A 144179-nucleotide genomic window follows, 5' to 3' on the forward strand; every position below is an offset into this window, starting at 1 on the left:
TTCACATGGAAATTTTTGGTCCTCCAAATTCGTGTTAGTGTATAAGTCGACTTACCTTTTCTTTTTGGCAGTAAATTATAGTCCGAAAAATTCGACTTATATCCTGGAAAATACGCTATCCGATTTATGCGTTTTTTCTTTTTCATTGTTTTATTACTGTGTTGTGGCGCTACTATTTTTGTGTCCTATACTTATCTGCTTATTTTTGTTGACACCATTGTAAGGACGTGAATGTGCGCACGTGCGAACGTTTTGTTAATGTGTATTTGTGGTTGAGTTTGTGGGTGCTGTTTGCAGTGACGGTGGTGATAGCTAGTTTTTGTAAGTCCGTTCTTGCTCCAACCATTCTTTCTACTGATCGCGTGTGAGGATCAGTATATGTTTCCAGCACGTACGCCATCATTGCAACTTGCTGTTGTATAGACTTATGTGTGTGTATAGGCTTATGTGTGTGTGTGTGTATATATATATATATATATATATATATATTCTTTTGTTTCAGTCATTTGACTGTGGCCATGCTGGAGCACCGCCTTAACGGGTTTTTTAGTCGAAGAAATCGATCCCAGGACTTATTCTTTGTAAGCCTAGTACTTATACAATTGGTTTCTTTTTCCAAACCACTAAGTTATGGGGACATTAACGCACCAGCATCGGTTGCCAAGCGATGACCAGGATATAAACACACACATACATATCATATAAATATTTATATATATATATATGTATATATGACGGGCTTCTTTGAGTTTCCATCTATCAAATCCACTCACAAGACTTTGGTTAGCATGAGGTTATAGTAGAAGGCACTTGCCTAAGGTACCACGCAGTAGGACTGAACCCAGAACCATATGGTTGGGAAGTAAGCTTCTTACCCCACAGCCACATTGCATCTATATATATATATATATATATATATACACACACGCACACACAAATAGTTACAAGACCAACAACCTCCTCTAAATACTGAGCTGGGATGCACACCACTACCAATAATAAATACAGAAGAACAGCCACTTTCGTCCTCTAAGTCCACCTAATACATATTTACTACGGCAATCACCAGAATCTTCAGGGCATTGTGTACTTGAAGTGTAATGCCACCCAGGGCGGCCCTTCAATCTGCCGCCCCACCTGGGCTCCTGAACATATATAGCAGACCCAGAATTACCGCCTCCATAAAAGCGTTTCTGGGAGAGGACCAATCCCTCGTTCCCCACATGTAACAAGCATATACAAGAATAGACTGTATATACAATCCGTCATTGCTTCTTAGTGTGGACCAGGTAAAGGCATGCAGCCAATTAATAATATATAAGATTGCTCGATTAGAGCTGACCAAGGAGCAAACAGCAATCCAATTTCTTAGTCAATTTTTAATTAATTGCGCATTATCTTGTAGCTTCAAGATTTCAAAGGTGTTTTTGTATATTCTTAGAATGACATGATAGGGTAGGTGTGAAAGGTTGGATCTGGTTGGTTTTAAGATAAAACAGGTAGCATATTTAGGCCGGATTAAGTGCTCAACTAATATTAGTTTGCAGTTCCATGTCATACACTGAAGCTAAAGTTAACCAAGGGACACAACTCCACTGTAATCTCTTACGGGTAATGATCATACATAAATTAAATGTTAAAAAAATAACCTTTTTTCTTTAAATTTACTTTTTTGTTTAATACAAGTCAAAAAGTGTTGCAAATTCTGTATTTCTCATGTCAACACCTTACCTGCTAATTTATGCAGGAACTATTTTTCTATATTGTAATTAGATAATTGGGCTCTAGAATAATGAAATCCTAAGTCCCATAATAATTGGTGTTCATCTTCACTGAGTCATTGTAATTGTATATCTTTTTACATAGATAACCTCACTCTTCACTGTCAGACAAGCAAAAGTGAAAAGCCATTTGTAAAAGCACAATCTTCATAATTTTTTTTTTTTTTTTTTTCAACATCAAAATTTGTGAACAATAATTGGTTAAAGTTTCCAGCCTGCCAATCACTGATTCTCTGCATTTCACAGTAGGTGTATTTGTAATATGACACAGAGCAATTATCTCAAGGGACTTCGGTAAAACTAGTTTATTCAGCTTTCATCACCAATGAATGTCTTTGACTAATGCATATAACCTTTGTTGGTATATATACATATATTGCCCAAATGGTCAATGCCAGTGCTGCCTGACTGGCTCCTGTCCTGATGGCACGTAAAACGCACCCACAACACTCTTGGGGTGGTTGACATTAGGAAGGGCATCCAGCTGTAGAAACCTTGCCAAGTCAGACTGGAGCCTGGTGCAGCCTACTGGCTTGCCAGTCCCCAATCAAACCGTCCAACCCATGCCAGCATGGAAAACAGACATTAAACGATGATGATGATATGGTGGTTTTCAATACAGGTTTTATTTACAAATTCTATTTACAAGTTATTGGTGAATTCAAACTATGGTAGAAGACCCAAAGGTGTTGTACAATAAGATCAATAGGGATACTGAAGCAAACTTTTTTATACCCACATCCTGCACCATTTTATTTTATAATTTCTTTTAATCATAAAAAATTTAATCTTGCTGTCTAGTGAATCATAAAACCACTAACAAATATTCCATATTTCTCCACAGCAGGAGAAAGGCCTGAAATTTGGAACAAGAGGGGTTAGTCAATAAAATATACCCCGCATTACTTAACTGCTATTTTATTTAATGACCCCAAAAGGATGAAAAGCACAGATGAACTTTGATGGTTTTGAACTCAGAATGTAAAAATCTGAAACAAAATACTGCAAGGCATTTTGTCCAAAGCTCTAATGATTCTACTTATTGCCTTAATGGCCTCAAATTTTGGTGCAAGGCCAGCAATTTTGAAGGGAGGGAGGCCAGCAACTTACATTGAACCCAGTACTTCATTGGTACTTATTTTACTAATAAAAAGCAAAGTTGACCTCAGCAGGATCTGGATTTAGAACATGAAGAACTGGAAGAAATACCACTAAGTAATTTGTAAGATGCCACCCAGTCCCGTCTGTAAAGTGGTTGATGTTAGGAGCAGTATCCAGTTGTATAACCCATGCCAAAACAGACCTCACTAGTGCTGGTGTCACATGCAAAGCACCTAGTCCAATTTGTAAAGTGGTTGGTATTATGAAGGGCATCCAGTTGTAAAAACCATGCCAAAAACAGTGAAGCCTAGTGCAGTCCTCTGGCTTGCTAGCTCCTGTCAAACTATCCAACCCATGCCAGCAGGGAAAATGGATGTTAAATGATGATCATGGTGATGATGATTCATGATTCTGCTAGGTTGCCACCTTAATATTCATCATCGTTTAACGTCCGTTTTCCATGCGGGCATGGGTTTGACAGTTTGACTGGGGTCTAGAGAGCCAGCGGCTGCACAGGCTCCAATCTGATCTGGCAATGTTTCTACAGGTTGATGCCCTAACACCAACCACTCCCAGAGCGTAGTGAATGCTTTTTACGTGCCACCAGCACAGGAGCCAGTCAGGCGGGCCTGGCATCGATCATGTTCAGATAGTATTTTTTACATGCCACCAGCATGGGAGCCAGTCAGAGTGCACTGGCATCGGCCACAATTGAGTAAAACTCCTGAAGGAAGTGCCCAACCATAACCAAAATTAAAACAACTGAAACTAATAAAAGAATACAAAAGAAAAAAAAAGTACAAAGCCAGTAATTTTGAAAGCAATTACATCAACTCCAGTATTACAATGATATTTATTATGTTAAAGGCAGCAAGCTGGCAGAAACAGCACACTGGGTGAAATGCTTAGCGGTATTTTGTTTGTCTTTATATTCTGTGTCCAAATTCCACCGAGGTCGACTTTGCCTTTCATCCTTTCAGAGTCAATAACTTAAGTACCAGTTGCATACAGGGTGTGATCTAATCGACTGGACTCCTACACAAAAATTTCGGGCCTTGTGCCTAGAGTAGGAAAGATATTTATTATGTTGAGCATAGCAGATTTTTAACTCAGAACATAAAGAGTTGGAAGAGTTGTCACTATGCATTTTGGCCAGCATGCTAACATTTCTGCCACCTCACCAGCTTTACAAAGTATACCAATAATAAGATTACATTAAGAACAGAATACTGATTGATGAAATATGATTTATTAAAATTTTTATTTAAATAAACTAGATTCCATGTACAAAGATCTGGGGGGTTTTTGTGTGTGTATGTGTGTAACATGTAATCATTTAATTTATATATTTTGAAATTTTGAAAAGTTTCTTACAAACTTTTCACTCAACTAATTAAACAAAGATGCATATGAAAAATCCCGAAGTTTAAAATCATCATTTTAATATACATATATATACCGAACCCACTCACAAGTAGATATACAGGTACACAGCTATTGTTGTTTCATATTAATGCAATAATGTGTAAATATGTGAAACACTCAGCAATTACCAGCTGATACTAATACACAGAAACAATTGTAGTGATTTGGATTAAAGCCTGTTTGTTTCCATCTTGTATTATAATTGTTTCTGTATGAATTTTACGGATATTAACGGATTTCCACATGTGTGTTCAGTACAAGAATTCCTGCTCTATATGATAGCCAATACCTATAGAAGAGCTTTGTAAAGCACACTATAAGGTTATTACCCAAATGGTATTTTATATATACACACGTTCCCCTGAAGAACTGCCAGGGATCTGTATCCAAATGCATAGTGAAACCCACTACAGAAGATGCAAATAGTCACAATGGTGAAACATGCTATGGGAACAAAAAGGGTGTGTGTGTATTTTACAATCATAATGAGATTCAGAAACACAGTCAATTTTTAGCTTTTGTATATTTTTGTTATCACTTACAAAAGGAAGGGATAGTTCTCAAAACCCTTTTCTAGGGCCCCTCAGATTGGTTAGTAACTTATCCTTAGACTGGGCCTAAATGCTTGCAACAGAGTAAACTCTGCCAAAGTCAGTCAAGGACCAAGCAGTGATGTTAAACTGGGTGAGGGACTGAGTCTACCCCTAGAAACAGGACTGGACCTTCTGATGGGATTCTACATTTCCTGTCTACCAAACTGCACTCACAAAACTCTGGTTGACCAGAAGATATTACAGTAGAAGACACTTGCCTCAAGTGATGTGCAGTGAGATGGAACCTTACATAAGCATAGTTGCAATGTGAGGACCAAAATCACAGTAATGTCTGCACTTGTTTACACTGTTTTAATTGGTTCATTTCATAATCTGCCTCAAGGTGCTGAAATCACAATCATATTTTAATTTAATATCACACACACAACTTAAACGTTCACTGTTTTTTGTGTATAAAGTAATAAAAACCTAAATAGAAGTATGGATGGTACTGAAAATCTAACAGGAAAGCAGAACAGGGACCTCAGCCAAATAAAAGCATATTAAAAGTCTTTTATTGGGTTCTGCCACTGGACCATAGTGATGTTGGGGCAATGTCTGCAAGGACCTTATGTTGTACCAACCTTAGTACTTATATCTAGTATTTATTTTATTGATCTTTACAGGTACAGAAAACAAGTTGGGGATTACCATAGAGGTATAAGCAGGTCAGTATGGAAACAAATACAAGATGTATTGTTTGTCCCACCAATTTCTGTCACCCTGCTGATATGTGTGTGTGTAAATATACATAAGTATGTATGTATCATCATCGTTTAACGTCCGTTTTTGATGCTGGCATGGGTTGGACGGTTTAACTGGAGGACTGGCAAGCCAGTAGGCTGCGTCAGGCTCCAATCTGATCTGGCAATGTTTCTACAACTGGATGGCCTTCCTAACACCAACCATTCTGAGAGTGTAGTGGGTGCTTTTTATGTGCCACCAGCACAGGAGCCAGTCAGTGGGGAGTGGCATAGACCACATTCAGGTGGGTTTTTTATGTGACACCGGCATGGGGAGCCAGTCAGGAGGCATTGGCAACAAGCCATGCTTGAATGATGCTCATTACGGACCACCGGCATGGGTGCCAGCCATGCAGCACTGGCATTGGCCACAACTACAATTTCCGTCTTGATTTGCTTTTATATATATATATATATATATATATCGTTATCATTTAATGTCTGTTGTCCATGATGGCATGGGTTGGACTGTTTCACTGGGCTGGCACGTTGGAAGGCTGCACCAGACTCCAGGGTAAAAATATGATAAACATAGTTCACCATTGTGGCAATTTGCATCTTCTGTATATTCCAAGTGTGATTGAATTCTGAACTACAACAGCAGAATGGTGCATATATGTGCACACACACATGTGTATGTGTGTGCGCACACATTGATAGGTTTCCCTAGTTTCTGCCTGCCAAATTTCACTTTCAAGGCTTGGAGCAATGAAACAATCAATATATTTCTTCCACTATATGAAGAGAGTTGTAAAACTTTAAGGATTAAGGTAGTGATATGGATGCTCAACACTAACGTGTGTGCATGCAAATGTTAAACTACAGCACTTGAAGATAATCGGAGAAGATACTGATTAAAAGTGTATGGTCATGAAATTAATGCATAATATTCTAGTAATAATTCCTCTAAGAAATATAGATATGTAAACAGATTTTATATGTTGTCAACTATTTTTAGGAAGGCTCGATAGCCTTAGCTGCCATTGTGAAAAAAAGCATTTAAAAAAATTGACAACACGTAAATCACAATAAATAGTAAGGCAAGGAAAATCAGGACTTTATATAGTTTGAAGGTATAACATATAAGGCAAAGTATATATATATATTGAATTATGAAGCTGAGAGCTTTTGAAAAGCTGAAAAGAGTTATCATCAATTATCACTTGTCACTGGATGTTGGTCAGTTTTATACAAGAGGGTAATGATATTGACTCTATAAAGAAAATCATAACCTAATGAATTGCAAACAACCCAATTCAAAGTGACTCTATATATAGAGAATTACATTCATCAAACAAATCATGCACTGACAATTGTTACAAGAGGCAGTGCTGAGCTATCAAAGCCATCAGACACTGACTAATTGCACCACGTCCAGCACAGCCTTGGGTCATATACAAATAAACCAGGTAGAATTATAATAATCAGTCACACAAACACCCAAAGCTGCTTGGACATTAGCAACAGAAACAACACAAGTTAATGCCAGATTACAGAGTTGAAGCTGGTACAGCTTGGGTTAAGATTTAGATAATGAATGAAAGACTCAACCACAGATCAAGGTGCATTTTGATTCTCACAATAAGTCTTGTTTTGGTTGTCCATTCTATGTAGCTTTTTCACAATATACATTGCTTCAACTCAGACTGAGATTGATAAACTCAGTAGACCTAATGAGATTACTAGTTGAGTTCTGTCAATGTTTACACAACATTAGAGAAGCAAATAAAGCAAATATGATAAACACCTCATCTTGTATATGAAGGCAAAATCAGTGTTGAAATCAGTAAATATTTAACTGTAGAGAAATAGTGATTGCCCTCACACTGTATCAACTATCGTCTATATTTAAAAAGATGAATTGGTCATCTTAGCTTTATCTTCATGCCACAATCATTTATACAATGATTATGATAGATAATCTGATATTCTTAAGAACAAATCCTACATACTAATGAATAAAGTTACAGAATTAAAGATATCCAAATTATTTCTGAAGTAAGCTACAGTAAAATATTTTAATGTTTCAAGCTAAGAAAAGCTTTCCTAAGAAAGTAAACTGCAAAATGAAATATATATTTATTTATAAAAAGAGAAAATAGATATTTTATGTAATACAACTAGAAATGATTTCAGTTGGTTGGTTAATTCACAAAAAAAGGAAAAAGAAAATTTCTAAGATATCTGTTGTTGGATATGAAATTTTTGAAAATAATTTGTTTTATTCTATTAATCTTGTTAAAAGTGGTACATTTTTGTTGAAGACTACAAACAACTGTTGCTTCTTGTATCAGTAACTGGGGTGGTTTTTAAGAAATTTTTTTTAAGTTGATTTCATATATTTCAGTTGGGAAATGAATATAAAAATTAGGTCTTTTTGTAACAGTGATGTCATTAGATAGCAATATTCTCCTAATAAAAATTAAATTATTTACAACTAAACCAGTTACATATTCAAAACCCCTACTAGATAATACAGAGCTACAAAATTAAAATACCATACAAACATAAAATTTTATTTTTTACTTCAGTTCTATAGTACCAAGTCAAGAACTTAGAGGTTATGTTTACCAAAAATGGAATCAGTCTTGAGTATATGACAAACAGAACTCTAGATATGAAAAAATTAATTTAGAGATAAATATCTTTGGAATAAGAATCTATACAAATATGTTGTGTAATATTGTATAAACAGAAACAATTATAATATAAAAAAAACAATATTATATAAATAGATAATAAAAATGTAATATTTTTTGTAGAAAGTCATTGTCAAATGGTAAGATGAAATAAGATAACAACTAAAGTTTTGGTTCTTGTTACTTACAAATGCAGCACCATGTTAAACAATGTGCAAGGAGTAATTTACTATTGTTTAATGAAGAAGAAGGAAAAAACTTATTACATGTGATCTCAATTTCTTGAATTACCTTAATAGAATTTCAAGTCAAATGATTCAAGATTAGTTGAAACAAACATTTGTATAAAAATATTTTTGTTACATCTAAGCCTTTTTTCTCTAACTGATTTTTTTTCATCTAATATTATCAAAACAAGTCATTAAAAAGAAAAACAAAAAAAACTAAAATATCCAACTCAAATATATCCACAAAAAGTAGTATAAAAAATAAAATATAAAATTTATAATAACTGCACACCAGTTATATCAGGTAGTAACCTACCCACTTGTGCAGTAATTATTAACAAAAATAAAGAAAAAGCCATAGCTGTCAAAGCAAACAGATACATTAAACATGAAATAATAATAATAATAATAATAATAATAATAATAATAATAATAATAATAAACTAAAACAATTCCTGAAAACAGTAATGTTTCAGTATACCTGCAATATCACTTGTCAACATTAAAACTAATATGAGGTAGAAAGCAAACCTTAAGAAAGCCATTTTCTATCTCTCTTTTTCTTTGAGAAGAGATTATATATAAGAGGGTGGTGGAGAAGGTAATGAAATAAAATACTTAGAACAGGGAAGTGAGTCAAATTAACTGAAATATTCAAAAACCTAATTTTTCTTCTGCAATATACAAATTACATACAAAATCTGTACACATATACACTATTTATGGGTGTTCTCACAAGTAAGGCAGCATTCCACATTAATTAGTGGTTTAAAATGCTGCTTTACTAATGGGACATGTGTGTTATAATGTTAATTAAATTTGACTTCTTTCCAATTGCTTTAAGTTTCTTGCTCAAATGGTTAGTGAAAGCAAAATACTCAACAAATGTAAGATATATCAGAAGCTCTCAAGATACATTTGGATATGGTTTCTTGTGACATCAAATCTTTAACTGGCAGAGTATAGAGTATAAAAATTAAAGGGTCCAAAAAAAAAAAAATTTTTTTCTTCTGCAAAAACAGAAAGAAAAAACATTAAATTAAGAAACTGAGAAAAGTAGATGTCTAGTTACCGATCCACAACCATAGAGAAATATGCCAGAGTATCACAACTATATAAATACAAGTTGAAGGGTGTTTTGAGACAGGTATTTGTTGTGAGAGCTTATTGTGTAACTTAAGTGAATGTTGTAAATATTAGTACGGAAATAATGGTTTTCAGAATTGGGTGTTCATCTTTTAGACAAGAACCCAAATATGAAATGAGACTTCCAACATACAGGCAGAAAAGAAATAAAAGAAAAACAAAACATATTTGTAAGTTTGGTCAATAATAAATTGAGGATTATTCACAAGTAGACATACAGGTATAATATACATTCTTGCTAAATGAACACATTTCTACACAAGAGTATAAAAACAGTACACATAAATGAATGTTTTATATAGTTTCAAATTTTAACAAACTTGGTATAAAAAACAAATATGAAAATTAATTTATTTTGGAAGTATATAATCAGGACATTTGGGTGGATGTAATTGTGTCAAGTAATAAATAGAAGTATCTTAATATGAAAATCAAAACGTGTGTGTGTGCAGAGTTCTCCAAATGAATGTATACACACTTCAGCAAAGGAAAAACATCTGTATGAATATTCAACTTCTATAAGTACCTTTATAAATATAGATCCCTCTTTCAATGTTTTATCAAATTGTGATAACACTGAATAAATTGCAATAACACTGGATTCGAATATTTGTACAGATTTTTCCTTTCCTGAAAGTGTGCATATGTTGTTTTTTTTTTTGTTTTTGGCAGACTCCGTATATAAATATATATGTATGTGTGTGTGCATGTATACATACACACATAAACATACAATGCAGGTGCTTCCAATAACAACAACGACATCATTACAATATTGTTGTTCTCACTAAACCTCCAGTAAAATCAGTGCAATACTGTCAGGTTCAAAATTCCATGGTATTGTAAAGTTTCATGGCAACAACTTCAGCAGATGACAGACAGTTAAGAATACGAACTATACTCAATGACACCTAATCATTGAAATCAGTAAGTTTAAAAAAAAAAAAAAAACCCTGAACAACAATTTAGCACATTAAAACTCTGAAGTTCCTTATATAACAAGTAAAGGCTGAAATAGCAAACTTTTAAGAATAAGGCATTTTAGCATACACATACATATATATATATATATTTATACAGAACTTACAGTTATACCATCCTGTTACTCACTGTATATTTTGATGAGTAGTCACAGTAACAGATTTCCAGGTTCTGAATAAATTCTTTCTACAATAGGCACAACTGATACTTATTTCATCAACCCAAAAAGGATGAAAAGCAAAGTCGACCTCAGCGGAATCTGAACTCAGAACAAAGAACACTTTGTCCAGTGCAGTAACAATCCTGCCTGCTCGCTGCCTTCAAGTTCTGAATGAATAGCAACAAGCTCTACTACTTGCAACAACAACAAAAAAGTAACAATATATATTATGCTCCTGATATGACCACCCCACACTGAATCCTGAATAAGAAAATGTATGTAGTGTATATATATGTAGTATATAAATTATATGAAGTGATGTATGAAGGTAAGCAAATGAAAAGATAATATATGAGCAGCTGATTAGTGAAAGAGTCTCCTTTATTAGATCTTTAATAGACAAGATATTCTTTCAAAGCTTATATGTAAATAAATACCGGGTGTATCTGATTAAGCTGTTTATTTTCTCAATTAAATTCAACTACATCTGCCTAATGCCAGCTGCACATAGTGATATATGTTATACAGAGTTACCAAGTATATACAAACATACATGTAAAATGCATCAAAATGGATAAATAATATTCTTGTTTCTATTTGGTTTTAAGTTTGGCAAAAGTTGGTTGTAACAATGTATGGATAAGTATAACTTATACACTCAAAATGAGATTCTAGTTTCAATGGAGAGAAAAAAACAACAAAAAACAAAAACTACAGTAACATCAATGCTTGTCATAATTTGCTTTCAAAGGATCTTCATGAACTGGCAAATCACAGTAATAGAAACATTTTAGGCTTGCTTTTATATATATATATATATATATATTTGTATATGTTACACGTGCAGGATACACAGGCCATTCCAGAAGTTTTTAGACTTTTTTCAGGAGATACAGTTATAACTGTCATAAATTACTGTAATTACTATACATCTAATAAGCTGACCTGCCAAATTTTTTTTTATTTAAGGTTTATGGAGACAGTTGCAACATCACTTTGATCACACCCTACTAAACATTGCTTGTCACAACTCCATCCTGGTAATCAACTAATTGACAAAGATGGGCATCAAAACTGCCCCTCAGCCTCCCTACAGTCCAAACCTTGTTCCCTGTAACTTTTGGTTGTTCCCCAAGCAGAAAGAGAACCTCAGGGATAGTCATGTTGAAGACACTGAGAAGATGGATTCTGTGACATGGGTCCTAGACACCTTCACTTTCAGGACTTCTATGGGACCTTTAACAAAGTAGCTGGAGCGCTACAACATGTGCATTAAAATTACAGGATCCTACTTTGAAGGAGATGAGAGTTTTGTATTTCTTTGAAATTAATGTCTTTCCTGAAAAAGTCTCAAAGCTTCTGGAATGCACCTCATATATACAAACAGCAGAGCAGAAAACATTTCCCTTTGGTTCTCTACTTTTAAGAAACTAAAATATATGTTAGAGAATGAAAAGCATGGCTTAATTAGTTAGGTACAAAATGTACAGAAATCCCATCTCTCTGTGAAGGAACGCTATCTTAGCTTATATAAAAAGGAGTAATGCTTTACCAAAAAGATACTGGTTTCTCTTGAATTTTAATGCACGAGGATGGGAATGATGTAAATTAGAATATATGACAAGAAAGGAAGATATTTTGGAGAGACAGATTTGTCAGTCTTCAGGTTCTTTTAACAAAAGCAGTAGTATTAAACACAAGACAAAAAAATACATAAATTAGTTACATGGTACACTAAGCATGGAAACTGCTAATAGAAAATCTTGGTCAAAGCCTTGAGCAAATTTCCTTTGTGTATTCTGAACATTTAGAATTTCCTCCAAGATCTTTGGTGAGATACTGCAACAAATAAAATGTTTAAATAAATAAAATGCTTTTAATATAAATTTAAATTAAATTCAAAGTTACTGATAGTATTGATGAAAGCTAATGCATATAAATACTCTAATTATTGATAATAATTTTAAACAAAGAGAGACACATGTGGTTTATAAAGAATTAGAGGTTTAGATTAAAAAATTGTTGTTTTACTGTAGAAATAATGTTGGCTCCTACAAACTGCTATGAACTTTTACGAGTAGCTTATATTGATAGGAAGCCTGTTAAATTTGCATGGTTAATTAGGAACTTCAAAAATGAACAGACTAATAGTCTTCCTCAAACTTATGACTCTTCCCAACTCATATAGACTCATAGGGCTGGTTCCCTCGTTTCTGAGGTGTACATCTCCACTCCACTGGACAGGACATTGGTCCATCACAGGATTACTCATTATCGCCAGCTAAGTGGACTGGAGCAGCAGGAAATGAAGTGTTTTGCTCAAGAAAAACAACATATCACCCAGAACAGGAATTGAAACCACAACCTTATGATCATGTGTACAACACCCTAACCACTAAGCCACATGCCTATATTGCTGACATATTCCATGTTTTCTAACACTATTTCTATGTCTACAATTTGTTTAATACAGTGTGTTACTCCTCTTAGAACTAAAATGTCATGAATTTGATTATCTAAAACTCTGGAACTTCTATCCAACTTGTGTTGATCAAATATATACCCATTTTTTACCAGCCATATCATAATCAACATTGAATGTCCGTTTTCCATGCTGGCATGGGTTGGGTGGCTTGCCAGGGGCCACACCAAGTTCTCTAGTTTCTCTTGGCCTGGTTTCTATGGCTGGATGCCCTTCCTAACACTAACCACTTTATAGAGTGTACACAGGACCAGTTATTGCAAAAGAGGAGAAATATTTAATCGCATCAGAGAAATGAACAACACAGGCAACTTTGATAAAATTAGAGCTCAGAGCGTACAGAGAAGGACCTAAATATTATAAGCCATTCAATCAGCCAAACCTTTTCATAAAGCTTTTCCATACAACTCCAGATTTTGGTTTTATTGAAAGAAACATTAAGACAACAAAATTCAAACAGAATCAGTTGATGTCTGTTTAAGCAATTCTGGAGTGAAATGATAATGAACACCACAAAATTAGATACACATAGAACATTAGTAAACCTAGGTTGTTCTTGCTTAGCTCCAGGTCTGACTGGTTAAGAGAAACTACAATTGACCATGTTCCAGCTATGACTACCCAATTTTTTTTTGAGACATAACATATCTAGGATTGCAATGTCAAATGTGTTCTCTCTTTTTTTAAGACAACAGAAAGATTTGGTTGTAATTCTTAGCAAGTCAAGCATCTATACAGAGCTCTTTCACTGACTCAGGATGGAAAATAAGATGCAATATTTTAGAGACTAAAGGTGAAAGCATGCAATATCTGACTAAATCACTGGAGTGGTGGGTAGAGAATAAAAAAGTAAAATTATATCTCCAAAAGTGAATTTTTTTTTTTACCAAGATTTCTTAATTTAATACAAAAATTCTCTAGTTACCACTTTTGGGCAATATAAAAGTTAAAAGATATGCTATATATTCTGGTATATGTGTTGAAATGTTTAGGCCAAAATTTACAGCCAATAATGGTTATATTGATTAATATACCAAGATGACTTTGGAGGGCCAAAAATTCCAGTGAAATGCAGTACAACTTGGAAACATTGTGATGATGTTAGAATGTTTACACTATATACTACATTGGGTGGTATGCCAGAAAATACAGTATGCAACTGTCAACAAATTATCTAAGTACTTACTTTGCCTTCCTTTATTACAGATAATACACTATTTTCTATGTTGGCAGCAAAATCCATGAGACCCATGTGACGTAGCATCATAACAGCACTAAGCAAGAGTGCAGTTGGATTAGCCATATCTAAACCTGCAATATCGGGAGCTGTGCCATGTACCTGAAAAAATATCAAGTTTATTACATTAAAGGCAATAATTAAACTCTATACACTTGTAAAAAACAATTCAGGAAAAAAAAAACTGCATTCATTGAATCTAATGAATCAATGATGTTACAGGCAATAAAAATGATAAAATAATTCTTTTATTTGTTTCAGTCATTTGACTGCAGCCATGCTGGAGCACTGCCTTTAGTCAAACAAATCAACCCCAGGACTTATTCTTTGTAAGCCTAGTACTTGTTCTATCGGTCTCTTTTGCCAAACCGCTAAGTTACGGGGACGTAAACACACCAGCATCGGTTGTCAAGCGATGGTGGGGGAAAAACACAGACACACAAACATGTATGTATGTATGTATGTATATATATATATATATATATATGACGGGCTTATTTCAGTTTCCGTCCACCAAATCCACTCACAAGGCTTTGGTTGGCCCAAGGCTATAGTGAAAGACACCTGCCCAAACTGCCACACAGTGGGACTGAACCTGGAACCATGTGGTTGGTAAGTTCATTTTTTTAACAAAAATCCATGATGATCAACCCAGTAATTACACATTTTCAGTTACCTTAATTATGTTCAATTCTGAAAATGACTTATCTATTATTTCAAAACAAAGAAAAAAAGTAAATAAATAAAATCAAACATTGTGTGGTAAGAAGCTTGCTTCCCAACCACATGGTTCTGAGTTCAGTCCCACTGCATTGCACCTTGGGCAAGTGTCTTCTACTATAGCCCCAGGCTGACCAAAGCCTTGTGAGTGGATCTGGTAGATAGAAACTGAAAGAAGCCATTGTATATATATGTGTGTGTGTGTTTGTCCTTCACCACCGCTTGACAACCAGTGTTGGTGTGTTTACATCCCTGTAACTTAGCAATCCAGCAAAAGACTGATAGAATAAGTACCAGGCTTTAAAAAATAAGTCCTGGGGTCAATTTGTTTGACTAAAACCTTTCAAGGTAGTGCCCTAGCATGGCTACAGTCAAATGACTGAAACAAGTAAAAGATAAAAGATATTTAAAATAACTTATTTTGAAAGAAGAATAGAGAGAAAATACATTTAAAGAACTTACCGATTCAAATATGGCTCCCTCTTCTCCTATATTTCCACTTGGAGTAACTCCCAAACCACCAATGAGGCCAGCACACAAATCACTACAATTAATAATATTCAGTAAATCAAGGAATGAATGTTTACATATTAAAGACTATATAAATATAGTTGCTTTCTTTCTATTTCCTACTGCTAACCATTTCATGCTTTGCTAGTATTAGTATGGGTTAGACAGATCTGCAAATTCATATATATCCAGAAACATTTTAAGAAAATATTATATGGCAGCACCTTTTACACTTCTGGTTGTTGACATAACACTGATATTCTGTGTAAATCACTTAGTACTTGCTTCTTTCGAATAGATGTAAGACCATGATGGATTATATTTAACACTCTTTAGATATATAACAATAATTACATCCAACTTCTTTCAGATATAATAAATAGCTATGATAGTTCTTTAAATTGTTCCACTGTTTTACATCAAGTGGAAGATTTTTTCAAGTAAAGCCAATATCGTAGCTGTGGCTATTGCTCCTTGACTGGCTCCCATGCCAGTGGCACATAAAAAGCACCATCCGAACATGGTAGATGCCAAGTCCACCTGATGGGCTCCAGTGCCAGTAGCATGTAAAAAGCACCATCTGAATGTGATCAATGCCAGACCCACCAGACTGGCTCCTGTGCCAGTGGCATGTAAAAACACCCACTACACTCTTGGAGTGGTTGGTGTCAGGAAGGGCATCCAGCTGTAGAAACATTGCCGGATCAGATTGGAGCCTGGTGCAGCCGCTGGCTCTCCAGACCTCAGTCAAACCGTCCAACCCATGCCAGCATGAAAAACAGATGTTAAAAGATGATGATGAAGATGATTATTGATCATTTCACAATTGTTGGTTCATTTGTGAGACATGACAGCAAAGAAGAGTACACATTTACTTTCTGAGCACAATTAGACTTAGAAAGTTTGTGAGGAACCCATTGACCCAATTTGCTGACTTTTCTGATGGCATGCAGGTAGGCATCAATGAATGATTGAATGACCAAATCCAAGCTTTTCAGATATGATAGGATTCTGTTCCACCAGGGTTTTCAAGGCATCCTCATCAAGATCTACAGATCTTCCAGAACTAGGGTGTAGTTTCTAGCTCAAAATTTCTGGAACTACCATTGACAATGGCTTATGCTTATTGTCTGATCGTCGTATACTGCATTGGTATTCCTCGTACTTTCCTTTGCATTGTTGCCTTTATTGAACTCATAAAACAAAATGTGCCGAATATGCTCCTTTGTCACTTCCATTATGGCTTTGGAAAAATAGCGGTTAAAATTGAATTGCACTCTTCAAAACTTGCACTAAGAATAAGTTTTAATTACTACCTGCTTTTATAGTAAGTTGATGCAGGTAGTTTATCCCACTCCCACTCTGACTTCTAGTTCATGCAATTGAAAAAAAAACCACATTATGGGATGATCCAATACAACCATATACATTTTTCCATACCTTAGGTTTGGAAACAAAATATATATAACAAGAGAAGTGAGAACTCATTAGAAATATTTTTAATAAAATCCAAGTTTTTATAAACAATAAGAAAGTCTTAAAATTTGAAACTTACCTTAAGATGTCACCATAAAGGTTTGGCATGACCAAGACATCAAATTGAGAAGGATCTTGTACCATCTGAAAGAGAAAAATATCAATGTGGTTTCTACACTTAAAAATGAATTAAATATATTTAAGAAAAGAAGAGTTTACAGTTAATAAAAGGAACAAAAAGACCATTTCTATCAATTATTGGTTTCATATTGAGACAAAAGACCTGAAATTTTATAAGTGAAAGGAGTGGGAATTTATGCTGTTCATGTTTTTCTGATAAACTCTAGTAGCAAAAATGAATTATAAAATTAAAACATGGCAACAGTTTAGAATAACAATGAAGTCAATAGGAACAATTCCATTATGTTTGCAACACTCCAGAAAAGTTATGTAACTTACATTAAGACAAACAGTATCTAAATATGACTCTTTAAATTTGATGTCTCTGTTTCGTTCGGCAACTTCTCGACAACATCTGAGAAACAAACCATCAGACATCTTCCTGCAAATAAAAACATTTCAAAATTATCAGAGAGAAAAACATTTTAACAGGAATTTCTTCGTCTGTAATTAAATGTGAATACAACTGAGCAAGCTAATTTTAAGCAAGCATTTAATGGCAGCTTAATGTACATAAGCTTGGATAATAAAATGAGACTGAACGAATTCTATATGAAGACTAAATCTATCAAAATGTTAGTGTTTAATACAAAATGTGTTTAGCTTACATGATATTAGCCTTGTGAACTGCAGTAACAGTAGCTCTGCTGTTTTTGCGAGCATACTCAAAGGCATACTCTGCGACACGAAGGGATGCTGCTTCTGTGATGAGTTTAATACTTTGGACAACTCCATCCACAATCTAAATAACAAAAATATGGCTGACGTATATAAGAAAGTAAAAACATTTACAAATGTATTATTATTAATGGTGAAGTGGAAGAACAAGAAGTTCCAGACTAAATATCCCAAGTGTTTTATTTCATTCTTCTAAGAATTCTGCCAGGTCCATCTTCACATTTTGTCCTCCAAAAAGGTGATAAATAAGACCTGTTAATGTAGTCGAATTAACTCAGCGTGGCCGTTGCCAGTACCACCAGACTGGCCCTCATGCCAGTGGCACATAAAAGCACCCACTACACTCTCGGAGTGGTTGGCATTAGGAAGGGCATCCAGCTGTAGAAACTCTGCCAGATCAGATTGGAGCCTGGTGCAGCCATCTGGTTCGCCAGTCCTCAGTCAAATCGTCCAACCCATACTAGCATGGAAAGCAGACATTAAATGATGATGATGAAATAATGATATTATATCCTCTTCTCTACAGAAGTTGGTCAAAAGAAATGATTAACATATCTTTTGACTAAACACAACAAAGGTTTACAGTAGACAGTGTTTAGTTGAACAAATTCACACTATTATTTGTTTACAAAACACTTGGCAGATGAAACTGAAAACTGGATATGATGCATACAGAGGATGACAGACGGGCACAAAAAGTGTCCAAGCAATTCAAATGGAAGGGACCTGCAAAAGACATAGGAAGACGTAGTGGAAGCTAACCATATCAGGATGACGCAGGACTAAAACAAATGTCAAGAGGATATATTGCAGAAATCTAACCAACCCGTGTAAGCATTGTCTACTACTTTATTTTTTCTATAAATTCTTTATTATTTCTATAAATTCTTTATTATTTCTATAAATTCTTTATTATTATTGATGTTTGTAAGCCATTTAAGAACACACAAAAACCGTTAGTTTCACTTTAACATTTAAATTTAATTTCTGACAAAATATTTTCGTCGCTTTGAAACCATGAACTGTTCACTGACAAAACTTCTTGCTGCATCTTTGTTTTGTCAGTGAGCAGGTCGCAGTTTCAAAGTGACGAAAATATTTTGACACAAATTAAATTTAAATGTTGAAGTGAAACTAACGGTTTTTGTGTGTTTTTGAATGGCTTACAAACATCTTCCACGCTTGTTTCAGCACACAATCTCAGATCAAGTCACTTGCTATGCAAGTACATCTCCATAATTTATTATTATTATTGTTGTTCATCATTATCGTTTAACATCCGTTGTTATTTATAATAATATCAATCAACCCAAAGTTGTGACTGTCATTAAGCGTTATTAAGTTCAACTTAAAGTGTCAAAGACTTACAATGGGTAGAAATATACTGGTAGGGAAGAATCTCCTGAGATACATTTTTAAGCAAAATGGAATGTATATAAATGTATATACTTATAATTAGTTTCCTAATCCTGATATATATATTATTTATTTAATATGTATTCTTGTTAAGAAATATTTCAACAAAAGAGCAAAAAAACTAGAAAAATAAAACAAACAAACAAGAGAACTTACAATATGTTCAATTCCACTGTATTCTCCTTCAGTGTTCTCCCGAATTGTGACCAAGTTAACATCTTCATAGGGTGTTTCATAACCAACTATAGATTTACATGGGCGAACATTAGCATACAAACTGAAAGCTCTACAAAACAAATGTTGAGAATGGTAAAAATTAAAATTTAAAAAAACACCAGCATGGCCAGTCAAAATGACTGAAACAAGTAAAATAATAAAAGAATATATTTAATCAACTCTATTTTTTTACTTCAAAACTGGAGAGGTCCAAGACATTTTTAGTTTTAATCTATTTTCAGACATGGCTGTGGTTAAGAAGCTTGCTTCCCGGCCATGTTGTCTTGGGCAAGTGTCTTCTTCTTCTACAGTCCTAGGGTCACCAAGACTTGTGAATGGACTGCTAGACAGAAGCTGAAGGAAACCCATGGCATATATATATATATATATATATATATATCAGGTCATTAAGAATGAAATGTTCGATTTTCTTATGCACCAAGTTTGACAGTCGTTGACTCTAATGTTTTACCCTGACAATTATTTGTTTTACAACATTGAAGAGTTACATCATCACTTTCCGAAATACAATTCGTGGTGTCTGATTATATTGTGAGTTTTCTCTTGTAAATCAATTTTTGTGAACTCATGGATAGATAAAATATTTGTGTTGTTTATGAATATGTGTGCCATTGTGGAACCAATTCATCCCAGACAGCTCGAAACGTCAATGAGGTGTCTGGTGAAGATGTAGCGAATGAGTGCACTGTACATCGATGGTTTGAGAAGTTCCGGGCTGGTGATTTTACTCTTAAACTATGCGTGAGTTAGCAGTAAGGTTTAATGTTTCAATTCCAACTGTACTGGACTATCTGAAACAAATTGGAAAGATAAAGAAGCTGGACAAGTCGGTACCACACGAACTGAACAGGAATCAAATGACATGTCATCTTGAAACTTGCTGTTCTTTGCTGTCACAGCATAAAAGTGAACCATTTTTGCATCATATTTTTATGTATGATGAAAAATGGATTCCTTTCAACAATAACAAGTATTCTGCATGGTGGTTGGATTGAGACAAAAGTGCCAAAACACAATGCAAAATAGAATATTCCCCCCAAAAAAGCTAATGGTGTCTGTTTGGTGGTCCAGTGCTGATGTCATCCACTACAACTTCATGAGACCTGGTAAGTCAATTACAGCAGATGTATACATCAACTAACTGAATGAAATGATGAGTTAATTGATTCAAACAGTTCCTTTTGGAAGCCCTTACCTCAAATTTTTATCACTTTGTCAGTACCTGAACCCAACATACATGATGCATAGTTTTCACATGACTTTTACATGTAATTTTGTTCACCGATTTATAAATTTATATGTATATTTATTTCCTTGTGTGCTTTAAATTATGCTTTGGAATTTGTATTGATTACCTGGATGTGTTCCTCCTATAATTTCCCTTATATATATATATATATATATATATATAAGGTGGCACGTTAAAAGCACCAACCGATCGTGGCCGATGCCAGACCCCCCTGGCACCTGTGCAGGTGGCACGTAAAAAGCACCCACTACACTCGCGGAGTGGTTGGCGTTAGGAAGGGCATCCAGCTGTAGAAACACTGCTAGATCAGACTGGAGCCTGGTGCAGCCCCTGGCTTCCCAGACCCCGGTCAAACCGTCCAACCCGTGCTAGCGCGGAAAACGGACATTAAACGATGATGATGATATATATATATATATGCATATATGTGTGTGTGTATTTGTGCACCCTTGTCTTGATGTCACATGAAGGTTGTAAATGAGTTTCACCATCTTACAAGAAAGGTTGTTCATTTCCAGTCTTCTGTGAAAAATGTCATACCATGGGGAAATATTACTTCATTTGTAAACAAGTGAAGGTTGGTAACAGGAGGAGCGTCTGGCTATAGAAAATCTGCCTCAAGAAATTCTATCAGACCAAAGCAAGTATGGAAAAATGAATGTCAAATAATGATAACAATGACAATAGAAATGCTATCAGTAAAACATTAGCTCCTACAATTTAGGAAAATACAGGAAATTTATAAACTTGTGTGAACTAGGTCGGGTGTGAAAATATAAAAAAACAAAACAATGGGACGGAAAGATGACTGAAAAATTACCACTGGTATTTGATAAAAAGAACTTCAAAAGAAAATGCCTCTAAGAAGTTAATGAGAAATTGAAACAGAAAAGGAAATTTTTAGAATGCTTCTTTAGAAGAAAAATCTCATCAGATATGTACTAGAATTATAGGAACAATCAGGCTGTTCACCTAATTCTTTTATGTTGCTATCAATACAATTTTTTATAAGGTATTTTTCTAGGAAAAAGAAAGTGTATAGGAATGATAACTGTTTTCAATCCAGATTGATTGAAACAAAATAGTTTAGAAATAACACAGAAGTACAACTGCACAGGTTACTGTCCATGACATTTGAACCAATAGCTTTACTAATTGCAAACTTAGCCATTACATACTCAAGTATTGTATAATTTCTTGTAAGAAGCATTGTAACAATGAGATACAAAGATAGCTAATTAATAAGAAAAAAGATATGTGGTGAGTGTTAAATGGGCAGAGATCATTGCAATAGCATCCTATGATTGAGTGATTGATCAACCAAGCAACAGATAGACAGACAGATAGACAGGCAGGCAGATAAAGACAAGTAGCTAGATAGACAGACAGACAGATAGATAGCAAAATAGGCAGACAGATTGTTAGATAGATAGAAAGACAGATATATAAATAGCTAGACAAACAGATGGATAGATAGGCAGATATATATACAGCTGTGTGGTTAAGAAGTTTGCTTCTAAATCATGTGATTTTAGGTTCAGTCCCAATGCACAGCAGCTTCAGCAAGTGTCTTCAACTAGAGCCTCAAGCCAATCAAAGCCTTGTGATTTGAATTGGTAGACAGGAACTGAAAGAAGCTCCTCATATGTGTGTGTGTGCATGTGTATATCCGTCTGTGTGCACTTATCTACATTGGTGGTTCTTTAAAAAATCACTGAGCTACAAGCTGTGATGATGTCATTTCCCTTCAACAAATTGTTTGCTGACTTTGTGCCTTCAAAGACATGCAGAATAAGAGATCCCTTACTTGAAAAACAGGTGAGAAATAGCCACAAGAAGGGCATCTGGCTGTAAAACAATGCCTCAATAATATATTTATCTAATCCATTGCCAGCATAGAAAAAAACAGATGTAAATCAAATATATATCTATATATGTGTGTGTGCACATGTGATATATCTTCTAATGTTTAATGAAATTATTCATTTTCTTTTAATAAATTACTAACATGTGGTCATAAATGAGTACAAATAATTTTATGATTATCAATAAACTAAAAGGCAGTAAAAGATAGAATCAGTAGAGCATCCAACAAAATGCCTTGTAAGTATTAAAGATTTGATTCTTTACATTCTGAATCCAAATCCTACCAGGGTTCACTTTGCCTTCATCCTTCAGTCAAGTTCTCAAGTTAATTTAATTAACTGCACCCTCTCCTACAAAATGTGTGCCCAACCCCTTACCTATGTTAGAAATCCTCATTATTAATAACCTAACAAGTTAATCAGTATAAAATAAGGTTATCAATTTTAGATAAATTACACAACAATTAATTAAATAAACCTACTTTCTCAATGCTAAGTTGAGGGATTGATGTCCTTTACCGACTGGGGTAGCAAGAGGTCCCTTCAGGCCACATTTAGTTTCAGCCATTGATTCAAATACTTTCTGTGGAAGACGGAATTTTCCATCTGGACCCTTCACTGGGGTAACATCAACAGTATCCCATTCTACGGGCACCTGCAAGAATAAAGGATTACCAATTATTTTAGAGAAAGCGAAATTTAAATGATTAAAATTATAAAAAAATTAACTAACTTTTCTACAACACTTTATATGTGATTTGGATAACAATTTCCATTAAAATATTTAATTAATTGGCCTAAAGTAACATCAGGATTATCAGGAATTTCAAACATAATCAATACATTGTTCAGTTTGCTTTATTTATTTTTTCTTTTCAATATGATCAGTATCAATACTTTATGTGGGTTGTATTAACAATGAAGAACTTATAATACCTTAGCAGCAGCAAATATCTCTTGGACAGCTGCAGAGATTTCTGGACCAATACCATCTCCAGGAATTAAAGTAACTTTTCTTACCTAAAAGTAAACACATTGTATATAGACATATGTAAACACTAAGAACAAGACTGATACATATATTTTGATATAACAACATGAAAATAATAACATTTTCGATAAATATGTATTTGAAATGATATTTTGAACTAAAAGTAGTCAAAAATAAAGAAAATAAGCTTAGTCTGAAGGATGCTTTGAAAGTATGATAATCAACTTTTCGAAAATAATTAGAAAGGATCTGAATCAAATGAAGAGACTGGACAGTCAGGGTTAATTCATAAGTTGCTTCATTTAACATCACCACCCAACCCTTGTGTATATTTAGCAGAGATCAATCTATTGCATGCATTAAGGCTAGGTCTGCAATCCTGCAATTTGAGTAAGAAGGGCAGTACCCACACCCTTGAAACGGATCATGAGGACTGTCACAGAGCCAATAATAATAATAATCCTTTCTACTATAGGCACAAGGAGGGAGCTAGTCAATTACATTGACCCTAGTATTTCATTGGTACTTAATTTATCAATCCCCAAAAGGATGAAAGGCAAAGTTGACCCCAGTAGAATTTGAACTCAGAACAAAAGGACAGACGAAATACCGCTAAGCATTTTGACCAGCATGCTAATAATTCTGCCAGCTTGCCACCTTAATAATAGATGCACTCCCAGACAGTGGCTCTCATGGCTTCTGATTTTAACTGATTGGAAGTGTTATCATGTACATTGTTTTGTCTTGGTATCAAAGATGGGCTACAGCAAATATTTTGCTCAATACCTCAGATTTGCTTGTCAATTGTTTGACCGTAACCAGCTGAGCATGTCCCTCGGTAGCTGATGATATGTGCATCTCTGATCATGAGCAGAAGTAGTGGGGGAACATTAAAGCCATGTGTTGAGAGGAATTCTTTGGGGTTTGGATAATTCACCTCTAGAAACACAGGTGTTTCATTCAATATTCTTAAACAACCTTTATTCAGGGACCTTTTTTTGTGCACATGTTGTGATGCATGTGTCTGGTGTACCCTTATCAGACGGGTAGTCATGATGCATATACAAGGCTTCGTATATTTTACCCCAGTGTCACTTTGATGGCATGCACTGCTCTCTCACTCAATGATAATAATAATAAATAAATTAGAAATTAGGTAATAGCTTTTCATCAACACCACCACCATCATTTTATTTACATTCTCCATGGGTTGAATAAGTTGACACAAAGTCAGTTCTTATTTGAGATCACTGCATGCTTTGACAGGTCAAAGTGGATCAGATCTTGCTTGTGTGTTCCACGTTAGCAAGGTGTCTTTGGCTGGATGCCCATCCTGTCACCAACCAACCACTTAACAGAAGGTGTGGCACAAGCAATATGGCAAATTTTATGAAAAGTGAAAAATGGGAATCATTAGTCTAGATTAAAATCCTAGACTAATGATTAATCAACAAGAGATTTGAGTATTTAAGTACTTCCAATTGATTGGTAATAAATTAGCAATTATTGAAAACTATACTGGAACAGGCTCATGAGAAGAACAACTAAATGGTAATGAATGGGGAAAATATTACTTTAACAGATAACAAGAGCATGTGAAAGTTCTTTGTAATACTATAATCCAGCATTTTATGATACAGTCTCAGCCATAAACATCCCCTATTCTGTTATTTTCTTCAAAATCCTTTGATTAATTTCTAGGAAATCTTTGTTTATTCTCTTTTGTTATGTTTTCTGTTCTAGTTTGCTTTCTCATTCTGGCTTGTGCAAAATATTCTTGCCTATCATCATCATTTATATTTTAACTTCTTTCTTAATTAACAATCCTCATTTTTTCTCTTATCTACTTCAATTTTGTTGTGTGTCATACAACACCTCACACAGCTGTCATCTGTATATGTATGGGTGCCAAAACAAAAATTAGTATGTTTGTACGTGTATGTGTGCATGAGCTGATAGTGTTCATTTTAATCTCTGTCCATCTGTCTGTCTCTTTCTCTTTATTGCATACACTCTTTTATTATCCCCTTTCTGCTGCATGACAGGGCTTTTACACCACAGAAATTTATCATTAACCCTTTAATATAATAGATTTTTTTTATTATAATCAGTCAGCTTTGGGGGACCTCCAAATCTGACAAGATTAACATCACTAATGTTTTACTTAACCAACTTACGAAATTGTTAGTTCCCTGCACGTGAAAGACATATGCAAAGAGGAAAAACAGTGGTTAGCCTTGCTCTAAAGCAAAGAGAAAACGTGGATTTAGCAAGCAAAAGAGTTAACATTTTAACAGTGCAATTACAACCATGTATGCTCTCTCTCTTTCTCATGGTCAGGTGATTATATATCATTCACTATCTACAATAAGTTATATAGGGGCATAAATTTGGGGTAATTAGATTACAAGGGAAGAGTAGAAACATAGTCTTATACAAAGCCCATGTGGGAAGAGTTGTATTAATTTTCACTGATTTACAAATTTCGCTGCTGATGATGCAAGAAAAATGTTTCGGGATGCTTATACATATCCTAATGCTGCATGCAATTAAAACCATCATCATTGATATAATGTCCATTTTTGATGCTTGTATGGGTTAGATGAAATTCACTGAGGCAGATTTTCTACAATCTGATGTCCTTCCTGTTGCTAACCCACACCTGTTTCCAAGCAAGCTAGTATTTCCCCTAATCCTCCCAACATGAATAGCACAAATGGCTAGACATGTTTTCATGGAAGATTGCAAACTTGATACTGCTTGTCACGGTCAGCCTGCAATGTATATATAAATGTATGCCTGAATGTGTGTGCATCTGTGTTTACTTGTCTTGACATTGCATGCTAATTGTAAGCCAACATCACTGATATACAAGTAATGTCATTCATTTATAATCTTCCATATAAAAATTTTTGGATATTTGTGCTGTTGATGTTGGAAGGACAAAGGAAAATATTACCTTGCTTGAAAACAGACAAAGGCTGGCAGCTTGAAGAGCATCCAGCTGTAGAAAATCTGCCTCAGTGACTTCTGTCCAACCATGCAACCACAGAAACAAATTGGACATTAAAACAACAATTATCATTATTATTAGTTTTAATTGCATGCATCATCAAAATGCATACAAACATTTGACTCACATTCATCATAGAAAATATATAATCCAGTGAGAATTAATAGACTTTATGCTATATAAATTCTGTATAAGACTTTCTACTCTTTCTCTCCCTGTAATTCGTCAAATTTATGCCATTATACGATTTATTGTAGATAGCAAATAATATATAAAATCTATTTATATAAGCAACAAACTTCTTTCAGTTTCTGCCTACCAAATCCTCACAAGGCTTTGAGGCTGTAGTAGAAGGCACTTTGCTTGAGGTGCAATATAGCATTAACTCAAAACCATGTAATTACACAGCAAACTTCATAACCACACAACCATGCCTTAAAAATGACTAAAGACAGAAAAGAATCAGATAAGATTGAGAAAAATCCACCCAAATGTGTAATATCAGATTAGAAAAACAATAGTGAGAACAAATGATAAAATAGTAACAATGATTCCGAAAAACGATCACAATAAATAACATGAGAAGGGACTTGTGAAAATCAAGTTAAGTTGAATTAGAGAAGAAATTTCAGGTGTGACCAGGTCCGTAGTGGAGATGGATGCTCTAAGAGCTTCTGCCTTTGTTAGTAACAAAGGGCCTCTCCCTCAGAGTGAAAGACAGACTGTATGATGCCTGTGTGTGAACAGCCATGCTACATAGCAGTGAAACATAGGCTGTGATGCAGTGGAAATGCGAAGGCTTCAGAGAAACGAAGCTAGAATGTTTCACTGGATGTGCAATGTCAGCATGCATGTATAACAGAGTGAAAGCATCTTGAGAGAAAAATTAGGCATAAGAGAGAAGACTGTGCTGGTATGGTTATGTGGTGCGAATGTACGAGGACAGCCGCATAAAGAAGTGTATGATCTTTGGATGTTGGGTCTCAAAGAGGCGATAACAAATGATCAAGACCTTTGGCAATTTGCTGTGCTTAAGAAGACACATAAAAGGCACCTGTACCAGTGACACATAAAAGGCACCCGTGCCAGTGACATGTAAAAGAACTCATACCAGTGACACATAAAAGGCATCCACTACACTCTTGGAGTGGTTGGCATTAGTAAGGGCATCCAACCATAGAAACCAGGTCCAAAACAGACTGGAGCCTGGTACAGCTCTCCAGCTTACCAGTTCCAGGCAAACCGTTTAACTCATGCCAGAATTGAAAACAGACATAAGTGATGATGATGATGGTGATGACATATTTTATATATACTACCTCACTGAGAACAAAACGATCTACTATGAAAATACAGTAAGAATAATTCTTCAAAAAAGCCAATTTATTAACTGGTCAAAAACTGATTTTAAGAACAAGATTAAAATTTTAATGTTGTTGTTATACCTGTTAACCCTCAAATGTCAGTCTGTGACACTAAAAATAAAATGTCAAAGAACAAATGAACAATAATATAACGAGTTTATTCAATTAATATTACAAATTAAACTGAGCATTTGTTAAAAATTAATTCAATGTTTGTAATAAATTAATTAAATTATTTGCAAGATATCAATTAAGTATATGTAACAAATAAAATAAATGGTAATAAATTGAGTAAACATATGCATCAAATTAATTAAGTATATGTAGCAAATTATGTGAAGGCATGCGACCTAGAGGTTAGGGTGTTGCATTCAGGATTGCTAGATTATAGGTTCAATTTCCATACTGGGCAGTGCACTGTGTTCTTGAGCAAAACACTTCATTTCACATTGCTCCAGTCTACTCAGCTGTAAATGGGTAACCCTGTGATGAAATAGTCTTCTGATCGGGGGGTGGGGTGAAGTGGGGAGATGTTCATCTGCTGGCCTAGCTAGTAGGGTAGCATTATCCAAAGGCTAAAATAATGCAAAGCACATTGTGATCAGCGATGTATAACAACATCAAAAAGTCTGATCAAATATACCTAGGATAAAAGGTGCTCAGTCACAACTAACCTGATTTTTTTTCTTTAATGTATATCCAGGACTAGATATAGTGTATATCCAATGTATACACCCTCATTAGCTCAAATTTGCATGAATTGTTTTAGTAGGTAGACCCTTTTCTAATATATGAGTGACAGCGCCATCTTCCAATTCAGCAGACTGAGAAAAGTATTGTATCTTTCTTAAGGATACAATCTCAGTAGAAGACTTAGAACACATAACAATGGGCTGCAATTCTTTAAAGATAATGCCTCAAATCCCTTCATTTCAAAATGATATAAATACTTAATAAAATTATACGAACCTCACTGGACAGGTGCTGAACTGGAGTCTTGAAAATATTCTAGAAAGGGAAAATGAAAAGCACTTAAATTAGAAAAAGAACAGATGTGATACGTTACGTTACTAGAAATGCAACACAATAATAGAAGATCATTTTTATATCATGTCAGCAAGAACTACATTAAAATTGATTTCAGGATTTATCATTGTCAACATTTTACAAGATTTTTTCTATACTTGCATGGGTTGGATGTGTCTCAACTAGCACATCTCAACATTTGTGATCCTTAGTCATTTTCTTTCTGAGGATCAGCTTTCACCACATTTCCCTGTTTTCCTTTTCTACAGGCTCATTTTACTTGGATTTCTTAGCACTTATTTATCCAACTGTCATCTTCCATATGCATCACACATCCATATCAGCATAGTCTTCCCCCTTGCACACTACATTTCATCCCCCTTAAACCCAATTTTTCTCTCAGCTTATTTAAACTCCACTGTTCACACACACAAACATTAAACAACCAGTATAATAGGCTCATCTCATTTCTTACTAACTTTTTCGAGGCTCTATTCAAAGCCCATGTCTGGTTGCCATGCAATATTATACTTTGTACACAAAAATACAGTCTGCCATTCACTTGGAAAGACAACCCCTTTGTTATCAGATGTAGTAATAGATCCTTGACCTTTTTCAAGTTACTATATTTCCAGAACATCTACCTGCACTGTTAATTAGGTCACCGAAGTAACAGAAGCTATCAATTACATTTTGAGAGCCTTTTGAGCATTTGAAAGAATTTAATGGATGCTCCCACTGTTAAGAACTCTCGTGCTAATTGTGAAGTCCCTGTTGTCAGTCAGCCCTTCTGTGATCCCATAGTGCACATTGGACACACATTACTGATAACCTAAAGTATCAATACAATTCTTGTACTCTATTTCTGACAAGTAATGACAGCACACACTAAACTGCCTCGATATGTTTGCAAAAGATTTGAACTAACAACTGATGTTGTAACAAACTTCTACTTCTAAATGTAAACAATACTGACAGATCTTTTAGATCTTTCCTGTAACTGGACCTGGACACAATGCAGCAATGGATTATGGACTGGCAACTCAAGCTGGCTGTGGACAAGTGTACCACCATGCATTTTAGGAAGAAAAACCCAGCATCCACATACTCCCTCCACAACACTAATATCAAGAAATCTTCTTGTGAAAGTGACCTGGGCATTACTATCAGCAGTGATTTGTACTGGACAAAGTACATCTCTAAAATTATCAAGCAGGTCAAAGGTGTCTTGGCATCACTCTGCAAGACCTTTGTCAGCTGCTCTCCAGCTTTCTATTTAAGGCTTATATGGCTATGGTGCAGCTACACTTGGAATTGGCATTACCAGCCTGGAACACCTATCTTACTCAGAACATTGACCTCCTGGAAACTATTCAAAGATGTGCAACCAAACAAATACCCTCCATCAGGCATCTACCATACTCTGAATGTCTTGCTTCCCTGGGAATGGATACATTGAAGCTCCGATGTATGACAACTGACTTAGTAAACACCCACAAGATTATTAACCATCATGCCAACAACCACCATGAGCACCTTTCTGAGCTCCGTGTGTCTAACACACGTTGACATGTCTACAAAGTCAGAAAACAGCACAGCTCCCATGACTTTCAGAAACATTTTTTCACACTTAGAGTTGCTGACGTATGGAACAAACTACCTGCATGCATCACTTGCTAGTTGCAGAGACATTGCATCCTTTAAAACTCCATGCTTCCTGAAATTCGCCAATGCTACACCTGATATCCCACCCCACTCCATATATTACAACTCTTTCCTTCTTTTGTACATAATTCTATGTACTGTACATGAACCTTTGATAAGTTGTAGTGCACCTGAGCACTATACACAATAATTTCATTATTATTATTATGTCTTATCTCTTAAACATTACCTAATCTACTGCTTTACAGAATTACAGAACAGGGAAGATACATATCACTTAACACAAATATAACATGTCATCTATTACAAATATATAAAACCTATCAAAAGTTGCCATATAAAATGTGCACAAGGCTGAAGGAAAATACTTAGAGGAACATTCATCATCATCGTTATCATTTAATGTCCCCTTTTCTATACTGACATGAGTAGGACAGTTTGAGAGAGGAACCAATGAGCCAGAGGGCTGCACCAAGTTCCAATGTCTTCTTTGGCATGGTTTGTAGTAAATACAACATGAATGTGTCTCACACATGTAATGCAGTGAGTTGAAAACTTTGACTAACTGAAGTAATCGGTCATTTGTAGAGAGAAATAGAACTGTGCTGGAGTAAACAATACAAATTGTATTAGGTGTGAATAAGAGACTAACTTTACTGAAACTAGATTTCAACTTTTGACTGTTTGACTTTCACACACACAAATATAACATTATAATTAAATAATAGACAAATATGTTTTCAGCTCATACTATGACATTTCTATTGTATCAACTTTTCATTATGCTAAAAGCAGTTGGGAATTTAGGGTATGTGTGTCAGACGTGCTGATATATTATACTGATAACCAGCCCATAACATCTTTTTTAAAAACTTACCTAGACTGTCAAGTAGGTACGACTGGGTAATGCTAAAATGATTAAATGTTTAGTCCGAATTATTTGCACACTAGCTGTTTGAAAAGGTTTTAAATAATGTTGTTATCAAAAAAAAAAAATAATTATAATAATATACATTTTTTAAAAATTAGTTTATAAGGAAATTTGAACTTATCGCTGTTGTACAACAATAAACTAGTCTTCTTAATCACTTACAACTGCTTTTTGAAATGAGATGGACAATTTATTTCTAGTTTTATATCAGCAGCAAGTCCTCTCAACTTATTAGAGAAAACAACATTGCCAATTTTTCAATGTTTGATCATACGCCTGCTCACTTAAGTTACAGTAAGAGATAAAAACATCATTTTTACATTTGTTTGTCCATGATGGTATGGGTTGGACAAGACTTATTGATATAGTATTCTGCAGCCAGATGTCTTCCTGTCACTAACCCTTGCCTGTTTTGAAAGCAAAGTAGTTTTATTCCAATGATCTTCATACATTGAAACTGCCAGGCTATAGGACATATTGTTTAACCCTTTCGGTACTGTATTTATTTTGAGATGCTCGGTGTTTCTTTCAATTAATTTTAAATATAACAAAAAACTTAGTAAAATAACTTAGTCATCATTAAGCTAGTGTTAGCAACAGAAATTGTGATTAAGGTTTCGTGGAAGATTTTAATTCAAAACTTATGCAAACAAGAGGCAGTTTCAGCTGGGTTGGTATCAAAAGGGTTAAAGATGATGTAAACCTATTACCACTGAAATAAACATTCATGCACACCCACACAGTTTCCTTCTACTAATTTCACTCACAAAGCATGAGACCAATGCTCTAGAAGACACTTGCTAGAAAGTACTGACAGCACAGTAGGATAGAACCTGAAACCACATCGTTACAAAGTGAACTTTGTTACCACAAAACCATGTCTGTTTCTATTAATTCATACACCTATACCAAAACTGACTTCTTTCTTGTATGCCATTGCCACCAGTTCTATAATTATTTCAACCATTTTCACATAGGCTTGCTTTCTCACATATAAGTAAGCATGTTTATGTTCATTATTTTAGGGTAGCATGTATCATAAACATTGAGAAACCACTTAGACTGTTAATTATAGGATGATGTTAGGCATCAAAACCGTGTGCTAAACATTTTATGTCTTCATACTCAAGATGATGTAACTGTGAGCTGCTTCTGTTTCTTCTATTAGCTTGATAGCATAAGTGTGTTAAGGTAAGCTAACTAGGACAACTTAATAACATGTTAAACTGATAATAAAAATGTCTAATGTTAAGATAAAATATATTTTTCAACTATTAATCTTAATCTTTAAACTGTAAATTTATAATATTTACATTTACACTACTTTTCAATTAGTTAAATCACTATTCATCATCAAGTACTCTTAAATATATACATTGAACAGATAGGGATATGAATTTGGAATCTTTATTTCTAAAACAAGGATAGTAACATCTTTATTTGCAAACTACATGCACCAGTATAAGTTACAGACATGTACTGTACAGATAAGGTTAATAGTTTAAAATAAAATTATCTTGATAACAATTATGAGTGCCAAGTCTTATATGTATGACTTAAAAACAAAAGCCATATGAAAAATTATACAAAATAATACTAAGTCATCTGTAAGATGTTTGACATTGATACAAATAATAAATGCAATGTTCAGAGGATATTTCTGTTATACTATTTTACTATTAAAAAAAAAATTATACTGCATTTAAAATAAAAGATAAATTTGTCCATGAAATAGTAAAGTGAAGCAGTAAATATATGAATTCATCATGATCATTTAATGTATTCCATGCTTGCATGAGTCATATGGAATTCATTGAGGTGATTTTCTATAGCTTGATGCCCATCATGTTGCCAACCTTCACCTGTTTCCAAGCAAAGTAATATTTCCCCATGGCTAGACATGTTTTTCACAGAAGACTGAAAACAAAACCACATTGTTCATTTACAACCATCACGTGATAGCAAAACAAAGGTACACACACACACATGTATGTAGCAGGCTTCTTCCAGTTTCTATCTCCCAAATCCACTCACAAGGTTTTAGTCAGTCCAATACTAAAATAGAAGAAACTTTGTCCGAGGTACCACACAGTGGAACTGAACCAAAAACCAGATGACTGGCAAGTAAGCTTCTCAACCACACATTATTTACTTTGAAGCAAATTTCACACTGCGGCATCTATTGACACTGAGAGAAACAAAGAAGTTGTTTCACACAAAGTGTGTTGATATAAATAAAACAGGAATGTGAATTTATGAGAACAGAGATGTATTATAATCACTAAATATCATCAATGTCATTGCTTTCATTACCACCACTGCTACTATTGCCACCTCCAGCATAATCATCATTAACATTTACTATATGTACATATCTTTCTTACATGCAGGTATTAGAATAATCTCTGATATTTCTCCAGTCAGAATTAGATTTCAGAGATATATTCTAACTGTTTCCCATCAAGATGTTGTTGCCCTGATTACCACCAACAATAGCAGATGGTATTCAATGCACACAGCAAAGAAACCATATGGTACTTCATCTACTCCAGTCATGAACAGCACACAAAACCATCAAAGTTACTATAAATGTTAGTCCTAACAATCTGATGATCAAACTACAAATATATCTTGTCCTGGTGGTGGTGGGCGGTCATTACACCAATAATTACACACACATTGGTTCAATATCGCTTCTTTACTGTTAGTTAATTGGTTAGATGTGGAGGTGTAATGGCCCAGTGGTTAGGGCAGCGGACTCGCAGTTGTAGAATCACGGTTTCAATTCCCAGACCGGGAGTTGTGAGTGTTTATTGAGCGAAAACACCTAAAGCTCCACGAGGCTCCAGCAGGGGGGGGGGGGCGATCCCTGCTGTACTCTTTCGCCAAAACTTTCTCTCACTCTTTCTTCCGTTGGCCTGCTCACTTAGCCAGTGAGGTGGCATCATTTGAAGGCTAAAACAATGCGAAGCGCATTGTGACCAGCGATGTGTAATAACATCTGATAGCCCGGTTGATCACATGATCACGTGATATATATATATATATATATATATATATATATAATATATATATATATATACACACATATATATATATGTCATTTTGCATCCACTTTTCAAACTGACTTGGAATGAATCCCTATCGTCAGTGTCAACACATTCAAAGGAACTGCTTACATAGATGGTTTGGAGGACATCTTGCCTTTTTGGAATGATTTCTATGACTGAATGTCCTTCCTGACATCAATCAATTAGTGTAAGGAATAGTGTTTTTTTTTTTAATGGTACCAACATTTGAGTGGTAGCCATGTCCTTGACGAGACTTGATGTGCCCTTGACAAGAGGTCAATACTCACTCTCCTATATAGAGTGAAAATGATGAATGATGACAGTATGAACAATACGTGATGAGAAGAGTGGTGATAGATGGGTGAGTGATAGGGGTACTCTGTATTCCAAGACATACATACATTGTATGTAGTGTGACTCAGAGAATAGAGCAATGACAGGGGAAGAGCCAAGATACCTGCATGAGCAAGAGGAAGATGGCAATTAAATGAGTGGGGTGATGACAGGCGGTGAGGAGGGTGAAGAAAGAGTGTATTCAGCACAATATGTCTAATGTGGTCTCTTATACTAGAAGGAAAGGAAAGGTTGAGTGACGGTAGGGAAATAGAAAGTAAAAGGACCCATACCAACAGATAGCATGACTGAGGGTTAAGATATATATAATATAGAGAAAGTCATTGATTGCATTCACTTGTTTTTATGTCCATTTTTCTATATTAGCATGGGTTAGATGAATGTACTATCAAAGTACTGCTTTACAGCACACACCCCTCCTGATGCTAATCTTTTGTTTTGCACTTGTTTCAGTCATTAGACTTTGGCCATGCTGGGGCAGCACCTTGAATTTTAGTCAAACAAATCAACCCCAGTACTTACTCCCTTTTTGTTTATTTTTAAGCCTGGTACTTATTCCATCAGTCTCTTTTGCTGAACTACTAAGTTATGGGTATGTAAACACACCCACATCAGTTATCCAGCAGTAGCAGGGGACAAACACAGATGCAAATACACACACACATATATATATATATGATAGGTTTCTTTCAGTTTCTGTTTAGCAAATCCATTCACAAAGTTTTGGTCAGCTCGAGGTTATAATACAAAACACTTGCCCAAAGTACCACACAGTGGATTGAACCTGAAACTACATATTTAAAAAGCCCTGAAAGTGTTCCTTACAGCTAAAAAAAAAAAACAAAAAAAAAAACCCCCAGCCAATTCAATATTTATTGTTCAGAATAATGTAGAGGAGTAACAGAAACAACTGAAAATTAGACACTTAGCATTTAGTTCAATTCCTCTAACCTTCTGTCTTCCAATCTTCCTTATATTCTTGCAGAATGGATAAAATATTCTTTGACATATATAAACAGACATAAGTGTGGTAATGGGTGCAGGTTTGACTTTGTGGTTAAGAAGCTTACTTCCCAGCCATGTGGTCTTGAGTTTAGTTCCTCTATAGCCTTGTACTGACTACAACCTTGTGAGCAGATTTAGTGACTGGATGTTGAAGAAGACCTATTATGTACATATGTGTGTTTTTGTGTAGCTTTTGTCTTCACATCATGTGATGTTGCTCATCGCCTGTCTTCCAGGGTGAAATATTACAAGCAATAAAATGATGATGAGAGTTGGTAATGAATTTTGTTTGATGAATCATCATCATCATCATTTGATGTCTGTTTTCCTGGGGAGCTGCACCAGGTTTCAATCTGATTTGGTATCCAGTAGTAGAAACCATACCAAATCAAATTGAAACATGATGCAGCTCCCCAGCTTACCAGTTTTCAGTCAAACCATCTAACCCATGGAAAACGGATGTTAAATGATGATGATGATGATGATGAATTTCAAAAACATGGAAAAGTGGATGTTAAATGATGACAATATCATATAATACTGGGACCAATTTTGACTGATAGATCTAATATGCAACCTAGTTTAACACAACCACATAGTCCTTGAGTGCCTTTAGTTTTCTTGTGAGTCTTCAGGGCTAAATCTTGGATGATCAGTAAAGAACATAGGCACTCCCTACCTCCACTATTTATCATCATTATCATTTAACATCCTGGCATGGACTGTATTGTGCCCTACAAACTATTTTGACAGGGTTTCTACAGCTGGATTACTTTCCTAATATCAACCACTTTACAACATGTATTGAGTACTTTAATCATGCTACCAGTAGTAGTGAGATCACCATGCAGCTTGCAAAATTACAAACACCAAGAGAGACAGCTTTATGCAAGTATATGAAGGATTAAAGTATGAGAAGGGGCCAGAATAGAACAGCTCTTGTAGAAGGGCCACATGACTACTCACATTTTGGAAGAGGTGTGAAGGTGATCAGGATGGAGTGGGGAAAAGATAAAAAATAATAGTGGTGAGGCATCACCCTCAAGATAGGAGATGGGTAAAAGCAAAAAGTGACAAAGAATCAGGATTATTGGTAGGTGGAGGTTGCAGGGGTGTACAGGAAAGTGAAATGGGGAATGAGTGAGCATAATGAATGAGGAACAGGTATTTAGTGGATGGTAAGTAGGACAGGTAGGGAAGAGTTGGAGTAGGTAACAACTGTAAAGATTGGGTGGGGTTGAGGAGTGGATATAATCAATGGTGAATGAAGGATGGGGTTGAGGTGACCAATAATGATGGAGTGGGAGGTCATCATTTTAGAAATATACAAAATTTTTTTTAGAAATCAACAAAACTACTTCACCAAATCTGTGGTCATATGTCAATGTAGAAAATGAAGTTATAAATTAAAATACATATAAATCAATGGTGAAACTAACACCAATCATGAAAACTTTTAAACAAAGCAACCAGTCTTGCTCTGTTTTTAGATCAGTTTTTTTTTTCTTTTGAAAAGTGGGGAATGAAAATTGAATTAAATCACAAAAAGAGATCTATACAATTTATTTATATACAAATTCTATCATGTTGTTAGCCTACATCAAATAGCAACTAACGCCATTGTGCTTAAGGACATTGTCAGAATATAAATGACCTTGCATGTTCTAAAAGCAACAATCTTCCATGAAATTTCAGATAGCTTATTTGTGAAATCAGTTAAGTTAGACTGAGAAAGAATGAAGAACAGGAAAAAGCAGATGATTGCTGTTACTGTTCCATGAGTGAGTTGTATGAGTAAGGGGTGCAAATAGTCAGTCAGTCAGTTCAAACAGTACAGAGATTGTTGTTACATCAGCAAAAGAAACTAAGGATGCAGCTCGGCAGTGTGCCAATAATTTCTGAATGTTGATATCTGAAGTTTGTTGTTGCTGTTGCTTAGCTCCAGGTCAGCTGTGTGTGAGCAAATGCACATGATAAAAGGCAAACTATCCAGGAACATCAGGTTTTAATTTTTCAAGCACCTTGAAGAGTTTAGTTGAACAAATTTGAACTTATTTTCAAGTCTAGTACTTGTTCAGTTGGTCTCTTCAACCAAACCACAAAATTACAAGGGTTTAAACAAACCATACCAGTTGTTAAGTGGAGGCAGTGGACAAACACACATATATGACAGGCATCTTTCACTTCCTATGTAGCAAATTCACTCACAAGGCTTTGGTCAGCCTGTAGCTATAGTAGAAAACACTTGTCCAACATGGTACACAGTGGGACTGAACCTGGAACTATGTGGTTGGGAAGCAAGCTTCTTACCACACTGTCACGTAAATTAATTTATATTCATTTAAAATTCAATGCTTCTTAGGATGAGAGAAAGAAGAGAAGGAGAAAGAGAAAATGTGTTTTGTATGCTGATGTCTGAAGGTGAGAAGAGCAAAAAGTATTATATCAAATGTTAGAAAATTATATTTTTACTTAGTTAAATTGAAATATATACATCCACCCCCACCTCACCCCAACATATATATGGCATACCTACACAAGTGTGACCCCCCACTGACTTTCAGAAAAATGGATATTTTTTCATCAAATTTTCTTCAAATACACTTCAGATGGTGTAGATTCTGTAAATGGTGGAATTCATTGTGAAAAAAGTTTTTAAGAGTGGAGAAAGAAGTTTCGGATAATTCATACGGGTCGGTTTTGTTTTCTCATAACTTTCTGAAAAATGAATATATTTTTATATAAAAATTTTCTACAAGTAACTGTCAGATGGAATGGATTACGATTACATCGGAATTTAATATGGTAAAAAAATAAAATAGAAATGGTGGCCGCGCGCATACATACATACCAATATACATCACAAGTTTTTCGAAATTTCAGGTTTCATTTTGTAGGTGTATGTGGTGTGGTGTCACTATCTACGTATGTGCGCCCACCAATTTTGTTTTGTTTTTTCCATATTAAATTCCGATATAATTATAATCAACGGTTAAATGTAAACATTAACCTAACCTACATATTCTGAAAAGTATGTGTACAAAATTTCATTAGAAAATGCCCAATTTTAAAAGTTATGAGGAAACAAAGCCGACTCCTGTGCATTTTCCGAAACTCCTCTCCTCATCCTCGGAAAAACTTTTTTACAGCAAATTCCGATATAATCGATATCTTCCTAATCTGAAGTGTAGTTGTAGAAAATTTCGTCAAAAAAATATCATATTTCTGAAAGTTATGAGGCTACACAGTCGGGTGGGTGCACACTTGTGTAGGTATGCCACATCTACCACGCTATCTAAATATATTCACTCTTGGCCCCTTTGCTGGGGGTATATTTATGTTAGGTTATCATTGAGTGGACGACCTTCAAAGCATGACATAAGGTGACTATAGATTGGCGTCTGTCAAAACATTTCGGATAAACACCCGCTTTTTGTTGTGGTTTAGCTCCAGGTTAATCAAAGGCATTCCAGTCGTGACCATTCTATATTTTTCCCCAGGAGTAGAATCCCAGGACCAAATAATCTAACATCTTTTTTTCTTTTTTGTTCTCCAAGAAGTGTTTAGAGACCGGGTAGGAGATTTTTTTTTTAATTTACAGCGGCTAAGAAGTAAATAAATATCAAAAAATATATATTAAATTTGTAATTTTATGTCTACATAAATAAAAGGAAATATGAAATCCCAATTCTCTCTCTCTCTCTGTATATATAATTGTTTACATCGTGAAGATGCGGGTTCGTATCCTGCGAGTAGCCTTCGATCTTTTATCTGTTGAAGTGATGTTTTTTTAATCCAGTATATAAGTATATTACACGCAATTATTTATAGATAATACCCACTTCTCACTTGGAGATTCACCCTTCAAAAATATTTCATGTAGTTTCTTTTCCTTCACCACATGGAACATTTTTTTTTTTAAATTTCCGAAAGATAGTAAAAGGAAGCTAATTTATTTGAATAAATTATATGTGTGTGTGTGTGTGTTTGTATGTATTCAATGTTGTTTTATTACTTGGTGTATCTCATCGTTTAATAAAGTTTGGGAAGTCGCTGTTTTAATTAAAATAAAAACAAACTACAATTTACGAAAGTGACTGAACGGAGCGAAAATTCAAAAGGGAAAAAAAGAATCTGAAGAGATCAGTTCCTATCAACACTTTCACTAACGATAGTAATAGATTTCTCACATAGCATTTGTAATACAAATCAAATTAATTAATAGATACGCTCGAGATATCTTAGGTAAAGAGAATGTATTGAGAGTGACTTGAAGCAGAAAAAACATTTAAACTATTCCGGCCGCTTCACCACCATCAACAGCAACTGACCGGAATGAAAGAGATATCACACGCACCTGATATATTCCAGTAAAAAAAAAGTTGGTTTTCATCAAAATATACATTATATTTATCTAAAATTTTCAATTCACATACTAGGTTATACTTTCTTCTCTATTTTCCCTTGATTTTTTTTATAAGACTTTAAACAGAATCACGATTAGGAGCGGCGTTGTGAAATAACAAGATATGATACATGCATAAGGTCAGAAGCTGTTGCAAGATACGAATGGAACAGGAGAATTATTTTCAATGACAAAGCTGAATGTTGATCTTAGATTAATTTACGACTATTCTAAATGCAATCATCTGGCTAATCGAAACAGAAAATGTGAACTTATTACCTGCGATAAAGCAAAAGCGAGTCGGTTGACTTTGAGAAACAGGCGAGAAGCCATCTTTCTAGTATAATGACCTTGCACTGAAGTCAACGAGATTGATTCAACGCTGCGCATGCGCTTAAGTCTTTTCTCATTTCCCCGCAAACCCGGCTCTGTTTAACCACAGGTGTCATGACAGAAGCCTCTAGGTGGTCGCTTGATCTGTTAGAAATAGCAGTGAAATCTTCCACTTTTCAAACTATTATCTTTCATGATAATAATAAAAAACCAGAATGGACGCATGGCTAATATGGTTCTAGGTTTCCTACGTCCTTGCACACAGAAAAAAGATGGTCACGGCTGGAATGCCTTTGATCATACGTTTGCTTGATTAGGACTAACCTGGAGTTAAAGGATTAAACAACACCTGAATAGTCACAGTCAACGAGGATGCGTCTGCCTCTATGTGGTCACTCAATTTGCAAAAAATAGCAGCCAAATTTTCCACAAATCACAATTATTGTCTTAAAAGAGATATCCTGGATAATGTAGTCATTGGTTTATCGCGCATAAGAAAAATTGGGGATGATCACGGTTGGGGTGTCTTTGATGATGAAGTTGATCAACGAGGGCTCATCTGCAGTTAAACAGCAGCATCAACACAACAATCAATATGCTTTTATGTGGCCAATCTATCTGCTAGAAATAGCAACGAAATCTCCCATACATTGCAATCTATTGTATTGAAAATAGTGGTGTGGATAACATGATTTGGGGTTCCCTGCATACAGACAGAAAAAATGGGATGGCTACGGTTGGAATACCCTTGATTATAAGTTTGCTGATCTCGAGATAAAAACAATAACAATAACTGTTCAATGGTCATAGAAATAATAATGGCCTTATTACATAGTGTGCCCAAGTCATCATCATCATCGTTTAACGTCCGCTTTCCATGCTAGCATGGGTTGGACGGTTCAACTGGGGTCTGGGAAGCCAGAAGGCTGCACCAGGCCCAGTCTGATCTGGCAGTGTTTCTACAGCTGGATGCCCTTCCTAACGCCAACCATTCCGTGAGTGTAGTGGGAGCTTTTTACATGCCACCGGCACAGGTGCCAGATGAGGCTGGCAATGGCCACGAAAGGATGGTGCGTTTTACGTGCCACCGGCACAGAAGTGTACAACAATTATCATTTCTCCTATATACTCAAGAGTTGTAGTGCTCAGGTGCACTACAGCTCATTAGAAAAGTATAAAAGAGGGCACAGAACTCAGCAACAACTCAAGTAAAGAAAGTCAGCAATGATAACTGAAAGATCTGGTCACTATAAGTATCAAAGAAACACACCTACACCGATACAGAATATAGCTAAAAGTCTTCACAAACCTAATAAATGCCAAGCCTCAGTCTCCGATCACCTTTCCAAGAGAACACGACAATCAACAATAGTCACAACTGCATCTCATTAACTAGACTTCCTATTCAAAGCTAGAAATACTTCAACCACAAGCAGTTGCTCACTTTGCAATGTACAAATATGATCCTTACTAGAGTACTGCTCGCATCTAAGATGGAGTAGCTACAATGCACTCTAGTATTCTAGATCAAACTCTAAACTGTCATAAAAGTCCTTAAACTCATTAATATATTACAGCCTCTAACACATAGTGTTTTAGCATGGATACCACCAAAACATGAGGTAAACACTGCATTTCCTGGAAAAATTCAAAGGCAGAAAATTCTTCAGACAAAGCAGAAAGCTCTTGAGATGGGATCACCAATAAACTCAGTGTTTATGGAACAAGAGGGGTGCAAAATTTAAGAAGCAACTTGTTGGAATATACATGTCTGTGAGGAGACATAAACAAGAATAACAAAAATCTACTATACCAAAAGAACTGGTAAGGCATACATTACAAGTGTTCTATGAAGAGAACATAAGATTGCTGCATAATTCAACATGAATGTGAAACAACATTAAACATCGCATAAGGTAAATGAAGGTTTCTCGAGGAATGCTAAGTCATATTCACTTAGTGAGTTTACATATGTGAGGGTGAATTATGATGTTGTTGTCAGCATTAGATGCAGTAAGAGCTAGTTGCAGCAATATTGGCAGTGATGAATTTCATTGTGTCATAACATGGAGAAGGCAAGCAATAACTTCCTGGTAGCAAGCTAAGCGGAGATAAACTGACCTATTTAAGGAAATTGCTAGGCTCCACAAAGATATGGAAGGTTTTTCCGCCAAGAGAACATGTGATCCATTTGAACACACCAGGTAGTTTGGCATAATTATTTAAGGGACAAATTGTGCCTAAAAACTAACCAATCAGAGCAAATGGTTAAAAAAATGATCTTCATAGCTAAGTGTTCTCTGCTATGTCCAAACAACAACTATAAATAAAAGGGAGAGAGAATAGTTTGTCATTTATGCTTTTGTCAATCCATTCTGCTACAGTGTCTTTCAATCTCTTCTACTGCTACAACAAAAACTCCATCTCCTTTAAACAACAAACTGTGTATCACTTCTGCACCCAGTTTCCTCTCATCCATTAACCCTATAGCATTTAAACCAGCCATATCCAGCCAAAATATTCTACTTGTTTTATATTCAGGCCAGCTAGATCTGGCTTCTCATACCTTACCTTACCATGTCATTCTAAAAATACTCTATTACATCATCAAAATCTCAAAGCTATGAGATAATGAATGATAAGTTTAAAACAGTATGAATAAGCGTTACATTTACTGAATAATCTGAGTGCTAAAAGGTTAAAGCCTGTAGTGATGCTACTGTGTAAGGTTCAGCGCGCATGCGCAGAATGGGACTACTTCCGGGTGGCCACCGGAAGTCTTCCCCATGCGCATGTGCGGGAAACTGACCCCTAAGGCCCAGTCAACTCGATCACTCTCTCTGGCCATTTCAGCCCTCGTGAACAGACGTGCATTTGGTAGTCTCTGATAACTACGCCGACTTAGCTGCGGACGACATCGAATCACTTCAACCAACCAACAAGAAGCTGTACAACAGATTCGGCTGTCGTTTTCCCTTCAGAAATACGTACACCATCACGAATAATAAACGACACTGCTGTCTTTCCCAGATAACCTGACTTCGTCTGTTATATTTAACTAAATTGAATGTGACGGGATCGGATCGACACCCCTTCAGTGATACCGATTCCAGATCCTGTTACAATTGGTGACCCCAAGTAAAAAAAAAAAAAAAGAACAGAAGACGCAGCGAACAGGTTTTGCCAGTTAGAGCACTGAACACTCAGTTTTCACTTTCATTTTTCTTTTCCTTTCAGGACGGCGAAGGTGCGTACAAACAAAAGTTTTATTCATCGAACTCAGTACACTGAAAAAAAAAAAAGAAACAAGCACACATTATTTTTTTTTCTTTTCTGTACCTTTTGTTTTTCCTTTGTGCACACACACACTTATTCTTTACTACCCACGAGGTTCACACACACACACACACCAGTACACAAAACACGATTTTTGATTTGCTTTGTTAGTTCCACGTGTTCTCCACTTCTCGTTCATACCTTCTGCCCCTTTCTGACAAACATGGCTGCATCAGGTTTGCCTTCATTCACAGGGGATGCGGGTCTGTGGCTTGCCCAGGTGGAGTCGCATTTTGCCGCACATGCCGTTCCTCCACAGCAGCAGTTGCATCTGCTATATTCGAGTTTGCCTTCCCGACTCGCCACATCGGTCAGGGATCTCATAATGAGTCCCCACCCTGACGCCACATATGCGTCAGTAAAGGCCGAAATCCTCCGCCACAACATGCGGTCGGAGGAGAGTCAATTCAATGAGCTGATGGCCGACGAACAGTTGGGGGACAGGACTCCATCCCAGTTCCTGCGCACCTAAAGGAGCTAAGCGGCAACACAGCAGACGCGCCACTCTTACGGAAGATATTCTTCTCCAGGCTGCCTGCCCACGTGCAGACAATGTTGGCCACGGCACTGGAGTCTGTGTCAGTAGACCAGATTTCCACGATGGCCGACAAAATATTAGAATTTTCGGGACCATCTCCATCGCGGGGCCTGTACGCATGTACAGAGCCCCCTCGGACACCTTCTCCGACGAAAAATTCATTAGCCGAGAAGATCGATGCGCTTACGCAGCGAATCGATGATCTGTGCCGTGCGATCGGGCGCCAACCTCGCAGTCGTAGTTGCAGTGGCTCTGTTTCCCGTAGTCGGAGTGACTCTATTTCTTGTTCCAGCTGGTGCTGGTACCATTCAAAGTATGCCGAAAAGGCAGAACGGTGTACCCAGCCGTGCACTTTCCAGCCCTCGGGAAACTAAATCCGGAGGAGGTGAGCACGTCACCTTCTTCCTTCTCATTTCCCAAAAATCGTACGTTCATTGTAAAAGATCTGGTGTCGAAGAAATTCTTCATGGTGGACACCGGCTCTTGTTGCAGCATCTGGCCCCTTCGTCTGACTGCAGACAAGCCCAAGCGCTCTTCAATTGTCTTGCATGCCATTGACTCGTCTCCCATAACCACCTTCGGTCAGATTTCGCTGCGCCTCAACCTTCATCGAGATTTTCAATGGGTTTTCGTCATCGCTGACATCCCGCATCCTATTCTCGGCGCTGATTTCTTGGATAGGTTTAATCTATTGGTGGATGTCAGGCGTCGGAGGCTTGATAGCACGACGTCGCTCTCTACGCCGACTGAGAGTTCCACCAATGCGGTCCTTAGCCCGACATTCTTTGTTGCCACCTATGGAGACGCTTTTCACTCTCTTTTGGCTTCATTTCCGGAGCTAGTGGACATTGCCTTTCAACCGGAAAAGCCTACCCACTCGACACTCCATTTTATCACCACCACTGGGCCGCCTGTATTTTCGCGCCCACGGCGCCTTGCGCCTGACCGACTGAAAATGGCTAGGGCCAAGTTTGAGCACATGCTTCAACTTGGCCTTATACGCCCCTCCACCAGCCCATGGGCGTCTCCCCTTCATTTGGCGCAAAAGGGTGAGTCTGATTTTCGCCCGGTAGGAGACTATCGACGCCTCAATGCCGTAACACTAGCCGAAAGATATCCAATCAGAAATCTACAGGACTTTACGGCAAATCTCCATGGTTGTACCATTTTTTCGAAGGTCGACCTTATACGCGCGTACCATCAAATACCGGTCAACCCAGCCGACGTTCCGAAAACTGCAATCACTACCCCTTTTGGGTGTTTTGAGTTTTTGTATATGAGTTTCGGTTTGCGGAATGCTACTAGCACTTTCCAGCGTTTCATTGATGAGGTTGTCTGCGGTCTTGATTTTGTGTTTGCCTATGTCGATGATATACTCATTGCGAGCGACACACGTGAAAATCATCTCCAGCACCTTTCTCAGCTTTTTCAGCGTCTTCGCGCTTATAGTATACGTATAAATCCCGATAAGTGTGTTTTCGGACGCTCTTCTCTAGATTTTCTAGGCCATCATATTGATTCGAGTGGAATCAGCCCCCTGTCGTCAAAGGTCGATGCCATTCAACGCATCGCACCCCCCACTTCCTTGCGCCAGCTCAGGCATTATCTAGGGATGATCAATTTCTACAGACGTTTTATTCCCGGTTGTGCAGATAAGCTACTTCCTCTCACCAGGCTATTAAAGAACACTCCTAGAAAGGACGGTCAAGTCACCCTCTCTGTTGAGGCACTGACAGCCTTTGAGTCCATTAAGAAGGAGCTGGCTTCTGTTTCTTTGCTTGCACATCCGGTTCCTGGTGCTTCTCTCTCTTTGACTGTAGACGCATCGGACACTGCGATTGGCGCTGTGTTACAACACACAGTGGATGATCATATTCGACCTCTGACTTTCTTTTCCCGCCAACTGCAACCAGCTGAACGACGATACAGCACCTTTGATCGTGAGCTCCTAGCGATCTATCTATCGGTTCGTCATTTCCAGCATCAACTCGAAGGGCGAGATTTTGTGATCTATACGGATCACAAGCCCCTTACGTTTGCCCTGTGTTCAAAAACGGACAAACTCTCGCCTCGTGCTTTCCGGCACCTGGATTTTATCTCTCAATTCACTAGTAACATTCGACACATACCTGGAAAAGAGAACGTTCCTGCTGACGCTCTCTCTCACCTTCAAGTCTGCGCCCTTTTGTCTCCTGCTGCTATCGACTTAACTGCCATCTCGCAGGAGCAGCCACCTTTGGCGTCGTTAGACTTAACTTCTCCCAAGTTCTCCTGTTGCCAGTTTTCCTACCTTCCGCTTCCGTCAGCCGAAGGCACCATTCTCTGTGATACTTCCACTGGTTCTCCCAGGCCACTCGTGCCTGAGAATCATCAACGCTCTGTGTTTGAAGCACTGCACTCCTTATCACTTCCTGGCATTGCTGCCACCCTTAAGCTGATCACTGCTCGGTTTTTCTGGCCGAATATGCGTCGCACTATTACTTCTTGGACATGCACCTGCTCCAAGTGTCAACGGTCCAAGATTCAACGGCACGTTCGTGCCCCGCTTGGACATTTTCCCCCAACGGAGGCCCGTTTTCGCCATGTCCATATCGATCTGGTTGGACCATGGCCTGTGAGTCGCGGGTTTTCTTATCTGTTAACTTGTGTCGATCGTTTCTCCCGCTGGCCAGAAGCCATTCCGATAGCAGACATTTCTGCTGAGACTGTTGCGCGAGGCTTCGTTTCAAACTGGATTTCCCGTTTCGGAGTCCCGTCCAGATTGACTACTGATCGTGGACGTCAGTTTGAAGCTTCGCTATTTCGCGAATTGTCGCGCATTTTAGGTGTGCATCATATCCACACTACCAGCTATCATCCAGCGTCTAATGGATTAGTTGAACGGTTCCATAGACAGCTCAAGGCCGCTCTTCGTGCCTCTTCAGATCCACAGTCCTGGATTGAATTTCTGCCAATTGTGCTTCTCCGTTGTCGGACTGCTGTCAAGGCAGACCTGGGGTTTTCTTCTGCAGAGCTACTGTATGGTACCACACTGACATTGCCTGGTACGATGTTGGTGCCAGACACTTCCCAGCCCCATGATCCGGCGACCTATGTCGCCAGACTGCGTTCATATTTCTCGAATCTTCCACCCGTGGTTCCCAGGAAACAATCTCCACCATCCCATCTCCCACCGGATATGGACACTTGGTCGCATGTTTTTGTTTGGGACGACTCTGTCAAGGGACCACTTGTTTCTCCCTATAAAGGACCTTTCCGTGTGCTTTCTCGCACACCTAAGGTTTTCACTATTGAAATAAATAGTCATTCGGAGACCGTTTCCGTGGACGACTGAAGAAAGCATACTTTGAGACGTCTTCATCTTTTGATGACAACCTTGCCACACCCACCTATGCACCTTTAACAACACCTTCACCTGCAAAAACACCTTCACCTGCACAAATACTTTTGCCTTCACCGGCTCCTACAACACCACCTTCGCCGTCAACGGGTGCCCCGAGCACACCGTATATTACAAGATCGGGCAGAACAGTGCATTGGCCCAAGAAACTTTCAAAGACAATTTATCTTTAACTTTCTTTCAAATTTCTTGTTTTTGTATGATATTATGTACCAAATCTTCTGGGGGATCGGCAAGCCATCTGTTTTTCTGCAGCACCACTACAAATTTTCTTGTTTTCGTACTTCCGCACTCGAGGGGGAGCCATGTAGTGATGCTACTGTGTAAGGTTCAGCGGGCATGCGCAGAATCGGACTACTTCCGGGTGGCCACCGGAAGTCTTCCCCATGCGCATGTGCGGAAACTGACCCCTAAGGCCCAGTCAACTCGATCACTCTCTCTGGCCATTTCAGCCCTCGTGAACAGACGTGCATTTGGTAGTCTCTGATAACTACGCCGACTTAGCTGCGGACGACATCGAATCACTTCAACCAACCAACAAGAAGCTGTACAACAGATTCGGCTGTCGTTTTCCCTTCAGAAATACGTACACCATCACGAATAATAAACGACACTGCTGTCTTTCCCAGATAACCTGACTTCATCTGTTATATTTAACTAAATTGAATGTGACGGGATCGGATCGACACCCCTTCAGTGATACCGATTCCAGATCCTGTTACATGCCCATGTGAACAGAGACCTTAAAAATATCTTCTAGTGCCAACATAACAATCTATTCACATCTAACAAAACCAAAAGAAACACTCTACAACAATGCTGTATAGGACTAAAATCTTCATAAACTTTATAAATGCTAGGACTCACTCTCTGATCATCTTTTCTAGGGACTCTGTAACTATGTAACCATCATCATCATTTAACATCTGCTTTCCATGCTGACATTGGTTGTATCGTTTGACTGAAAACTGATAAGCTGGTGGGGGCTGCATCAGGCTCCAATCTGATTTGGCAAGGTGTCTATGGCTAGATGCCCTTCTTAATGCCAACCACTTCGAGAGTGTAGTGGGTGTTTTTTACATGTCACCGGCACCATTTAAAGTAAACTCTTCCATACTAAGGATGCTGCTGTACTTCATCTCTGCATGCAGGAGTCAGTGTCTCATCAGGCAGTGCAGCAGCTCTGTAAGTGTTTCGACCCCTTCGACTGCAACACCAGAGCTGCCTGAGGCCACCCATTGTTGTAGGTGACAAAACTCCTACCCAACAGCCTAACCTTTGTAGAGTCAGATATTTCAACTCTGGGTCAGATGTCTTCATCATTCCCAATGCTCAAACTTACTGCACCACTCATCCTCTCTCTTACGCCAAAGCTTCCCGTTTATGTGACACAAAAACACAGCAAAAGATTATTATTGTTATTAATAAGAGAAAAAAAGCATAACTTTATTCAGTTCTTCATTTATTGACATATTTAGTTCAATTTTACTTCATCAGAAGAGTAACTCTTTCAATGTCCATATTTGTTATTGTTGTTTAGTGTCAGTTCAGTCTTGATTTAACTGTTGTAATCATCCAGACAACTACAAGGTGTGATGATTTATCCTTCTTTATTTACGGTTTGTTAAAGCTTTGGATAGAATGCTTCATATTTTCTCCAATTCTAAGGCAGTGAGCTGGCAGAATTGCTAGCATGCCAAGAAAAATGCTTGGCAGTATTTTGTCTATCTTTATGTTCTAAGTTCAAATTCCACAGAGGTCAACTTCATCCTTTTGGTATCAATTAAATAAGTACTAGTCGAGCAATAGGGTCAATGAAATCAACTTACCCCCTCCCCACAAATCACTTGCTTTATATCAAAATTTGAAACTGATATTTGCGCTTACTCTCTATTCTCAATTCAAACCTTGCTGAGGTCAACTTTACCTCTCATCTTTTTGAGGAGTGATAAACTGTACCAAACCAAAGAAGTGGAGATGTTAGAGGGTCAAACAGAATGCCTTATGTTATCTGTTCTGTCCATTTATGTTCTGAGAGCAATGTTGACACTGGTACCAAGCTGTACTGGCCCTAAAACAGCAACCTTTTCCAAGGGCAACACATCGGTGATATGGAGAGGGAAGAGCTGCATAAGTAAGAAAAAGCCAGTCTTCCACTCATTGTCATCAGTACAACCACCATCACCATCATCACCACCATCATCATCACCAACATCGTCGTCGTCGTCGTCATCGTCGTCGTCATCGTCGTCGTCGTCGTCATCATCATCATCATCATCATCATCATCATCATCATCATCATCATCATCATCATCATCATCATTTAACATTAATGCTCTATGCTGGCATGGGTCGGATGTTTTGACAGGATCTGATGGGTCCAAGGATTGCATCATACTTCAGTGTCTGCTTTGGCATGGTTTCTTTAGTTAGGTGCCTTTTCTAATACCAACCACTTTACAATGTACACTGGATGCCTTTTTTCATACTACCAGCCCTTGTGAGGTCACCAGGCAGCATACAAGGCTATGAGCTCTGAGGGAGCAACTTTGTGCAAGGAGATAAGGAGCAAAAGACGGCTGAAAGTATAAGAGAAGGAGCCAGAACAGAACAGATTTCTTGCTGTAGAGGAGCTACATTATTACACACATTTTAGAAGAGAGGATGGGAGTGATTGAGTAGAGCCAAAGAGTGAAGTGAGAGTAGGAAATGTCTGACAGTGCTGAGCAGTAGAAAGGTACTGATGAAACACACACACACACACAAATCCCTGCCCAGACCTGCAAAGTCCTGATCAATGGAATCTCACAGAGCTAACATAATGTATGAGTGAAATAAAAAATTAACCTTTCATTAGCAACCTGGCTGAAACTGGCTCTGGCTCTGTAGTACAAATGTCTTGTTTTCCTAAGTTCTGAATTAAAATCTTCCACCAAGTCTTAGTCACAATTTATGTTCCTAACACTAGCTTAATGATAACTAGGTTATTTTACTAAATTCTTTGTTACGTCTAAAATAATTGAAAGCAACACAGAGCATCTCAAAATAAATACAGTAACAAAAGGGTTAATAACTTTCACTGCATTGAAAAGAAGTAAACATGGATCAATGTGTAAATCTACTCAAGACAGGTAGGGGAGACAACTTCCATCTATTCATCCATTTTCTCTACCCACCATTCCTGGGAAATTATGGTTGTAGAATCCTCAGGCACTTCCTCTAGAGGGTCCTGTCGAAAACAACTGTCATTACTCTTTCTGGCTGGATTCTCAAGCATGACCAACCAAGACTATGAATATTAAACAACCCTGTTACTTTTGGCTTACCCCTAGGTCTCTTGCCAGTTGGTTTGGCTTGAAGAATCCATCTAGCAGTTGTTTCCTGCAACATTCTAATCACATGTCCATAATATCAGGGCTGTGACCTCTTAATGTGAAGTAGTGGCTCAACCAAGAGAGACTCCCTGATCTCTACAGAGTAAGGTAAAACAATCAAGGAAATATGTAACAATAGAAGCTTCACTGCTGTGGGCTGCAAGTTTAATGCCAATGAATCTACCATTTGTTTCAATTATGAAGTGCTTGGAGTTGATTTGTTTATCATCATTTTTATTAAAAATAAACAAAACAAATCCTGTGGTAAACAAGGACAGATGTATTTAAAAAATCAGTGACCTTCATAAGTAAGTGAAATAAAATAAATTAAAATCTATTCATTATCATTATTTAACGTTTGTCCATGCTGGCATGGGTGGGATGGTTTGACCAGGGCTGACAAGCTGGAAGGCTGCACCAGTCTGATTTGGCATGGTTTCTGTGGCTGGGTGCTCTTCCTAATGCTAACCACTACAAGAGTGTAAAGGGTGCTTTTACATTCCACTGGCACGGGTGCCATTTGCATGACACCAGTATCTGCCATGACTGCAATTTTACTTGGCTTAATGGATTTTCTTCTCAAGCACAGCATAATGTCAAAGGTCTCAGTCAGTCATCATTGCCTCTGTGAGGCTCAACACGTGTTTTTCATGTGCAACCAGCATCTGCTACCTTGCTTTTGTGAGGCTCAATGCTCAAAAGATGCTTTTTACATGCTACCAGCACAGGTGCCAGTTATATGACACCAGCATGATTTCACTGGTCTTGATGGATCTTCTCAAGCACAGCATATTACCAAAGATCTCAGTCACTATTCATTGCCTCTATAAAAATAAGAACGTGTTCCTATTCTTAATAATATATTCTGACCAGGTAATACACATGAGTTTAGAATGACAACAAGATTTCTTTTTAAGATATATACATTATTTATTTTACATATTTTACAATCATGCTTGATGTTGTAAGTTTGTAAGTGTTAGCATGTTTTTGTGTCTGTGTGTTCGTTAGGCGTAAAAAGGTACTGACCAGTGAAATGACGATGAGATTTGATTCACAGTTCATGTTGTTGGTATCGGCTTGGCAACAGATAATAACAGATGGCTTAAGGTAGTTCTTAGAAGAAACTAGAACCCAAGAAACAGATAATTGATTTACCATTTATGAGGTACACTGTAAGAGTTCTATATCAAGGTATTGCATGTCGCAGTTGAGATTAATTGAATCACTCGTTGTGTTTATCTTCCTCTTGATATGAATATACTTCCAGACATGTTTCTGTAGCCATTTTCTTCGTGGCGAGAATTTCACCTAACCGCTATAGTTGAATCTGTAGTTGTCTCGTGTACAATTTAAATCTTCGATGTTTGTCGATTGGTTCTTGCTGCTTCTTCATTATATGTTCTGCTTGGTTATTTTTCTCTAGTTATAGATATCCTGTAACCGTTTTCTTCATGGTGATATTTCACACTAACAGTATGAGAGGTATCTGTAACATCTTGTATTAATGGTGGTCGCCTGCCTCGAAACTGGAACTTGGTCGAGTATTCTCTGTGTGGTCAGAGACTTAGCTCTTAAAAGAACTAAAAGCCTAAGACGAGCTGTGTGGTCAGAGGTTTAGCTCTGAGAAGAACTAAAAACCTAAGACGAATATTCTTCTGAGAAACCTTATTTATAAGCTTCACCAGGCTCCCAGTGAACTTCAGAAATGGAAAGCTGTGATTGGCTGCTTGGACTATGGCGCGAAAATAAGTCGAGACATTTTGCGCCAAGTTATAACCAGCGGTGCGAGCATAGTAGAGACCAAGGTGTCAACCAATCGAATTAGTGTTTACAACAAATGTTGAACTAGCCAAAGCTGTTTGTAATCTCGACCGAGGTTATTCTTAATACTCTTCTCAAACAGTGAAGATAGCAATGAGAGACGATATTGCTACACCTCCATGAGGCCTAAAGTTTGAAGATCATGTTTCACTACCCCGTCCTGCTGTGTCTTCTTGGGTCTACCTTTACCACAGGTTCCCTCCACAGTTAGAGTTCAGCACCTCTTTACACAGCTGTCCTCATCCATATGCATCACATGACCATACAAGCACAGTTGTCTCTCTTGCACACTCTCTTGATACCTCTTATACCCAACTTTTCTCTCAAGATGTACATGTACTCTGACATTGCAAATCCAGCAAAGCATGCTAGCTTCATTTCTTTCAAGCCTACGCATCTCCTCAGCTGTCAGCCCATGTTTTACTGTTGTGTCGCATAGCTGTTTGCACACAAGCATCATACAATCTGCCTTTTCACTCTGAGGGAAAGGCTCTTTGTTGCCAGCAGAAGCAGGAGCTCTCTAAACTTAGCCCAGCCTAATCTTATTCTCACACCTATGTTTTCGGAGCATCCACCTCTGCTACTAACTTGGTCACCGAGATAATGGAAGCTATCTACTATCTCTAGCTTACTCCACTGGCAGTTGATGAAGTCTATTTTCTGTACATTTTCGGTGTTTATTGTACCTGTACAGCTTCCATACACAAAATCTATTTTCCCTGTTAACCTTCCTGATATTGCTGCACCTCTTACATATCCATAGCTTACACCAGGCACATCTTATGGAGTTTCTACTTACACCATTTCTACAGATCGAGCAGGGATATCTACCTGAAGGAATTTGTGATTTGTCTGCCTTCCTACTTACTATGGATTTTGCTAGGTTAACTTTAAGGCCCTTTGATTCTGGACCTTGCTTCCATACCTGAAATATTTTCTCTCGCTCTGGTAGTGATTCATCTATAAGAACAAGGTCATCAGCATAGAGGAGCTCCCAGGGAAAGCCTTCTTAAATTCCTCTGTTATTGCCTGGAGGACAATGATGAACAAGAGGTGGGGCAAGGACTGATACTTGGTGAATTCTTCACTATACTCATTGTCAACCTTCACGTTACTAACAGTGTTCCTGTACATAGCTTGTACAGTTCTCACCAACCACTTGTCTATCCCTAGTTTCTGCATTGACCATCAGATAAGGGAGAGGGGGAACCTGTCAAAGGCTTTCTCCAAATCACAAAAGCCAAGTACGGAGGTTTATCTTTGGCTATGCATTTCTGCAGCTACCTTACCAGAAATATAGCATCAGTGTTGCTTCTCTCTGGCACAAAACCAAGCTACATCTCATCTAGACTAACTCTCTCCCTAATTAGTTGCACTATGACCCTCTCCACAACTTTCATCACCTGATCCAACAATTTGATACTTCTGTAATTATTTCTAACAAAGGCATCACCTTGACATTTGTAGCAGTTGACTATGGTACTGCTACATCAGTCATTGGGTATGACTCCTTTGTGAACAACCAGATTTATAATACGGGTGACTAGACCATAACCCACACTGCCAGATATTTTAAGCATCTCAGCGGTGATTCCTGATGGGCTGGAGGCTTTCCCTGTCTTCATAACCTTAATTGCTTTATCCACCGAGGTTCTGTCAATATGGATAGCTGGTCCCTTTGTTGGGTTAACATTTGGCAGACTCTCCTCCTATTCATTCTCCATGTCCAGCAGTCTTTCATAATGGAATTTCCAAGCCTCTTTCTTTGCAGAATCATTAAATACAAGTGCACCATCATCCATGCGGACACATTCCTCTCTTATGGCCTCACAGTTTTCTCTTGCAATCTGAAACACTTCAAGTCTTTGGTCCTCATGTCGCTGAACATAGGCAAACTTCTTTTCTACTTCTCCTTTGGCTAGATATACCTGTCTTCTAGCTTCTCTCCTGGTTATCTGATACAGTTCCTTGCTACCCCCACTTTTCCCCAGGCCTGTTTCTTTGCTCTATTGACCTTGTCTACAGCATCATTCCACCACCACACCACCCTAGGTCTGGATGGTACTTTGCACCAGCCACAGATTTGGTCTGTGGCACTCAGTAAGCTGTCCCACAGGAAATCCCAGCTGCCAGCTATGTTACAAATCTGTAGTTCCTCCTCCCTCTCATCAAATTTCTCAATTAGGATGCCCTTAAATCTCTGACCACATGCATCCAAATCCTTTTCAAGATTGGTCTGCTTCTTGGCATCCTTCTGGCCTGGAGTCTAAAGTCACTAATGACTAGTCTATGCTGGTGGTACATTCTTCACCAGGGAAGGTCTTTGTATTTAGGAGCAACCATGCATCCCACTGTCTGGTGAAAATATAATAGATCTGGCTAGTGTCATCACCTGATTGGTAGGTTATCAGGTGTCTGGCTGGCTTCCTGAAGTTGGTGTTGCAGATCAATAGGTTATTCGCATCACAGAACTCCAGTAGCCTTGTTCCCTATTCATTTTGAGAACCAATTCCATGGGCTCTATGTACACCATGGAAGATACCGGGCTGCTCATTGAAATCCCAGCCATGAAGAGGAAATTGTCATTTGTCTTTGAGGTAGCCTGCAGAAGAATATCATAAAAGTGGTCTTTTTGTTCATTTGGTAGGCCTGCTTGTGAGACATAATATAACAATTACCTCTGCCTATTTTGCAAGACTAGCCTGACCTTAAGTACTCTATCACACACTGATTACCTCTATGACTTTATCCACCAATTTCTCTGCAAGAAGTATGCCCACACCACCTACGCTGTCAGTGTTACCGTCCCAGAAGATTTTATACCTATGTGTCTCTCTTGTAAGGAACTTGGCTGAAGTTCCTCTCCAACTTACCTCTTGAATGCAACACACATCAACATACCTCCTTTCAAGCATCTCAACCATCTTGCTAGATCTACTGTTCAATGTGCTTACATCGACAGTGCCAACTCGGAAAACTGGAAAAGAGACAAGAGAGGGAACATGGAAAGGAGAGATGATATTCAACACCTGAAAAGGTTTTAACGATTGTTTGATAACAGACATGTCACATTAGCTGATCTCACTTTAACCTACCATTATTCAAACATGTTAAAATTGTTGCCCCTATTGGGAGTGAAAGCATTGTCAATGTTGAAATTAAGTAAATGAGCTGCTATTGGTTAGTCCATTATAGAGAGAAAGGGGTAGGTGGTTTGTTAATTTACTAAGTAACATATCTTCTTTTGGTGCATGCAGTAGTGTGGATGATTGCTGCTGATGGTAGTGGGGAGGAGAGAGCTATGCACATCTTCTGGAGCAAAAGCAAGGCAGAGCCTTGTAGGGGTTTCCAGTGTAAGAGATTTCTGGTACAGGTGTGGGGGCAGGAATGAGTGGGCACAACATGGACAAGTAAAGAAGGCCAGCTTCATCTCAGGAAATAGCAGCCAAGATAGAAAGACACTAGTAGGGGAGAGAGAGAGAGAGAGAGAGAGAGAGAGAGAGAGAGAGAGAAACTCAAAAGACTTTATCATTGGAGAAATCATGGCAAGTATAAGACATGAGTTATAAAACAAGGAGAGAATGTTTTCAAATTTTAGGGAGAGAGGGAGAGATTGCTGAGGAAATCGTGGCAAAGTATGGAAACACATGGGTTATGAAAGAGGGAGAGAATATTGCAAAAATTTAAAGAATTAAATGAATGAATGAATGAGGAGTGATTAAAACTAAAGAAATACTCTTAACTTAGGTGGTCATTTCATGTGGAATAATAGTGTCAGCAGTAGAGCAAGCAATGTGAAATTTTTTTTTTATTGTTTGTAAAAATTAGATAAAGGATAAAAATACTTCCTGAGTCATATTGACTCATAAGGATGGTTTCCCAGATTCTTTGGCATATACCCTCACTCCTGGATGGGATGCGAGTCCATCACAGGAAACTTACTTTTGCCAACTGAGTGGACTGGAGCGACATGAAATGAAATGTTTTGCTCAAGAATATAACACATCGCCCAGTTCAGGCATTGAAACCACAATCTCATGATTAGGAGTCCAATACCTTAACCACTAAGCCATGTGCCACAACTTGCAAAACTTGGAAACAAAAATAAAGACAAAGAGACAACAGGTTTCAACTTAATTTTATGTTTATTTTGTAATTTACATAATGATACTTAACAAAACAACTGTGAAACAAAGGAGGAAAGTGGCTTGCAGAGATGAACATTACCATACTCTATATACAACTTTTCAACCCCATGCATTCGTCAAACTTTTATACTCCTTCAACATCGTACTAAAATAAAATATGACATGCCTTGTACCTTCTCCATTATTTTCATGTCATTTTTTTTTCTTTTTAACAGATTTAATTACAAAATTGTCCTAATGGAGTGAATTAAGTAAACTTGCAGTGAATAATGACTTCACAAAAACAATAAAAATGTTTAAATTTTTGTTTGGTTTCCATGAAAATTGTATGAATGTTTATGTTTAAACTGATGGCATTAGAGTCAGCAATAGCTTACTTCTAAAGATATAAAATAAGTATTCCTTTCAATGAATTTTTTTATAACAAAAATAAATTAAGTTTAGTGTTCGTTTTTTTTAAAAAAACTCTCCTATGCATAAAAGACAGGAAGTAAACAAAACAAGAACTTAAATTCAAAATAAAAAGAAAAACTCTTTATGAAAGGAGATAGAAGTTGGAAAATCTACCAATTTTGTGAAAGACGAAAGAGTGCAACATTTCTGGGTAAAGAATAGAAATACAATTCTTACTCTTGTATGTTTCTGTTTTAGAGATAAATAAATAGAACAAAGAAATGCTATTTACATAAATACTTCAATAAGCTCTTCTTATATTCAGAGACGTTGAAATTTAAAGGAATTTATTTTACAAAAGTAAGTCTTTCATTTTATAAAAAGATTTCATGCCTCATCCAAGGTTATAAATTCATAACACATATTACAGATATGTGTATGTGTATCTGCATGTGTGGGTGGGTGTTTATGTAGATAAATAAATATATATATATATATATATATAACTAATTTTATTTTGGTTAAGTCAGTCCCCTTGCTATTCTGAGTTCACCTGTGGTGCACAATGTTTTCAAGCAAATTATGACTGCAACTTACCTGAAGACAGTGCACTCGGAGGCAAAACTCAGAATAGCAACGAGACTGACTTGACCAAAATAAAAAAAAAATACTTGACTATGGTACGGAGTACTCTTTTTTCCCTGATATTTTGTGAGTGTGTGTGTATATATATACATACACACTCCAAATGATCTGTAACATTTGAACTATTCAAAATATATGTTTATATACTTTACAGCTCTTATATCATTACATATACATATATATATATATATATATATACCCATTTAGTGTAGACTGTTGGAATACAATAGTAGAGAAATTTATTTTGGCTGTGTCAGTCCCTTACAGGATCTACAGGTAAGTTACAAGTCGTAATTTGCCTGAAAACATTGTGCACTCACAAGTGAAACTCAGAGTAGCAAGAAACTAGCTTGAGCAAAATAAATACACACATGTACTTATCTACGTATAAACACACACACACACATATACATATTTAGTATCACAAGTAAATCAATACCATTGTAAAATCATTTTCATGATGAATACATAACGTGTAACAAATAATGAGAAATGGTAACTGTATGGAAATGATAATCCTTTCATTCTTGATAAATATGTTATTCTATGAAGAATTGAAGAGAAAGGAAGAATACAAAGAAGCAGCAACAAAGGAGAGCTTTCAGATGTATGTATGTAGTGATAGAAGCAAGCAATTTCATGCTTCTTAGATGGAGAAGTGAACAATGATGTCAAACTGAAAAGAGCTGAATTATTAAATACACAGCACAAATTGAGGTTTCCTGTCTCTATGACATTTCATAAGTCAATTCAAAAGTAGTCAACAAACATGAAATTATCAAAGATTTAATACTAACACCTAATACATCTATTAATGTGATTGCCAAGATGTATAACCTAGCTTAGATACCTAGTAACATAAAACTGGTAATCACAAGCAAGAAAGAAAGAAATAAGGAGATATTATTTAAATAGCTCATTATAGAAGCTTACAGATTCCAAAGTACAAGGTTTTCCATGTGCTTACTTGAATATCTTACAAAATTCAACATTTTATCAAACAGAAGTGCTTCACTTCAAACTGAGATAAAATTTCTGAACGAATTAAAAGCTCCAAGAGCCATGCTCAACCAAAACAAGTTGAACAATACATAGACAATAAATAATGGAAGTTTAATATAATTTCTATTTGTAAAGTAATTTTTACTTTTTTCAATGAAATACCAGCAAATGTGTGGAATGTTCAGACATTATGATCCAGCTGCCAATATGGTTCTAACAATAAGTTAATAACATATAAAAGTTTAATGGATTTATGACAAATTAAAATTTACATATTTATAATAATTACAAAGATAAAGAATAGATGTAATTATTTTAAATAAATTAAAGGCAATAAATAAGAGTCTGTATAGATATAGTTAGTGAAATTACAATAGAGACTTCAAGAAATTTAAGAGTTTCTCAAGTTCTACAAGATGAAAACTAAACATAACTGAGTAAAGAGTTATCCCTATGAAAAAGTTTCAGATTAACTCTTAAAAATAAAAAAATTTAGGACTATTGTTGGATTAATGCCCATTTTTCCCTGCTGGTTGGTTCTGTAATAGACACATAACTGAAACCTCGTTTAACATTCTCAACAAAACAAGCATAAGTCTTACACAAACACATGTAGTGTACATTTTGTCCAAATAAAAAGTAGACAGTTGCAAATTACTTGTATTCATTATCAGACAATTACAGTAAGCAATAAAATATTTCAGATAATGAATTACACAGCTGAAAATTAAATACTAGACGTATATTTATATTTTCTTTTTGAGTCAGTATGTTTCTTTAGCTTACTGATGAAAACAATAACAAAAAAAAAATAATAATAACAAAGACAAATGGAAAAAAAACTAAAAAGAAACAGTCATTTCATTTTGTTGTTAGTCCAACTATAACAGAATCATTGTTGTTGTTATAAAATATTTTCAAATGTTCAATAAATAACAACTACGACAGATATTTTTTTTCGTTTCGTGATAATGATTTCCAATTTTTTTTTTTTTTTTTAGTGTGTCTAATTAATAGCATAAACCAAACATATTTACACCAGTAAATGCTATTGATATATATATATGGAACGCAAACCACTGTTTACAAAAAATAAAATCAATAATACAACATGATTGAATTCAAGAAAGATGGAAGGGATCAACTGCATCATCAGCCTCAATTTCTTCTTTTGGAAAGGCCAGACTGGTGAAATTGTTTACAAATAATGAGCACTTTTGACCATGGATTTCATGTGCTTGTATAATTTTCAATGGAGACTGGTCATAACTGAATTAGGAAAATCTTAAATAAAATCATCCTCCTCTGTCACCGTCGAAAGGAAAAGCTTATCAAAAACGTCTACATTTCGGCAATTATTTGCTGCCTTTTGTTCTAGTTGAGAAACAAATTTATTGTCTGGTGATGGCATTTCTGAAGAGTTCACTATCATGGGTATAGCATATGATGATGATACTCGTGAATTTACAATATTGGATGGTGAATGTAATGAATAAGATGATGACGACGATGGCGAAGAAGCTAGTGGCATGAGAACATCATCTGTAGTCTCATCACTTTGAGATTCAGAGTTATTGTCTTTGTTAGTGGTTATATTCTCAGTGGAAGAACTATTAGCATTCAAGTCATTTTGGTCCACTGGGGACATTGTTACATCATCAGTTTTAGTTGGCGCAAGAGATAAATTAACAGGTGATAATGATTCTGAGGGGGAACACGCCATTTCTTGATTCTCTGTTAAACAATTTGTTGTAGTTGTAGTAGCAGAGGTGATGCCAGCTGAGGTGGTTGCAGAGGTGGTAGTGGCAGAACCGATGGTTGAAAAAGTGATGGCAGTAGTAGAGGTGGGAGTAGAAGGAACAGTGTCCATTAATTTCTCACTCTCACTATAATCATACGTAGCAGCAGTAGTTTCAGCATCAAGTGAGTTAGTGTCTTCAATTTCTCCTAACAACGTTTGCAACTGTTCATGTACCATGCTTGATTGCGTCAGATTTACCATTCTTCGGCTATCTGACTCCAGAATGCTGTCCAACTCTTTTGATGAAATATGGTAGCCCATCTTAATATTCTCATTGAAATCTGCCTTCATGAGCCAATGTGGCTGTTTTGAGGGCCGATTATCAGTCTCCCTCTTTGGTACCCGGAGTGATAATGGAACAAATAATTCAGAGAAACAATTATAATCAGCTTTCTCCATCAAAGTAGGCTTACTTTCTTCTCCGCTACCATTGTCAGATTCCTTAGAACCTGAATCTGATTCTTTTGATGCACCATCAGACTCTTTCAAAGAACTGCCAGCCTCCTCATTGCTTCGTTGGTCACTTGTAGTGAGATAACTTGAATTTTTTGAAGAACTTTCAGAATTATCATCATCATTATCACTGGATTCAGTTTTTTCAGAGTTCTGCTGTTCCTTATCTTTACCACTCTCCGTTTTCGCCTCAGTCTTTTCATTTGGTACATTCTTATCTTTTACGTCTCTTGCTTCAAAGACAATTATTTCTGTTTCCTCTTCTGTACTAGCTGAGTTTGAAGATTGAGGAGAGTCAGCAACTGCTGACTCATCACATTCCTGATCTTTTTCTGACTTGTCGTCTTCGTTTAATTGGGTGGAATTTTCAAAGAATACCAAGAAATCTTCCTCTTCATTCTGAAAAAAAAGAAAAAAAAAAAATCGTTTTAGAAAATAATAATAATCAAAAGCAGGAAACAAGGAAACATTTTATTTGAATTTTCTATTAGAATAAAGAAGTGAAAAGAAGTTATATAGATATATTTAAATGAAACAAAAAAAACTTTAATTTATGTTCAACACGTTCTCCCTATTAAGTAAAATCTCAAAACAACTCCATGAGACCTGAGAAGTAACTAATGAATTGTTTTTGTCTTTCTTTTTTGTTAGAGAACACAAAATATTTGTCATTAACTTAATAATGTAATTAAAGCTTCAATAGAAAGTTCTGTGCTAATTTCCAATAATACGTGGAATAAGTGAGATTGTTAAAATTGCAATTATTAATTAAATACAGTGGGGATAATGAAAGAAACTTACAATAACTGGTATGTTACTATTGATAGTGACTTTGAGATCTTTCAGTTGTTCTTGTACAACTTTTGATTGGTACAAAGTGTTCAAGCGTTCATTGTCTTCTTTTAAAAGATGTTTCAAAGATTTATGTGGTACAGTGTACTTCATTCGAATATTTGTAGACCAGTTAGTATTCTGCAGCCAAAATGGGTCACGAGGTAAACGTTTATTTTTTCTTACACTTCCAGGATCACTAAAAATCTGGAAAAAAAAAAAAGAAAAACAAAATAAGAAAAACAAAAAAAAGAAGTCAATATTTATCTTAACACTTAACATTATGAGCTTCAGGTAAACAAACAAAATAATTATAAAAAATATATAACAAAAAAAAAAAAATTTTTTTTTCAGAAAGTTAAAATGTTTGGCAATCACAAGCAGTCTGTATTTGAAAATTATCAAGATATCCTAAAATTATTTTTAGAATTAAATAGAATATCTTTTATTTAATGCAGGAAATATTACAAAAATAGTCAACGTACATCCGGGCAAGGCGAACTAGTGTTGCAGCTGCCAGTTTCAAGGAGGTACATGAGGGATGAACTAGTTTCCTCTTGAGATGTTGTACTGCAGGAGCTTTCAGAAATTTTGAGGTTATGTTTACTTAGAGCTCCTTGTAAATTCTAGTAAGAAAAATAAAAACAAAAGGTTAAATACAGGTTGTTGCTATATTTCACAATTAATTAAAAAACACAGGTGAAAACTTTGCAACAACTTTTTCAACAATAGTACAATATCTATTGTTGTAAGTAAAATTGTCGAATAATTTATTCAACTTTAACTGATACAGACTGTTCAATACACTACTCTAACTCTTGAGTATACTCCCCAACACAACCTAATTTTCAGCAAGAGATTAGACTAGTTTACTTAATACCTTAATTCCCCAATGAACCTCTAACAATTCCCAATTGTTACAAAAATGGAATTCTTCTAAAGTAATAACACAAACATAAAATTTACTTCACTCTATCCATTAATTTTATAATTTAATATTTGTTTTCCCATGCTAGCTTGCCTAAAATGAGAATAAATTTTGAAGCAGGATTTTTATGGTCAGAAGCACTTATCATTAACCCTTGCCTATTCTCAAGTAAGAGATTTTTATTTCAATGCAATTCGAAAGTGCAGAGCTAGCAGACAATTTTGTAGACAAGAAATGTCAGTGAACTTCACTGTTTACAGCACAACCAGAATAATGAGATCATTGTTTGTAACTGAGTTACAACTCAAATATTCAAATAGAGGAGAGAATGATTTAACATTAACTAATAATATAAAATCAATTAAGAAAAAGAAAAAGGAAATATTTACCCTTGATGACATCATTGACTCTTTTCTATTTGTATTTGGACCACTACTAGATGTAATCTTGGTTTCTTGAGATTTACTTTTGGTCAGATTAGCAGTATTATGTGAATATGGAACAGGAGTATTGAATGCATGGAACAATCCAGGGACTGATTGATAGAATCTTCCAACAAGTTGTGTTGCTACAAATGGCATACCTTAAATAAACATTTAAATAAGAATGTTATTTTCAAAAATAGTATTAGTAAAAAGAATAAAACATTGCTGGGGAAGAAATTTAAATTCATATCATTGCTATTATGTTAAACTGATATATGTCCAAATGCGTTTTTTGCAATATTTATTTTTGCTTGCAATAGCCGGTTCTTTTGGTCAAGCTATCATATCTCCAGCTGCTTTAGATGCCAAGATATCAAAAATTTTCAAAGTGTAGTACAACAGTTTTGCTATGGAATAGTGTAACTATTTTTTTGTTTTCTGAAAAAGCAATGGTTTGGACTTATGACACTTTTGCATTATAGCAACAATATGAATATTCATGTATGTATGATGTTACTGAGCATGAATGATGGTGTACACAAAAGTACTGAAAGAAAGATTGGCATTAAAGTATGTAGATGGTAAATAAAAGCATGTGACACATCTAGAGGATTCTAGTTACATAAAGAAGAGCTCAGAGTTTCAAATAGATGGAACCTTTGAAAAAGGGAGGCACAACCCAACCTGGGCAAATATAGAAAAATGTGTGTAAAATGAAGTTGGTGGTGGCAATGGAAAATTAAATGCAAGATATCTATACTGGAGATTCTCTTGACCATTCTGTTGAAATTAAGTTTCCATATAACTGCTCTCCCCATTTTTTCATAACACTTATCTCCTCACTGTCACTCTTATCATAATGCCTGTGCAACAAGGGATGGCATTGCATTGAATCCATAGATATTCAATGCTCTACTTACCACCAACCTTTCTTTATCCCTAGCCATGACTCTCTTTCCACTCACTCCTACCACTCATTACTGATATCCATCACTTCCACTCTTACCATTAAGTATCTTTATTTCTATCCACCACCCTCCCCCTCCCCCAATTCTATCACCCTGTTTCCCCATCATAATGCACATACTGCTTCTATTCCATCACATTACCAACAATCCTTATGCAGCTGTCTCTCACTCTAGCTTTACTCTCTTCTCTTTCAGCCTTTTTCTTTGGTCCTCTTCTCTTTACTTGCTGGGACAAGGCAACAGAGGGAGTGGAAGGTTCTTTCAGTTTTGCCAGAAACAAAATAACTTCTCTCAAGGGCTGGTGCCACTATAAAATGCACCATGTAGCACTCAAATAGTTTGGCAATAGAAAGGCATCTAGCCATAGAAACTGTGTCACAAATGGAATACAGGATTGGGCATGGTCCCTGACATGTCTAGGAGGATAGTAACTGAATAAGAACTAACTTGGAACCAGAACCCATGCTAAATTAGAATTGCTCATGCTAATATGTAAAAGTGAACAGGAAACTGATGATAATTTTGTTTGGTGATATATTATAAAGAATTATATAAAGTATGATTATCAGAACATTCTAATTACAGTTAATAAGAAATATGTAAATGTTACAATTTTTTTTCATCTCTAATGAATAAACTACTGTATTTTAATGTGTATAAGGAACCCCATAAAATTTGGAAAAAGGTTTTTTGTAAGGGATTATAATACTATCCCTATATAAAAAAAAACTCCCATATATTTTTAACCTAATTTTTGGAAAAAAAAAAGGTTCCTTATACTCGTTAAAATATGGTAATAATCAACTAAAAACATCATTTTCAGTCATATTATACTAGAAGTAATATTTCAAAAGAACTAAATGAAAGCTGGAATCAAGACAAGGAACAAAAATGTAATCTATGAGATGCAATGGTTGCAAGATTAAAGAGTTGAGTTACCAGTCATAGGTTCAAATCTTACCATCACCAGTGTAATTGTTCCTGGGTTCATAACTTACTATTACTAGCACTAGTGTATTTGTTCCTGGGCTCTGCTTGGTAGAAAAGTGTCACTGCTACTTCACTGTTGAGAAGTTAACAATAAGAACAATTTCTAATGAAAATGATTCTTTTTCAAACAGTAACAATGTTCCAAAACCCTTAATAGATCATTGGATCACTACTGGATGCTTCATCTTCACAGAATGTTATGGACAGGTCATCTCACTAAGCTACTGACTGAACACAGAAATTGTAGATATGATGCATGCAATATCTCAACTGGAGGACTAAACTGACATAACAGATTTAGCACAGTCTTTGATACTTGTTTTTAGAATACATATCTGAATGTATACATACAATCAATCTAACAATAAAATCATTCAAACTTTAATATCAGTTCATAATTAAATTAAATAAAAAATAACAAGCCCATAACTTTTCTTGTTCATTATAGAAATAGACAGTAATTTTGATTTTAAAACAGACCTTATGAAAATTCTAGTTGTTATAAAATCCATATTTCATACCAGGAGCTCTTTTAGTAGCAGTTAGCAAAATAAAAAATATTCCTTTCTCAACCTCATAGCTGTGGGAGCTCTTTAGTTTTGTGAGTCACAGTATGAACTCATTTGTGCTGGTGCCATGATAAAATGTACCCAATACACTCTGAAGAGTGGCTGGCAAACCAAGCAATACGAAGTAAGGTTGAAAGGATTCTTAAGTTTTGTTGCTGCCAAAACTGACTGAGTGAGATGTGGGCTTTCAACCTGTCTAGGAGATTGGTAACTCCAAATAAAAACTAACTTGCAATATAAAGAAACATCCAATTCATGCCAGCATAGAAAAATGGATGTAAGATTGTGATAATGATGTTTTTAAATATGATATATTCTTTCAATAAAAAGTATAGAAACAGCCCCAAAACATTATTAAAGTTGACATAAAATACTATCTTTACCTGTTTGTGTGTAACAAGGCCAGTATGTAGTTGGCATAGAAGCAGTTGTAGTATTTTGAGTGTAGTTCATTGAACTAACATTATGAGTGGAATTATTAGATGTCATATGCATTGCAGGATCATACTGCAACACTGGAATAGCCTGTTGGAAGTTTTGCTGGAAGGCATTTTGTACATTTGGAAACTGGACTTGGGTGGGATATTTTGAGTAAGGCATATTTACAGGATATGTGGGCCGGTAGAACTGAGGATGAAGAGGTGTTTTGTTGAAAATTTGAGATGAACTTAGTTGCTGATTTGTCATTTGAGCTTGTTGCATATTTGTAGGGTATATTTGAGATTGGTCTAATCTTGGTACTTTAGAAGGTGGATAATCTTCCTGATCAGAGCTGGATAGTTTGTGCCGATTAGGGTGTTGGGTAGTATTTCTGTTACTGCTATTATCTGAACTTCGACCTCGATCCAACTCAAAAAGACTAGAATCACTGGTAGCTTGCTGCACATATAAGCGCTCCTGTAACTGCGTATGCATTCGCAAAACTTCCGGCGTTAAACTGACTGGTTGATATAAACTCTGTCCATCAAAAGAAACTGAAGGTGGTGCAGTGGATATAGAAAGTTCTTTATGTATGTTAAAATCTTCTAAATAATCATCTGCAGGTGGACTGGTTGCATCTCGGGGTTCTTGGTCAGAAACAAGTACCTAAAAGTTGAAAAAAAAAAAAAAAATGATTATTTTAAAATAAAACTGCTTTGTAGCTTGATATTTAAATTACTGTAATATTTCAAATAATCCTAATGACTGCATACCTCCATATACAGACATACACATACAAAAAAGTGGATACATGCATATATGTATCCTCCACATTGTCATCAAATTAACATCCACTTTTCCATGCTTGAACGTAAAAAGCACCCACTATACTCTCGGAGTGGTTGGCGTTAGGAAGGGCATCCAGCCGTAGAAACTCTGCCAGATCAAGATTAGAGCCTGATGCAGTCATCTGGTTCGCCAGCACTCAGTCAAAATCGTCCAACCCATGCTAGCATGGAAAGCGGACGTTAAACGATGATGATATATATATATATATTTGTAGAAAGAAGAAAACTAAAAACAAAATTACAAGGAAAAAGCAACTTACTTTTGTACTGCTTCCAAAGCTTGGTGGATTCAAAATAGGTATATCTACGGGAACAAAATCTGTATCGGCACAGAAATCACTGCAATCTGAAATAATGCAAAATACAAAGAATAAAGAAAATGTAAAATACTCCAGTAAATGCTTTATATACCAACAAATGTTAGTCACAAACTATTCTCAAAATAAAACAGAAAAAGCAGCCAAACTTCTAATTTATTAAGTTAGAGAATAAACAGAATGTCTTGCACTCAACTTATAGGCACTCAAAGAGGATACCAACTGCAATCTGAGAGGGACAGTGAAAGCCACAGGCTCAGATCCTTTCCTCCAGATCAAATCTGCTTCAAGTCTACAAGGCTCAAGAGACTGGAACCTATCCAGATTTTCAAGATGCTTAAGCTGAGAATACAATATGCTCCCATCCCATGAACAGAACACCAGACCATTACAAACTTAACTTGCAATGACCACTGGTACTTGTTTTCAGATGAATGTACAGGAAGGAGATGAAATGGTGTACCTTGTTCAAGAACACAATGTACTACCCAATCTGAAAATTGAGCTCACAAACTAACAATTGCAAGCCCACCACCTTAACCACTAGACCAAACCATAATAGAAAAAAAGGGGGAAAAGAAACATCACAAGCCTAATACTTGGGTAAAATGGCAAGCTGACAGATTCATTAGCATGCAGGACGTTGTTTAGTGGCATCTTTTTTTTGACTCTTTATGTTCTGAGTTCAAATCCTGCTGAGGTCAACTTTGGAGTTGATGAAACAAAATACCAGTTAAGTACTGGAATTAATGTAATCAATTTGTCCCTTCTCTTTGAAAAATTGCTGGCCTGCAACAGACTGGAATCCTCTTCAGAGAAATGTTGTGATGTCAGTCACTTATAAGCCTTGGATATGGGTTATTATCTTATTTTTCTTGAGAACAGTTCTAGGTCTCAAGAAAAATAATAAGATAATAAAAAAATTCTTGGATGCCTTTAGTTGAGTTCAATGTATCTCAAGCATGATCTCTCAACCCACATCAAGCTGGGATTTAGCTGCATCTATCTCACTAGTTTAATAGGGTTCGCAAAAGCCATGGACACATTGTCCCATCACCCTTGGCTAACTAAAAAAAACAAAATTTTCAAAATACTGATGAAAAGGGATCAAATTTGGTTGGCACCAGTGTCGAGTTTAGCTGTAATTTCTTTACCTATCATTAATGCTGATAATGTTGTACTTTAATGAAATATTCACAGAGTGGCTTATTTAAGACAAAATTCTAAGTTGAAGTAAAAAACAAAAAGCCAAATAAATACATATTTTTTTTGTATTAAATTCAAGACAAAACTTACTCTCTGACTTTACTTGTTTTGAATCTTCTTTATCTGAATTATCAGAATGATATGTTTTGGGCTGGCTCAGCAGAAATCTGGAAAATAGAATTGATAAATAGTAATAAAAATAATTACAAGTTTTAAGATATTTCACGTTCAAAAACTCAAGGAATATATCCAAAAAAATTGTCACGTTATGTCACCATGAATGATCTGCTATTGTATAGTTTATATGAATGTATGCTATGATGTTTCGCAGTTGTACCTGTCTGGCAAATCACTCGATCTGAGACTGTGTTTTGAAACTGAAGAAACTGCCTCACAGAAGAGCAATTCTGAAAAGACAAACTATTAAATTCATTCATTTTTCAAAGTGTTAAAATTTTCATCACACTAACTGCAACCTTGTTGGTTGCTGCCACAGTTCTGCCATGCTAAAACAAAGAATTGCAGTGGAACTGTCAATGACCAGGTCACAGTGATGTAATGAAAATCTTAACACTTCAATAAATAAAAAACAAATTTAAAAGGTTCTTTCATGTATGTATGTGTGTTGACGACGAAAAGTGCTCTAATTACTATATTATGATGATAATATTGTCATCAACAAACCATTGACATAAATCATTTAAAGAATTATAGGCACAGAAATGGCTGAATGACAAGTTTGCCTCCCAATCACATGGTTCTTGGTTCAATTCCACTGCATGGCACCTTGGACAAGTGTTTTTCAACACTATCCTTGGGCCAACCAAAGCCCTACGAGTAGATTTGGTAGATGGAAACTAAAAGAACCTGTATGTGTGTGTGTGTGTGCATGTATATCTGTGTTTGTGCTCCACCACCACTTGACAACTGGTTTTGGTATGTTCATGTCCCTGTAACTTAGTGGCTTGATAAGAGAGACTGATCAGTACCAGGTACACACACATACACACCATCACTGCTTTAATGCCCACTTTTCCATGCATGCTTGCATTGGGTGAATGAATTTTCCATGACTGGATGCCCTTCCTTTTGCCAACTCTCATCTGTTTCCAAGCAAGGAAATATTTCCCCATGACCAGACATGTTTTCACAGAATATTGGAAATAAATGACACTGCCTGTATGACAGCAACACACATTTAAAACTACTATGTGATCTAAAGACAAGGAGGTACATACAAACACATGCATATTACACACACACACATACGCACAACAGGCTACTTTCAGTTTGTCTACCAAACCCACATACAAGGCTTTGGTTGGCTCAGGATGGACAATGGTGGGAGACACTTGGCAAAGGAAGAACAGTAAATTTGAAAAAAATCCGATAATTTGTAGAAAAGACATTACAAAATGTGACTATTTACAAATTTAATGGATCAACAGCAACGAAAAACAAAAACAAACTAATGTAAAATCTAGAGTTGCAACTGCAAACAATAAATGCAAATGGTTTTAAATATTTGTCAATATGGCTGAACGCATTATAATAGTCAGCTAATAAGTTTGATTAAAATATGGATGTTAGTAAAGAGCAGAAAGAGAAACACTTACCGCCTAATGTTGTAGGAATAGTTCAGCTGTTCATATGTAACGGATGTGTCTGAGTCAAATTGTAATGGAGGGGAACTGGAGTGTGATACAGCTGGACTAACATTGCCATCATTCTAATAATAAAATAATAATTTTGACATTGAAATATCTATCAAAAGACCAACAAATTTGCAAGAAAGACTGTTTATATTCATTTGATTAAGCAAATACTGAGATATTTAAGTCAACTTATATGTTAGTCTAGACAGGACAACAGCATTTTAATTAAATGACAGATTATTGGTAATTAACAGAGAATATTAAAATATAATTTCATTTTATTTATTAAAAAAAACGTAATCCTTAATAATGTTAATATGAAATCAAGATAGGGCCTAACTATATATAACTTGTATTTTGAATACAAGTCATCATCATCATTTAATGTTTATCTTCCCTGCTGGCATGAGTCGAGCAGTTTGACAGGATCAAACAAGTTGGAGGATTGCATCAAGTTCCAATATCTCTTTTGGCATAGCTTCTACATATGGATACCCTTCCTAATGCCAATTCCCTTACAATGTACTGGGTGCTTTTTCTCTGACACCAGCACTAGTGAGGCTGCTAAGTAACTAGCAAGACAAAGAAAAGGTCCCTAGACTGATTGGGGTTATAGTATAGAGGGAGGTGGCTTTACACCAGGTGTTGAGAGGTTAAACTATGATGGTGGGACAGGCACAGGTGTCTTGCTATAGAGGAGTTACATGGCTATCCAACATTATATAGGAGTGGGTGAAAATAGTAAGAAAAGGGGACAATTGTGTTGGTGACAAGTGTCAGAGTATACCCTCAAGATATAAGAAGGTGAGTATAAGAGAGAATATGGAATGAGACGTCTGGTGGTTTGTTGTGCTTGAGAAGACACGTCAAGCTAAGTAAAATTGTGGCTGTTCATGCACACAGATATGTCTTCTATATCTCTCTCTCAGTTGAGAGATCCTAGTCTTGCAGGCTCATGGATGCTGGGGTCATGTTAAAGTATCCAGCACATACACTCTGTAAAGTAGTTGGCATTAGGAAGGGCAGCCAACCCTTGAAACTATGCCAAAGCAGACAAATGGAGCCTGGTGCAGCTCTCCAACTGCCAGTTCCAGTCAAACCATCCAACTAATGCTAGCACGGAAAACAGACGTAAAATGAAGATGATGATGGGCAAAGAATCAGGAAGAATGTTAAACTGAATTCAAAAAAAAAAAAGGTAAATCAGCAGTAACTGATTAAACTTACCGGACAATATATTACATCATCAACAAAACTACCCGCTGTCATAAAACCTTCTTTTGATTGTACTTCTGATCTGCAGGTTTCTAAAAATTAGAAAAAAATTGAATAAAAATATAGGTTGATCGAAACTTTTGATAATTTTTAAACAAAATAACTGGTTAGCAGTAATTTCAATAAGAAAATGGGATGACAAGAGATAACCACAAGAGTAGCAGAATTATAATACAAAAAGAAGTTAACAGATGTTTACTTACCAAAAACAGCTAAAAGATTATTAGTCTCTAAAATTTTACAAACAAAACAGTAAAGAAGATCAGTTAAAAAAGAATCAAATTATTTTATATGTTCCATGATTAAAACGAAGTATTTAATCACCATTCACCAATAAATAAAAACCTAAAAATCTGCTACTCACTCCACAATCATTGCCATCACTTGTGGTTTCTATTTTACCTTTCTTCAAATAATAGAATGCAAAGAAGGTTTTTCTATAACAATTTACACACATTTGTTTAAATTATTGAGTCAAATGATAGATACCATGATTACATCCAATAATAATTTTAACTCTAATTTTGACAAAAGGCCAGCAATTAGGGACAAGTTGATTACATTGACACCACCCCCCACTGCTGACTGGTAATTATTTTATTGATACTAAAAGAATGAAAGGCAGAATTTGAACTCATGTAAATGGCCATGAGAAATGCTGCTAAGCAGTTTATCCAAATAGCTAATAATTCTGCAAGTTTGCTGCCTTATAGTCAATAATGATAATGTTGGAGAGAAAGCAATAATTCAAGCTGATAACAGAACAGTCAAGAATATAAGACGCTAGTTAATATTAGATAGTTCATCCGACATGATGGTGTCACACCAAATGGTTGACAATCATTATCACTGCTACAATAATATGTTTGACAATTTGGCAGATATCAACATGCATCAACAAATAATTTGCTTGCAAAGATATTAACAAAAGCTAAAAACAAGTTAGACTAATTTGTCCAGAGTAGCTGCACTAATGAATAGAGTGTGTTAAAAACATACATTCACCATCAAGTTGTTCTCCTGCTAATGAAAGACAACAGTGATTAACATATTCACATTTGAAGCTACCAGAACAAATTAAGAAGTCATTGTTGATATGCTTAAGTTAAGTTGTAGAGAGAAAAAAAAATCTTTACTAACTTGTTGTAGATATATTCACCACAAGAGAAGGTGGAGATTTTGCAACAGCAGGTTTTTGTTTGCTAAGTGGTTTATTTCTAGCTGGAACAAGGAAAGACTTCTCAGTTGTCTGTTGTAATAGAATTTCTTGAATCATCCGTTGCAATTTCTGTCCTTGAATTTGACTTTCTTCAGACAATTTTGAGTAGGAGTTGTTTGTATCCTCATCAAAAACATTAGGATTTTCAGGGATTCTAGTAGAAAAGAAAGTAAAACAGATATAATTTTTTAAATTTTAAACATACAATGAATAACAACTTTGCTGCTGCAAGACAAAGCAAACCACTCTAGCTATGATGGTTTTAAGTGGATTTTTAGGAACTATGGTTAAAAATATTAATTCGTAAAATGTAATAAAAATAATTAACTTAAATTATAAAGAAAATTAATGTTATTCTATAGTAAAGAAGTAGAATAAAAATGGTTAAAAAAATATGAATCCCTCACACACAAAAAAAAAGAAAAAGCTTAAATATAAATTTCTTTGGCTTTAATAATTACTTGAGTGAAATCAGACTAACAGCTCTCCAGAAGTTGTTACTAACAGGATAACTCTATTTCAAGTTTTATCTACATCATTTAAATTAAAAGTTAAAAACAGCTATACAATAAAATCCTTAATCTCCAAGAAATTAGGACAAAACTTAATAAAAGATTATAAAATATTTACCTGACTACAGTGTGCTGGCCATTTACATCTTCAAGTCTTTTGGACCATTGATTGAGAGTAGCTGACCATTCAGTTTCAACATAAACCCAGCTTTGGTTTCGTGTCCGTAAACGGTAGGGCTCACTCTTAAAACGGAACCCTTGGGTTGACACAACTGAAACAAAAAAGATTACTCATGTAGCAGAATACTATGTTGCCCAGAAAACAAATGAGTTGGTGGACAATTTTGTGAAAAAGAATTAATGAATCTGTAACATGCTTATATTCTTTGTTTAATGTTGAGCCTCATTGAGGAGTTCCTTTCAAGCATTGGGCCTCACAGAGGCAAACTGGCCGAGTTCCTTTTGAGTGTTGGGTCTCACAGAGGCAATGTTCGAGACCTTTGGCATTATGTCATGGCAGGTATTGATGTCACACAAATGGCACCCATGCTGGTGGCACATAAAAGCACCCATTACACTATCAGAGTGGTTGGCATTAGGAAGGGTATCGAGCCATAGAAAACCATGCCAAATCAGACTGGAGTTAGGTGCAGCCTTCCAGCTTACCAGCCTAGGTCAAACCGTCCAACCTGTGCCAGCATGGACAACGGACGTTAAATGATGATGATGATTCAAAAATGTCTTATCTCTGGCAGAACTTAGACAAACAATTCCTAGTGAACAGCTTCATGAGCAATGCTTTCAGTTATTTTTTACTTTGAGCACTGACAAAGATTGTTTTTGCTTTCAACATGTTGACATTCAACACATAAGCTAAGGCATGCACACACACACAATAGACAGGTATCCTCTCACATTTTAAGAATGTTGCTGTCAAGTGGAGCTGTAGCATGCAAGTGATTGGTGTTAGGAAGGACATCCAGTTACAGAAACCACACCAAAGCAGGTACTGGAATCTTGTGCAGTCCTCTGGCTTGGCAATTCTTGTTGAACCATCCAACCCTTGCCAGCATGGAAAACCGGCGTTAAATGATGAATATTTTTCTCTGGACTTTCCAATCATATAACATGGCAATCAATGACATTGGCTTTGAGTTACAAGATTTCAAAATTATAGCATAATTTTCAGGAATGTAAAGCTTCTATAACACAACAAATGCTTGTATCAGAAATATTCATATATGATTACTTAGTGTGTACAAACAAAGTTCCAACAAAATATACCCTTTGTTGGTGGTCTTTATTTGCATACAATTAGAAATTTGCAGAGTCACATATTCTAAGTAATTTGGCAGCAAATTCAAACAGAATTTTTTGAGGTAGATTTTCTATGGCTGGATGCTCTTCCTGTTGCCAAACCTAACTCACTTTCAAGCAAGGTGATATTTTCTCATAGCTAGACATGCGTTTTATAGAAAGCTGGGAGCAAACCTTAATTGTATGATGATGATACTCAGTTATGACCATCATATAATGTCTAGGTGTGGATGCATACAAACACACATGTATACATGAAGCTGTTCACTAGAATAAAAACTGAGAGTTGGTAACATATTTGCCCCAAAATTGAAATATTAGAGAAATACATAATAATAGAATAGCATGAAAAAGTCAAGTTAACAAAAGAGAAATGAAGGAAGTTGAGCACACAGATGACTGGAAACTGACCTTTTTGATAAACAGTCTGTAAGTACGTCAAATCATCAGGATGATAGAGTTCAAATATAGACATGCCTATTAGATCCTGAGGCAGGAAACCCAGTAAAGTAATTGCACTGAAATAAACAAGAAAATAATTAAAGATTCTGCTTTGCTTATAATTTATGATAACTAAGTTATTTTACTAAATTCTTTGTTATATTTAAAGTAATTGAAAGAAACACAGAGCATCTCAATATAAATATAGTAATGAAAGGGTTAAATAGTGGTAAGCTACTAATACTAATATCTAAACTGAGATCAATATCAAATTTGCATTTATTCCATCCATTTTTACTGCCCACTATTCATGGGAGAGTTGTTTGAGTAAAGTCCCCAGGCAACCCTTCTATAGGGTTCTATCAGAAGCAATTGTCATTAGACTTTACAGTTGGATTACCAAGTGTCACCAATCCTTAACTTCTTTTGGAAGAAAAGGATTTCTTTATTCCACAGGAAACTGGAAGTGCAGGAAGTGTCAAGATCTATTGACAGGAAATGTCAACAAACACTACCCATGGTGGCAAAGCCACAAATTGCAGTGTCACTGTTTGTAGCTGTAGCTCAGCATAGATTGTAAACATTCGGACATACAGACAGACACATGCATACACAGACACCCTAGGTACTTTTCAATTTCCATCAACCAAATTCCCTCACCAGGTAATAGTCAGCCTGGAGCTTTAGTAGAAGATATTTGCCAAAGGTGCCACTTAGTGGGACTGAACTCAAATCCATGTAGTTAAAAAACAATCTCCTTAACCACACAGTGATGTCCATGCTACCTTCTATAAATTTTATGTCTTGTCGAAAGAAATTTTCGTTTGCCATGCTGTTTACTAGAAAGATCTTACAACACTACTGGTGGTGATAATGAGGGTGATAAAAATTGTGACAGATTAGAGGCTGTTTTTACTCACCTGTTACTAATTAAGCTAAGGTTACAATAGAGATTATGAGTGGTTGAAAAAGTGAAGTCTTTGGGCATTGAACATCCTGGATAAAAAAAAAAAAAACAATGGTAAAGAAATTAATTCCACTGGATACTTAAATACAATTAACATTTTAAATATTCATTTTTTAAAAAAATATCAGTCACAATTAGAAAATGCAAAGAAAATGTTATTTTCAGTTTTTAAATCATACGTTCTAAATTTCCCTGTCAGTATTAGATTTTTAAAAAAATAACTGATTATTTCTAAATTTAATCCCATTTAAAGTTAAGAAATGTGAATGTTTAAGATGATCTTTGAAGTTATTATATTGTTATATATAAATTAATTTTAAAATCATTATAGTCAACAGCTTTAAGGATAAAAGAAATCAATCTTTCAGATTATTAAGGTTTCTCTATAAATACAAATATATATCTTATAATGTGATATGTAACAAAAGAGAAGAGTGATATTAAACAAGGGAAATAATTACCAATATAAGCAGACTGGAGTGGTACACATCTTAAGATAAAATGCTTTGTTTTCTTAGAGCTGCCTAAAATGTTCCTATCCTTTTCTGATGAAGGTGTATCTAAGATCTGTGTGGTAACATTAGCTTGGAATGCACAAAACTTATCTTGTCGCTTCAGGCCATAGCCATCGTTCAAATTTTTGTAATATCTAAAACAGAAACAAAATCAACAATGTCATAAATATAATTCCAAGTTTTTGAGTTAGATATTTCAAATATTAACATAAATACAGTTGCATATTTAAGGTATTGGAAGGAAGGCTACTCCACTAAATGCATTTCATTTTTGAGCTTATCTCTAGATTCTGGCTTCAACTTCCACAGACTGATTTTAATTTTCATCCCTATGACCAGTAATATCATGATCATTTTACATCCTCTTTCCATGCTGGTATGGGTTGGACAGGCTATGACAGTCTAAAACATTCCTTATTGGGAGCCACTGCTTCTCATTAATTGATTCTTTTACATGTCATTCAGTTTGGTTGCCATGGTCGGACATACTTCCAACTGCCAATCACTTTACAGAGTGCACTGGGTCCATTTACTTATGATACCGACACAAGACAGCATTAAAAGGACCTCACATTTTCCTCTGCTCATTTACCTATTATTTAACACTGTGTGCTGGATGCACTTTTATGGTATCAATCCTAGCGAGGTAGTCTTGCTCATCATTCACCTATAGCAGGTGCATGGCAGGTTCCATTGTAGGAACAACATAGGGTGTATCTTGAGCACAGTAAGAGTGAAGAATATGTTGACCAAAGAGAGAATAGGAGATGGTGTAATGAGAGCAGAAAGGGTATTGTGTGTGTGTGTGTGTATGGAAGGTGATAGGAGTGGAAAAGCAGAGGGTGCTCCAATCTAGGGTGTGTGTATTTGCTCAGGTGACTTAAGAGGGAGAGCAAGATATCAGAAAGCCAGAATAAGTGGGAGCATGGAAAGAGCAGGTGCTTGATGAGGAAGGCAGTGGTTGGCAATAGCTAGGTGAACAAAGTTAAGAGTGAACAACACAATAAAGGCAAGAGTAAGTGTTAAGTGACAACAGAGCTATCCCATGGGAGAGAGAATGCTGGCTGGTAGTCCCGCAAGGTAGAGTTAGAGTGTATGGCACTGTGGTTAATCAAGTGACTGCACTCCCCCCATATTATGTGAAACAGAGCCTAGTATTAAGAAAACAACATGGGTTGGTCAGTTGACACGGTCCAAATCAGAGAGTTACTGCTCCTAGATGGGTCAGAGGAATGCCTCTTGCCTGAATGGAAAATATGAAACTAAGAGGTCAGTAACTCCAAATAAGAACTGATTTGGATTGTGATGACCTATCTAACTCATATCGGTATGGAAAGCAGATATAAAATGGCAATGATAACAATGGTGGCGAAAGCGGTGGTAGCAGTGATGAGAATATTCTTTCATTAGTTCTGAAGTAAAAGAAGTTTACATTAAGAAACCACAAACAAAGTTTTGGTCAACATAATGATAATTATAAATAATAATATATATATATACACACATATATATACTTTAGCTAGTAATGAACGAATACTTTAAAAATTCTTAGAGAATCTGTAAATGTAAAATTTAGTATACCTGGTACAATTATTTATGGATGCTAAGTTCCAACAACAACAACAACAATAATCTATTTTTCTAGAAATTTTAATCAGTAAATAAAAATGATTATTATTTAATTTAGAATTTGTTAATCCATTGACCTAATTTCTCAAAACAACCCATCGGCCCAGTCTGGAAGATCAGTTTAACTAATGAAGAACTGCTATCAATTCTTATTTAAAGAAATAAAATAATATAGGGTTATATATATATTTTGAAGTGAAAGTAATTACCTGAGCCGGAAGTATATGGTATTTTCTTTTTGTTTGGCTATAAAAAGAAATGAACAGTTAGTATAATGTGAAGTCATCAGAAATATTTTTTAGTGAAGGAAAACACTTAAAACTCATAAAATTAATTAGTATATTATGAAAAATTATTTTTAAACAGATTTTATGGCTAACTGAATATAACATATTAAAAGATGAACACATTTTCTATAAAAGAAAGAGCTTTTAACGATGTGACTAAAGCAATATTTAATACACATTTCATACTATTAAAGAAATCAGATAATGAATTGTTCACATCTTCATGTGTGTTTACATATGTATTTTATTAATGGAATTGGAAACAAAATAATGTTTTCAAAAACACTCATTTTATAAACTAAATGAAATGGATATGTGAAAAGAAAATTCTGAAAAGGTGTATATTACAGACAAATAAAAAAAAAAAAAAATCTCACCTGCTCCACCAGAATCTGCATATCGCTTGAATGTATTTTCATTTTTTGATAACATATTATTCACTGTTATAATATCTTTACGAGATGTGAAGCTAGTTAAAAGATGTCCACGCCAGCTATCCTGAAACAGAAAAAGAAAAACAAAGTTAATTTCCTATGTAACTGATATGTTTACAAGAATTGATCTATATCAGTGGTTCTCAACCATTTTTCACCAGTGGATCCCTTTTTTTGCTATTTTATTCTGGTAGACCCCCATAGTCATTCAATGTTTAGAAACTAATTCAATAAATACTTCTTTCAAAATTTCTATTTTGTTTATTCACTCAGTCACTTGTATAGGTTGAAGTATGTAAAATGTTAGAGAATAAAATCTAAATGTTTCTTGCAAAACATTACATGGACCCTACTAAGGATCCCCAATTAACTATTCTGCAAGTGTGAAGCCCCGAAAATCTTAGGATGGATTAATAGGAAGTGGTAGGTCAGAAGAAGGGTGTCTATGGTTGGATGCCATCTCATGAAAAAAAAAAAAACACATTAAAAAAATATTCAATGAAACTTACTTTTGGATATCCAAGAAATTTCAGTAGAGAAGCATGTACTGAATCCACTCTGCAATCCAAAGTCACAGCTAGAACAAAAGATCCCTAAGAGAGAAAAAAAGAACAAAAACAATTTAGCTGATTAGGTAAAATTGAGAAAGAGAAAGATCAATAGAAATTCTTAAAATCTTTTCCTTTTTAGGTAGGAAATATATATTTTTCCTTTAACTTGTTTCAGTCATAGGACTGCAGCACCATACTCAAGAACTGCCTTCAAGGGTTACTGGATCAACTTTAAACCCAGTCCTTTTTTTTTTGTATTTATGTCTGGTACCTACATTATCAGTCTCCTTTTGTTATTAGATGTAAACAAACCAACACTGGTTGTCAAGCACTGTGGACACACACACACATACACAGTAGGTCTAAATGTGAAATCATGTAGTTGAGAAGACAACTTTTTAAACACAATGTCATTCCTGCACTTTTATGCATATATATTTTGCTTGCTTCAGTCACTGGACTGCAGCCATGCTGGGGCATGCCATGTTCAAAACTGTCAAAGCATGGAATAAACCACGCTTATTAGTTGTTAGGTAACACTAATTGCATCCTTCAGAAATTCCATGCTTTCTATGTCTATCCATCCTTTCTGTTTTGTAGCTCTTTTACTGTTCACTTTTCTAACATTATTCAGTACTACACATGCACTTTTGGCTTTCACTGTTGTCTTTCTTTATTTGACTTACTACTGCTTTCTATCCCGTCTTTTAAGCCTTTTCGGACAAGCTGTAGTGCACCTGAGCTTTGTATGCAATAAGCTCATTATTATTATCATCACTCAGAAAAATAAAACAAAGAAATTGAAAAGTAAGAAAAAACTTACTGGTCGTAGTTCTTCTTCAGCTTCTTTACTCACAGTACCAGTGCTACTGCAATGGTCAACACTATCAGTTGCACTATCTTCAAAGCTGAATTTTGAATCATCTTTATTTTCTGGAAAAGGGAAAATAAATACATAAATAAATAATATAAATTACATGGTATTCCTGAAACTAAAAGCAACAAGCATGTATCATGTTGAACATCTCAATTTGACATACATATACATAATACTTAATGAAATATATATATATATATATATATAGGCACAACCGGACCTGTTGTACAAATACGTTCCTCCTGAAGACATCTATAATTTCACTAACTGCAGTTCTTCCTTTATACTGCTTCCCTTACTCTACAGAACCAATTCATCTGTTATCCATCCTTCATCCATTACTACTGTTCTCTCCACCCACATTTTCATTGCTCTGCCTCCTGAGACACTAAATTCTCCTTCCTCCCTCACACCATACATATCTCTGTATTCCTGCCTCTCTCTTCCCCACCCACTTCTGCAACCCACCCAAACGCATGTATCTCTCTTGACATTCTCGCCCTTCTCTTATCATTTGTATCACTTTCACTATTCTGCTGCTCCATACTGCCAGTCATCTCCTACTCTCCCCACCTCCCTCAACTCTTGAATCACTGGTCATTCACCATTCACTACATCCACCCTTCAAACCTACCCAATCTTTACAGTGAGTTGCCTACCTACTGTCTCCTATTCCCAATCTCCCATACTCTCTTGTCGTCTCCATCCATCCAACACATTCCTAATGTTTTCAATCACCAGAGTAACTTGGCATTTATTGAAGGATAGCTTCGGAAAACAAGCATAGAAATTTAGGACAAACTTATAGAAATGCTTTGGATAGGCAAAGCTTTAAATGAAACAGAAGACAAAAACAGTTAGGTGATAAGAAACATGAGAACCAACCTTTTAACTTCTTCAACTTATCAATGACATGTTGAAGAGCAGACAAGGTGCCAGTCTTCTTTCCACGTCCTTTTGATGGAGGAAGCATAGATTTAATTTGTTGAATATACGCTTTAACTTTTTCTTTCTTGATTTGCCTAAATTCATTCCCGGTAACATGCATGCTACTGCAAAAGAGAAAACAGAAAAAAAAAGGGTAATCAAATTAGCCTTTGGTCAATGAAAGAGATTATTTTGATTAAAAAAAGCAAAAAAAACATTCATCTAATCTTTTTTTTTTTTTTTTACCTTCTACTTGTTTCAATCATTAAATGTGGCCATGCTGGGACACTACTTGGAAGGATTTTAATCAAAGGAATTGACCCAAGTACATATATTTTAAGTTTGGGACTTATTCTGTTAGTTTCTTTACCCAAACAGCTAAATTATGGGACATAAACAAACCAACATCAGTTATCAAGTAGTGGGGAGGGAAGGAAGGGCAAACACATATCAACATCACTTATATTCATGCATATATAATGCACTTCCATACAGTTTCCACTTATCATATTCACTCACAAGGTAGTGATTGGCCCAGGGCTACAATAGAAGATACTTGCCAATGGTCCCAACACAGTAGAAATGAACACAAAACCATATAGTTGCAAAGCAGGCATCTTAAACCACACAGCCATGCCTGCACCTATATATGGATTCAACAGGTCCCTTCCCACTTTTTTGTTTTACTTGCTGGGTTTTTTGGTTGAGAGGAAGAGACAATGTTATGGTCTTTGTAGGCACTCATCAGTAAAATTGATGCCATTAATGATCCTCTTGAATCTTTCTCAATCAATGTCAAGAGAAAAGACACGAACCAGTGTTGGTATATTCACATCCCTTTAACTTAGCAGTTTGGCAAAAGAGACTGATAGGACAAGTAGCAAGTCTTGAACAAAAAAGTTGATTAATTTGACTAAAAATTCTTCAAGGTGGTGTCCCAGCATTGCCAGAGTCTAATGACTGAAACAAGTAAAAGATAAAAGATGTGAATGCAATACTAATTAAGACTATCATTAGTACACACAACAGAGAAGTTAAACTGTAAATAAGAAAGTTCATTTAAGACATACCTGCAACCACTTGTTGATGGTTGGTCATCAGTAGTTTCACTGCTTAGGGATATGCTTACACTACTAGAACTTCCCCTGAAAATAAAAACAAAAATGACACTTAAGAATATTGAATCACAAAATAATTTCATATTTAATTTGGATGTAATAACATTTAACGTAAACGTTTAAGATTACTGGATCTGTAAAATGCAAACCCAGTTCCTTCATTAATGAATTTTCATTTAAATAAGTCAATATTGATAGCAAAAATATTAGTAAGCAATTTAAAAATGATTTATTACAAAAAAAAAAGAAATATAATGAACGATTCTAGTAATTCAGCTTAAATTTAATGCTTTCAGATATATTGATTTGATTGATTAATTTAGTTCTTAATTAAAAGCTGGCAGAACCTTCCCTCTCCAAGTTTACAGAACTGTAACTTCAGTAGTGAACCTAAGCACATCATCAGAAGACCAAATTTTATCAGCTATATAGACATGGGTTTTAATCATTACTTTTATATAAAATAATTAAGCCTAAAAGTATCAAACCTACAATACCTAAAAGTATCCTGATCAGATGCAATTAATCTACAGCACAAACTGTTTATTAAATTGTAACTTAGTATTTGCTATTATTTACATTGGATGAAGTTTGATAAAACAATTCTGTTAGAAATTATTATAACTGTGTATTGCAAATATAAGTTAGAATAAAAAAGGAATTTGTTTCAGTTGAAAATAAAATAGAAAAATATTTTTTATGCTAAGTAAAACTGTGAGCATAAGGCCATTTTAGCAGAATTAATTCAGAGATGACATAACTTCAGAAAGAGAATACACAAACCCCTCAAGACAAAAAAAAAAAAAAAAAGCGACACAAGTTTGCCTATCACTGAGTCAGAAAATGATAGTTTCAATTCTTACAGAAGAGATTTGAAGTAAAAATAAGCTAGCGCCTTATAAATGTATATGTAGGCGCAGGTGTGGCTGTGTGGTAAGAAGCTTGCTTCCCAACCACATGGTTCCAGCTCAGTCCTGCTATGAGGCACCTTGGGCAAATGTCTTCTACTATAGCCTCGGGCCGACCAAAGCCTTGAGTGGATTTGGTTAACGGAGACTGAAAAAAGCCCATTGTATGTGTATATATATATGTTTGTCCGTCAGTGTTTGTCCCCACCCCACCATTACTTGACAACCGATGTTGGTGTGTTTATGTTCCCTAAACTAGCGGTTCGGCAAAAGCGACCGATAGAATAAATACTAAGCTTACAAGGAATAAGTCCTGGGGTCGATTTGTTCAACTAAAGGCGGTGCTCCAGCATGGCTGCAGTCAAATGACTGAAACAAGCAAAAGAATAAAAGAATATACATAGATATTTTATTTATTCACACGCGCACGCAAAATCTATCTAGAAAACAAAGAACCACAACTCATGAATGTATAAATTGGAGTTACGTCCCATGTTTACAATAATTTTTTTTTTTTCTATAATTGATTTCATATATTGCAGTGGTTATCTTTTGGGTGATGCACGAAGATCAAATTATTATTATTATTATTATATATATCGTACGGAAATTAAAAAAAAGAGTTTGAAAGTTACCCTTCCAATATTCAGTCATTGCATACCTTGTCTTAATAATGATACACGAATATAATTTATGACTAAAACAACATCTCAACACCAGTCGCCTAACCCATGCTAGCATGGAAAAATGGACATTAAAAACGAACAAATGAACATGTGAGCAAACTATAAGTCTATATGCTATATTCATAAAATTAATGAATTTGATGGAGAATGTGAAATTAATCAGAGATTGACAAGCATTAAAAAAGATGGATAAAATACATTCAAACTAGTCTGGATGTTAGAACAGTGGTAAGAAGTAAGGTGATTAGTGGACAGAGATAAGTGAAATTAACAAGTAGTTCATGAAATGTGTAACATTGCATTTGAATTTAACAACCTAACTAAATCTCCTAACAACATTCAGACACTAATCTCTTTGCAGTAGATTATATTCAAACTAATCTTTCCACAAGCTTAATGTAATCCCACACTGACATCAACTTGTTTTCACTTTCATCAAATCTACAATAACTAAGACTATAATTCTAGATCTCAGACTTAATCAAATCAAGACTATCATCATCATCATTCCCATTTAATGCCTGTTTTCCATGCTGGCATGGGTTGGATGGTTCAACAGAAGCTGGCAGCAAGAAAACTGCCCTTCCTAATGCCAACCACTTCACAGAAGTTTTTTTTTTTTACATGGCATGAGCATCAATGAGATCACCAGGTTAACTTGCAAGTCAAAACAACCTCAATTCAGGTGAAGGTGTACTATTGTGCCAGGTGATGAAAAGTTAAAGTATGATAGAGGGACAGAAACAAGTGTCTAGCAGTAAAGGAGATAAATAGTTACCGCGGTTGGAAAAGTGAGAGGAAAGAGAGAGAGAGAAGATAGTGGTAAAGATGTGTCAGGGTGAAACCACAAGTTACAGGGAGGTCAGTTTATTAATATTTCAGTTCTAGTGTCTATTGATCTACATTTGTATTCATGCACATTGATGCAACTGAGCAAGTTGTTTCAATCTACATGTTACTCTGTTTGACACTGGAGACTTAACACTGTCTGCAGCATGTTTAAAAAAAGGCAGTGTTTCCTGCTACTATGAGACAGAATTTGAACTCCGAATGTAAAGAACATGAATAGATAATGCAAGGCATCTTGTCTTGAGACTAAGAATTTCACTGCCTCTGGCTGGCAGTTATCAATCCTGGAAGAATGAAAAGCAAAATTGACCTCTACAAGATTTGAACTCAGAATGTCATTTCAAATACTGCAAGTTACCTCCATCCTTAATATAAACTTAAATATAAGAGATTCCTTTGGAAACCTTAAATTTGTTAAGTATGTAAGAAGATTGAAAATGAACTGGAGTGTAAGTGGATTCTTTCCATAGAATTAAACTTGTCTATGGAAATCTTGAATTAGAAGAAAGAGGAATACTGTTGATCAGTAGGAAGTCTAGAGAGAAATGATGAACCTCAATTTGTAGCTGTTTTTAAGCAATAAACCAAATAAGCTGATAATTAAGAGCATAATGCATTAATTCTATAAGCTAGCTCTGAAATATTAGTGATATGTCTCATCTATTGATTAACTTAATTATCAAAGCAATCTTGGTTGTGGTTTATAGCAACAGTGGCCAAACTGCAGCTCTCAAAGCTACCAAGTGTGACTCCTTAACATCCTACCGACTGGATTTTATAGTATAAAATATAATGAAGAAGACTCGATAAAAGCCTTCAACAAGCAGGCATTAATCAATCTACTTTAACAAGTAAAACTATATCACAATATATTTTCTTATTTGTATTGAGTGTAAAATATCATGTGGCTTTTCTTATTAAACAAACTGACTACCCTTCGTTTATAGTATCTGAGATACAGAAGTGGTTCAAGATGAGCAACAATGAGAATAGATGATTAAACACTACAAACCATGTCAGTATAGAGAGAAGCATGAAATACAATAGTTATTTTATAGTTTATAAAGAGGTTGCAGAAAGTCTTGAGTTTCAAACACCATTGAAAGACATTACAAGAATAATCAAGTAGCATAAAAATGGATATATTACAATGTATAATTAAAATATAATTTAAGAAATCCATCTTTTCAAAAAGTATTTCCTACTATATCTTTCGCTGTACAAAATGCACTGAACAAATTTTAAAATAGCTTGGTGAAATTAAGGTAAATTAGTATTCACTGCAAACTCAATGATGACAAGAAGCCAAACAGATTTCTATGGAAATTGAAATAAAACAATTCAAAATAGACAAAGCACTAAGAAAAGAAAATTTAATATTGTTTCTACTTTAAAAATGTGTAAATTGATCTAATGCAGATTGAATGAGAAATTAAAACGAAGATTAATTATAAGAGAATTGGCATTTCTCATATTATATAACAGCCATCTTTTCACACTAGCAGAGTTAACAAGTCTTTCACATTGTTTTCTATGGTATCCATGGTTATTTTCCCGACACTTTTTTTTTATTATCAAACTTTCAACAATCGATTTAATATCATGTCCATACCACTCAAATATTCTAATTAATAATATATGATCTCTTTGCTCACTTAAAAACACATTCTAGCCTTTATGTCTAATATTACACTCTTGATTAGTGACATTTCCCTCTATCATCTTCACAAATGACAAACCATGTTTTCTCTATTCATATTTCCTTGAAAAACACCCACATGCTTTAGGACAAAAAGACTCTTCTAAATTCAAAAACAGAATAACTAAAGATTATTTAAGAAAAAAAAACACAACTAATATCAGATAAAAGATGCATTTGACATTCACAGAACCTAGAATTTTTATATTAGCTTTTTTTTCTTCAAATCCTTAAAAAAATCAATCAGAGGAGGAAAAGCAAATTATTAAAGTGATTCAATTAATGTTCAGTTTGAACTTATGTAGGCTGATGTCTGCAGGAAAAATCAAAGTGAAAAAGAAATTCCAAATGGTTGTAACTTTGGGGAAAATGAGACAGGAAATAAGACAGTGAAGGATATGGTTGGAAGAGACCACAGTATGAATGATAACAAAAGAGAAATAAGTGTATTAGATGGGATTGAGTATTTTGTCAGCTCTCAAACTGGTCTGCTTTCTTTCATTTACATTTGTGTAGATGATATAGAAGAGAGGTAATATTAAGAAAAATGAAAGCAGCTCATGTCTCTGGGAGACTCAGTGGAATAAGTAAAGATTTACAGTGCAAAAGCAAGATTGTGCATCTTCAATCAAAATTTCTTATTTATCTTAATACATCAGTGAAAGTAAGAATTAGTGAAAAACTGAACTAGGGAAACAGTCTTGGAAATATTTTAACATGGGATCACTCTAAAACTAAGAAATTAAAGATTTCTGAATGACTTATAGAATCATATATAGTTCAAGTTTTGGGATTGGGAAAATGGGAGACTAGTAGATGAAGTGAAAGTGTATAAGTGGAAAACAAAAAGATGATCACCAAAACAATTTCTGAAAGAAATAAGAAAGAAAAAAACTTGCAAGAAGCCAAACATTTTGGAATCCAGACAATAATCAAACAAAAATAACTAGCTGAAAAGAAAAAAAAGGACTAGTGGAGAATAGTATGGGCTGTAGATACTGTCTGATGATGTCAGTAGAAAAGAACAGCATAAAGTTTATTTGGTCAATAATAACTGGGTACTATAATCTCAATATTAACCTTTGAATAGGCTTGGAACATCAGTAACATACAAATGAATTTCTTAAAATTCTAGAGCAATGCAGATAACTATATAACTTGGCAGTCATGGTAGTAGGGACTGATTATAGAAAATAGTTGAAAAGTAATGTTATAAGTGCTGTTATCCCTAAAAATTAGGTTAGCTAGACAGCTGTGCAATCTATCTAGAATAATAAATGTACTGTTTACTGACTGGTTGGGTTGCAACTGTACTTTAAGTACACCCACACAGCAAGCAACACAATACAGAGAAATGTTTGAAAAAAATTAAGAATACTACTCGCAAATTCATATTAAAAGCTTAAACCAATTTCCAGTTAGATTATTTTTACTTGATTACTATTTAACCTTTAGTAAGGAGTACATAAAGATTTATATAACTTATTATATTAATTATAATTATAATAAAATCCAATGTTATATAACAATCTTTCACTGATACTAATTTGAAAACAATCTAATCAGATTTAAAAGTTTCTATGAACAAAGACTTAGTAGAAGCAATTCTATTTCTCAGAATGAGATGTTAGTAAATTTTGGATTCAGAATTTTGCTTTACTTATAACTCCCTATTGTACAGACACATTTCTTTAATAAATTTTGTATGGAAAACTTTTCCATCCTTTACAATATAATTTTCATTACATTCACTTCTTAATAATGACAAAATTATTTTTCTAAATTCTTTATTATTTTCAAAATAAATTGAAACAAAGGACAGTGTATTTCAACTGAGATATAGTAACAAAAAGGTTAATAATAATCTCTATATATATAAACGGCAAAATGATATTGCTGTTGATGTTGATGTACTACTTGACTCAACAGATCTCCTCAAGCATGGCATGTCACCCTACGATCCAAGGTACTTTTGAGTGGACTGGTTATGTGACACTGGTGTAGGTTATGGCTGTGGACTCACTTTATTTGCCAAGTCTTCTCAGTCACAGCATACCTCCAGAGGTCTCAGTCTTTTGTCATTGCCTCTGTGTGACCCAACGTTTGAAGCTCATGCTTCACCACCTCATCCCATGTCTTCCTAGGTCTCTCTCTACCCCGGATTCCTTCCACTGTTTGGGAGTGGCACTTCTTCACACTCTTTTTTCACATAATATGTTTACTTCCTCACATATATCCAATGCCTATTATTTTATATTATATGTATGTTCGTCTCTAGCATCATTGTAATTGCTTTATAATTTGCCATAAAAAAATTAACTAAAAGAGTTGACAAACTAACTGAGAAATTATAAAAAATGTACAACACTGACCACCTTCAGATTTCAAATTATGGCAAGAACTTTTGATTTCCTATGATTAACAGAATTAATTTTTAGATAGAATATTAAACAAATCTTTTTTTTTTTAATTATAATGAAATCTAATGTTTAGATATAAAGCAAAATATAACTTTATGTAAAAATAATTAACTTAAAATCATTTTGTTGTGTATATATTCATTTTTTTATCAATCATTGTCAATGATTCACAAATGTTATCCTAATCAAAAGCTTCAGTTTTCAGGTAAAAAGAAAAAAGAAGAGAAAAAAAGAGTAACCCGAGTTTTAAGTTTTTATCCCCTTTTTGAGATAATTTGCAGACTTCCAAATTGCTGATAATCTGAAGGACTACTGCAAATGTTATGCCAACCAAATTCTTTAATTTTTTTGGGAAGAAATATTAATGAAAGAGAATGCTGTGTGCTGAGTTGATGGTGGTTTTCATAACCAGCTGAGAAATTAATGACACATATCCTTTTACCAAGACTTTATAGTATCTATAGTCAAGACATTTAACTCCCAATGCTTGAGTCTGTTCACCAATTTTTAATTGAAACTATCACTGTAAGAAGTGGGAGGTATGGTAAAAGTCACAAACAAATCATGGGTTTGTGAAGTACTGAGCTTCATTTTTATCATGGAAAACATTCCCTTAATATTCAGAAGACATTTGTCCGACATCCGTTTAACATGATATGCACTGGTCCAACAGATTGTAACGGTTTCTGGAAGGAATGACTAGGAGCTGAAGTTTTTATAATATAAATGATTGCAAGTTGAACATATTCCATTTCATTCTAGGTAACCAAAATAAAATTTGTTTTTGCAACGGTTGAGTTCATACTACAAATAACTTTTAATAAGTCCCTTTTTGACCCGAAAACAAAGTTTGAAACTCTTGAAAGTGAAGAGAAGCATACATTTATTTGAATTCCAGAGCCACATCTTTGAAAACCAAGGAGCAATGTCCCTAAATTATTACATCTTTTTAAACTCTGAATATCTGTAGTTGGTTGTATCGTTAAACTGCAATCATTATTCGTAAAATTTAAAAGTGATTTCTGATATTTTCTATTTTATACACAGAATAACTGTCTTCATTATATGTACTCAATGTCTTCTGAAAGTACCACATAAATGGGTTTTCACAAAGTAACTGTGGTATCTTGACCAGTGTATTTCCTTTAAACTTGCTCAAATTTATCCCAAATTCCATTGCCTAGTTCATTAAAAAGTATGAGTAATAGTGCTTTCTAAAAGGTAGAAGGCCTCACATTTGACAGATAGGCATATTTGATAAACTGAGCCCACAACACAATTGGTATTATTTTATCAACTTAAGCAGGATGAAAGGCAAACTCTACCTTGGTTAGACTTGAACTCAGAAAGCAAAGGGATGAAACTTAATCCCACAAGGGATTGTTCAATTTTACTTATTCTGCCAACCCACCACCGTTACGATACAAGTAATATTGACACTAAAATTCTAATGACAAAGTGGGCTATTTTTTAAGACACTGCATAGCTAGAATGGGAGCTAATTACAACTTACCTCACAGTATCTTCCATATTTGTGAAGAGAAAGTAGATATGGACTTGGGATAACACAGATATAAGATCTTTAATAATAACTTAAGTAAATAGTTGAATTTCGTAGGTGCCAGAATCAAACCAAGCAGGGAGACAGCTAAAAAAACTGAAAGAGAAAAAAAGTACCTTCAAGTTGTTGTTAAAGGCTAAAAGCATAGGTATAAAAAGACAATATGTGCTTCAAAATGAAAATCATTTCAAGCTATGAGGAAAAAAATACCAAAATTCTCAGCTGACATTCTCATATAGTTTCAATAACAAATATAATTTAATAAATTGAATATTTTAAAACAAACAGAATTTTGTATAAAAGCAAATCCAAAATGCTCAAATCATATTAAACAAAATAAATATTCTATTCAAATTCACTTCAAGCTTTGACTAATTAACAGAGTAAGAAATTTATATTTCTATCTATTTTTTTATTTTTCATTCCATGTTCAGTTCAAATTTTACCTCTAAATTATGGAATTTTTACATCCGAGTGTTTTTAAAAAAGTAACTTTGCATCTTAAACTTTCTCAGCTAATATACATTTCTTACAAATGCACAGATTAATTTCTAAATGTGGGAGGATAGGGGATGAGACTATGTGATGTCCTTATTTTCAAGGGCATTAGAAGATAAATGAAATGAAATAGTTCCAACCAAGAATTTAAACCAAAATGCAGACTCAGCAGTGCTTAAGTTGCTTTATAAATGTAATATTAAGAATAATTTATTATCAAAGGGTTTATCACGAACTTAAGATTCATAAAAATAGCATGCCCAGTGTACACAAACTCTAATCATAATTACAACTTCATTAAAATGCTACATATCATTATCTATACTATAATAAAGCAAGTCTCTTATTAATTAGCTTAAAATATGTAAATTTTACTAAAAGAAACCAATTATCAAAGTCTATATTGTCAAAGAAATTCTAATAAATTTCAATTTTAATATATTATAAAGGTTGCTTAATTATTTGCAACACTACTTTCTACAGACACGTCAGTAAAAGCATTTTGCCAAATTATGTTTAATCTAGCATCATCTGAATTATGTTGATTCCAATCTTTCATATTTGTTGGGTGATGTTGAAGATGGTAATCTGAAGACTTTTACCTGATTTCTTTGTGAATTCTAATGCGGTATTTGAATGCTAGATATTATTCTGAATTTATTTACTGAATGAGTACTATTAGACAAAGGATACAAAGGAAAATTAAAAGTAACATATCAGAAAAATTACACAAATTGAGAAACAAATGTGTACATCTCATTTAGAAACTAGTAAAAATCTATGGGGCAGTTTTTCTGTAAGTGATAAAAATAAAGGAAACATTCCCCTCCCCTAAATATTGCTCACCCATTTATCTGCATTGTTTAGGAGCATTTGAGAAGGTTGCCACTGAATAAATTAAGAAAAAAATTAAATATCAAATAATAAAATTTATTGTAATTCAAAAATGTCACCAGTAGTGCATTAGAGATTTTAAATATTATTTTAAATACGTTTTAAATACTGGGTGAAGGAAATACATACAACCACACACTACATGATAAAGTGTGCTGTGGTGCTTATGACCAAATCTGAAGCATGGTATATGCAGAGTAGTGGACCTGTGAATTACTCTTGCATATCTGAGCAGCTGTTATTGCTCTACCATAACACTATTGCTTCAGCACAGTTGAACAGGATGTATGCATATATGTATGTGCACTGCAATGATGTAAACATACCAAGAAAACCAATAAGTATTTAGAAACTTTGAGACATGTGATATAATCTGATTTTAACTGTAAAACTCAAAGTAGATAAAGCTATAAGTAATAGCATGTAGAATGCTGAGTTATAAAAACCCAGGAACCATAAAATGAAAAAAAAAAAGCCAAAGGGCTTCCAATGAGAGCTGAACTCAAATCTGGGCAGCCTTTGACTTTTCCTATCCAAAGCCTTTTCTTTTTAACGCAGGATTCTACATACTATCATTTATAGCTATATCTACGAGTTCCACACTTGAAATTGAATTATACCAACTAATGTGACTACATATAGAGAGAATAGGGTTAAGTGCAAGTTAATATACTTATTATTTCAGTTGAACAATAAGGAATAAATTAAATGAGATGAAATAAAAATGATTTCTTACAAAATCAAATAATTTACAAGTCAATTTTTTGAGAAACAAACAACAAATTTTCTTTTTCTTTGTTTGAAATTTCAAATTATGCATGAATAGAGTTTACTTCATTGTTCTGTGATCTTAAGGTTTATCTCTCTGCAAGGCATGTTGGACTTTTCTATTATAGCCTTCAGGTGACCTTGTAAATGAAATTGGTAGAGGGAATTGTAAGGAAGCTTGTTGCATGTGTGTGTGTGTGTGTGTATGTCCATTGTCCATGTTGGTAAGGGCTGGACAGTCATCACAATCCAAGCGCTTGTTTTGAGTTTTGTTTTCTTGGGTATGGTCCCTTGACCACACATAAAAGAACAGTAACCCAACAAGAACTTCTGTCCATTTTCATTTCGAATATTTATGGCTGGGTACCTTTCCTAACACCAATTACTTAACCAGTGTACTGGGTGCATATTTTCATAGCACAAGCATAAGAGAAGTTATGTTCTCCAAAATACAAGACTATAGAATCCTTCTAAACCCTATAATGTCTTTGTACAACCAGCTTGTTAATTGTATGTATGAATAGTTGGGTGTGTGAGCATTTCCGCATTCCACATAAAAGCACTGAGCTAAAAGATGGTGTTGTTTGTTGGCATTTCCTGTCAACAAATCAGGTGTCTTTCAAAGATATTTGAAATAAAAGATCTCTTGCTTGAAATAGTTAGCGATGGAAAGGGTTTCTGACTCAATATGTATTTGAGTAACTCAGTGGTTCTCAATGCGGGTGGCACCATCCTTGTGGGGCAGAGAAATGGTCCAGGGGAGTACTGAAGAAAAATGGGGTGATAATGAGGTGGCCAAAAAATATCACTGGATGGCAATGACCCCTTTCTTTTTCAATGGCACATTCAGGTTTAGAGAACAGAAAAAAAAAAAAAGAAAAATTTAGTGACAAAGCTGGTCATAAAACTACCTAGAAAGCCGAAAACATGACACTGAACAAAAACAACAACAATGACAAGAATAACATCAACAACAATGACAAGAACAACAACAACAAAATGAAAAGAAAAAAATGAATACATTCCCGCCACTGACCACCTTTGGTGCCAATGCCAAATACATGTGTATGTGTATATGTAAGTGTACATGTATATGTGTGTGTGCATATATATATATAAAGAATTATTTAAATTAAAGAAAAAAATTGAATTAAGAAAAAACATCTAAGTTGGGTTCATACAAATATATAAGTATATGTAGATTTGTGCACTTATGTTAGAAAATCTTAGGGGGTGGGGGGATTTTGGTTGGAGACGGGGGAAGTTTTAGGTAATTTCTAAGTGCTTGTTTAGGTCAAAACTGTAAAAATGCTTTTTTTATGTATATTATGGGGATAATTTATGATGAAGGTGAAAGGCGTGAAGTTGGGGAGATATTTTTTAACTGTCACCCCCCTCCCCAAAAAAACAAACTAGACAAAAATATTGGTTATTTTTGATTAAAAATACCAGTTTGTGGTATTTAGATATCAGTAATGAGTAAGCAAGAATAATCGAGGAAGAACTGGTTTCAATTTTAAAGGACATTGAGCTGTGTCCAAAGTTCAAAAAATCATATCAGTATTTTTGATTGCAAAAGAATGGTTCTGATTGCTACCCTGCACTGATGAACAAAGACAAAATGTACTTCTTGCTTTCTGCCTAGCTTCTTTCTAAGCAAAGGAACAGACTGAAAATATTGTGAAATACAATTGTTTTTAATTTGTAGGAGAAAGGGGTACTAGGATTGCGGATTGGGTACCAAGCAGGTAGCAATCTGAAAAAGTTTGAGAACCACTGGTCTAACTCATGCCAACTTGGGAAAATGGGTGTTAAATGAAAGAATAAACTCTGTGTGTGTGTGTGTGTATATATATATATATAAAGTAAGATAAAAACAGAGAGGATTGAACAAATATTTTTCAAAATTTTTTTTTATTGATTAAAATTTCTGTTTTAGAATCTCCACCCACCCATTCAACACTTTAAGCTTAAGATGTTTTCTGTTAATTTAAGTATTTGAAATTTCAAACTGAGAAAAAGTTGTACAGGATTGAAGACAAAATTTCTACATCTGATTATATTATCAAAAATTAAATCAAAGAGCATCACTTTGACAATGTGTATTATCATCACTGATGTAAGAATTTAATATCAAGAAAACTGGACAAAAATGTACCTTATTTCACAATTATCATGTTTGGCTTGCAACAATGTTATAATATACTTTCTACAACTTATACCAAGATGAAGGTTCCATATTGTCACCACCAGCCTGGCTTGATATAGTTCAACATAAATCAGGAAAGAAAGTTTTTTTTTTTTCAGTATTGACCAAGAAAATGACTTACCTTAGTGTCGATTCATGGGCCGAATCATAGAGAGAACTTATCTGTGCCATGGCAAAACTTCCGACCAGTTGGGCTGATCCTAAAACAAATAAATTCAACAGTATTACAAATCATTGTCATTATTATTATTGTTATACAGGAGATGATTTACATGCAAGACTCATTTATATATTTTTTTATAATAATAATAAAAAAAAGAAAAATTTTAGGATCTATGTAGAAATTAATACAAAAATAAAACTAATAAATGCAGTGTATTACAACACATTGTTTCCTGATGAGTCCCAAGTTGGTCATGATTGAGTAGATCTATGATCAAAGGCAGTCCAACTGTGAACATCCTGTCATTTTAATGTATGCAAGGAACCTAGGATTACATTATCCAATGTGTGTCTTTTCTAAGATAACAGAGTATGATTCGAGGGGGATTTGGCTCTAACACCAAAAAGGCTCCCATGATAACAGATTAGCTTCAGTTTACTTTTCAGAAAACAGTTTTAACAGCTCAGAAACAACAACAGTACATTCTAGATATAACTTATTTGTGAGATAGGCAGGGTAGACAAAGACATGGCTGCAAGAACAACACAATGATAAAATCAATTACCCAACATTCAGATGAATGTTTTGTGTATGAACATGAAGTCTTGCTGAGATGATTTTTGTGGTTAGTGTTAACAAGAGATTCCTGTGGTGTAAACAATCTTTCATATTTTGGAAAAGGAATGATAACTGTGTGTGTGAAAGAGAGAGGGGGAAGAGAGAAATGGCATGCACACACATACATATGTGTGCACACAGACAATTTAATACTTGGTGGTGGTTTCTAATTAAACTGCGGAATATCCATAGGGGTTAGCTAGCAAAATTAAGTTTTGTGAGACTTTTTGTCACATTAATCCAAATTTTATGCATAACAATTTTATGCATGCATTTTACCTATACTGAGTATTAGAATTATTCTAATAAGAATTGAAATCATAACTAAGCAGCTGTTAAAACTTGGGCTTTAACAAAAATTCTCAGAGAAAAATGTACATCTTATACAGCAAATAGATGATTTCATTTATATCGTATTTCCTCCAGTGTAAGGCTTTAATAAACAAACTATAGATAAACATTTTTTTATAAGTGATACAAAAATATGAGAATATATTTACAGATGGTTCTGCAGATCTAAATGTGCTTCTTTATTACCCTACTAATCTCCCATCATGTCACAAGTTAGAGGAATAGCATCACATTGGATCTGTCAGTATTCAACCCACACCTACCATCATCCAATTTTATTACCAACTTCCTCTTGTTCTCACTCTTCCTCTCCAATCATGCACTACTGACATCCATCACTCCAGCTCTCTTACTTTCACCTACTTTTATCCATCATTATCACTCATTCATTCTCTCACCACTGTTTCTACTCATGCTGTTCTTAATTAATCTTCTTACAAACAGCCAGCATTAAGTTATCACTTTCTTTACTATCTCTCTCTCTTTCACTCACTTTGGTTCTCCTTTAATCACTCTTCTACTTACCAAAGGACAAGACAAGCCAGAGCTTCTAGTGGACAAATGAACACAGACAACATAAGACAGTGAAGGCTAATCTAGCTGACTAACACCGCAATGAATGCACACTCAGTACACTGTACTGGTTCCATGTCATTGTGGTCGGTCAATGACTGAAGACAACGTAGGGTAGGACATGATGACCTTTCTAGTGCTGATACCATAATAAAATATACTAAGTAGGTTCTGTAAAATTATTAGCAGTAAGAAGGATAACAGCCATAGAAAATATTGTCAAAAATGGAATATACAAAATATTCTGTATATTCATGTATGTTGAAAATCTAAGCCTCATAAGTGAATAGGAATTCCAAACAGGGAAGCAGCATCTGGAGACAAGAGGCCTCTCAAAGTAAATCTATCAAGGGCAAAAGTTTTAATTAGCAAGAAAAATCACAAGGCTACTGTCATCAGGGAGGCAGTCATGTTCAATTTGCAGAAAAGGAGTAGGTAGGAACTCTGCATGAAATGTAAATTGCAGGGGCACAATAGATGCAATTGCAGAAGTATAGCAGTAAAAGGAAGATGAAAAAAAAAAAAAAAAGAGAATCAGATGTAGCATAAAAGAGAGGAAATGACACTCATACAAACATGTGATGTATGAATAGAAGAAGACAGCTAAAGAAACAAGTGCCTAACAAACCAAATGAAAAGAAGCAGTGGAAAAGGAAGGCCAAAGAAGACGTGGAAAGAAGTGCTGAAAGCTGATCTCAAGAGATTGACCTCAACGAGGAGATGACAAAAGACCACAACAAATGGTAAGACAATTGGCTCAAGAAAACCTGGCAACCCATGCGATCATGAAAATGACGTAAAATTGACAATTATCATAATAGCGATTATATGTACACACACACACACATGCATGTGCACACATCTGCACTTGCATGCATGCACACACACACACTACCTCTAAAAGAAATACTGTTACCTTCTTTTTTTATGACAGGGGAGAAGGCAGCACCTATGACTTTGACTTTGGCAGGAGGAAATTATTCAAAAACTAGAAACATGGTCTAAATATTTGCAATGCAGTGTACTTTGCTAAAGGCATCCTAAGGCCAGGTGGTGGTAGAGGTAAACAACCTGGTTAAATCTATTTTAATTCACTAAATAAAATTAAGCTTACATTAACCAATTTAATCCAGTTTTGTGTCAAACACAATAGCGTGAGAAGGAAAAAGGACAAAAAAAGTTATTTCTGATCTATATATTCATTATTCTCTTAGCTCTCTAATCTTAATAAGAACTTGGAATTTTGTGAAACAAAAGCAAAGTAGTTAAAAATAGACGAAAAAGCTATTTATTTCGTTTCTCCGTTATATAAAATACAGGTTTAGGAAAGCGGACAGAAAAGAATTATCTAGATTCAATAGACAAAGAAAATAATTCACACTAAGTTCATAAATTATTTATTTTTAACTTTCAGCCTGGGAACCTTGTTCTGATAACAGGTTTCTTATGAATGTCCTTTCTTTTTTATTTGGTTACCCGAACATGTGAAAGAGTGAGCAATGATTGGTAAAGTTTTTCAATTTCCCCTACCCTCCCTCCAAATCTGATGATTTACAAATCAAAGCAGTATCAAACAATAGTCACAAGAAACAAATTCAGTTTCAATATATGATATACTCTACATCAAGTATTGAGTACTCTCCATTCATTTATAAACTTTAACATTTGAATGTTTGTGTGTGCGTGCATGCATGCATGTATTTGGCACATCTGTATGGTTAAGAAGCTCACATTGCAACATGATTTTGGATTCATTCCCAGTGCGACACCTTGTGCAAGTGTCTTCTATTATCGTCCCTCCACTGACCAATGCATTGAGAGTGAATTTGTAAGAAAGCCCATCATGTGTGTGTGTGCATGCAAGTTCAACATGTAGCACTGTTAATTCAGACACTTTTTTTTTTCTCTCAGAAGTGTATAGGGTTGAAATGTCAAAAGTGTTCTTCCATTTTCCCAGAGTGTCAAACTAATACCCCTCCCTACCAATTTGTTGTTCTTTTACCTGTCTTTTCTTTTTGTAGATTTTTAAACCATAAACACAGTTTGTATGAGTGTGTCTTTGTGTATGTAAGTCTCCCACCCACTGTTTGACAGCCAGTGTTGGTTTGTTTACATCCCTGTAACTTAGCAATTTTGGCAAAAGAGACAGAATAGGCACCAGACCCTTCAAGGTGGTAACCCAGTTCTTCACTTTTTGAAGCACTAGAGCCATGAATATGAATCTAATATCTCAGATTTATCTAATCACAAATTATCCTTAGAGAGAGAATACCCAAAATTGATAGAAATAATTATAACAGAGGTTTTAGACAGGAAACGAGAATCTAAATATAGCTATATGCTGTTCAAAGTTAATATTCTTGCGCTTAGTTATAACATATGTGGTTTTATCTTGGCATGAAATAACCATGTTTGTCTGGATACATTTTGGCACTAAATCAAATATATAATTTATTTCAAACTGACTGACTTTCTTCAACTTTGCATATTTTTCTATTTAGAAAAAACAAAAAATTTTCAATTCTTTTGCATGAAAGATTTGAAACTGCTGAAAGTTTCCAACTGTAAAAACAACATTCTTGGCACAAGTGAAAATCAAGATGATAAACTTCATACATGTTAAGTCAAAGTCGTAACTTTTATAAGAGAAAATTATCATACTTGTTCCTCCTTTCAAAACAATGATATTTAAAAAAGCAATAGCCAAAATTAAACCAAATGACAGAAGATAAAATCATTTCTACATACTGTGTTCAAATTTTGGCACAAGATCAGCAATTTCAGGGAGCGGGAATAAGTGAATTACAACAAGCCCAGTACTCATCTGGTACTTGTTAGGAGCAACAAAAGAAATATTCCATCCAGTGAGCTATAGATATCATCAAAATCCTGTGTATACCAAATGATGTATACATATGGGGAGGTAGTTCAGTTAATCATACAACTTGAATTGTCATCATGAAACTGACAAAGATACCTATCCACAATGTGTGTGCGTGCGCGTATATATACATTGAAGGCTCTCACCTCTGTAAAACTGACTTCTAGAAACAATATATGCCATCACAGCGTTTATATGCGTGCACATATGGGCATGCTGTCCAGTCTCCTCCTTACCACTCATACTACACCCACTGTAGCTTCCCCTTGATTCCATTCAATTTTCTTGCTACCTAGAGCCATTTAACTGTTAGCCATTATTCATTCATTAATTAATTATTGCTCTCTTCACCCACATGACACTGTTCTCCCACCACTGAACCATCAAAGTATTTCCCTTCATGCACTATGCCTATTTCTGCCCACTTCTTTTCAACACATTTATCAAAACCATAAATAGCAAAATTTCAGCACTGAAATAGCAGCAAATTGCAAATTCTAAAATAAATGTCCAAATTTGGAAACTAGACAAGCTTTCAAAGCAAAAAAATATTCACATTAAAAGCTAAAAATACAATTTTAATTTGTGAAAAAAAAAAAACGCACATACACACACACAATAAAATACTATATGCAGTTAAACGGTTTTCAAATGAGCATGTTTTTAACATCAAAGTAAGAGTATAATTAATCGATTTCCCAAACTGCCAATCCCATGTTCACACTAATTAATAAACTGTTCACTTAAATCAATCAAACTTTACTTTGGCTGTTGCATGTTATTTCATAGGTTTCAAGGAACTTAATATGCAAATAAGTATGAATGTACTTCAAGGGATGCAAAAATAAGCAAAGTAGGCAATTATCGATTAACTAACCTAGCCTTACAGGCCAATACCAGGCAATCAATTGCTGATTATCTATAATGTAAATATGGACTGTGTATTGTAATTAATCGCCCTCACCATTTAATGATGCCATGACTTGTGATGGTATAGGGCATTCACTTAAGAATTCCTATATTTGGTTACTAAAGCACTGGGAATGAGATTAAATTACACTGATTAGATTATATGTTCTTGGAAATAGGTTTTAATTTATTATATATATTATTGAATCCACTGTTTATAGAATTTCTCTGTAACCCATGGTTTTCTTGCTCCAGCATACATGCCTATCAATAAGAACATAATCTGACTTATACCAAAAGGCTGAAACCAATCATTTAGCAAAATGGCTAATTACTTGGTGCAACCATAGCTGCTTTATTAATTAAAATCCTATCTCTATACGTAACCAACAAAAGTTATTTATAAATATCCAGCATAAACATATTTCAAGTAGATGGCATTATCTAAAATTCTTCACCTGTGTATAACCAACATAAACACTTCACTGCAATGTGGAAATGTCAAGAAGAGATGACATTTCTTTATATCTTTTGATAAAGCATATTCTACTTTGCTTCAATTTTGTTCTTTTTTTTTTATCTCTTTCTTGTAAAGCAATGTACAGAAAATGCTAATGTGAAATTAATGGATGTGGTGGAAAGGGGTGGGGAGTCCTTCAATGTGCATGTTTTGAACGTATATCTGAACATGTATTGGCATCAACCATTAAGTGCTTGTGTATCAATCTATTTTTTTCAGCTTTGGATACTCAGTTTCACATTAACCAAGGAATAAATACTAAACTATTCATCCAAATAAATTAATGTAGTCAGACTATTCTCAAGTATTGCACTGTATTCTACATGACTCAGTGAAGCTGAAGTGAAATTAATCATTACTGATGCTTCACTGAGCAGCTGGCATTAACTAAGATCTTTCATCCATAAATAACCAATATAAACACACATGTACACACCATTTGGCTGGCATTAACTAAGATCCTTGAGCTATAAATAACCAGCATAAACAGGGAACAAGCACAACGGTCAAGTGAACATGACATCAGTTCATTAGTTTATATATATCATTAGACAATTTTTTATCCATGAAAAATTTTTTTAAATAAAATAAAAATTAATGTTTTCTTTACTTCAATTTAATAGTTAAGTAGACAGGCTCCAACTAATAATTTACAAATTAACATTATGAATCCTAAGAACTATTAAAGATCTGTAGCACAATATTTATGTTAAATTAATCTAATCAAGGAGCTTCTAAATAGTTGCTCTAACAGTATTCATTATAGTAGTGAAATATCTTTAAAGCTCAAAACTCAGACATAACTGCGAGGCTAAGAAGTTTAATTCCCAATCATATGGTTTCATGTTCAATCGCACTGCAAGGTACCTTGGGAAGTGTCTACTTCTATAGCTCTGGGGTTGACTAAAGCCTTGTAAGTTTGGTAGAGGAAAACAAAGAGGCCCATTGATATATATATATATATATATCTGTATAGGTGTGCTTGGTGTGTGTTAGTGTCACGTTGCATCAGTATCAGACAAGCGAGAGTTGATGACATGAAGGACAACCGTCCATAGAAAAGAGGCATCAACAAATTTTGTCCAATCCATGCATGGACAGGTGGATGTCAAAATGATGATAACTCTATATTTTAAGGGTCAAACCAACATACCTGCTGATCAGTTCTATGGAGTTGCTCAACAGTTACCTCAACTAGAGTACTCAAAGTCAACATTATCACCATTGTTTTAACATCCATTTTTCCATGCTTGGATGATACTTGATGATGCAGAATTTTTATGGCTGGAAGCCCTTCCTGTCACCAACACTTGCCAGTATTCAAACAAGATTACACTCCCCTATGGCTGGACATGTTTTCTTTGAAAATTTTCAAAGGAAATACACTGTATGATTGTGATACTCATTTTACAAGGATTGCATCAGAAATACAAAATCACACACAAGCATACATATATAGAGAGGGGTTCTTTCTGTTTCTATCTATCCAATTCTGCATGAAAAGCTTTGGTTGGCCTGGGGCTATAGTAAATGACACTTGCCCAAGGTGTCCTGCAGTGGAAAATAGCCTGAAACCAAGTGATCAGAAAGCATACTTCCTAATCACAAAGCTATTCCTGTACATTGTAGAAGAAAAATAATTAAAACGATGTCATTATGCAAATATCCATGAACAGTAGAAAAATTATCAATTTGTTATTTTAAATTATTCATTTAGACGTCATCCCTTATTTCTTATCAACAACGGCATTAATTAGAAAAAAGAAAACAAAGCAGTAAAAGTAAAGATATGTTTAAAAGCATTAGGTAACCATATGTAAACATTTAAACTGCAAGCAGGTGAGAGGAACCTTAATTACTTGGCTTCACAGACATAGGCAGAGAATCTAATCTACTTCAAGTCACAACCTACCAATAAAGGACAAGATTAAAAAAAAAATGTAGTTCTAGACATGCTAGGCTGAAAAAGAAAAAAAACAAAACAAAAACCAGATTTGTTCTGTCAAGATCAATCAAGAGACGTTTGAAGTTCAACAGCATAACAACATCCCACAGTATAAATTTACCAGTTAGCATCATTAAAATTGCATTACAAACAGAATATGTTCAACCACAGTTCAGAACTGACTGAACATGCCTATGATCAAATGTCTCCCAGCCATAACCAACCCTTCTTGTATTCAAGAGTAGTGTAACTAAGACTACATTATTGAATATGTCCTTTTATTTTTGGGTCAGTAGAATGTGATTTGTGGAAGGGAAGGGGGATTTGTTATTTTTAACAAGCCTAGCAACCACACAGATGCTTCATGTCGTTTGCTATTATTAATTGTCATGAACAGAAGTATAAATTGTAAATAAGAGACACCAATTAGCTATCATCATTGCATAAAAGATTTTCTAAAATGCATCAAGGCAAAATGGTTCTCTATAGTTTTAACTGTCAACAGACTAAGACTTCATCCTTAGAGCAAAAATTTGAAATGTTCTCCCTATAGCCAACAAAGGTTGCTAATTAAAATTATCATTTTTGTCTTCTAGTCAGGATGGAAGGTAGTTCCCATGGCTGCTTCTAAGACAAGCAGAAGGTACCTTCAAACTAGATATCTGACCTGAATGCTTGCAACAGAATGGACTCTGCTGAAGACACTCAAGGTACTAAGTGGTGGTACTAAACCAGGAGATGGTTTACATCTACATTTGAAGTAGGCCAAGAGTCCAAGACATTAAAATTGCGGGCTCATATGTTGACCAAAACTGTGCCAAATATGTAGGTAGTCATCATGAAAACACTTGATAAGAAACATTACATTCTAGAAACAAAGTTGTAGTTTGGGAACGTTTTTCATTGAGAAAAAGAAAATGGAATACATCAACAACATTTTAGGGTTCATTTTTCCATGCTTACATGAGTTGGATGGAGTTAACTGAAGTAGATTTCCAATGACCAGATACTGGCTTATTTCAGTTTCTATCTACTAAATCCTTTCCAAAGCCTTTGGTCAGCCAAGAGGTTCAAAGGTTACATTTTTTTTTTACCAAATTAAAACAAGCAGATGCTTTCAAGAGAAACAACTTATATTATCATGTTAATCAACATGACAAAGTGTTTTGTCAATTTGAAACAAAACATATTGAAACTAATATAGGACAAATCGCGACACCAAGCTTCCTTTAATTTATTTAAGAAATATAAGAAAGATATTTCATTTTAGGACACAGGGAGACTGATATTTCTTCAGTCTAAGACTTATCTTTTACTTGTTTCAGTCATAGGACTGTGGCCAAGCTGGGGCACTACCTTGAAGTATTTAGTTGAATAAATCGACCTTAAAGTTACAGGAACATAAACAAACCAAAACCAGTTGTCAAAGAGGTGTGAGAAAGACAAACACAAAGACATATGCACAGACACACACGCATGTCTGTGTGCATATGTACACACACACACAATGAGCTTCCAGAGTTTCTGTCAACCATATTCACTGACAAAGCATTTGTCAGCTCAGAGCTATAAGACACTTGCCCAAGTTGCAGTAGAGCTGAATCCCAAACTACATGGTTGCAAAGGAAGCTTCTTAACCACAGGGCTTATGCTTTTGTATCACTGTAAAAAAAAAAATTATAGACAATGATCCTTGAAGGCCCGAAAGCTTGAATTAGGGATCAGGTAGATATGTTAAACCAAACAATGGATTATGCCTAGCACCCAACTAGACCACATTGAAATTTGAAATCAGAACTCAAAAGAAGATGAAATGCTGCAAGGCATTCTGTCCAATGTTGTAATGATTCTGTCAGTTCACTTTTATCCCAGAAGGATAAAAAGTCAACATGGCAAGATTTGAATACAGAATGCAAGAAGAAGGAATAAATACCAGAAGGTATTTCATCTAATGTTCTATCAACCTTCAATTAATCTGTAGCCTGTATATATAGTTGAGCCAACAGAATTCTGCACTGTTTTGATTTCAAATATCAATGGAAAATAACAGTGTAAATGCCTCAAAAAGCTTCTGGTTTTATATTAAGCAGATGAGAGGATATATATCCAGCAATTAGTTGAACTGATCTCAAATCCTGTTATAGTCAGCTCTGCCTTTCATCCTGTCAGGGTCAACAAATAAGGTACCAGTCTAGGAGAATGAACAAGTGGAATTGTTAGAGCAACTAGGTAAGAGAAGGTGTGATACCTGTTCTATGTATTCTAAGTTCAAACGATTTGCTTACATCTCATTATAGTGAAGTGGTTTCTTCAAAGAGGATTAAGAGAGAGAAAAAAAAAGAGGTTATGCTCTAACTAGGTAGGGATAAGAGAGAGAAACAGGTGCCTTGCGGTAGAGGAAGTACAAGGTTACTCGGAGAGAGACAGAGAGAGAGAGAGAGTGGGAAGAGACAGAGAGGAGAAAAAGAGGAGAGAGGGGAAAGAGTGGAGAGAGGAGAAAGAGTGGGAGAGAGGAGAAAGAGTGGGAGAGAGGAGAGTGGATAGAGAGGGAGAGGAAGGAGAGGAGAGGAAGGAGAGAGGAGAGAGATCAGGAATGAAAACAGAAACAGGTGTGCTACCATAAAGGAAATACATGGTTACTCAACCTGAGGGAAGTGCAGGAGAAGGAGTGAGTGGGAGACAGCAGGATAGAGATGGTAGCAAAATGCCAAACATACAATGGACGCAGATCAGAATATAAATGGGATGGTTGAGTAAAGGAAGAGCAAGATATAGATGGTGGCAAGTGCCAAGGCATACCCTTGAGGTTCGAATGCCACATAATATAAGTGACATGATATTGCAAGGAAGTGTAATTAAAGAGTGCTGAAGTGGGGAGTGAGTGGTGAAAACTTGGGTATAAATATTTGGGCGGAGGAGGGGGGGGGCACCAGATAGCAATGGTATAGAGGAACAGGGCCATGAGGACAGGATTGGGGAGAGAGCTAGGCATAGCGTATGAAGGAGGAAATGTAAGGAAGAGATGTGGAGATGTAGATTGGTTTGTTGGGGTGAAAACACAAGTCGGGGAGGTGGGGACTAGCAGATAGCAATAATAATAAGCAAGTATAATTATAATTGAATAACTAAATCAGTGTAACTTAAGACAAATAAGGAATTATTTGCCAAATAAGGAATAATTTGCCGAATAAGGAATAATTTGCCAAATAAGGAATAATTTGCCAAATAAGGAATAATTTGCCAAATAAGGAATAATTTGCCAAATAAGGAATAATTTGCCAAATAAAGAATAATTTGTCAAATAAGGAGTTATTTGTCAAATAAGGAATTTTTTACTGAATAAGGAATTATTTGCCAAATAAGGAATCATCTATGTTAAACACATGGAAATAAAATCAATAACTGAACAATGGGGATAAAAAAATCAATAACTAAACAATAAAAGATTAATGTTTAATGTTTTGCAAGTATCCAATCTCCAGCCAAGGCTTCACATTATTTCCATAAATGGCTATATTACTGTCCTCACTTGATATCGATTATATTTGGCCTGAGCCACCTACAGCTCTTGTAGCAATATCCTTCTTTGGTCTACTTCTGCACAGAAGGAAAATATAGTTTGTGGAATCTATTTAGTATATGACCCATGCATAAAAGAGAAAAAATAATCATTGCCCCCCCTGGAAAATTCCAAAATAATTCCCCTTATCAAATACCAATAGGTACAGGTATGGCTGTATGGCAAGGTTTGCTTTCCAACCATGTAGCTTCATGCTCAGTACTACTGTGTGGCACCTTGGGCAAGTGTTTTCTACTATAACCCCAGGCTGACCAAAGTCTTGTCAGTAGATTTGGCAGTCAAAACAGGAAAGAAACCCATCATATATATGTATGAGTGTATCCTTCCAATACTCTACAAAAGCATGTCTGGCCATGGGAAAATATAACTTTGCTTAGAAATAAGCAAGTGTTTGCAGTAGGAACAGCATCTAGCCATAGGAAATCTGCCTCAATAGATTCCATCCAGCCCATGCAAATGGCTGTTAAAAAACACTGATCTTTGACTTGATCTTCAAAGGTAAAGTGAAATAGCTTCAAAATATCATTTGACCTTAAATTTTGGCAAAAACAGAATAAATGTTGCAACTGTCAAATCTTCCCACTGGGTATCAGTACTGTAATGGAACCAAACCCAGTTGCAAATTTTGACATGATCAGGACTTGGTCGCCTACTTTTAAGCCGATTGGCTTCATTATAGGATTACTAATTACCCTCAGTTTTAGAAGTACAACCTTCTCAATCACCTACTACATCCACTCTTGTGTTAGTTACTACTAAGTTCATAAATTATTATTTATGTAGGATAGAGCAAACTGCATGACTATAGAGTTATCTATCATGTAATACTTTTGACTTTTTATCAAGAGGATAACTGAAACAGCAACAACAAATTGAAGCTGACATAAACTTGATCCAGCAGCAGTTTATCCTTGCTTGTCTTAATCGCCTACTACTCATCAGCTGAATACAGCTAACTGTATGCACATGTATGTCTGTGTGCGTGCTGAAGTAGGATTGGTGAAGTCATTCATTATGGTGATCGTTTTAATCAGTACACAAACAAGTCTTGTGAAACTCTAGCTTCAACTGGTTTCTTGTGAAAAATATTTTATTGTTTGACCTAGCCACTCTGTTTCTGAGAAAGAAACTTGACTAACTCTCATCTGAGTCAACGAGAGACTCTCTACACGTGTGCGGAACATTTTAGAAAAAGCAGGCAAATCAGCCTAAAGTCATACCCTATCTTGACAAAAAAAAAAAAAAAGAAAGAAAAAAGGAGAAAAAGAAATAAATTGAAACAAGCACATTGGATAATGTAGTCCTTAATAGATTATGTCTGAAAAAAATATCAGAATGGTAACAACTTTGATCAAAGGTTAAGGTAACAGCTTTGATTATAGGCCTCCTGGAACAACCTGTTCTCACTGGTTTGGTCCAGTTTGCTATTAATGAGCAATAAAGAACACAGTGTTCTATAAATGAGAGCACTAGATAATTGATGAGTGTTTGGTTTCTTAAATTCAAAAACTTTGCAATTTGCAACAGATACCTGTTATTGTCCCTGGAAAGACAAAAGGCAATCCTGGCTAGATTTGAACTCAAAATTAAATGAAGCCCTATTCATTGAAAAAAAAAAAAATAAAGCTATCAATTTTTTTTTTTAAATAAGCACAGTTTTGACTGGATTGGCAGAATTGTTCAAGCAGTTTAGTCCTAGTTTTTTTTTTTATTTGCATTCTGAGTTTAAATTCCACTGAGATCAAATATGGCCTTTCATCCTCTTATGCAAGTAGCCAATTAGCTCCTCTGCAAGAAACTTGGTCTACTCTGATCCTTTCTCTCATACCTCTTCATCTAGCATAGTCAAAGGTGATCTTAGTCCTGCAAGCTGTATGGTGACCTCAAAACTGCAGGTGTCACAAAAAAAGCATCCAGTAAACACTATGGTATGGTTAGGAAGGGTATCCAGCCACAAAATCCATGCCATAGCAGACACTGGGGCATGATGCAGTCCTCAGACTCATCGAAATCCTGTCAAACCATCAACCAAAACCAGCAAGGAACATGATCCTTAATTATGAGAGTTGGACTGGCAGGATCATTAAGAAGAACTGAAAAGTATTTGAACTCTAAGTTCTGAGTTCAAATCCCATCGAGATCAACTCTGTCTTTCATCCCTGCAAGGTCAATAAAATTAAGTACCAGTCAAATACTGGCGCTGGTGGTCTCAACTAATCTCTCCCCTGACAAAATTCTTTGAGCTATTTATTCCACTTCTTTATGCTCAAGTTAAAATCTCTCGCTGAAGTCTCAAGTACTTATTTTATCTTTCCAAGGTTCAGTCAAGTACGAGGGTGTGGGGTGACATCGATTAACCCTTCCCCTCAAAATTTCAGATTTGGCGTTTATATTATAAACAATCATCATCATCAAGTATTTAGCTTGGTTATGCAAAATCGGTGTGTCTGTTATATATATACGTGCGCGCTTAGACACCCTATATATAGAATCACAAATGCCATCAACCGGTTATTATTATTATTATTATTTTTAAAAAAAGCATTGGAAAGTGATCACAATATGCGGCTTCCACTGCATATAAATGCACAGCGGGTGCCACGAATTAGAACCACAAGTAATGTTATCGACCGGTTATTATCAAAAACAGCGCCAACAAACTTTTCATTTGTTTAATGCCGTCAGGTTTAAAAAAAATTTAAACTGATAACAATAAGCGACTTCGACTGTAATATAAAAATGAATGACGTAATGTAAAAAAGTTCGTCTCCTCGTCACATTTCCAAACGAGTGACTCGCTGATTTGGCGGAAAAAAGAGAATCAAAAAAATTCGGCGCAAGTGGAATAATCAAGCGCAAGATTTTTTTTTTCTTAATAAAAATAAAATTAAATATATATAATTTGAAAAAAAGAAAGTAAAATCATCGTTCAGCGGTTATTCCTGGTCATTTCTATTAGTAAGCAGTATTAAACGACACGAGTAGAAAGTAATTCTGGAAAAGTACAGCGAACATGTGAAAGAGACCACCATGACAATGGTCACCCGTCGAAACATGTGAATTGACAAACATTGCCGTTTCTAGTCGGTCATGAGAGAAGGGGGAGCTAAAGCAAGCAGCTTACTAAAAATAGCAGCAGGGGCAGCAGTCACACGATGATGCAACGAATATTGCATTTAGAAGGTGCTTTTTTAAAGTCATTTTGCAATAAATTCTTCTATTTATATTCACTAGTTCTGCAAGTGACACAACAGTAAGAAATAGTGCAAATATCTGATGCAGTTTACACTCAAACACTTTTTATTAAATTAATAATGTAAATATTTAAGTTGATTATTACTATCTCTAAAAAGTATGATATCGTTGAATGACACAGCAAGCCAACGTGACTTCGTTCTTTAAATAAATAGCGTGATTTTCTTAAATATTTTGTTTTATCTAGACGCCTATCCCAATTACCTGGGATACCTATCCCAATTAACTGCTATACTTTTAATTAAAAATTCATGATTTACAATAAAAAAAAATGTACTTAGTATCAATTATTTTATTTATTTATTGGTTATTAGAATAAATATATAAAATAAAGATATTGACGTTAAGTGCAGGGTTTTTCAAATTGGATTTTACAGATCCCCAAAGTTTCGCAAGATAAAGGGTCTTTTGACAAAATTTAATAGAATTTCATTTTATAACTGCAATTTATAATACCATTTTCAAAACGACAAAAATATATGATTTTTAAATAAATAAATTCCCTCTTAAAAACAATATTTCTTTAATTTTATGTTTTAATAAAAGTAGAATGGCAGGGGACTCCAAGACTTTTTCTGAAAGGGATCAGTAACAATGACATCTGTATTAATGCACTTTTCAGACTCTCTCCTCTCTCTCTCTCTCTCTTTGTGCAGATGTTTGGCAACACAAAAATATCCAAGTGACTAACAATAATGATAGTAATAATAATAATAATAATAATGATGATAATAATAATAATAATGATAATGATAATAATGATGATGATAATAATGATGATAATAATAATAATGATAATAATAATAATAATGATGATATTAATGATAATAATAATAATAATAATGATAATAATAATAATAATGATGATGATGATACTAATAATAATTATAGAGCATTATTTCGATATAACTCGACAAAATCAAAACATTTTACTTCGGGTATTTCCGTGGAAGCAAATGACAGTTCAATTCTGTTTTCTGCTTGGAAATTTGCGAAAGAGGTAAGAACAAAATATGCAAGGCTTTTTTTCTTCAGGTTTAAAATGAGACATTGCCGGTATAATTTCGTTATATCTATACTCCACAAACCACGGAAATACCCGAAGTGAAATGTCTTGATTTTGTCGAGTTATATCGAAACAATGCCAATGATAGTAATAATAATAATGATGATGATGATGATGATAATGCGTTCTACTAAAGGCACAAGGCCTGAAATTTTGGGAGAGGGGACTAGTCGATTACATCGACCCTAGAGTTCGACCGTTATTTATTTTACCAAACCCGAGAGGATGAAAGGCAATTTTTTTTCCTAATTTTAACACAAAAGTCAGCAATTTTGAGGAGTGGGCTCAAGTCGATTACATCAACCCAGAAAGGAAGAAAGGTAAAGTTGACCTCGGCGGGAATTGAACTCCGAATATTTTTACTCTAGGAAGCTTACAGCAAGCTCAGGAAATGTGATGCAAACAAATTCAAATATTCAGCATTCGGTGACGTATGCCCCCAGTAAATTGATTTCCCCTTCCCCACTCTTATTTATTTTATAGACAGATGATATTTTCTAATGATAATCCTTTCTACTACTAAGTGCTTAACTTATTTTATCGACCCCGAGAGGATGAAAGACAAAGTTGCCCTCGAAGGAATTTGAACTCAGGACGTTGACAAACGAAATGCCAACCAAGCGCTTTGTCCGGCGTGCTAACGATTTTGCTAGCTCGCTGCCTTAATAACTATATTTATTGTAAGGCGGCAAGCTGGCAGAAACGTTAGCACGCCGAGGGAAATGCTTTAGCGGTATTTCGTCTATCTTAACGTTCTGAGTTCAAATTCCGTCGAGGTCGACTTTGCCTTTCATCCTTTCGGGGTCGATAAATTAAGTACTAGTTGCGTACCGAGATCGATCTAATCGACTGGCCCCCCTCACCAAAAATTTCGGGCCTTGTGCCCAGAGTAGAAAAGAATAATAACAATATTTCCTACTATAGGGACAAGGCCAGAAAATTGGGTTGGGGAAGGTGACTAGACAATTACATCGACTCCAATGTACGACTAGTTTTTATTTTATCAACCCCGAAAAGATGAAAGGTAAGTTTCTAAACTAGGGCACAAGGCTTGAACTGTTGGAGGAAGGGGGCAGACGATTAAATCTGAACTTTTATATATGTAACAAATAAACTTTTGCAATGTTTAATATTTTCACACTACTCTTTTATCAACGAGTCGCCTAAATCTAGACCACTAAACTCTCTAATCATTAACATCTAGTGTGAACAGTGCCGATTATATATCTGCCCTGACAATAGGTGGTGAAACCACGCAACTAGGTAGACGAAGTAAGAAATGATTTAAGTACACGTGATCTGAAGGAAGCAGGTGACGATGGTGGAAATGGTGGAGGAGGTGGGTGCGCCTGGTAAACATCGAGTTAAATAGTAGTAATGCAAGATATTATGTAAAAATGCCGTTGTTGTTTAGCCCAGGGTGAACCTGGATTCACCAAACATGATTAGATGCATTTTAATCGTAACTATCATATTTTTTGTTAAAAAAATAGTGCATATCAAATGTCACTATTCTTTATTTTTTTTTTAAATACAGGGTGTGTGGGTTGAGAGATTTGGCTGCTATTTCTTGCAGATCGAGCCAATGGTTCTCGAACTAATCTCTGATTCTTATTTTACTAGGATGGATCCCCATAACCGTTCGATGTTTAAAAATTTCTACTATATTTTTATAATCAAAATAAAAACTGTATTTAAAAAATTAAATCATTTTGTGTAGTGTCGAATTATAACCAATTTATTGCACAAACCCTGACAATAAAATCTAATATGGCCCCACAAGGAAACCTCAGTCGAGAACCATAAGCTTAGAAGTTCTTTCCCTTGCTGGGTTGCAATTCAGTGAAAGAGATTAATAAATAGGTTCACTCTGGTATTAAATTTACAGGGATTAGAGAAAAGTTACCTAATAGGTAGATTAATCATGGTTGTAAAGGGCCAATGTTTTCAACTGTCAAGTCTAAACACAGCATAAATAAGGTTAATGCTTTACATCACTTATATGTGCCCAATATAGTGGATACTTCATATTTTATCAACAAATGGGGGGAAAAAAACGTACAAAAAAGTTTAAATATTTAGGTTAAGGGCTCAAAGAACTGAAGCATAAATCGGACGACATAATTTCCGAGTCATTTTTCAATGAACAGGAAAATGCAAATCAAGATATTTTCAAAAGTATAGATTATAATAAAAATTTGGGATTAGTGTCAGTGAAATAAATTTTTTAAAATTTATTTAGAGTATAAAGGATATGGATGAGGGAAAGTAACTAAGTAGCGCTAACTTAGGGATGTAACAGGTGAGTTTGTTCGATAGCAAATCAATGATCTTAAGTCAAACTGACCCACACTACTACCAATGTCATCTTACAGGCATGGGCACATTTTGGCGGTTGCTTGGTGACCCCACGAGTTTAGGACACCTATGCTTATTGTGTGCACGCTACAGTTGTGTATGCAAGGGTCCAGTGCAATGGTTTGTGCAGTGGGGAAAGGGCTATAATGTTAAGGTGCACCTGCCTGCAACCCACACAAACAAAAAATTTGTTTTAAGTTTTAAGGTTTGTATTAAAATTAAGGGGCAGTGGTGCACAGCTAAATATTGCAGATCCCGATATACAGGTAGGACTTGGGTCACCATGTAGATCGGTAAAAAATGGGATGCCCATGGAATGTCTTTGAGCACTAAGTGCTAACAAATCAGTTTTTAAAAAGCATAAAAAGGAAGAAAAGGTTTTATAGATTAAGTATATATAAAATTGCATCATACATAAAATCTGAAATTAGAAACAAGAATTGTGATGTTCATGCCTTTTCCAAAGATTAGAAACCGAAGTTAATTAGAACGGTGCCAACAGGTAAACGAAATGCAAAATCAGTTTGTTGCAAACTGATTAACCTTAATGGATTATGGTGCTCACATGAAACTATTTCATATATAAACACTTGTTTTAGATTAGGATGACTGGGAAGAAATGAGGTTCATACATTTCCTGAATATTTGCAACATAAATTGCCATGACTCAGATCTTTAAAAACTTAGCGACCAAGTGCAAATTGTGTTACCCTGAATTTTGTTGAGATATGAAATGATAAAAGTGGCATGTGTCAACAGCACGTAGGCCAAAAAACAATTACAACTGCAAAACATGTCAAAAATAGTGGCATCAGGAGACATGGTGGGGAAAGGTGGGTTTGGCCCATAATAATGAACGATGTCGAAATGTTTACTTTGATTTTGTAGACAAATTGAGTGTGTTTGAAATAAACACTCAGAATAGTTTATATTAAAAATACATCAGTAAGGCTTGTATAACATTGTAAAAGGCAATCTGAACACAAAATGTAACAATATACGAAGAAATATAAATAAACAGTTATATACTTACGGCTTTATAAACAGTATGTTATAGATCCGTTAGGTGGTTGCGTTTATGGATACATATTGATATAATTGTAGTTAAAAAATGATAATAAAGAGGTAATAGTGAAATGGTAATTATAATCCGAGAGAATGAGTGTAAAATATCCAGATATTAGCATTTAGTAATATATAAATATTTCCTCAAACTCGAACTGGTTTGAAAGATCGAGGCTTGTTTGAAAAGATGGCGTATCCTCCAAGCTGGAAGATCTTTAAGCAAGCCCACAATTTTCGTATTAAGTTTTTCGGATAGAAGGAAGAAAATTATAGTGTAAAAAAAAGCTAAACTTTATGTAAAAGGAAAATACAATTTAAATGAAGAATATATTTGATCGTCCGTGATGGATATGACAAAAATGGTAGAGTGTAATTAATAAGCGGTTGTCTTCGGGACGCACTTCCACCATTAATGTTTTCTCTTTGCATGGTATTAGAACGATCGGGGGTAGCAGTAGCAACAATGTGTGGGAGTAGCAAACTGTAGAATTGCAATCAGGTAGTTATATCTACTCTTCCTTTTCCTCGCTCTATACTAGTCAGCCCGTGCGGCTACACGTGAGGCACTGTTATAGAAAAATAACGTAGCTGCGCATGTGTATTCCAAACACACTCAGTGGACGGCCTCCAACTAAAAATAGAAAGTTGAATCGAGTAATGTATGGAAGTAAATACGGGCTATAATTCACATATATTCATGTGTTCTTTTTATTGGTTTACTATTGCGCATGCATTTGTGTTATTTTAAAATAAACATTATTTGTAATTTACAACTGATGTTGCAAATTTAAAACTTGCAGAATATATTGAATGCATATGCATATAATATTTTTTTTCTCTCTTTAACTTTCATCATTATAACTGTAATTAGTTAAAAATTTAGTTTTTACTACTACTCTCTCAAGCTAATCACCTTTACCATGACTTTCGAAGGCTCTCCCACGCTTAGCAGTACACAATTATTTTTAATTGTTTCTCTGAAGCCAATGCTTTGTGCTTTGGCTTTTAAATATGCAATGTTGAAAATTTTTATTTTTGTTGTTTGCCCGTGAGGGTGGTATTCAAGTTTACTTAATGGCCAAGGAAACTCAACATCAGTTATGTACAACCAATAGAAACAGGACTCAGAGCCTAATTATTATCAATGTTTGCTACGACTTGTTACCAATAAATAAGAGTAGGGGTCCCAACGCATTGTATTGCATAGAAGCTTATAATGCTGTTACGACAGTCTTAATCACTGGTTCAATTCATGGACTAGCAATGCGATGGTTACTTGAGCAAGGCACTTCATTTTTGGCTCTTTATGTTCTGGGTTCGAATTTCACCGAGATCGACTTTCCTTTTATCTTTTCGAGATCGATAAAATAAGAATCAGTGGAGAACTGGGGTCGATGTAATCGAATTCCGCCCCAGTTGAAATTGTTGGCCTTGTACCAAATTTGAAAATGTTATTATTGCTATTGAGGGCGATTGAATAGTAGAATTGTTAAAGAGTCCGGGAAAATGCTTTACAACATCCTTTCTGACTCTTTACACTCTCGTTTCATATGCCCCTTTGCTTTTTACCTTTCCAGGGCCGCTAAGGTGATGTAGCAGTTAAGTATTGGAATCGATAGTATCGACGAAGTACCTCCATCTCCGAATTGCTGGCATTGTGCCAAAATTAGAAAGTAAGATCCTGTGAAAATACTGGTTCAGATCACACTCCCAGATGAATAGAAACTATGAAAGGGTTGCGAGTAGGGTGGCCAATCTCATTCAGAAATGGGCCAAGAGGCTGTTTTCAAAAGGCCGGGGTGGGGAAGTAGCTAATGCATTCATCGCCCCTGAAACCATTAAGGCAACGGGCTGACGGAATTGTTAATGCTTAGGGACATTTCTTCTGACTTTTTGCATTCTGAGTTCAAATACTGCCGAGGTCCACTTAGCCTTCCATCCTTTCGGGGTTGGTAAAATACAGAACCAGTCAAGTATTGGCGTCGATGTAATTGACCTCCTGCCCCCTTCCAAAATTGCTGGCCTTGTGCCAAAATTAAAAAGTAAAATCCAATGAAAATACTGGTTCAGATCACACCCCCAGGTGAATAGGAACTATGAAAAGGTTGCGAGTAGGGTGGCCACTCTCATTCAGAAATGGGCCAAAAAGCTGTTTTCTAAAAGCCGGGGTGGGGAAGTAGCTAATGCATTCATCGCCTCTGTGGTGTACCACCACCTGACAGTCGTAACTTGTTTTATAAAACTTCTGGTTAGATTGGAGGGCTTGTTTTCACGCTTCTAATGGAAGGGTTAGGTTTTGCAGGTCAGAAAATTCGTCTTCTATCAACACCTACTTTGTGGTGATCTCGGGATCCTATCCTGAATGTGCTGGAACCAGGGTCGGATTAAGCTCTTAAAATATTTTGATGCTCTCATATATATGTAATTCGAAGTATAACAATAATAAACCATAAAATACATTTTTATTTTTCAAAACGAATCAAAACAAACAGTAAGATGGAATATAATATTTATTTTTGCATACTTTCATTTCATTTCTATGTGAAAAGTTTTCTCCTACATTTTTCTAATTGCAAAGTCTTTGATCAGATCCTCACTATGACACCATGAACACTTCGAAATTATATTTCCGATTATATAAATCAATGGAATATTATTTCAGCAAGTTTAAAGTGATTTCTTTTGTACCGTAAACAATTTGCAATTTCTGTGGTGCCCTCGCCTTCCCTCGATGCTCTGTGCACGTATTTATTTTGCTTAATGGTTAATCCAGCGCTGGCCGGAATGCATTGACGTTGATGCACCTGCAATGAGAGCGAACTGGTGAGGGCGTCTTTCGTGCGACATGTCTTTCTGCTGCTTGTCTTTTTCACCGAGCTGCAGCTATGGGTCAAGTGTAAACCATGATGGGGCGTTTGGCAACAAAAGTGTTGTTAGGCGCTCACAGCATTGTACCAGCTGAAGAAAGTTGTTAGCAAGAAAACAACTCAAGATTGCTATAGCGGGTTAGTTGAGTATATGAGTGATGATGTCCTGTGATTGAGTTTGGGCATCGACAAGAACAGTCTAGGTGGTTTCTTCTGAAGAACTTTCAGGTCGGAGACTATGGACAACTTACAAAATTATTTGGCATGGTAGCACTACAGAACACAAGTACCAACAACCGAACCAGTCTGTGATACATACGAGGGGATGAAACTGTTCTACTGGTAATCGTTCAGTTTCCGTTCATGAGTGACTTGTGTGAACTTGTGTCAAATAGCTACTGTCTCGCCGATCGATGGACAGGTCGAATCCGACCAGTGCATCGGTCGATGCATCAGTTTCCTTTGGCTTCCTTTGTTAGAAAACAGAGGCAGATCTTCCTCTGCTTAGTGACTGTGTCGAAAGAGGTTGTGCAAAAGCACTTTTCTGTTCAACCAAGCTCCCATCAATATCATCATATATCACTTAAAGTGGATGATGAGGGTACAGAGGAAGGTGCTACCTTCTAGATTGGTTATAGAAACGTAGATGTGAGTGGCAAGACTGGTGAGGCTGAATGGACCTACTCGGCATATGCTTTTCTAAGTAGGAGGGAAGAAACTGAATGAGGGCACTTTCGATGCCTTGGAGACAGTAGAGTAATCTGGGCCTTTTGTGTGTGGGGTCTACTCCGAATTACCTAGATGGACTTCTTCGCTATTAAGGATTCTATTTATTTATTTATTTATTTTTCTGAATTCTTTTTTTATCTTTCGTTATATCCTTGTTGGTGTTGTTTCTCTTTGATCGATGAAAACCCCACCTTTTGTGTGTTGCATTTCGTCCTTTGATTTGTCTTCCATATCTTGGGCCCTGTGGCCAATAAAAAAATCATCATCATCATCATTATTATTAAGGAGGCGAGTAGGCAGAGACGTTAGCAATCCGGAAAAAAATGTTTAGCGGCATCTCGTTCGTCTTTACGTTAAGTTGAAATTCCGCCGAGGTCAACTTTGCCCTTCATCCTTTTGGGGGTCGATAAAATAAGTACCAGTTAAATACTAGGGTGAGTCGATTACTACATCGACCTCCCCCCTTCTCCAGAAATTGCTGGATTAATGCCAGAATTCGAAAACATTATTATGTTTAAGGCAGCGAGCTGGCAGAATCGTTAGCACGCCGGGTAAAATGATTCGCTGCATTTTGTTCGTCTTTACGTTCTGAGTTCAAATTCCGTCGCGGTTGACTTTGCCTTTCATCCTTTAGGAGTCGATGAAATAAGTACCAATTGAACACTTATCATTTCTCCCGAAATTGCCGGCTTTCTGCCAAAACTTGAAACGGAGAGTATGGCGAAGAAAATAAATGATCTAGTGGAATTTAAAAAAAATTAGATCAGTAATATTGATATTGGATTAAAGGATTTAGAGCTTTATTCTCACGATCTACTTTATCTTTATCTTAGGTCGATAAAATCACTGCTAGAGATTCTATTGACTCTTCGTTCGTATCTGTAAAAATATATATATAAAAAATTAAGGTGGTTTTCGGGTTGATAAATTTTAAAATGGTGCAATTTTTGCGCAAGTATTTCAACTACGGTAGATCTTTCTGCCCTTGGTGCACCCTGTAACCCACTTCGACATGTTTGGCTTTGTTGTTATCACATGGAAGAAGGCTGCAGACTGACAGAATCGTTAGCGCGTCTGGACAAAATGCGTAGCGGCATTTTTTTCGGTTCCTTATATTCTGAGTTCAAATCCCGCCAAGGTCGACTTTGCTTTTCATCCTTCGGAGGTCAGTGTAAGATAATTACCAGTCATGTACTGGAGTCGCTGGTATAGCCTTAACCCTACCGCTCAGTATAGATGGTCTTGTGCCTAAATCAGAAACCGTTATTATCAGAGGGAAGAAGATCATCAGACCGTTAGCTGACATGCCTTTCGGAATTTGTGGCAGCTCTGTATGTTCTGAGTTCAAATCCTGCTGAAGTCATCTTTACCTTTCATTCTTTCGGGGATAGATAAAATAAAGTATCAGTCAAATACTGGGGTCGATATAATTAACTATTCACCTCCCTCCAAAATTTATGGCCTTGTACTTATGTAAGAAATAATTATCACACGGTAAGAATTTGACCCCCGAGTTATTTCTTTGTGTGCGTATGTGTGTGTGTGGGGGGGGGGGAGAACGACAAATGAAAGCCGTCTTTGAAATCCACGTGACATAGCCTAATTATTATCTTGCATTGAAATAGTTGATACTCGCACAAAAAAAAGAGAGAAATAAAATATACATAAATATATATCATCCTGGCAAAAACGGGGAATGTTATCAACTTTCCGACATTATCAATTCTTGAGAATCCATTGAGAACAAACCGTATATTTAACAAATAGAACAAATATACAAAGTCAAAAGTGTATCAGATATATGAATGCAGAGGAAATTGAGAGCTAAAAAGTGTTGAAATATTATTTTGTAACGAAATCCTGAAACCAACAGATGTTTATGGTGACAGAGAAATATGGGACTCCAAATTTAAGCAGATAGCAAAACGATCATGTCAAAATGATAGATCCTCGCTAGAAATAAGGGACAGGGTCTGGATGATCACAAATGTACAGAAGACCGCGAGGAAGACTTGGGTATCTCACGACAAGAAATATACAAAGAACAAAACTAGGGAACATAAAAGCGGAGGCAAAAGATGACACAAGAATTGTATTTAGATTTGCAAGCATAGTGGCAGAAAAGAAACTGGTGTATCAACTAGTGATGCAGAGAGGGGTGCAAAGAGGAAAAAAGAAAACTGAAACAGTTCTGTGAATTTGGGAAAGAGGATAATAAACGTAAGAATATTATGCTCGTTTTGTCTTCCTAATTTTGCATGAGTTACTTGAAATTTAAGCAACACTTCCTGTAACGACAATAACTGTGTTGCACTCCTTTTCCAAGATCAAATTAGTTAAATTTAATGTACGGATTCTATGTGGAGAAGAGAGGCTCTTCGATCTCATACAGTTTAACATTAATAAGCCTACAGAGTTAAGTTAGTATGGACATGTAACACAACTAGCTTATTTATATACAACGGATTCGTAACAAAAGATGGAAAATACGGTCTTCGTTTTTGCGTCCATTGTTCTCAAAATTTGCACTTAAATGCCGTCATTTTGGGTGAAGTTAAGTTTAATTTTAGTAAATAAAAGCCATTCAATTCCATTTTTTTGTGACTCAACTCGATTGCAACACAGGTGTATATTCGAGATAACTGTGAAAAATGCCATTTTCCTTCTGCCACTTTTAGGGAGTTTACTTCTGTCATCTGTGGCGTTCACACTAACAACCTTCTTTCCCATGAGCTTTGCACTCTTTCTCCATCGACACACTTAGTGGAAGACTACTACGAGGGGTTGCTGAAAAGTTCCTGGCTATGGGTAAAAGAAAATACAGGAAGATCATTTAATAATGATTTTATCCAATATATTCCCATCTCAGATTCACACACTTATTGCAGCGATCCTTCAGTTTTTCTAGGCTCTGTAAAAGAACTCGGAAGGTTGGGCCTCTAACCAGGCCGTACGGGACACCCTTGAAGCCAGGAACTTTCTAGCATCCACTCGTACAAGTACTGAACAAGAGATTTTCTTATCACGACTGATTGTCATCCACGATATAAACCTTTGTTTTCTTCCAACTTGTCGTAGTTGAATAAATTACGTAACGAATGAATCAAATACGTATGTTATACGTATAGACTATCTTTCGTCAATTCATTTCAATTCATCAGAAATTATTAACTTGCCACGTGTATCCTTCCTAATCTTGTTACATCTCTACCTGTTACATCTTACTGGTAACACATAGTTCAAATAATTATATATGCGGTGCCCCAGCACAAGGGCGGTGCCCCAGCATGGCCTCAGCCGGATGGCTGAAACAAGTAAAAGAGTAAAAGAGTATGCGCAGTAAGCTGGAAGTAGAAAGTGAATGCTGTAAATGTAGACTGCAGAATGCAATATTAATGGCGTGCTTTTAATACACTTCCTTTTTACTTCACATGTTCTGCGTTTTGTGTGCAACTATCGATTATTTATAAAAAGAAGATGAAAATAGCCATATAATGTTGATTTACATTGGTTTTGCCAAATACATTTTTGTCTTGTATCTTACAAAATTGTCTAACTCATGCGGGCATTAAAACTGATGTTAAGTTGATAACGGTTACGATGGAAATGCTTTCAGTGAAACTCACCAGTTCCATAATCTTTCAAATGGAGTATTTTACTTGCTTTAGTCATTAGACTGTGGTCATGCTGGGGCACCTCCTTGATGAATTTTTAGTCAAACGAATCGACTCCAGAACTAATTTTTCAACATGGTACTTATTCTCGTTCGGTCTCTTTTGCTAGATATGGCGACGCAAAGACACCAACACCGGGTGCCAAGCAATGTTGCAGGAAAAACACACACACACACACACACACAAACAAGTCTGTATACATTATACGGCGGTTTTTTTCTGTTTCATCTACCAAATCTACTCACAAAGTTTTGGTTGATCCGAGGCTATAGTAGAAGACGTTTGCCCAAGGAGCCACGCAGTGGGACTGAACCCGGAACCATGTGGTTGGGAAGCAAGCTTCTAATCACGCAGCCATATTTTACTTTTTTATTTCTTGCTTTTATGCATAAGAAAATATTTCTGTCAATGATTCAAGAATGTATCTCGTATTCACAATTGAGTAGAAGAAAGAAAAGGAAAGTGAATTCATATTCTCTTTGAATCTGAACATAAAGGTTATAAAAATTCGTTTAATTCTTGGAACTGGATGTGTTTTATATATCTGAGAAAAATACTGACTCTTTGAAGCACGGGTACATTTTAGAAAGGAGAGATTTAGTTTGGCTATAACCCTGGAAGACGCAAAAACAAGGGGTCACGTGGTTTTGTGTTTACAGCTGAAAATATCGATGCTTCTGCCCAATTAATAAGCCGTAAACACAAAACTATGTGGGAAACCGCTTTTGCATCTTCTAGAGCTATATTTAAACGAAATCACACCCGCTGAAGCATACTCGTAGGATAAAAGGCTTAACAACTAGCCAACAAAGAAATGGATGGATGGGGTGAGACTGGAAGAGTATCTGAGAAAATGTTCGATAAATTGATATTTAAAAAAATAGTAGAAGATAGGAAATGTTTATCTCTAGACAGACTTACATAAACATTTAGTGGAGATAATAGTATGATAACCGCGTGACGAATAAACTCGAAATGGTACAATCGTTATCATTTTATCAATGATTTTGAATTAAATTGATAAATTTGAAGCTCTCATTTTAATTATTTATTTACAAATCTTCAAAATACTGAACCGAGCCGAAAGTGTAGTGGTTCCTTTGGCGTTGTTGATGTTGCATTATTTCCAAGACCAAAGAATTTAACCCAGAAATAGTCGGGGTTAATGAAATTTATACTTTGCGATATTACATCCAAATGCGTTCAAATCCATCCGAGGTTGTTTTAGCCTTTCATCCTTTTGAGGTTATTAAAATACGAGGGTCGATGGTATCGACTAACTCCTTCTCCCAAATTTCACTGGTAAATTAAAATTCTGCTCAGAGTTTCGACCCTCAGAAAGATGTGAACGGAAATATTGCGGGGCATTTTTTGCGACGCGCTAACGTCTCTGCCAGCTCGGGATTATTTGGGGTGGAGTGGAAATGTTAGCAAGAATTTTCATGGATCACTTTCCTATTTCACAAGAATGAACATACTCTCTTTTACTCTTTTACTTGTTTCAGTCATTTGACTGCGGCCATGCTGGAGCACCGCCTTTAGTCGAGCAAATCGACCCCGGGACTTATTCTTTGTAAGCCCAGTACTTATTCTATTGGTCCCTTTTGCCGAACCGCTAAGTGACGTAAACACACCAGCATCGGTTGTCAAGCAATGCTAGGGGGACAAACACAGACACACAAACATATATACGACAAGCTTCTTTCAGTTTCCGTCTACCAAATCCACTCACAAGGCATTGGTCGGCCCGGGGCTATAGCAGAAGACACTTGCCCAAGATGCCACGCAGTGGGACTGAACCCGGAACCATGTGGTTGTTTAGCAAGCTACTTACCACACAGCAACTCCTGCGCCTATAAACATGGGTATATTTTTTTTAACTTCAGGAAGAATATAAAGAATCAACTTTCAAGTTCACAAGCATTAGTATGGAGAGATAGAAAGGACAAATATATAGGCATAAAAATAGCACTTGAACACTCGGCTCGCGATCGTAAGGTCGAGAGTTCGATTTCGGCGGAGCATTGTGTCCTTGAGCGAAGCCCTTTATATCATGTTGCTCCACTCCACCCAGTTAACAAAAATGAGTCGTACACGTATTTCAAAAAGCCAGTCTTGTCATATTCGGGGTGTCACGCTAAATCTCTTTAAGAACTGCGTTAAGAATATGCGTGTCCGTGGAATACTCGTCCACTTGCTCGTTAATTTCACGAACAGGCTTTTCTGTTGATCGGATCAACTGTAACCCTCGTCATGGTAACCGACAGAGTGCCACTACATGAACGAAATAAGAAGGATTAATGAACTGAAGATTTTCATCCAAAATAACTCCACATTGGGTTCTATAAAAATGCTTCTGTTTCAAGGCTTTTTGATGTCAGGTCAAATTGGATGTTTAGAAATCAACAGCTTTCTGTACTTAGTTTTCAAAAATATAGAAAAGGCAAGCTGTTGCGTAAAGACTGCAGTTTTTAAAGCCTCTGAAGCTTTTCATATCTAGAAAGATGAGAGGTTTGCCATATTCTGAGATTTTATGAATGCTTCATAGCTGGGAAAATTTTAAAAAGTGTTTCTGCTAATCCTTCTGGATCTTCAAGCAAAACAGCAATTTTACAGTTTCTTTATGAAATACACTGACTGTGTTTCAAATAATTTTTTTGAAAGTAATGAAGAATTTAGTAAAATAACTTAGTCGTTATTAAGCTGGTGTTTGGAACATAAATTATCACGAAAGTTTGATGCAAGGTTTTTAGATCACTTTAGAACAAGAAGTTTGTATCAGAGAGCCAAGAACAGTTTTAGGCGGGTTGGTATCAAAATGGTTAAGTGATTCGAAGACCAACTGACAGTATATCATTCAAGCTCTCGAAATTAATCGAACTGCTGCTGAGTTTGATGAGATGCCTTGTAAGTGACTCCTTGATGTCACCAAGGTAAATATTTTCACAATTATCTGGAAACTCTACTAGCTTTGGAATGGTGGTTATCTTTTGATTTACTTTTTGGTTCCAATACAGAAGCTTTGATACAAATGCTGGAATCCTTCCTCTTACGAAAGTGGCATTGATATTGATCTTTTCTCCATGCAATTCCGTGTTCAGTGGATTGACGTGCCCAAACATATCCCAAGACACGAGCAATTTGTCATCTAAATGGAGTTAAGGAATTCACTAATATTCGCCAAAAATGTTTTTGATTAGTTTGACAGACCAAACTCTATTGAGAACACTTCCACTTTAAAGTCACCTCACTTTCGTGAGAAAAGGAGACCTATGTGTGTGTGTGTGTGTGTGTGTGTGAAAATGTACTTTAAATATTAATTTCGAACCCGGTTTAAATAGTTTCTATAAAAAAATCATGACCCTTCCAAACACCTTGTACCCTCTTTCTATATGCTCACCCCTTGTAAGCTCACAAACCCTACCACACCTTTCAAAGAGGTACTATTACTTAGGTAAAGACCTATCGATATAGAGCTTCTTCGTGCATACGTGACCCTTACTTTAGAAGCTTCTAACATTAATTTATTACTAATTATTTTAAACATTACAATTTTTGAAAATATATTTTTATCAATTGATAATCAGTTGATTTTCGATTTTAAAAGGTTATTGGTGATTTAAAATGTAAAGGTCAAAGTTGTAGCCTCTAAAAGGGTGAAATATTGGAACTATATATTTTATAAGTATTTATTTATTATTTTATATACGCTGTATAAATGTTGTAGACCTAGTAGTTTTGAACAGAAAAAAGCCATTACTCTTCAAAATGCTCATACCTCACTTAATATGAAATTGAATATAAATATTGTTTTGTCTCATTGCAATAAACATATTAAAAAAAAAAGAAAATGAACTTTCAATAACAACAAAAAAAGCTAGTAATATCCTAAAAAATCAAAATAATGTCATGTTTACGTAACTAAACAAAATGAATGTATATACGAAACAATCTAAGTACCTTTTCGTTTCGTGATTAAATGCAACTGACTGAGGCTCTGAGAAGAAAAATATTTCTCATGCAGCATGCATTACCCCAAACTTTTTTTCTTCTCATGCTTATAAAATGAATTTTTTTAAAGAGCACCGCAGTCATGACTTTCGGAAATAATTTTTCACTCGGAAATGTCGAAGCATGGAATGAACTACCGACATCAGTTGTTAGCTGTCAGGACACTGCATCCTTTAAAAAAATTTTCACGCTTCCTGAAATTTGCTAAGACTACTCCTGATGTACCCACGCATCCCACCCTTTCCTCTTTATGGCTCGTTTATTCTTCACGTTCCTGCCTTTGTGTTCAATTCTGTGTGTGTGTTTTTGGCTTTCGTAGTTGTTTTTCTTTAATGCTTTCTGTCACTTCTTTCCCTCTTTACCGACATGTTGTAGCGCACCTGAGCACAATAAGCTTATTACTAATACTAAGTAAATTACTCCTGTTCTTTAATACCTGCTCTATAGCGTTGAGGTAATGACAAACAAATCTCTACTTCGTCCCAGAACAGCATAGCCATAGGTAGGAAACGTTGCGAGCTTCCAATGGATGCAGCAAATGTTAAGGAAATGCTTAAGGGAGGGGACATGATTTTTTCTTGGAAATATAAATCTGGTGTAATTCTTACATTTTAAACCCATTTTCAAAAATCATCTTTGTCAGAGTTGCAATATGAAGAGGACATTATGTTGTCAGTGACCAGAAAGATACGGCTAATGGTGTGTCGTAGCTCAATAAAATTTCGTTATATAAACCCTCGCCTTAGAAATTTCCATAAAAATTTTAACGTAGAGGGCACTAGTTCACATCAAATCTAAAAAGAGGTGCAGGTTGGATCGATTAATAAACCTCTGCACAAAATAAATTTCTGTTTGATTAAAATAATTCGGTGGATTTTTTACTCTTTATTTTCAAAATAAGAAAGAGGCGTTTTGAAAACGTCATTCCGTGAAGGATGGTACTGAACTTCAAAAGGTTGATAATCACTGTTCTAGAGAAATTGAATTTAGCACTGCAAATCAACGAAACAATGATCCATTTTTGCGCCAGTGAATCTATATACAAGGAGGTGGACCCAGCGTTTTGGCCACAGAGACAATGTAGCTAGAGATCTATGAGAGAGGGGAACGTTACGTATACCTTTGTGGACATAGTGGTGTTTTGGCCATGAAGATAGTGCAGCCAGGAGAATATAAGAGAGCGGTGTCAGCCTGTACATTTATTTGGAGTTCGGAGAATCATTAAAGAGCTCACGAATTTCTAGTAGGCTCTCGGCTCCTCAATAATAATAATAGTAATAATAATAATAATAATAATAATAATAATAATAATAATAATAATAATAATGGTTTCAAAGTTCTCCACAAGAGCAGCAACTTTGGAGGAGGGGTGTTCAAACAGTGTTCAACTGGTACTATCGACCCCGAAAGGATGAAGGGAGGCGGCATGAATTTTTCTTGGAAATATAAATCTGGTGTAATTCTTACACTCTAAACCCATTAGTGCTGGTGAAAGTCTTGCGCAGAAAAAGTACAATCGCAGACACGACAAGGTAGCCCAAAACCTCCATTGGCTGCTATGCCGCGAGCATGATGGGTGCTTGGTACCAACATACCCCGGAAAATGTAATGGACAAAAAGGGGAAGGCAAAATACGTATGGGACTTTGACTTCGAGACAGGGCAAAGTATTAGAGGGATAAACAAGAGTGTCTAATAATTGACGTGGCAGTGCCAGGAGATCAACATATCATGAAAGAAAGAGAAAAGGTTGATAAGTATGGAGACCTGAGAATTGAGATCGCTAAGATGTGGCAGCTACGCGAGTAAAACATAAAGTTCATCCCTGCTGTCATCGGAACATTGAGTTTAATACCACCCAATCTAAAAAAAAAACAAAAAAAAAAAACATCTGAAAACTTTGGAAATGCCCTACAATCTAGGTGTGTTGCAAAACTCGGCATTACTTGGAACTGCACGCATATTGCGTAAAGTACTGTCTATCTGAGATCCTTGTTGTGACTTGACAAACAGTACAAACCCTCGGTAGACACAATATCTTCAATCAACATCACGATAGTGTATACTGTGCGACGTCTATAATAATAATAATAATAATAATAATAATAATAATAATAATAATAATAATAATAATAATAATTTAACGGGTAGTCATGATGGGTATATTGGGCTTCGTATATTTTACCCCAGTGTCACTTTGATGGCATGAACTGCTCTCTCACTCAATAATAATAATAATAATAATAATGATAATAATAATAATAATGATGATGATGATGATGATGGTGATGGTGGTGGTGGTGGTGGTGGTGGTGGTGGTGGTGGTGAATGCCCTGATGCAGTACCAGACAGTGGCTCTCATGTCTTCTGATCTTAACTGATTGGAAATGTTATCATGTACATTGTTTTGTCTTGGTATAAAAGATGGGCTACAGCAAATATTCTGTAACAATTCTGAAAACAACACCTCCGCCTTCGCTAAGGTGGAGGTAATAATAATAATAATAATCAGTAACTGATGGCGAGGGGGAAGAGAGAGAGATTACATCCTTCATGAATTTTGAGAGGAGTTATTCCCCCGGGGCCCAAAAGCAGTTTTGTTTCACGTTCTGCAAAATTTCTCAAGGCCCTAAGTATAGGGTACGATTATAGGGTATGAACGCTGTGTCCTTGATTAGTCGTCTGATATGTTATGGATATGCTAGGCTACCAGCGAGAGATAGAATTTATTTTCTTGATTACAAGCACGTTTCACGAAGCTCTATCTCTTCTCTGTTTCAATGTTTGTATTTTTTTAATTACCTTTGAAGTGAACACGAAAAATAGGTCATAATATTAAAGTAGGTCATCATATCGATTGCTTCTGTTGTTGTTTTTGTTTAGTTAGGTCAATCTAATTGAGCTGGCCTATATTTCAAACGCAATACATTTTATCCCTAACTATCCCGCCATTTTCTTTATATATATATATATATATATTCTATTTAATTAGTCTAAATAGTCTCGTTAAAGTATTCTGTACCACAGAAACCTCGAGTGAAAAGTGAGAGGTTTATCCGCTGGTTGTAAGGAGAAACCAGAATGTATAGGTATGTGCGCGCGCGTGTGTTTGTGTGTGACAACATATATGACTCTTTCTCTCCTCTCTCTCTCTCTCTCTCTCTGTACACACACACACACACACACACACCACACACACACACATACACACACACAAACATACCCACACTCACATATTCGATGTTTTCTATCCAAAGGGGTTTTTCGCATGCTATTATTTATAAGTTTATGTGTGTCCTCGAGATACATTATTCTAAAAAAAGGTGTGTACACACAAACACACACACACACACACAACCATTGCTAACACTCGTAAGCGAGTATCACTTGACAGCATGGTTTTGTTAATTATTTTAGGTGCTTAATGTTGTCATGAGCCGATATAAACACTCTCTGGCCGTATCGACTCCAGCTACCCCGTTTTTTTTTATACCTGACATTGTGCTCTTAGGAGTACATTTTTTTATGTGTCTTGTTAAAGCATCCAAATTTCCCTATATTTACACACTACCATCGAAATAAAAAGAGATAAATTGAATAATAAGATATGGTCGTGGCTGCAAAATCATTGATTATGAGTCTGTTCTCTTCAAGTCTGACCAAGGGTTATACAACAGCAATAACAAGAACAACCACTCGACTAATTCTCCAAGACCTAGGAAAATTTCATTACCAGACATTTTATCAAAACCATTGCGCGAAGAAATGATACTGGTTGAATCAAAGTGCACTGGAATGTTTTCACAAATCAGTAGCGGTTTTATGTTACTGAGAAATGTAACGGATGCAATGGTTATTAATATTGATATCGCGTTAGTTAAAACTTGGCGAGACAGTGAGGTATGCACCAAATGAATTAACAGAAGGTAAAAAGTTAATTCTTACGGGTTTTATTTATCTGTAGCAATTCATCGTTAGGGACGATGAGCAGAGACTGAAGTCGTCGGCTGTTGGGAATGTTAGCAACAAGGTTCGCACAACTTTTGGTAATGTTTGTGTCAGATGTAATGGATAGAAAAAGATAGATGTGCGACGTCTAAGAGCGAAAATGAACTGTCCGCAAACATTCGGAGAGCGTGACAGAGCTAAGGACAGTAGCCGTGTACTTTTGGCCAAGTGCTAGGTAAGAAAGAGAGAGAGAGAGAGAGAGAGAGAGAGAGAGAGAGAGAGAGAGAGAGAGAGAAAGAAAGAGAGAGAGAGAGAAAGAGAGAGAAAGGGAGAGAGAGAGAAGTGTTGGACTGTAAACAAGATTAATGGTACTGCATGTGATGAGGGGCGCATGAAGCCATTCATAATCTCACTATTATATAATCATCTCATTCATATTCGTTCTATGTATTGTCCCCTCTGTAGTGTCCTGTCTGTTCTTGTTTGTCACCCCTCTATTTTGAGCCCTTGTGGCTATAATAAAGAAAAAGAGGGGTGTTAACTCTGTTAAATGCTGCGTAAAAGAGAGAGAGGCACGTTTCTCTGGCAAAATACCGAATGAAAGAGAGAAAGAATTCTGTTTGGGTTCTGTATTTATACATGTCCGAAAGTAGAAAGTAGGTTGGCAGAATAAAGATGGTGAATGCATTTATCTGTGTTAAACTAAATTTAACCTAAAAGGATAGGGCTTATCTAAGTTTAACGGGGTATGACAGACGTCCCTCGTAAATTTCCATATACGAATGCCGAAAACAATGGAAAGAAGATTACAGAAAAATCTAGGCTAAGGTTTTGGATTCCCAAATTAGTTCAATATTGGAATCGGTCTTCAATAACAATATAAAGCAAGAGCACTCAGAAAGCGTAAACCTCCGCTAAGGCAATACAAACGTCCTCTCAACAACGATAAATCCAGGGATGATTTTTAAAATGAGAATATCTGAAATAAACTCGATTGCTCTCACAAACAAGAATACTAAAAATGAACCCGACCGCTCTCAAAAATTAAGTAAAAAAAAAAAAAAAAAAAAAACCCTAAAAATTACCCAGAATCCTTGTCCGCCACCGGATCGATCGCAAAATCTAATCAGTTTGTGCCAGTCATGAGGCCAAGCATCTCTGAAAGTTTCCTCCGAATCCATCCGGCGGTTCTTGAGATATCTTGTCTGCGGACAAACAAACAAACAAACATGACTGAAAACAATACCTCCGCCTTCGCTAAGGCGGAGGTAAAAATACAAAATATAAAAATTGTTACAAAAACACGCACAAACAAAAAAATTATATCTGGCTGCGTGATAAAATGTTTGTATACCAACCATATGGTTCCGAGTTCAGTCCCACTACGTGGTACCCTAAGCAAGTGTCTTCTACTATAGCCTCGAGCTTACCAAAGCCTTGTGAATAGATTTGGTAAACGGAAACTGAAAGAATCCCGTTGTATGCGTTTCGGCAATAAGAGACCGATAGAATAAGTACCAGACCGTCTTTACGTTCAGAGTTCAAATTCCGCCGAGATTGACTTCACCTTTTATCCTTTTGGGGTCGATAAAATAAGTACTAGTCGAGGACTGGTGTCAATGCAATCGACTTATTCCATGATCGAACTTGCTGGCATGTACCAACATTTTTCATCCAACATTTGAATAAGAAATGAAAGACAAAATTACATGCTTTAAGTAATAAAGTAACAGTTAGACTTGAAAAAATTTCAACTGTTGCATCTGATGTTTCGGCAGTTTACTCAAATTTCCAGACTGGAATGTCTGGCCTGTTTCCTCTTGTCTCGTCAGCATCTGCGACTTCTTTCTTTCTTTCTTTCTTTCTTTCTTTCTTTCTTTCTTTCTTTCTTTCTTTCTCGCTTTCCTTTCCTTCCTTCTTTTTCTTTCTTTTGTCATTTTTCCTTGTTCAGTAGTCATTAGACATATCCCACTATTACCACCGCTGTTATATCGGAACAATCACTTTGTTTTTTCCTTTCTTTTTCTTGTTGAAATAGTTTTAAAAAGTGTATATGAAAAAAGGAAAGGAAATACAAATACAAATTATATCTTGCTCCCCTCTCTCTCTCGATCTCTCTCTCCCCTCCCTCTTTCTCTCCCTTTCCCTCTCTCCTTCTCACTTAGTTATTTCCTCAATTAGAATTAAAACTGGCTTCTTCTGTTTTATATTTTCTCTATCATGTCTGGCGATCTTTCTGAATTTGTACATATAATATGGCGGGCAAACAGAAGCAAAGTAGGCCGATTGAAACTGAAAGACATGCACTAATAGTCATCGTGCACGTGTTTCTAATGCCTTATATATATGTATATATATACTTTAACTTGTTTCAGTCAATTGACTGCGGCCATGCTGGGGCACCACCTTGAAGCGTTTTAGTCGAAGAAATCGACCCCAGGGCTAACATTTTTTTAAAACCTAGTACTTATTCTATCGGTCTTTTTTGGGCCGAACTGCTAATATATATATATATATATATATATATATATATATATATATAGAATAAAAATTTATATATAAGGAACGTGAAATACACGAAAGGACGAACACGGAAAACAGACAAGTCATTCGAAGCCTTCAATCTCCAGTCAGAAACCGAATCATATATATATCCACTCACAAGGCTTTGGTTGTCTCGAGGCTATAGTAGAAGACACTTGGCCAAGGTGCCACGCAGTGGGACTGAACCCGGAACCATGTGGTTAGTAAGCAAGCTACTTACCACACAACCACTCCTGCTCAACTTGGCCATATATATATATATATATATCACGCGTTCAGTGACCGCAGTGCAAGGTAAGGTGAAATGTTTTGTTCAAGAGCACAACGCACCACCCAGTCTAGGAAATGAAATCACGTTTTGCTACATTGCAACGCCCTAACCACTAAGCCATGTACACTCTCCCCTCTCTCTCTTTCTGTATATATATATATATGTGTGTGTGTGTGTGTGTGTGTGTGTGTGTGTGTGTAAAATAATTATTATTATTTGAGAAACGCTATATATATATATTTTGAGCTATTAATAACTTCATGCTATAAAAACATCTCAGACAGCAATTTTTTAACACGTCTGGTGAGACAAAATGACATGGTCGGGTGTGGTATGCATGAATATGCATGAATATAAGAAATAACTTCGTCCTCAGTGCCAGGAACCAACAATCACGGACTTTTTCTCCACCGTACTTAATTTATTGAACTCTCACATTGTCTTACGATGACTGGAAGGCGATGGGGGTTGGACAGTAAAATATAAGAAAAGGGCTTCCTCAGAAAAAGTGAATTCAAACGGAAGAAGCAAGATGAGACAATCGTGGAGGGTGAGGACGACGAAGACGAGGGCGAGAAGAAGAGGACCGTGCTACTCTGGAACCGTATGGAATTTCCAGTCCTTTGAGCAGCCAACGAGAGATTGTTGGATGATTCGAACGTATGCAAAAAGGTGAAGGAAAAGACAAAATGCAGACCGCGGAAGAGATGGGCTTCGCCTATGTGGAACAGACAAGTGAAAGAAATAATGAAAAGTAATTTAAAAGTATACAAACAGTTATACAGGGTGTTCAAAAAGTCTCTCCGCAGTAAGTATTTTATTGCAAAATAAATATTTATAAGATGGTATAAGACTACAAAAGAATATATTAGAATTTACAAGGCTTTAAAAAACTTTATAAGAGGTGTTGAAAGTGTCGGTCTTCGTTTTCAATACATAAAATTTAATTTCTTTTTACTGCCGTATGAGCACTTCCTAGGCTGATTTCCGTTTCCTGTGACAATTTGCGTTAGGACTTTGACGGGTTTGCCAACAGTTTATCAGCAATATTGGTGAGTGTTTCGTCTGAAAGAACAGTAGGCTTACCGCTTCTTGCTGCATCTTCCACTGAGCCTGTGTTTCCAAATTTTCTTATCAAATCCCGCACAGTGTCACGATGTGGAACAACGGTATTTGAAAAAGTTTCACTGAACTGAAAAGTTTCACAGTCTCTGTGTATTTGTTCCAGCTTAAAACACCTATTCAATTAAAAACATGGTTAGCATGTTGATATGCTGAAGGGTACACAATGACCGAGGGGCAATGGCTGACACCCAGCCACCCACGCAGTGATAGCCAAGTTGCGCATGCGCAGGATGAAAAAATTCACTGCGGAGAGACTTTTTGAACACCCTGTATAAATCAGGTTATACCTTTGTTACCAGGAAGACGTGATCTTTTTACATTCACCTCGACACCTGAATTACACACGGACACTTTCGAGACTTGAACATTTTTGAGTAGATCACTGCGAAGTACATGGAGGCGAAAGGTGGTCATGTTTGTGGTTGTGTTGGTGGTGGGAGATCAAATCCGAGTGGTGGCTTCTTCCTAGTTTACGGGGTGGTGTGTTCATTTCTTTTTTTTTTTGTGTGTTTTATTCATGTATGTCATTTAATTTATAACTACCGTAAATACTCGAGTACAGTCCGCTCTTGAGTATAATACGCAGGGGATTTTTAGAGGACTGTACCTCTGACAAACCTAAACCTTGTGTATAATATGCACCCCTTCTCTAACTTGAGTCAAGGAGATCTATATAACGTCCTTGATTTGTAAAAATGTATACGGTAACGTCCTTTATTATTATTGTATATAAACATAATGCAAACGTGTAGCTTTTTTTGTGCATTTTGTTTGCAGAAAATAAAGAAATAACACTAATAACGTTTAATAAATGTTGCTTAATGCAAGTTATGGATGATTCTTTTATGACTTCATTGCTTTCTGGCTTAGCTTAAGGTATTTTCGCGCCCGACATCCCAAAATGCGTCTGAATAAACATTGCCGGACAGCAAATAGTGACTCGGACATTGCTTAGAAAATATTTTTCATTTTTAACCTTGTATATAGTACGCACTAGGGATTTTGACCTTTAAATTTTGGGGAGAAAATGCGGATTATACTCGAGGATTTATGGTATGTATCTGTGTAAAGCGGCGAGCTGGCAAAATCGGTAAGGCGTCGGACAACAATACTTAGCGGCATTTTTTCTGGCTCTTCACGATCTGAGTTCAAATACACCGAGGTCGATTTTGCATTTCATTCTTTCCGGGTTGATAAAAGAAGTACTAGTTGAGCACTGGGATCGATGTAATCGAATTACCCCTTCCCTTAATATTGCTGGCCTTAAGCCAAAATTTGAAACCATTAATATCTGTGTATGAATATATTCACTTGGCTACCTGTGTAAATTTTGAAGAAAATCGTGCCCTGATATATTACTGTAACGTCCTTGTTGCGCTCGTGGTATTTTATATAACTACACTTACACATTCCTGCATGTCTTAATAACACGTTGTTGTGTTGTTATAAATACGAACGGGAGCTGGTAACGAGGCAAAACAGAAGAAAGGATTAAGAAATTATTATTATTATTATTTAGCAGCCTTGCTCTTTTTTATTACATGCTTTCATTGCAATGTCAAGCGTTGCTTTGTGAGTCTTTGGAATGTTCAGCGTTTTGTTTTTAGTTTTACATTTTCTGTTTTTTTTTGACAATCCTCTCCGTAAATATGTGTTAAATGCCTACTAGCGCAGTTTCTTTTTTATATATGCTTATTTGTATATTCTAAAACATATATTTCCTAAGGCACTTCCTTTTTTTTTTTTAATTGTTTCTGTTTACAATCCCTCATTCAGGTTATTTTTATTTCCATGTTTTTCCATATGTGAATAATTTCCCCTCCGATATGAGAGACATTTATTATCTGCTGGAACAGATACTTCGATTACGAAACAGTTCTTTCCATGGATGTCCTTGGCAACTATTTCTGGACGATTAACTTTGATCTCTTTCTCCACTTGGATTTGCATTCTAGAGTACAACTTTGTATTTTTCGCGACCTTTTGTGGTGTATGTTTAGCCAACCTCTTTTCTACTGGTATTTGTTAAAGCAGACAACATTTCCAGTGTGTAAAAAAGCAGAAAAAGCCTCAACTCTATTACGCCTGTAGACATGTTTTATAATTATCTTTCTATTTGTACACCTAATTGTCAATCAAATACACACATTTTAGCATCTCACTTTTACTATTCTTCAAAGTCACTAGCAACCTCCGGCCCTTTTTGATACATTTAAGCTTTTCATTTAAAAGATTGCATCTTTTTTTTTTCTGTTTCGTTTCATTCTTGCTCATACAACGTTAAATACGATACTTGTTGGAAAAGTTTAACAAACTACAAATTTTTTTTAATGGTGTGGCTCGACTCATGACAAGTAATATCTCACGCAGCCCACTGGTCGAAAAATGTTTCTCGCATCTGTTTTAACCCATGCTCTTGCACATGCCCACTCACGTTTTTGCCTCCAGAACACAAATAGAATTAATGAGCACACAAGGAATTAATATATAAGCAAAAAGTTACCAGCCTAAAATAGTGTTGTGGTTAATAATCTGATGCAGACCATTTGACAATGTTGGTGTTATTGGCAGAGACATGCAGCACGAAACTGAGGACCTACCAAAATTAATGGGGGAATAGAGATTCCTGGTGCAACGTAGAGAAATGTATCTTGGTATGGGATGCTTGGAGGAGGAGGATATCCATCTGTGTTTGACACTTAATGTAAATACATTGTTGAAAGGCAAGTTTACTGCATTGTCCGTCTTGAGATAACATTTCATGTATCTGCTGCATTAAAAATATAATATATATCGAAGGGTGATGAAGATCGTCTCGTAATTAATCAATCAATCAATCAATTAATTAATTAAAATTTCTTGGTAAAGAAATTGCTCTTCTTTATTTCTATATTTTGTCACTAACTTATCTACTATTTCTCTTTCATGTTAACTCATTGAAAAATACTTTACTATTCTACCATTCTACTGTATATTAATATTAACACGTAGTGCAGGCATAATTATCTGGTTAAGTTCGCTTCACTCCACGATCACATGGCACAGCATCCTGATCAAGTGTTTTTATGTGAGTGAAATTTGGTTCACGGGAAATGTATAATAACCTATCAAAGGAACCGTTCCAGTTCTTGGGTGACGTACATATTCTACCGCCTGGCTGGGGTGTATGGGGTCTCAGGAAGGGATAGCACCTTTGATGGAGGAACACGTCCCATTCTTAGGGATGGCACCCAAAACTTAGCTTTAGCTTCAAGCAGTTGTTTGCATGCAACGGGGGCCACACTTCAGTAAACCGCTTCGGGTAGCCAACGGGTATGTAACTCTTGGTAAGATAGGGCTTGCCTACCTATGCATGTGAAGTCTGGCTCCGGTAGACTCTGCGAAAGAAACCTTCATGGTTCAACGAAGAAGAAAGTAACTGCAGCAACGCATTGTGGAGTGCAGAGAACAAGATGTCATCAACTGCATCCATCTCCATACCCATCCCCATCCCCAGGTGTCTTGATCTGGTCTTGCCGCTGGATTAAAGATGGTTACGGACGAGAGAATGAGGTTGACGGTGCGCCTTCCTCACTTTAAAGAAAGTCACCACACACACAAGTCGCCAGTCATCTCCAGGATAACTTGATGGTCATCGTCGCCCCGAGGGACGAACATGCATCGCCCTCTTTAACACCATCACTTGTTCTTTGAACGTCTTAAAGTAGAACTGCAATGTTGACAATTCGGCCCAAGTCTCCAGTCTGTAAAAAACTTCCTTCTATTCATCCGCCAGTCACGACCTTGAAAGGCGCCATGGTTGCTGCTCATACCTCTCCCACTCAAACTTATCTAAAAATATTGCTACTGACTGAAAGAATTATGGGTCATAATGCACAAGAGGTGCTCCTGTGTTGAGACATAACTTTCTTAGATGATCAAAGCTTTGTGAGTGCAATATTTCTTTGTTACAGTCTTTCTTCTGCGCTTAAATTTCCTTACAGATATATTAAAAGGTAAGGGTTACGCTAGCACAACCTGATCTAGATAAATTTTCCACCAGTTTGTCAATAAAAAAAATAAAAAATTCCAGCGGTTGTCAATAACTAAATGTGTCGGGTGCCTCACAAAAGGTAGCTATTTATAAATAATCTATGAGAATTTTCTTGCTATCTTTAGAATCACGGAAAAGTGTTGCTTTGTTTGAGTGAGAAACTCAACATCGTTTATAACAGCAATTCACATAGAAATAGGAAAAAATAGAAATCAACTCAGTGTCGCCGGCTATTTTGAACAATAATAACGGAGAAATTCGGTGATGGGAAAATGCATTTTATTTACAAAACTTGCTTCTGCCAGTTTTGTTAACTTACAATCTCCTGTCATTTAATTTGATAATATTATGCATATACACATACATACATACATACATAATACATACATACATACATACATACATACATACATACATACATACATACATACACACATGCATTTATATATATATATATATATATAATTAATTAATAAGGGTGAGAGAATTAGATACTAATTTAATAGTATATCTATTCAACACCAAGTGGCCTAGTGCTCCGAGAAACCTGGATTATTATAATATTTTATAACATATTATAATATTTTTACAAAATAAATATAAGAGAGTGGTCACTATATGGCTCACTCTAGCACCAGTTAATCCAAAAGGTTTCAACCACGAAAATACATGTTTCCCATGAAGTCAGTACGATTGTTAGCTCACACGGACAGGGCAAATAAAAAATAACAAAAATACAGATTATTTTGGGACAATTGTTTCGCTATTAATGAATTAAATGTAATTTTACTTACAAAAAAAATCCATTTGTAGCTCGTCAGCCAAAACTATCTGGATGAAATCCACTCAATCACACGCCAGATTTTACCATAACGATAAATACGCGTGTGGTTCAATTGATTACATCCGACGTTATAATTCAAATGCCCCAACCAACAGCGCGCCAAACTCTCACGGAAAACAAATACAGCATTTAGAAATAAATGCAGCATAATTATAATTAATTAATAAGGGTGAGAGAATTAGATACTAATTTAATAGTATATCTATTCAACACCAAGTGGCCTAGTGCTCCGAGAAACCTGGATTATTATAATATTTTATAACATATTATAATATTTTTACAAAATAAATATAAGAGAGTGGTCACTATATGGCTCACTCTAGCACCAGTTAATCCAAAAGGTTTCAACCACGAAAATACATGTTTCCCATGAAAGTCAGTACGATTGTTAGCTCACACGGACAGGGCAAATAAAAAATAACAAAAATACAGATTATTTTGGGACAATTGTTTCGCTATTAATGAATTAAATGTAATTTTACTTACAAAAAAAATCCATTTGTAAACGTCGGATGTAATCAATTGAACCACACGCGTATTTATCGTTATGGTAAAATCTGGCGTGTGATTGAGTGGATTTCATCCAGATAGTTTTGGCTGACGAGCTACAAATGGATTTTTTTTGTAAGTAAAATTACATTTAATTCATTAATAGCGAAACAATTGTCCCAAAATAATCTGTATTTTTGTTATTTTTTATTTGCCCTGTCCGTGTGAGCTAACAATCGTACTGACTTTCATGGGAAACATGTATTTTCGTGGTTGAAACCTTTTGGATTAACTGGTGCTAGAGTGAGCCATATAGTGACCACTCTCTTATATTTATTTTGTAAAAATATTATAATATGTTATAAAATATTATAATAATCCAGGTTTCTCGGAGCACTAGGCCACTTGGTGTTGAATAGATATACTATTAAATTAGTATCTAATTCTCTCACCCTTATTAATTAATTATAATTATGCTGCATTTATTTCTAAATGCTGTATTTGTTTTCCGTGAGAGTTTGGCGCGCTGTTGGTTGGGGCATTTGAATTATAACGTCGGATGTAATCAATTGAACCACACGCGTATTTATCGTTATGGTAAAATCTGGCGTGTGATTGAGTGGATTTCATCCAGATAGTTTTGGCTGACGAGCTACAAATGGATTTTTTTGTAAGTAAAATTACATTTAATTCATTAATAGCGAAACAATTGTCCCAAAATAATCTGTATTTTTGTTATTTTTTATTTGCCCTGTCCGTGTGAGCTAACAATCGTACTGACTTTCATGGGAAACATGTATTTTCGTGGTTGAAACCTTTTGGATTAACTGGTGCTAGAGTGAGCCATATAGTGACCACTCTCTTATATTTATTTTGTAAAAATATTATAATATGTTATAAAATATTATAATAATCCAGGTTTCTCGGAGCACTAGGCCACTTGGTGTTGAATAGATATACTATTAAATTAGTATCTAATTCTCTCACCCTTATTAATTAATTATAATTATGCTGCATTTATTTCTAAATGCTGTATTTTTTTTCCGTGAGAGTTTGGCGCGCTGTTGGTTGGGGCATTTGAATTATAACGTCGGATGTAATCAATTGAACCACACGCGTATTTATCGTTATGGTAAAATCTGGCGTGTGATTGAGTGGATTTCATCCAGATAGTTTTGGCTGACGAGCTACAAATGGATTTTTTTTGTAAGTAAAATTACATTTAATTCATTAATAGCGAAACAATTGTCCCAAAATAATCTGTATTTTTGTTATTTTTTATTTGCCCTGTCCGTGTGAGCTAACAATCGTACTGACTTTCATGGGAAACATGTATTTTCGTGGTTGAAACCTTTTGGATTAACTGGTGCTAGAGTGAGCCATATAGTGACCACTCTCTTATATTTATTTTGTAAAAATATTATAATATGTTATAAAATATTATAATAATCCAGGTTTCTCGGAGCACTAGGCCACTTGGTGTTGAATAGATATACTATTAAATTAGTATCTAATTCTCTCACCCTTATTAATTAATTATAATTATGCTGCATTTATTTCTAAATGCTGTATTTGTTTTCCGTGAGAGTTTGGCGCGCTGTTGGTTGGGGCATTTGAATTATAACGTCGGATGTAATCAATTGAACCACACGCGTATTTATCGTTATGGTAAAATCTGGCGTGTGATTGAGTGGATTTCATCCAGATAGTTTTGGCTGACGAGCTACAAATGGATTTTTTTTGTAAGTAAAATTACATTTAATTCATTAATAGCGAAACAATTGTCCCAAAATAATCTGTATTTTTGTTATTTTTTATTTGCCCTGTCCGTGTGAGCTAACAATCGTACTGACTTTCATGGGAAACATGTATTTTCGTGGTTGAAACCTTTTGGATTAACTGGTGCTAGAGTGAGCCATATAGTGACCACTCTCTTATATTTATTTTGTAAAAATATTATAATATGTTATAAAATATTATAATAATCCAGGTTTCTCGGAGCACTAGGCCACTTGGTGTTGAATAGATATACTATTAAATTAGTATCTAATTCTCTCACCCTTATTAATTAATTATAATTATGCTGCATTTATTTCTAAATGCTGTATTTTTTTTTCCGTGAGAGTTTGGCGCGCTGTTGGTTGGGGCATTTGAATTATAACGTCGGATGTAATCAATTGAACCACACGCGTATTTATCGTTATGGTAAAATCTGGCGTGTGATTGAGTGGATTTCATCCAGATAGTTTTGGCTGACGAGCTACAAATGGATTTTTTTGTAAGTAAAATTACATTTAATTCATTAATAGCGAAACAATTGTCCCAAAATAATCTGTATTTTTGTTATTTTTTATTTGCCCTGTCCGTGTGAGCTAACAATCGTACTGACTTTCATGGGAAACATGTATTTTCGTGGTTGAAACCTTTTGGATTAACTGGTGCTAGAGTGAGCCATATAGTGACCACTCTCTTATATTTATTTTATATATATATATATATATATTTCGCGAAATTTGCTATGATGATTCGGTGTCTGACTGAAGATTGAAGGCTTCGAATGATTTGTCTGTGTTCCGTGTTTGTCCCTTCCTGTATTTCACGTTCTTTATGTATAAAACATTTATCCTTATATTATCGCGGCGTTACGTGCACCCCCCCCCCCCCCCCCCGTTTGTTTATAATATATATATATATATATATAATATTTATATATATATCATTTCTTTTTTTTTAAGGCAGTGAATTGGCAGAGTCGTTAGCAAGCAGAGCAAAAGGCTTAGCAGCTATTTGTCCGTCTTTATGAAATGCAAACAACCATGCATGTTCATGGCCACTTGGTCATCGGCCCCGGAAAACTCCAGGGATGACCACCATTGAATACACTGGTGGCCGGCAAACACGATCAACTGCTCCTCTGTGTCCGCGATCGGAGCTCCGGATGTAGGTTCTTAATTGACACAGACGCATAAGTCAGCGTGATCCCAGCGTCATCAAGGGACCTCCGTTACGGAAAACGAGGCCAACCTTTAACGGCCGCCAATGGCTCCGCAATCAAGGCGTAAGGTCGCTGCATCCTTTCTCTCAACGTCGGCTCACAAAAATACACACGAGCATTTACCATCGCCGATGTCCATCAGCCCATTATCGGGGCAGACTTTCTTCGAGCACACTTGCTATTGATTGATTTGCAGTGGAGACGACTCATCAAGAGCAACATATACGCTTCCATGTCTCAGACAACATCTGCACAAGTTGCTCTCTGCATAGCAACCGTCTCTCAAACCAAGAACGAATTCTCGAATCCCCTTGCGAGTCGCCCGACAATCTCCAAACTTACAGCCCGCCACAGAGTGACCAACAACATCCCCACTACCGCCCCCTCCCCCAGTGCACAGCCGCGCACGTTGTCTATCACCAGACAAACTTGCTATCGCAAAGGCCGAATTTGACAATATGGAGGCGTTGGGCATTGTTCACCGATCCAGCAGTCCATGTTCGGCACCCCTCCAGGTGGTACCAAAACCCAACGGAGGTTGTGACCTTGAGAAGATTACCGCCGTCTCAACGCAGACACGACACCCGACTGCTATCCCTATTACGTGCATACAGGACTTCTCAGCCCAGCTAGCCGGGTGCTCGGTTTTCTCGAAGGTCGACCTCATCTGAGGTTAGCGCCAAATAACTTTACAAGACGACGATGCACCTAAAACCGCTGTGATAATTGCTTTCGGGCTGTATCAATTCCTACGTATACCCTTGGCCTGAAAAATGCAGCACAGTCCTTCCAACGCTTGATGCACACCGTGTGCAGGGGTTTTGTGTTTGTCTTTGCATATCCTTATCGCAAGCCAAAATGCGGAGCTATACAAGAAGTGCCAAGTGATTCTTTTTGATAGACTGGGACAGTATGGTCTAGTAATCAACCCTGCCATGTGTGTTTTTGGTATTACAGAAATCGATTTCCTGGGACATCGAATCACAGGTGCTGGTGCTACATCCCTGCCAGAAAGGTGAAAGCACTGTCAAAAGATGGTTCAAAAAGACAGGTGGAGTGGGATGATGCAATGACCTCAGCCTTCAAATCCACAAAACAAGCCCTGGCTAAAGCAACCATGCTGTCCTATCCTCATATGTCAGCTTGGACTGCACCTACAGTCGATGCCTCCGACACAACCATTGGGGGTTTTTGGGATCAGAAATACAGTGCTTTTGACAGGGAACTGCTGGCTGTCCATCTAGGTGTCCGCCACTCTCGCTATTTTCTTGAAGTCCGCACGATTGCAATGTTCACAAACCACTCACCTTTGCTATGAGCAAGCTCTCAGAGCTTTGGTCTGCACGTCAGCAACGACAGCTATCGACCATTTCTGAGTACACCACGGACATCTAACACATAACTGGAAAAGGCAACCCAGTCGCTGACGCACTCTCTCGTGACCTTACCTGCTCTCACACCTAACTAGCTCCAACATCAGAAGGCTTGGATTACGAGGCTATGGCTGCAGCCCAACAGACAGATGACGAGATCAGGATCTACCGCACTGTCATCACGTCACTTTCCTTGCAGGATGTGCACTTTGGCACCAACGGCACAACCCTACTGTGTGATGCATCCACTGGGAAGCCACGACCGATTGTCCCATTAGCCTGGCGCGGACTGTCCCACCTGGGTACTAGAGCCACACGGCGCCTGTTGTCAAGTAAACTTATCTGGCATGGTATGGC

General features: G+C 35.9%; 2 protein-coding genes across 4 annotated transcripts; both read right to left on the bottom strand.

Moving 5' to 3' along the window:
• Positions 1-7700: 7700 nt before the first annotated feature.
• Positions 7701-41068, bottom strand: LOC115209061 (isocitrate dehydrogenase [NAD] subunit alpha, mitochondrial). Its single transcript, XM_029777136.2, has 11 exons — positions 40951-41068; positions 29184-29222; positions 23783-23866; positions 23329-23501; positions 19652-19781; positions 18010-18143; positions 17681-17783; positions 17301-17365; positions 15698-15779; positions 14465-14617; positions 7701-12635 (listed from the first exon to the last, which is right to left on the bottom strand). Exons 1-11 carry the CDS (start codon positions 41059-41061, stop codon positions 12564-12566), a joined length of 1146 nt encoding a protein of 381 aa, XP_029632996.2. The 5' UTR covers positions 41062-41068; the 3' UTR covers positions 7701-12563.
• A 16531-nt stretch (positions 41069-57599) lies between these two features.
• On the bottom strand, positions 57600-115496 carry LOC115209080 (period circadian protein). Of its 3 annotated transcripts, none has more exons than XM_036501481.1 (23): positions 114889-115496; positions 95758-95836; positions 83097-83171; positions 81985-82151; positions 81046-81155; positions 80181-80264; positions 79615-79735; positions 79160-79196; positions 77268-77455; positions 76760-76835; positions 75810-75916; positions 74200-74353; positions 73491-73723; positions 72303-72382; positions 71037-71149; positions 69511-69587; positions 68158-68243; positions 67013-67715; positions 64067-64260; positions 63235-63375; positions 62720-62956; positions 61490-62317; positions 57600-61459 (listed from the first exon to the last, which is right to left on the bottom strand). In XM_036501481.1, the coding sequence occupies exons 2-23, from the start codon at positions 95805-95807 to the stop codon at positions 60950-60952; spliced, it is 4371 nt and encodes a 1456-aa protein (XP_036357374.1). In that variant the 5' UTR covers positions 95808-95836; positions 114889-115496; the 3' UTR covers positions 57600-60949. The 3 variants fall into 3 exon arrangements, with proteins under 3 accessions (XP_036357374.1, XP_036357375.1, XP_029633044.1); XM_036501482.1 differs by adding an exon at positions 91220-91363 and having other exon boundaries at positions 57600-62317; positions 114889-115495; XM_029777184.2 differs by having other exon boundaries at positions 57600-62317; positions 114889-115495.
• Positions 115497-144179: the final 28683 nt, after the last annotated feature.

The sequence above is a fragment of the Octopus sinensis genome, linkage group LG3 (genome assembly GCF_006345805.1).
Source record: "Octopus sinensis linkage group LG3, ASM634580v1, whole genome shotgun sequence".
Lineage (NCBI taxonomy): Eukaryota > Metazoa > Mollusca > Cephalopoda > Octopoda > Octopodidae > Octopus > Octopus sinensis.

Bases quoted from the DNA above. Each gene is read 5' to 3' on its own strand.
- LOC115209061 (XM_029777136.2), bottom strand. From the start codon at position 41,061: ATGCGCAGCGTTGAATCAATCTCGTTGACTTCAGTGCAAGGTCATTAT. The intron at 29,223-40,950 runs GTAATAAGTTCA...TTCCCTTTCTAG, and splicing joins TCGCTTTTGCTTTATCGCAG to AATATTTTCAAGACTCCAGT. The intron at 18,144-19,651 runs GTAAGTTCTCTT...TTTGTTATTTAG, and splicing joins ACAGTGGAATTGAACATATT to ATTGTGGATGGAGTTGTCCA.
- LOC115209080 (XM_029777184.2), bottom strand. From the start codon at position 95,807: ATGGCACAGATAAGTTCTCTCTATGATTCGGCCCATGAATCGACACTA. The intron at 80,265-81,045 runs GTAAGTTTTTTC...TTTCTCTCTTAG, and splicing joins CTGAAGAAGAACTACGACCA to GGATCTTTTGTTCTAGCTGT. The intron at 67,716-68,157 runs GTAAGTTGCTTT...TTCAACTTTTAG, and splicing joins GCTTTGGAAGCAGTACAAAA to GTACTTGTTTCTGACCAAGA.